Consider the following 140507-nt stretch of genomic DNA (forward strand, 5'->3'; position numbering starts at 1 on the left):
AAGCCGAAATTGGAGGAAACATTTATAAATCCTGTAAGTAATGACTATTCAAAAGCGGCAAGGCACTCACGTGTCCCAAGCACAGAGAAGGGGAAGCTGGAGGAGGGGACGAGGAACCCACAGTGTAAAAGTAGCAGCAGTGCCTGAAGACATCAAGACGGCAGCAGGCGGCAGGGAGGTGCTGCCCGGCCCTGGGAGTGCAATGCTGCTCTCATCCCCGGCTGCCAGAGGCTCCAGCCCAAAGCCAAGGACAGAGCGGTGCAGAGGGCGGTCAAACAGAGCCTTGAGTACTGTTGGCAGGAACGGGCATTAGTCAGCCATCAGGAAAACAGACTAGAGGTCCCCCAGAATTAGAACTGGGGTGACATGCTCCCCAGCCCTCCCTGGCCTGGGCGAATGCCCAGAGAAATGGGATTAGCACCTGCCATGGACAGCTGCACCCCGGCACTCAGGCCAACACTTCCTGAGCGCCAGGGTACGAGGCAGGCTGCCTGCTGGCAGGTGACTGTAACACGGCGCGTGTCACGAGGGCGCAGGAAACCAAGTGAAGAGACAAGTTCATTTTGGTGCAAAAAATGTGTGAAATCTGTGCATGGCTTTTCTACATACACATTTTCCAAAAACTCATGAAGACCCTGTGTGTGAGTATGTCTGGACGTTTGTTTCTGTACTTTGTCAACCTAAGGAACAAGAGGAGGGACGAGTGGTCTTGTACTGTCCACTGGCTCACGCTGCGAATGGCCAGGCCGGGCTGGCAGCCTGCGGGCGCAGGGCCCCGGCTGTTCAAGCTGTTGTGTCCTGAGACTGGACACGGATCGGAGCCTAGACCAAGTGCCCCTCCTGGGATGGGGGCCTCGTGCTAGTACGTAGACCTGAACGATTCAGATGTAGTTACCTCAGTAGGCTCCCTAGGGCTCGGGATGACTCTCCGTGGACGGTGGGCCGGCTGCAGCCTCTGGTGCACGTGCTGGGTTAGTCCCGGTGCGTCCGTCGAGGGCTTCTTTGGCTTGCTGGGTACCACAGATCATTTGGCAAGTGTCAGGCTCAGATGATGAGGGTTTTTTTCTCCCTAACAGAGCAAATTTCATTCATGGAGCTTCTAATTTTAAGCCGACGTTAATGCCTGATAATCCCATCACTTCCTGGGCCTCATCTGTCTTGGAAATGATCTAATCCTTTGAGAGTGTTTGTGGAATCATTGACTAAAGATGCCAAAGAGTCGGCGTCTGCTGGGAAACTGTCCTGTGAGGTGCAGCGGAGAGAGAGAGAGCAAGAGCGAGAGAGACAGAGAGAGCGAGTGCCTCCATCTGCTGGTTTACTTGCTAAATGGCCACAGTGCCCAGGGCTGGGCATGGCTGGAGCCAGGAGCCAGGCACTTCCTCTAGGTCTCCCACTTGGATGCAGGGGCTCAAGCACTTACGTCATCGTCCACCGGTTTCCCTGGTGCAGTAGCAGGGAGCCGGCTCAGAAGTGGAACAGCCAGGACTTGAACCAGGTGACACAGGATGCTGGCCTCCACGCCACAAACGGATGCCACAAAGTTCCAGTCTTTCACCGTTGACTCTTGTCTGTGGAAGTGATGAATTGAAAGGCAGCACCCCAGCCCCTACCTGTCCAGGGGCTGAACTCGGAGCCGGTGGAGCTCAACCGGGAAAGGAGGCCAGAGGACTGGGCAGGGCCGTGTGGCCGTCGGGGCCTGGCCCCATGAGACCTTCCCCTCCAAGGCCTTCTCTGCTCATGCCAGCTGCATATCCATCAGTCAGGGTAGGGGCCGGCGGGGTCAGATGGTGACCGAGTATTTCCTGGAGAGAAATGAGGCTATGGGCCAGCCCTGACTGCCTCCCCGCCGGGCTGCATCCACAGGGGCCAGTGGCGTCCAGCGGGCAGCACAGACCACATTCCCTCAGCAGGGGCTGGGTAGCTTCTTGATCCACAGGCAGTGCCCCAGTGGAACGATGCCTATGTCTGAGCAGCAGCTCTCCCACAAAAGCAGGCATGTTGTCAGGGGCAAATGGGCCAGTGGGGACTTCTCCCCCAGGACCCATGAGGGGCACCTGGGGCAGTTGGGTCCATTCCCAGCACTGCCAGGCACCCGGGCCCCTCTGTCCTCCCTCCTGCCCCAGTGCCAGCTGAGAAGGGTGACTGGAGACTCTGTAAGTCTTCGCTGAGGGACACATGTCCCCGTGCAGCCACTTGTCAGCTGCAGCCCTGAAGAAAGATGGGGGTCTGTGTTCCTTGGGCCAGGAGGTCATTGTCCCTGCACAAGGCAGGTCAGCGGCCAGGGCTGTGCCCCCTGGGGGACTGGAGTGCCCACTGTGTGACAGATGCCCTCTGGGTGCAGGGCCGGCTCAGGCCACACGGAGCCAGACACACTATTGATGACAAGATCAGTACCGCTGACCTCGGCATCCCATGGGCATGGGGGCACAGGCAGTGACCTGGCCAGGGTCCCAGAGGCCCCTTGGGCTGATGGGCACAGAGAGCAGGCGACTGGCATGCAGTGGGCACAGGTCAGGCAGCGAGGACCCTAGGGAGACAGAGGCTGCTCTGTGAGCCGCACTGGTTCCAATGTCGAGCCAGTGCCAACCCGGGGGCAGAGCTGGACCTGGTTCAGGGTCCACTCCCTCCCTGGCCCCCTGGGGCGGGGTGGGCTTGGTTTCTCTCCTATAGGGGGACGCAGAGACACAGAGGTACAGGCTGTCACCTGGATGCCCCACTGGGGCTTGACCCTGTGCACCTGCTTGAGGTCCTGGGCCCCCCTGGGGTTGCTGGCCCCCCTCGAGGAGCACTCAGAGCTGTGAGCAGCCATGTGAGTGTCCCGGGGCACACTCGCAGGTGGGAAAACACAGACAGGTTTCCTGCGGCCTCCCCTGGGCCCCCTGTAGCCAGCGGCGTCAGCATCTGCAGACCATGTCCATGGCACAGGCTGGAGTGGTCTCTTCTCTACAGTCCCTGGGCTGTGGAAGCAACTGTGTCCAGAAGCCCCAAGTGTGCAGGAAGCAGCAGGCTAGCCCAGCGCCGCAGCGCTGAGCTGAGACTCTTGGGAGGCCTGGAGTCAGGGAGGGGGTGCCTACAGGTGGGGATGCTGGTGGGGGAGGGCTGGCCAGCCCATTAGTGTACTCTGCTGCGTGAGTCTGATGGCACGAGGTTTCTGGCCTGGCTCTGCCAGTTATTGTCGCTTCCTCATTATTTTATTGTGCAAATTCTTTGTGGAGTCAGCAGAATGTGGAGGCCAACTGTGCAGCTGCGGTGAGGTGTGAGAAATTAGCCTCAGCTAACACAATCAGACCATTTGCTTACGGGATTACATATGGAAATGAGGCTGTGGGCAGCCAGCGTGGCCGTGGGCTCCAGTCACCATGGCCCTGCTTGGGGGCTGAGTGCCCCTGGTTGCCGTGGCTGGTGGGACTGTGTGCTCCCCTCTGGACTGACACCATGGCCAGTTCTGTAATGTTGATGGCAACATTTACCCCTGGGGCTGGGCAGGACGACTGGTGGGAGAAAATAGGTCCAGCTTGTTTCTGGCAGGATGGACTGCTCCCCCAGGCGCATGCACAGGCCCTGGGAGCGGTGGCATCTCGAGGGGTTGCCATGCCTGCTGTCTGGGGTCTGGGACCAGGAGCCTAGCTGGGCCGCTCCTGTCCCTGGAGTTGGACTCAGTTCTCCCCACTGCACTGGGTTTCCACTGCGCTGAGAAACTGTGCAAGCCCAGATGCAGTCCCCACCTGAGACCGGCTGGATGGGAATACTGGGGCGCCACCTGTGTGTCACATCCCTCAGGCATCTCTGGGTGGCTTCACAGGAGTGCTGGTTGAGAATGACCTGGGGTCTGGCACAGTCATGACTGACTGGAGGATCACCTCTTCATCAGTGGAGTGTCTTGAAGACAGAAAGTGCATCATTACTTGTTAGCCCATTCATCCTACTGGAACTGAGGCTGAAGGCACAAGGTGGCTCTCATCAGTGAAGGCTTGGGAGTGGGTGGTGAGCTGGTAGAAGGGAAGACGGCTGCCTGGATGGGTGGATGAATGGATGATGGGTGGTGGATGGATGGGTGGGTGATGGATGGATGGGTGGATGGATGGGTGGATGGGTAGATGGATAGATGGGTGGATGAATGGATGATGGGTGGTGGATGGATGGGTGGATGGGTGGATGGGTAGGTGGATGGATGGGTGGATGGGTGGGTGGATGGATGGGTGGATGGGTGGATGGGTGGATGGGTGGATGGGTAGGTGGATGGATGGGTGGATGGGTGGGTGGATGGATGGGTGGATGGGTGGATGGTTGGATGATGGGTGAATGATGGTGACAGATGGGTGGGTGAATGGGAGAGCTGATGAGTGTGCAAGTGAATGGATGTTTAGAGTGATGGGTAGATGATGGATGAAGGGATGAGAGCTGAATGGCTGTGTAGTTGGTGGGAGGTTGGTGGGCAGTGGGGGGTGAAGGGATAAATGGTTGATGAATTGGTGAATGTGGGTTGGGTGGGTGGTGGGTGCTTTGGGTAGTTGGATGAATGGATGACAAGGGATGCAAAGTCTGGGGCCCTGTAGAAACACACAGGCTCCCACAGTTCCTTAGGCTGGACAGATGACCCCAAGGCTGGACAGATGACCCCGGGACCCTGTAGAAACACACAGGCTCCAAGAGTTCCCGGGACTGGACAGATGTCCCTGGGGCTGGACAGAAGACCCCAGGGCCCTGTAGAAACACACAGGCTCCAAGAGTTCCCTGGACTGAGCATGGGAACACTGGCAGACCCAGCACCAAGCTGATTTATTACTGAATGCGACCTGAGAAGTTGCTCTGGGAAAGCAGGGAGGAGCGAGGTGGGGGAGGGACACTCTAGTGCAAAATAGGCCAAATATGGACAATCTGTGCACTGAACTCAATGGAGAAGTTGAAGAATTCCAGCCTAACAAAGAGACATGCCACCTCCATGAATCAGCAAGAGCACTACATGATGCTCTGCGGATCAGAGCCTGTCATCAGCTTCCTCCTGTTACCCCTATAGGATCTCCATGGCCACAGAGAAGGCAGTTTAAACACACATGAAGTCCAAGGGAGCAGTTCAGGCAAGGGAGCTTTGAAACCAGCTCCACCGGCCACACCGCAGGCTCCAGGCTGTGTTTAATACCCCGATCGGAGGAGACACAGAATGCCCACATGCAGTCCGCACTCAGTTGCATGAAAACAAATAGTTTGAGTTTGAAACTGGATCCATCACTTGAACAGTGCTTTCCCAAACAGAAGATCCAAGAGACACATGAGCACTGCCAAACGACATTAGCAGGAAGGGCCGACCCTGGGCTAGCGCTGCACAACTGTGATTCCTGGACACACATAGCTAGCACTGGACACACACAATAAGCACTGGACACACACAATAATCACTGGACACACACGGTGAGCACTGGACACACAGTGAGCACTGGACACAACGGTGAGCACTGGACACACAGTGAGCACTGGACACACATGGTGAGCACTGGACACACAGTGAGCACTGGACACACACACGGTGAGCACTGGACACACAGTGAGCACTGGACACAACGGTGAGCACTGGACACACACACGGTGAGCACTGGACACACACGGTGAGCACTGGACACACACAGTGAGCACTGGACACACACAGTGAGCACTGGACACACCGGTGAGCACTGGACACACACGGTGAGCACTGGACACACACAGTGAGCACTGGACACACACGATGAGCACTGGACACACACACGGTGAGCACTGGACACACAGTGAGCACTGGACACAACGGTGAGCACTGGACACACACAGTGAGCACTGGACACAACGGTGAGCACTGGACACACAGTGAGCACTGGACACACATGGTGAGCACTGGACACACACAGTGAGCACTGGACATACACACGGTGAGCACTGGACACACACAGTGAGCACTGGACACACACACGGTGAGCACTGGACACACGGTGAGCACTGGATACACACAGTGAGCACTGGACACACACGGTAAGCACTGGACACACACAGTGAGCACTGGACACACATGGTGAGCACTGGACACACACACGATGAGCACTGGACACACAGTGAGCACTGGACACACACGGTGAGCACTGGACACACACACGGTGAGCACTGGACACACACGGTGAGCACTGGACACACACGATGAGCACTGGACACACAGTGAGCACTGGACACACATGGTGAGCACTGGACACACACAGTGAGCACTGGACACACAGTGAGCACTGGACACACACAGTGAGCACTGGACACACAGTGAGCACTGGACACACAGAGTGAGCACTGGACACACACTGAGCACTGGACACACACGATGAGCCCTGGACACACACGGTGAGCACTGGATACACACGGTGAGCACTGGACACACACAGTGAGCACTGGACACACACGGTGAGCACTGGACGCACAGTGAGCACTGGACACAACGGTGAGCACTGGACACACAGTGAGCACTGGACACACAGTGAGCACTGGACACACACACGGTGAGCACTGGACACACACGGTGAGCACTGGACACACATGGTGAGCACTGGACACACACGGTAAGCACTGGACACACACAGTGAGCACTGGACACACACAGTGAGCACTGGACACACACACGATGAGCACTGGACACACAGTGAGCACTGGACACACAGAGTGAGCACTGGACACAACGGTGAGCACTGGACACACACGGTGAGCACTGGACACACACACGGTGAGCACTGGACACACACAGTGAGCACTGGACACACATGGTGAGCACTGGACACACACGGTGAGCACTGGACACACACACGGTGAGCACTGGACACACACAGTGAGCACTGGACACACACACGGTGAGCACTGGACACACACGGTGAGCACTGGACACACAGTGAGCACTGGACACACACAGTGAGCACTGGACACACACAGTGAGCACTGGACACACATGGTGAGCACTGGACACACACGGTGAGCACTGGACACACGGTGAGCACTGGACACACACGGTGAGCACTGGACACACAGTGAGCACTGGACACACACAGTGAGCACTGGACACACACACGATGAGCACTGGACACACACGGTGAGCACTGGACACACACAGTGAGCACTGGACACACGGTGAGCACTGGACACACACAGTGAGCACTGGACACACACGGTGAGCACTGGACACACACACGGTGAGCACTGGACACACAGTGAGCACTGGACACAACGGTGAGCACTGGCCACACAGTGAGCACTGGACACACATGGTGAGCACTGGACACACAGTGAGCACTGGACACACACACGGTGAGCACTGGACACACACAGTGAGCACTGGACACACACGGCGAGCACTGGGCACACACACGGTGAGCACTGGACACACAGTGAGCACTGGACACAACGGTGAGCACTGGACACACACACGGTGAGCACTGGACACACAGTGAGCACTGGACACACACACGGTGAGCACTTGACACACAGTGAGCACTGGACACACATGGTGAGCACTGGACACACACGGTGAGCACTGGACACACACGGTGAGCACTGGACACACACGATGAGCCCTGGACACACACGGTGAGCACTGGACACACACGGTGAGCACTGGACACACACAGTGAGCACTGGACACACACAGCACTGTCCACACACAACGGTGAGCACTGGACACACACAGTGAGCACTGGACACACACACAGTGAGCACTGGACACACACGGTGAGCCCTGGACACACACAGTGAGCACTGGACACACACGATGAGCACTGGACACACACAGTGAGCACTGGACACACAGTGAGCACTAGACACACACGGTGAGCACTGGACACACACAGTGAGCACTGGACACACATAATAGGCTGGGATACACATCAGTTAGCCACCTTTGGACTCACTGCTGGCGGACCGAGGGATCTAGGCCATTTAGACAAGGCTGTTTCTGATGAGGTCAGCTGTGCTCCCCAGGTGACTTGGGACCTCAGGGACAAGGGTGATGAGGGCACAGAGCCCCAGTCCTGTGGACACATGTTGTGACCCCGACAGCTAGAACCAGGCACAGGCTTGTGCAGGTTGCCTTGGACCACATCTTAGTTTCTCCTTCTCTCTGACTTTTAAGTAAAAAGAAAATAAATGTGTAAAACATAGCAATAAAAGGACTCTTCCAAATAAGCAATGTGTAGCACATTTGGAACGTTGCAAGATGCTGTGAGTGAGGGGCGTGGCTGGGATGAGCAGAGCCCAGCTGGCCATGCACGGGAGGAGCTTGTGTTTAAACACGTGCCATCAGCATGCTGCAAGCCAAGCAGGTGAGGAGCAGTGAGACAAGATGGTCAATGCAGACCACGGACCGACTGTGAGGGAGGGACAGCACAGACACGCCGGCCGGCCGGAGGGGAGAGAAGAGTAAATGCAGGTCAGAGGAGATGAGGACATTCCTCCGAGAACACAAATCAAAATCCGGACAGAAGTGACATCGCTAACTCCAAGAAAGTCTCAGACCTGGGCTCAAGGATAGATTTTCAATCATTCCAGAAGACTCTGAAAGCATCCTAACAAACTGACACATGCCAGCTGAACACTGCCACTGGCAGGGCAGAAGCAGACCTGCCAGCTGCCAGTGAGTCAGGGTGCAGCCTGCCCATCTAGTTGCCTCCCCAGCTGGCAGGCAAGCGTGTGAGGTCAGAGGGGTGGGGACAGAAGCAGATGACTTGCCTCCCCTACGTGTGCTGGGAGCACCTGTCCCCACCTGACCCCCGGCTGCAGCCGCCATCTCCACCCTCAGCCACGGCCCTAGGCCTGTGCCCACCTGACCCCTGGCTGCAGCCGCCATCTCCACCCTCAGCCACGGCCCTAGGCCTGTGCCCACCTGACCCCCGGCTGCAGCCGCCATCTCCACCCTCAGCCACGGCCCTAGGCCTGTGCCCAGGGCACGTGTGCAGCTGGGAGGAGCACTGGGGCACGGGGGCTTCAGGTTGGCCCAGGGATGTTTGGCCTGCTCTGTTCAGATGTGGCGTCTGGCCTCCAGCCAGCTCTCTGCTCCCCAGGCATGAGCCCAACCCACCTGTCTCTCTAGAGGACTTGGGGTCCTGGAGGAGGGTCCCATGTCCTGCCACCACCCCTCTCAAAACTGCCTGGCTGGCCATGCTGCTCCCCCAGGTCCTAACTGTGAGGGCTGCCAGTGTCCTTCCAGGGCACCCCAAGCTCAACTTCTGCCCTTGAGGGTGCAGTGGCTGGGCACAGTGCACCCTATCAGGTGGGCAAGGAATGGATTTCCTACGAGTGAGTCCCAGTTGGCACGCACTGGCACGCAGGATGTGATGCCAGGAATCCCACTGTTGCCCAGCCAGGAAGGTCCAGTAGGGGGTCATAGCACAAGCCAGCCTGGGGGTAGGGCAGTCCCTGGTCAGCCCCTGACCTCCTGCCGCTGGCCCCGAACTCCAGGCAGGGATCCTGTGTGCAGCTGTAAGCTCCTGAGCCAGTGGAACCTGCAGGTGGACACAGCCCTGCACTTCTGGCGCAGCAAGCCCCTTCCTCCTCCACAGCTCCAGACCGAAGGAAGTCCTGTTGGCCTCTCTTCCAGGTGGTGTGGACGCCTGAGGACTCACACCTGGGACATAGGCCTGGACTGTTCACTCCATGGTCAGCTGGCTCCTGCCTGCTCTCAGAGCCTGGAACCGGGGCAGCCTCCAGCTCAGGCCACAAATCAAGCATATGGATTAGAGGAGGCCACCTGGCGTCCCCAGAGGACAGGCAGAAAGGGTGGACCTGGTCACAGCGTGGCCGGGACCCCAGGTGAAACCCCTGCCCCTGCCTTGGAGCACTCTGGGGGCGGGGGAGGGGCAGGAGAACCCCTCAGGGTTCCTGCCCACAGTGTCCATGTTCCCTGCTCAGCGCCCCTCCTGCCCTGGGGCATGGCTGTCGCTATGGAAACCTCAGAGCTGGTGGCACTTTCCATTATCAGGTGGTGGTTAGCAACACAGGGTGAAACAGCTTCACTCCTGTTCCGGGGGTGATTGGCAAACCCGGAAAGAAGTGTATTCAGTGTCCCTGGGCTGCCAGGAGGTTGGACAGGCACAAGGAAAGCAAAGTGGGAGGTGGGGCGGATCCTGGGCTGCAGGTGGGAGGCGGGGCGGACCCTGGGCTGCAGGTGGGAGGCGGGGCGGACCCTGGGCTGCAGGTGGGAGGCGGGGCGGACCCTGGGCTGCAGGTGGGAGGCGGGGCGGATCCTGGGCTGCAGGTGGGAGGCGGGGCGGACCCTGGGCTGCAGGTGGGAGGCGGGGCGGACACTGGACAGAGACTTCAAGGACCAGATGGTCTTTCCCTTCTCACAGGACCTGTCCACTGTGGCTCAGGCACTTCCTCACCCATCCCCTCAGGCCTGTGTTCATGAAGAGGCAGCCTGAGGCCCAGCTGTCCACCATGTCGGAGTGGACACGAAGCTGAGGCCTGTTACAGGCCGTGGTCCGTCTTCTCCCATAGACACCCACGTGATACCTCCACATGACTCCATGTACACACCATGGTTGCCCCTGGGCCTGGGGGACAGGCCGTCTCTGACCTGCCTCTGGTTGCTGCTCAGGGACCCTGGGTGTCAGCTTAGCAAACTCACCACGAACAGGGCAGGGACAAGGTGTCAACGAGTTGGAGGCAGAATGTGCGTGTGGAGCACCTGGGAGGACCTTGGCGCTCCTGTTCACCTCCAGGTCCTCTCAGCAGGACTTGCCCGGCCTGGGGTGCGCATGGCAGCAGGAACTGCTGCCCTCGGGGGTTCCCCATTGGGGACGGTGCTGCTAGGCCTGCTCCTCAAGCAGGTGCCTAATGACAGCTCTTCAACCACTCCTGCACACACGTGTGTGTGTTCACACCGGGAGCAGCCGGCATGCACTGTGCATCCTTGTACGCATGTGTACGTGTGCATGCTGGGAGCACCTGGCACGTGCTGCGTGGGTGGGATCCACTGAGCACTCGCCAAGAGCCTGCTGACTGGCGTGGGCACCCCAGACCCTAGGCTGTCTCCCCTCTAATGTACCTCCCAACGCTGTGAAGAGCCAGACTTTCATCCGGGCTCTCAGAGGACCTGGAGAAGAGACGGCCAGTCCTCCCCCCTCCCAGAATCCAACATCGAAGCTGCAAGCAGGCAGGTGCAGAGACACAGGATATAAGACAAAGCACGGCAGACAGCACACCGCAGGGCAGGGCCGCCGCAACAGCACAACGGAGATAAAACACCCATGAATACATTGCACAAGAAATGGGCCAGGCCTGGGTGAGGACAAATGTTAAGACACGCTTGGAAAAAACCACGAGTCAACGTGTGCCAATGGCTTCCCGCACGGTCGGGAGCGCAGGACAGCAGTGATGTCTGCTCCAAGTTCATTTGTAAATTGAGCCCAATCACAGCGAAATTACTAACGGGCTGCTGCGCGGAGATTAGTCAAGGTGACTTAAACTTCAGATTGAAAAGTAAGAGCAGAGGCTGCCGGGACCAGTGGGGGAGGGAAGGCCCCTGCAGGGGTCGGCCGCAAAGCCCCGAGGCCAGGAGGCCTCTGAGCAGCCCAGGCTAGTCCAGGACAGACGCCCTGTGTGTGAGCATGTGTGTCTGTGAGTGCGACTGCGCATACACATGCGTGTGTCAGTGCATGTGTGTGCTGAGTGTGCCCAGGTGCAAGGCAGGGTTGCTGTGTAACTACATAAGCACGTGTGCACCACGCATTCCCTGGGGGTGCTGGGGGCTCCCTGGAGGAGAAGGAAATGTTTCCTGGGCTGCGCTGGCTCTGCCTCCTGAGAGCCACAGGCAACCCGACACCCCCCACATCATCCTGGTCCTTCCCCTGGGGCGGAACATGCTGCAGCTGTCTGCATGTCCCCGGAACCTGTGGACTCTGTCCCATCTCCTCTGAGAGTTGTCCTTGTGGGCCATGGATGGTTTCAAGCTAGGCTGCTTGTCCGAGGTTGTATGTGCCCCTGTATACAATGGGCCCTGGCCTGGGGCAGACAGGCAGATGCCTTGAATCCTCTCCCACCCTATGTCCAGGGCTGCGGCTGTGGGGACAGGGGCACCCCATGCCCAGGGCTGCGGCTGTGGGGACAGGGGCACCCCACGCCCAGGGCTGCGGCTGTGGGGACAGGGGCACCCCACGCCCAGGGCTGCGGCTGTGCCTTGCAGTGCGGGCCTCAGTCTTAGGTCATGGGGCCATCTTCATGGCCCTGACAGGTGGGGGTTAGGAAGTGATATGAACTCTGCAAGGGAGCAGGGAGAGAGACTTAGGCACAGGGCATGGAGTTGCAGCCCCTACAGGCCAGCAGCCTATGGCGGCTCTGACGGCAGGTCTGTGCCGATTACAGCCAGGGTGAGCTGGGCAGGAAGTCCATCACCAGGCAGAGCAGGGGAGGTTGGGAGGCCGGACCAGCGAGCCCAGGGATCCCAGCAAACCGAGGCCTATAGACAGGCCCTGACCCACGGGGGCTGTGGTTCCTGGCTTTGTTGTATACACAGAACCGGGTCAAGGGACCTGGAGGGTCCCTTTGCAATGTGAATGTCCCAGCCTCAGGGGCTCCTAGTAGGGCCTCGGGTTGAGTCAGACGGTGGCTAGAAGGAAGCCTTCACCCAGTGTCCCACTCCAGGCTCTTTTGCACAGGCTGTAGAGAAAACTGTGACACTGCACCTGTCCCGCAGTCCCCAACCCTCACCTCCTCCCCAGCCCTCTCCTCCGTCCCAGCCAGGCCTTAGCTCCCGGCCCACCCTGACTGTGACTGGAGGTGGCTATTCCCCCTCCACCATTGGGAGTCCTAGCCTTCCTGGCTCTCCCAGGACACCCAGCAACCTCTTGACTGCGGGCTGGCAACCAGCTGTCCCTGCAGCCCCTGATAATTGGCTGCCACCTCCCTCTGTCTTTCAGTGTCCCTGGGGCTTGGGGAGTGTGGGGGACAGGAATGCTATGTCTGTGTGCTATCCATGCTTGCGGCTGTAAGGAACACCTTGCGATGCCCTGTTCAGCCACACGCCTGTCTCCCTTGCCACCTGGTTGCAGGAGGTGACCTCCAAATGGAGTTAATTTAATCTGCAGAAATCGTCCGCGATTGACTTTGCTGAGGCCGACTTGAGCCGGGGTGTGTTCCGCCCAGCCCTGTCATTAGCCATTCTCCGTGACGGGGCTAATGTGCGGCACTTAGAAACCCGCCTGGTGGTGTCAGATCTCATCAAAGCACTCTTTCATTAAGGAATTAGTGGTGACATGGGGGTGAGGCTGGGCGGGGTTGGGCGGGGAATCAGGGCCCTGCTTGGGATGGCTGTGGACCCAGGCTGTGGGCAGGCCAGGATGTGGCAGGGAGAGTGTAGGGAGCGAGGAGGTGGGCTCACTGAGCCTTGCTCTGGGGGGACTTGGGGTCACAGCTGTCTGGGACACCTGCCCTACCTGGGGGCCTGGCCACCCCAACCGTCACTCTGGGCCAAGTTCAACCACCACGTCATGGCCTGTTGCTCCCTATGCCTGTTCTGCTTGGGGCGGCTGCATGGTGGTTTCTGGTCCTGGGTCCTCCAAAGCACCCCCAACCCCCAGCGTCCCTCATATCCCATCCAGGTGGGGCCAAGAGGGGCCAGGTGGGAGCTGCCCATTGACCTGAGCCTTGCCCCTTCCTGTCCCTCATTTGCCAGCCTCAGGGAGGTCACCCACCGAATGGATCCGAGATGACCTGTGGATGGAGGACCCAGGAGGCTGCGCCGGGTGGACACATGGGGCCAGGACATACTAGGGGTGCTCCCGGCTCCCACAGCTTTCATCCGGATTTGGCCTTGGGCCACGTCCTGCGTTCTGAGCTCCTCTGCAGCGGGGGACCCATGGGAGCCCCTGGTGACTGCCTTGCAGCCTGGACCCCGCTCTGGGCCCCAGGTCCATGTCTGCTGGAAGAAGTCGCCCGTGGACCTGGGTTTCCTCTCAGCCCACTGTTCCCCAGCGAGGCCCTAGGCAGGCACGGCTTGCTGTCTGGAAGCCACCTTTGTCATGGAGTTCATGCTTAGCTGAACCTGTCATTCTGCGCAGCTCTGAGCTGGCACCATCCCAAATTCCCCAAAACATGTCGGAGGAAGCCTCTGGGGTCTGGGTCGGGGCCAAGGGGTCGATACCCCAGGACAGACTGTTAGGGGCTGGAGTGCAGAGCAGCAGGCTCAGGGAGAAAGCCGGCGGGGTGGCAGCAGCCTCAGCGAGAGCAGACGCCTGAGCCAGGATGGTGGCTGGCACACAGTGACAGTGATTCCGGGAGTGGAGTAGCAGCAGCGATGGGTGGCCCACAGACACCCCTGTGGACAAGCAGGGACAGGAGACCAGCGTGCCTTCGACCCAGCAGTGCCTGGAGGAAAACTCACAGTGTTGACGTCGGAAAGACGGAGCCCATGAGCTCAGCCATCGGAGCTCCCACCTAGAAAACAGACAAGAACCTGTGAAATCCACGCTCAGTGGAAGGAAATAAGCCCCAAACTCGGGATGAAATACTGCAAATGCAAAGGTAGGCTCAGCCAGGCTCACTGGAAGTAAAAGGGAGAATGCACGTGCAGCCACTGCCCGGGGCGCTGGGCTCCTGCGCACCCCACACGAGCAGGTGCCCCCTCCACGCCCACAGGGGAGCACGTGGGTGAATCGAACCACCTCTCGCAGCTCTCCCAGGATGTGAACAGACTCTTGCTTGTCAGCAAATGCAATCCAATCCCCAGTCAACAGATTCCACTGAGCATCAGGAAAATCTGACGGCAGCACCCACAGCCTTTCAGGGAAGGCAAGGGACACAGGGAACCCTGACAAGTCTGCAGAAAATGATGTTTAAAGGTCCTTCCCTCGAGAACACCCATCTGGGCGTCCACACGTAAGTTACACCCATCTGGGCGTCCACACGTAAGTTACACCCATCTGGGCATCCACACGTAAGTTACACCCATCTGGAGCGTCCACACGTAAGTTACACTCATCTGGGCATCCACGCGTCCAGCATATCTTTCTGGGCATCCAGACCTCAGGGAAGGTCTGTTACACCCCTCTGGGCGTCCACATGTCCGTTACACTCATCTCGGGTGTCCACGCATCCGGCACTCCTGTCTTGGGTGTCCACATGGGGTGTTCTTGAAGCCCTCTGAGTGTGAGCACAGATTTCCCACTTTGCACCAGGACAAGCCTGTCTTGATTCCACTGCCCACAGACGTTCTGGAGGAGTTTCACGCTTCCTATTCATTAGCCAAGGTCAGCACGACCCAGGTCCCCAAAACAAAGACACCACAAGAAAAAGACGTTAGCGGTCAATGGTACTCGTGAGCACAGATGCTGAAAGTCTGGACAGCATGTCATCGGGTCGCGTCCAGCATGTACAAGGACTGTATCCCATGGCCCAGGGGCACTTACCCAGGGACTGCTGGGCAGGCCAAGCCGGAAGCTTCCCACTGCCATCAGAGTGAGGCCGGAGCGTGCCCAGAGCATGCCACCTTCCCACGTTGACCCAGAACTGCTGGCTCAGGAAGTGAGTCCCTGAACAGCACCAGAAGGTTGGTAGAGAGGAATGGAGGGGCCAACAGTGCTGTTCTCGGGCAGGCTCTTGGTCTACGTGGAAAGTGGGAACACGCTGCCCAAGCTTCTTGGGCAAGCATGCAACTACAGCGAGACTGCAGCTGGCAGGCTGGGCAAGGTGACGCCAATGGGTCACCTGTGTGCACACCAGCCATGAGCCAGAGGAACATGACTGACAATGCTCCATTCACTTCATCACACCTCAAAATGATGGCCATGGGCAGTGATCGCACGGAAGGTGTGCACCAGGTATGTCTAGGCAGGAAAGTGGTGCCAGGAGAAGCACCCAAGTTACCGGGACACTGCGGCCACCACGGACCATGTGGTGTTGGGTACGGGTCAGCTGGTGCCAGTGTGTCGCAGGCCTTCGTGGGCTCAACAGGCCTCTGTGAATGGCTCTGTGGGCGTCCACAGTGCACACACGGAACCAGGGACACGGAGCAGGTGGTGTGGTGCTGAGAGAGAGAGGAGCAAAGCCGGGCTGGAAGTCACCTAGGTGACGGGCTGAGGGGTCAGGTGGCACCCTTGGGAGACAAGGGGATTTTCTTCCTCTGACAGGCAGTTTCTTCAAATACCATGGTGACAACAGAGCCCTGCAGTGACATGGTGGCCATGGGGGCCTCCTGAGAAGTTCTGCACCATGTGGCATTGGCCACAAGAGTTGGGCCACCCCTGGGGACACTACACTCATGTGGCACGGCCGGGTGTGAGTCCAGCTCGGCTTCCAGTCTCACTTGGTTGCTGTGTGCACCCTGAAAGGCGGCCTCTGTGAGCCCCAGACACTCGTGTGGAGACAGTTGGTACAAGCCCCTGGCTTCTGCCCTGCCAGTCCGTGCTGCTGAGCGCACTGGGGGAACCAGCCAGGACATGGAGGATCTCTGCTCTCCTTCTGTCAGCCCCTCTCTCATTCTCTCTCCTCGCTCTTTCAACCCCCTTCTCTCAGTTCTTGGCACTGGGAGGTCCCACCCAGGGGAGCTGAGAGCAGTAGGTGGAGACTGTGGCCTGGGGAGGATGGGGTCCTCACTGCCGACGGGGGGGAGGGGCAGCAGGGACAGATCAAATGCACTTCCAGCAGGAGCACGTGAGCAGGGGCGCTGGGGACAGCACCGGAAGGAAGGCATCATGCTGCTACAAACCAGTCAGCAACACCACAATCTACAGAGAGGAGAGACACACAGAGATCTTTTAGCGGCTGGTTCACTCCCCAAGTGGCTGCAACAGCTGGAGCTCAGCCCATCTGAGGATCGGAGCCAGGAACCTTCCACGTGGGGTGCAGGGTCCCAAGGCTTTGGGCCATCCTCCACTGTTTTCCCAGGCCAGAACAGGGAACTGGATGGAGGGGAGCATCCAGGACACAAACCAGTGCTCATATGGGATCCTGGTACTTGCGAGGTGGAGGATTAGCGTGCTATACCACCATGCCAGACCCTAGAAATGACAATGTTTGAAGACAGAATCAGCTCGGAGGTAAGGGCTACCTAGCAAAAGAGACGCAAGATTCCGACACGGAAGGCTGTGGCACCCGGAGAATGGAAGTGAAGAGAGGCCCCGGGAAGTGGGGGTGTGGAGACACGTCATCATTCCTGACGTTGGTTCAGGTTACAGACCTCAGTGCAGCCGAGCAGCCACACTGCCACTGCCGTCGGCAAGCTAGACGAAGTATTCCGGCGGAAACTCAGGCAGGCCACATTAGAGCCGGTGTGCTGCCCAACAGCCCGGCCAGCCCGTGTCCTGAGTGGGTTTGAGGCATTCGAGAGGCCGTTGTCCAGCGACTGTCAGCCAGGACCAGGCAGGTTGGGCTCAGGGCTCCCGCGCAGCCCCTTGACTCTTGGAGACTGAGGGAGGCAGGCGTGCGGTGGGGAGCACAGCCAGGGGAGAGCAGGGCCGGGCGGGCAACTCCCCAAGGACGAGCCTGAAGACGGGAGGTGAGCCCGACCTCTGCTCAGCCCAGACAGCGGTGCTGAGCCTGATGGCAGAAATTGCCAAACTGGGGGAAGGCAGAGGCACGGAGGCCTGCACGGCCACCCAGAGCCCAGGACACGGGCACGGAGGCCTGCACGGTCACCCAGAGCCCAGGACACGGGCACGGAGGCCTGCACGGTCACCCAGAGCCCAGGACACGGGCACGGAGGCCTGCACGGTCACCCAGAGCCCAGGACACGGGCACGGAGGCCTGCACGGTCACCCAGAGCCCAGGACACGGGCACGGAGGCCTGCACGGCCACCCAGAGCCCAGGATAGGGGAAGGAGCCCTGCACGGTCACCCAGAGCCCAGGACACGGGCACGGAGGCCTGCACGGTCACCCAGAGCCCAGGACACGGGCACGGAGGCCTGCACGGCCACCCAGAGCCCAGGACAGGGGCATGGAGGCCTCCACGGTCACCCAGAGCCCAGGACACGGGCACGGAGGCCTGCACGGTCACCCAGAGCCCAGGACACGGGCACGGAGGCCTGCACGGTCACCCAGAGCCCAGGACACGGGCACGGAGGCCTGCACGGTCACCCAGAGCCCAGGACACGGGCACGGAGGCCTGCACGGCCACCCAGAGCCCAGGACACGGGCACGGAGGCCTGCACGGCCACCCAGAGCCCAGGACACGGGTACGGAGGCCTGCACGGCCACCCAGAGCCCAGGATAGGGGAAGGAGCCCTGCACGGTCACCCAGAGCCCAGGACACGGGCACGGAGGCCTGCACGGCCACCCAGAGCCCAGGACACGGGCACGGAGGCCTGCACGGTCACTCAGAGCCCAGGACACGGGCACGGAGGCCTGCACGGCCACCCAGAGCCCAGGACACGGGCACGGAGGCCTGCACGGCCACCCAGAGCCCAGGACACGGGCACGGAGGCCTGCACGGTCACCCAGAGCCCAGGACACGGGCACGGAGGCCTGCACGGTCACCCAGAGCCCAGGACACGGGCACGGAGGCCTGCACGGTCACCCAGAGTCTGGGACCTCCTCAGTCCCCACACGGAGCAGCGGTGCTCAGGATACTCCCCGCCCCCCGTGCCTGCGCAGTGGTGCCTCTGGTGGCCACGGCTCCCAGTTGTAGCTGTTGTGCCAGGGGAGCAGTGCCTTCTGGGCTGGGGTCTGCCCAGGAACCAGTTCCCAGGCTCATGGGACAGGATGTAATTAGAGGCGAGTCACGTCTTAGGACTTGGGTGTGTTTTATGTTCTTCAAATTAACGTCTTGAAAATGCTGACAGCTCAAACCCGTCGTCATTGGCGTAAAGCTTAGAGAACTAGCGTTTACTGTGGCCCACTTGGTGGAGTGAACTCACTTCTGGTGAGAAGTTCCGCAGTGACATCGCTGCTGGAGGTGGCCGATCATTTTATTTCATGTGTTAATTCTGTTGTCTGGAAGGGAGGGAGAGAGAGAGGTCCTCCAGCCATTGCTTCACTCCCCACAAGCTGGCAACAGCCAGCAGTGGGCCTGGCTGAAGCCAGGAAGCAGAAGCCTCCTTGGGGTCCCCCTTGTGGGTGCAGGGGCCAGCCTCCGTTATTTTCCCAGCAGCATTAGCAGGGGCAGCCAGGACTTGAACCGGTGTCCACGTGGGATGCTGGCATCACAGGCCACAGACGCAGCCTGGAGTGTCTTATCAACAACTGGATGACGCCTTGGACACAGAAACAGAAGCACTTGTTTCTTTCCATCTTATAATCGTATTTCCATTCTGATCATTTTCAAGTTGCATTCTCAGGTAATAGACTTTGTCTTTCATATTTTTGTTGATGGCCCTAGAGATGATAGATAAAGAACAAATGGGTGGATGGTGGGGTGGCAGAAACACAGAGAGACGGGGGGATGGAGACGGAGTGAGAGAGAAGGGGGAGCATGAGGAAGCAGGAGAGCTGGTGGCCAGGGTGTGGAGCACCTCGTGTACCGCCCACGACCGCAGTGGCAGCAGAGGGCCGGGTCCTCCCGAAGTCACCAACTGAAGCCCAGTGCTCCAAGCCCCACCTCGGGGTCCCCGCCCCCAGGACTGACGCGAGCCCCTGTGCTGCCCACCTGAAGGTGTGGTCAAGACCTCAGCAGGCGTGGAAGGTCTCAGGTGTGGCCAGGATGCAGGGCCCAACGCGCATGCAGAGGGGGCATGCCGGGTGTGGGTGGGCTGCAGCGCCCAATGCGCAAGCAAAGGCAGATTCAATCTGAGTGAGCCCCACCACAGTCAGAACCCGTTGGGACCAGTGAGCAGGGGCAGTGGATGACTAGGGCTGGGAGCAAGCACTTCTGGGCTGGCTTATAGCCCGCCTGGCCTTGGTCAAGGCCACCTCTTGGCAGCCCATGCTGGTGGTGGGGGGCGTGACTCGTCAGCTGTCAGCAGCTGCCACATGTGCCCCAGCCCGATGGCAACCACATGGCACCAGGTGAGAGAGCCTCTGTGCTCAGCCGTCTGTCACTGTGACAGTGCCCCGGGGGCTGTGTGGGTGCGTGTGTCCTCAGAAACTCCGGGCAGCCTGGAAGACTGGTGGCCTGGACATCACTGAGACACTGGGGCTGGGGGGCAGCTGCCGGGTGCCATCATTGACCCCCAAGGTCAGTGTCCCATCTGGAGCCCAGGGTCTGGAGCAGGGGACATGGCCTGTGTGGGCGTGGCTCTCCAGCCTGCACCCACGGGCTCAGATGGCAGGCTCAGGCGCTGCCCACCTGGCCGCTGCCCAGGACTCAGCCTGCTGGTCCAGACTTCAGGCCCACAGACAGGCTCACTGCCCGGTTGCTGCTGCAGGGCCATCAGTGCGGGCTTGCCAGGCCTCCGCCGGGGCTGTTGAGGCGCCTGGGGGTGGGCAGCTCTATGCAGGCAAGAAGACCAGCTTGCCTCCCAGCTCCTAGGCGTCCAGGGCCGGTGGCCACCGTGCGCTGGCCCCTGCCTGGCTCCCGTGTCTGTGTGTATTCATCTGGACTCTTCTTAGGCAGCCTTGGGGTGTAACCATGGGAACCCCTGACCTACAAGAGCAGAAGTACAAGCAGGGGTCTGGGGCGTGCCGGGTGGGCAAGGCCGGGCAGGCCGGAGGTGGGGGTCCCCCTGCCTCTCCCTGCTGAGCCCTCTCCTCCCTGATGGTGCTAGAGGCTCCGAGGGACTCACGTGGAGCCAGGATTGCTTCCAGGCACGCGCACGTCCCACCGGGGCTGCCTTCCCCAGCAACCTTCGCTTGTCTCAACACCGCCAGCTGGCCAAGTCACCTGATGCCCTGCTCTGCCTGCGGCATGAGGAGCTTTGGGCAGCTGCCCTGGGCCTGGTCTGACACTGCTCAGGCTGGGGTGCAGTGCGGCTGGGGGTGTGTCCACCTGCTCCCTCTGCCAGGCCTCCCGGGGCAGAGGCCACAGGTCTAGAGCAGGTGGTGGTGTGGGCAGGCTTATCCTCAGAGCCAGGAGCCCCCACCAGGGCCTGGCTGAGAGGTCAGGGACCAGCAGGGGACTGGAGCCAGCCCTTGCCCGCCCAGGGCCCTCTGCCTAGCTGGTGTCCACGGGGAGGCCCAGCTGGGAGTGGCAAGGGTGAGAGGCAACGAGTGAGGGGTTTCCCGGAGTGCTGGCCCAGCAGCCTGTGCAGGCGTCCGCAGGAGCAGGGCACGGGGCGAGGGAGGGAGAGGCCACAGCTGCCACCCCATGGGCCCCTGGGACTTGGGCCGGACTCCAGGCACCTTCGTGTTGGCCCGGAGGCCTCTCCAGCCCAGACCTGGAAAGCCAGGTGGGCTTCAGCCTTCTCCAAGAAGAATCTAGAAAGCGAAGTGTGTAAGCAGCTCTGGCAAAGGCCCCTGGAAGCCGAGACCCCAACACCTAGGTCTGGGGGTCCTAAGCGACACTTTGCCCCCCCGGGATCTTCCAGGGGGCACACAGGGGCCTGGTGTGTCCCCAAAGCACTGCGCCCCAGAGTGTGCAGGCCCTGCAAAAAGCCTGGCTAGGTCACAGTGTGTCCACCCCGCCCGGGCCCCCGCCAGTGTTCGCTGCTCCCTGCATAATGGGAGCTGACAGGATGCAAATGAGCTTCTAAAGGAACCAGCCACAGCGGCAATTCCTCCCATTTAATCTCCAGATGAGCTGTCTGTCTCCGGGTGCACAATCTCATTAAAATTCACAGACTCACTGCGTCTATCAGCTCGAGGTTAGGGGCCTCTGTGAGGCTGGGGGTGGGCAGAGCAGGACTGGCTCCTGGCACCCACCCCCACACCCTCCCAGGCCCAGGCTGGACTCCCACACCCACAGCAGCAGGCTTCGCAGCCGGGGCCCCACAGCCTGGGAGACGTCAGCTCGATCCTGGGAAAGGCAGCGGCCTGACCCCTCTGAAGGTACGGGGGCCCTTCCACCCATGTCTCCCCAAGCAGGATCCCAGGAGCATGAAGCCGCAGAGGGGCACACACTGTGACCCCAGGGCCCTGGCACCTCGATTTGCTGGACGCGTAGGACCTACTGGTCAATGCTGTGACCACTCACACAACAGAGCCCTTGGTCCTGAAAGTACCTTCCCCAGTCCCTACCCCAGGACGTGGCTGGCCACGAGCTGTGCTGGGACCACAATCCAGTCCTGGTCTCCACTGGGAGGCCTGTGACAACTTGGGGAACCAGGCTGTGGCTGGGCTCAACATGGAGCGGGGTCTTGGCCAAGAAGGGGGTGGGCGAGGTGCTGTTCTGCTGCTCACTTGGTCCTGAGCTTGGGCCGTGGCAGGAGCATCCTGTAGGGTTAGGGGCAGGCAGAGTGGGCACTGCCCCAAGATGCCTCTGCTCCTCCTCGTGGGGGCTGCTGCACCCCCTGATTCTTGGGGAGCCAGCCAGCCTCAGTCAGACTCTAGCAGGAGAGGGCGAGGGTGGCTGGAGTCGGAGGGCAGCGCTCCTCGTCTCCGCCTGCCCTGACCCGAGCTGCAGCAGGTGGAGTAGAGACGCTGTCTCGAATCAACCAGAGAGAAGGGAGGAAGGCGCAGGGGCTGGGGGCACGACTGGGACGAAGCTGGGTGTGAACATGTGCTCAGCGTTTATGAAACGTGGTCGCTGGCCACACAGCGTGAAAACCACCCAGTGCGAGTTCCTCACAAGATGGGCCGAGTCAGAAAGCTGGGTGCGAGGGCCAAGAACGGGATCCACTCAGTTTGCGTGGAGGGGGACCCGGCCAAGCCATCGGAGGCTCTGAGACTTGCCGCGTGGCCACAGAGCAAGCGGCTCCAACCCACACACTTGGAGGCCAGCGCGGCTGCAAGGGCACCATTGGGATACCCCACCTGCCTGGCAGCTGTGGAATCAGGGCTGAAACACAGGAACGTGGGTGGCTTGGAGAATGCCTTCCCCAGTTTTCTCTGAGGGACACAAGCAGAGCAGCTCTGCCAATCAGAGGATCCCGCAGGGCCACCACAGGGGGCTTCCAGGATGCACGCTCCCAGAGCTGGGGCACCTCGGCTGCCACTTGCCAATGCGGAGACATCAAGCTGGTCTCCCCACACCCAGAGGTGGAGTCATATTCACTCTGGTGACCCGTTTGCCCAAGAGACGACCAGGGACACAGAGAGCTGTGTCCTGTTAAGGGCCATGTCTGTGGGAGTCTGGTCCCTCGTGCCATGTGGCAGGAGCAGCTCAGCTGGCAGCTCCGGAAGTCAGGAAGGACCCACGCAGGACGGTGCAGGCGCCCTGCTGAGTGGGGAGACCCCCACCTCTGGAGTCAGAGTTCTGGGTTCAGTGCCCACTCCGAGGCCCACCTCTGCGGGAGCGAGCTCCAGGAGGCAGTGGGCAGCCTGGGGCAGCTGCGGGCCCTAGCCCTGCACTGGCCCTTGCGGGCGGGTGGGCGAAGCAGGGGATGATGGCCTTCTCCGTCTCTCCTTCTCTATCTCTGCCTCCCTCACAACCTCTCAAAGAAATGCACAGAAATTCTGAAAATAAGAAACAAATCAATATAATAGACAATAAATGCACACTGAGGACAAGAAACACCTGTAGCCAAAAGCTGATGCTTTAAAAAACAAAGCCAGGAAGCAAACACTACTGAAATGAATATGCAACCAGTAAGCTTGGAGGAGAGCGAGGCATGGCCAACAGGGGGCGCTGCGGTCACGGGGACAGGAGCGCCGTCCCCTGTGTCTGGGGACAGACCCTGGAGTGGCCCGCTCGTGGCCTGGACGGCGTGAGGACAACTGCAACACAAGGGCCGCGTTCCCTGGAACCGCTGAAGGTAGAGTCTGAAACAAACGTCAAATGTGTTATGGAAAACTCTTTTCCACAAAACTCCTGAATTTACCAGTGAAGACACGGGCCCCAACAGCCTCCTGCGAGAGAATGCCTCCCTGCTCACCACAACACCATCCGGGCACCAGCACCGGGCAGGCGGCGTGTTGGCAATGTCACGCCCAGAGGCAGAGATGGGGTTCTCCAGGGAAGTATCGGGAACCCCAAAGCTCCAGTGTCGCAAAGGGAAGGCTGCTGTTGGGCTGCCTCTCAGCCGGACTCAGCACGCGAAGCCAGTTAATGCTCAAAACCAGATGATTCACTGCAAAAAAAGAAATCACGGTCATCTTCAGAGGTGACAAAATGTACATCTCCTGTAACAACAAATGGCCCGGGCCAGCACTGTGGTGCTGTGGGTCAGTGAACGTCTGTGACGCCAGCTTCCCACATACACACAGTCCCGGGTGCTCCGCTTCCCATGCAGCGCCCTGCTCAGGCTCCTGGGAAGGCAGTGGGAGACAAGGCGAGTGCTTGGGCTCCTCATGGGAGACCCGGATGGAGCTCCTGGCTTTGGACTGGCCCAGGACTCATATCCTCACGCAGCCACATAGTACAGTGGGAGCCCCAGAGACTCCTCCCCCAGCAGCACGAGCCTGCTGAGCCGAGTTCCCACTATGTCCCCGTGGGCCTTGTCCTCCAGGAGCCGGGTCCACACACTGAGAAGACACTGCATGCACAGTGCAGGCAGCTGGGCAAGCCCGGGGCGAGGCCTCCATAGGCATGCCTGGGGCCAGGCTGCCACGGGCAGGCCACACAGAGGCCACAGGCAGGCCATGCAGAGGCCATGGACAGGCACTAGGGGAAAGATGCCATGGACAGGCACTGGGGCAAGGCCGCCATGGGCAGGTCACACAGGCCACGGGCTGGCACTAGGGCAAGGCTGCCACAGGCAGGCCACACAGAGGCCACGGACAGGCACTGGGGCAAGGCTGCCATGGGCAGGCCACACAGAGGCCACGGGCAGGCACTGGAGTGAGGCCGCCACACGCAGGCCACAAGACATCTAGGGTGGTAGAATCCGTGTTTCTATTTCTAAACCCATGGCCCCTGGAGGGGAGGGTGCTGTCCAGCTCCCTGCACTTGACCTCTGCTGCAGGGTCCACTCGGGCCACCCACGGCCATGGCCAGCTGCTCAGTGTCTCTCCAGCTGCACCTGGGGGTTAGCCCGTCAGGTGCCCGTCTCCGCCTCCGGCTGGGGCCAGTGTGGCCTGAGCCACAGCCACAGCTTGCAAGTTCCGTGTGAAGAGCAGGGTCCACACGCAGGTGGAGGTCCCAGGCTCTGCACACACGGGGGACTTGGCAGGGCCCTCACCGAGCCAGCCTGAGGACAGCCAGTGGCCACCGTCGGCTCTGCACACACGGGGGACTGGGCAGGGCCCTCACCGAGCCAGCCTGAGGACAGCCAGTGGCCACCGTCGGCTCTGCACACACGGGGGACTGGGCAGGGCCCTCACCGGGCCAGCCTGAGGACAGCCAGTGGCCACCGTCGGCTCTGCACACACGGGGGACTGGGCAGGGCCCTCACTGAGCCAGCCTGAGGACAGCCAGTGGCCACCGTCGGCTCTGCACACACGGGGGACTGGGCAGGGCCCTCACTGAGCCAGCCTGAGGACAGCCAGTGGCCACCGTCGGCTGCAGAGGCTCCAGGCCCGACTTCCTAGCTGGGATTGTCATAATTTTTTAATTTTGAAATTAATAATACGTGATTCTACTTAAAAAGAAAAAGACTTACTTTATTTGAAAGAAAAAGAAGAAAAAAAAGAGAATTCTTCAATGTGCTGGCTCACTTCCCAAATGGCCACAACGTCTAGACCTGAGCAAGGCTGGAGCCAGCAGCCAGGAGCTTCCTCTGGGTCTCCCAAGTGGGTGCAGGGTTCCAAGACCTTGAGTTGTCCTCTGCTGCTTTCCCAGGCCACGGGAGCTGGAAGGGAAGTGGAGCAGCCAGGACATGAGCCAGCGCCCTTATGAGGTGGCTGAGCCCCAGCCCTGACCCCATGTGTTTCATGAAGAGCAGTATCTTCCATTTATAAAGTGCGGTGTGGCCAAACAGAAAGTTAAATGTGGAAAGCAGATGCTGTAGCACAGAGTGAGGCAGCTGATGGGCCGTATGGGCCACATGTTTGTGGCATTGACCTTGGGGAGTATCAGTGGGGATATACCTGGGGATCAGAACCCCCCCTCCAGAGCTCCCAGGGCCCTGCAGCCACTGCAGCCCCAGGACCAGGGCCAAGGCCACGGGCACCCAGGGGCAGGACGCTGGCTGTCACCCACCTGCCTGCCTGCCCTGCTCTGGACAGCAGGCACCGGCAGGGGTCTCTGTCACCCCCATCGTGATGTCCTCAGGCAGAGGGGACCGGGAAAAGTGTGTTGGAGAGTGCCGGGGGCGGCCCTGGCTGGTGGCTGCAGAGCTGTCCTGGGGAGGCTGAGGCTTCAGCAGGCTTCAGCAGCACTGTGGAGCACCTGCTGAAATGCCACGCTTCCCTCCAGGCCCCAGCTGGCTTGCTCCTCCCTACCCTGCCCTGTTTTGAATGCTGGTGGCCGCCTGGCCTTTAAAGTGGCTCCATATTTACATAGTGGCCAATAAGCATATGAAAAGATGTTCAAACTGCTTAGTAATCAAAGACCTGTAAATGGAAATGGGGAATTGTTTAGCAAATTGGCAAAGCTTAAGAGGAATGATAATCAGTGGGGTGGGTGTGTGAGAATCACGGTGGGGGTGGAGGTGGAACTTTCCCCCCCAAAGGTGCTTCCAGGGTCCTGTTCTGAGGGAGGGTGCCAGGCACATGGGAACGTGCCACACCTGCGCCCTCTCACCTGCAGGGGTTACCTCTGGTGCCTGGCATAGGGAAGTCACTGAGCTGCAAGGGGAAGAAAGTTACTACTCACACAGGTAGGAAACAACAAATGGGGGTGGCCTGCTGCCCATGGCTGCCCTGTGCTGTCTGCTGTCACACAACTAGAGCAACAGCTCCAAATACAGCCATGGCCAGAGCTGTGGCTGGACCTGTGATTGGAGCTGTGGCTGGAGCTGTGACTGGAGCCGTGGCCGGAGCTGTGACTAGAGCTGTGGTTAGAGCTGTGGTTGGAGCTGTGGTTGGAACTGTGACTGGACCTGTGGTTGGAGCCGTGGCTGGACCTGTGATTGGAGCTGTGGCCGGAGCTGTGGTTGGAGCTGTGGTTGGAGCTGTGGTTGGAGCTGTGGTTGGAACTGTGACTGGACCTGTGGTTGGAGCCGTGGCTGGACCTGTGGTTGGAGCCGTGGCTGGACCTGTGATTGGAGCTGTGGCCGGAGCTGTGGTTGGAGCTGTGGTTGGAGCTGTGGTTGGAGCTGTGGTTGGAACTGTGACTGGACCTGTGGTTGGAGCCGTGGCTGGACCTGTGGTTGGAGCCGTGGCTGGACCTGTGATTGGAGCTGTGGCCGGAGCTGTGGCCAGAGCTGTGGTTGGAGCTGTGACTGGAGCTATGACTGGAGTTGTGACTGGAGCTGTGGTTGGAGCTGTGGTTGGAGCTGTGGTTGGAGCTGTGACTGGAGCTGTGACTGGAGCTGTGGTTGGAGCTGTGGTTGGAGCTGTGACTGGAGCCGTGGCTGGAGCTGTGGCTGGCATCATGGCTGGCATGGAACAGCTGGCTGAGCCTCAGCTTGGGAAGCCATATCCCATATTGACTGCCTACTTACAACCTGGCCACTCTGTTTCTAACCCTGCTTCCTATGAAGGCACCTTGGCAGGCACAGGTCACCCATATAGGAGACCCTGATGGAGTTCCAGGCTCCTGGCATTGGCGGTGACCCCCTAGGGAGTGCACCAGAGATGGGGACTTTGTATTTTTTGCTACATCTCCCTGTGTTTCTCAAAATAAGAGTTAAAATGAGTAATAATACAGAGTTGAATGAGGCAAATAAGGAACAAACATTTTTGTGGTCTCCACTTGCTGACCTGGCAGCGGGGATGGGCTTGGGTATAAAGGACTCCGATACTGAGGCTGGCAGAACCAGTCAATGGGAACCAGAATCCACCTCAGAGAAGTAGGAAGCAGTCCTGCAGGAGCAGGAAGCAGCTCTGTGGGACAGGAAGCAGCTCCGCGGATGCAGGAAGCAGCTCTGTGGGACAAGAAGCAGCGCTATGGGACAGGAAGCAGCGCCAGGGAAGCAGGAAGCAGCTCTGTGGGACAAGAAGCAGCCCTATGGGACAGGAAGCAGCTCCAGGGAAGCAGGAAGCAGCTCTGTGGGACAGGAAGCAGGAAGCAGCCCTATGGGACAGGAAGCAGCTCCAGGGAAGCAGGAAGCAGCTCCGCGGAAGCAGGAAGCAGCTCCAGGGAAGCAGGAAGCAGCTCTGTGGGACAGGAAGCAGCTCCGTGGAAGCAGGAAGCAGCTCTGTGGGACAGGAAGCTGACTCTGCAGAGTCAGTACCAGGAGAGGCAGCTGCAAGATGTCCCAGGGCACCCATCCCAGAGGATTTCAGATGTAAGTTGTGGTCACAAGCACACCATGGCCTGGATGACATGTGGCCGGCACAGAGCCTGAGTCCACATTCCTGGGACAGGAAGCCCAGGTCCGCATGCTGAAATCCACGGCAGATTCTGGGGGTTCCCAGGGCTCCCCAGTGCCTTCCTCTGCTCAGGATTCACCTCATCTGCCCGGCGCCCAAGAGGAACTCATGTCGGCCAGCTGATGACCTCTTCAGCTGGGCTGTGCCTGGAGCCTGCCCTGCTCGGCCCAGGCTGGGCAGCGAGGCTGGGAGTGTGTCTGGGTGGGAGGGGAGGAAGCAATGGTAGCAGACACCTGGCTCCAGTGTAGGGGAGGAAACAGAAAATGCCACACAGCAAGACGACTGAAAAAATACATTGTGGAGAAAACAGTGGATTTAAATGTCCTGGTTAGTGAGCTGGGAACTCAGGGACCTGGGTCAGAGAAGGCCGTGGTGGGAGCTGGGGAGGTCTGGGGAGGGGAAGGGAGGGGAGCGGAGGGGAGACCTGGGGAGGGGAGGGGAGAGGAGGGGAGGGGAGGCCTGGTGGGAGCTGGGGAGGCCTGGGGAGGGGAAGGGACAGGAGGCGGTGCTTTTATACCCAGTTGAGCTAGCTTTCAGGTGTGACATCATCAGGCTGCCCTCACTTCCTGGACTGGAGCTCAGGGCGAATGTGCAGCCAATGAGCTGGGGGCGTGAGGCCAGGAAACTCCCACGGGGCAGTGGCTGCAGGGCAGGCAGATGGCACAAAGCAGCAACACAGATTGAGCTGCGGCTGGAGGGCAGGGGAGGCTGGAGGAAGGCAGGCTAGATCTCAGTCGCTTGGCAGGGCAGGCACTGGGCGGTGGCAGGGCCTGGCATGTGTGCATCCTCTGTAGAGAAGTGGACAAATTACACCCACAGCCAGCACTGCATGCCTGGCACTGCCCACCCACAGCCAGCACTGCCACATGCCTGGCACTGCCCACTCACAGCCAGCACTGCCACACACCTGGCACTGCCCACCCACAGCCAGCACTGCCACACACTTGGCCTGTGCGGCTGCCTTGGGTTCTGCAGTGCACAGTCCTACCCTGGATGGAGACTGGGAGAGGGGAGGTGTGGATTTCCTGAGCTGCCTGGCTCGGGCTCTCCTGGGCCCATCCTGGGATCCCAGCACATGCAAGGCCAGGACCTTAGCCACTAGGCTACTGCGCCAGGGCCTGTGAATCCGGCTTTGAAGATGAACCAAGACAGGTGATGAAAAGCAGACACAGCACAGCACACACCACAAGGTCGCAGCTATGGGGAAGACACCCAGACGCAGGTCATCTAGCTAAACAGCACAGCACACACCATGGGGTCGCAGCTATGGGGAAGACACCCAGACGCAGGTCATCTAGCTAAACAGCACAGCACACACCACGAGGTCGCAGCTATGGGGAAGACACCCAGACGCAGGTCATCTAGCTAAACAGCACAACACACACCACGGGGTCGCAGCTATGGGGAAGACACCCAGACGCAGGTCATCTAGCTAAACAGCACAGCACACACCACGAGGTCGCAGCTATGGGGAAGACACCCAGACGCAGGTCATCTAGCTAAACAGCACAGCACACCACGAGGTCGCAGCTATGGGGAAGACACCCAGACGCAGGTCATCTAGCTAAACAGAGCTTGGAAAGCCAGCCTGCTGACAGGAGACAGACCCACGGCGTCGGAAAGCAGACGAGGGGACCAAGCTGCCTCGTGCCACTGTGCCCAGGCCAGGATGAGCGGTGTGCCCCTGAGGAGGGCCATGCACAGTGAGCAGGCAGCTTTGCCAGCAGAACATTCTGGATGCTCATCGTCACCTCGGGCAGTCAGGACGGCCACCTGCTGAGGGAAGAACGAGGGGACAGCCCATGGACTGCTGATACAGAGGTCATCACCCCGCGGGCCGTTCCCTGCCAGGCGCACAGAGCCCTGGACATGTCTCAGCACGCTCCGGACACACGGCCGTGCCAGCCGGGGCAGGTGCCTTAGCCGTGGTCTCTGGGAGTTACGTGGGCGAAGGGGCCCAGGCTTGCAGACCCCCTTCAGGTAATGGCTTCTTGCTGGCCGGTTTAGGACGTGAGAGGTGGTCTGGATTCCAGGGGCTGGGGGAGGTAGCAGGGAGAACAGGTGAACAAATGAGAGGTGAGTGGCGGGTGGGATTCTGTGGGGGCCCGTGACTCTGTGCCTTGCGGTCTGACACGGAAGCCGCAGGGATGGTGTGTGCAGGACGGACTGGGCAGAGGAGTCCCAGTCACTGTGAGCCTGGGCCCCAGGTTGTCTGTGAGAGAGGCTTTTCCTTGTGTGGTTCCTGCTTGTCGCTGCCAATGATCTTAGCTAACGTCTCAACGCAGAACCCTACAGGGGCAGGGCTCTGATCCGACAGCTACGCCAGCACAGGGCTCTGCTCTGGTCCTGGCTGCTCGGCTTCCCTGCCAGCTTCCCGCTGGTGAGCAGGGACCGGGGCAGCAGCAGGGATGGCTCAAGCTCTGCCTGCCACCCACATGGTGACCTCCTCGAGACTGTCCCGGGCCTGGCCCATCCTGATCCTGTGGGCGTGTGGACACTGACTGACCCAGTGGATGGAACTGAGAACTCTGGAGAAATACCCCAACCTCTGCAAACAGCCCACACAAGTCAGCTACACACACCAGGTGTGTGGGCAGGGTCACGCATGTCAGTTACACACGCTGGGCGTGTGGGCAGGGCCACGCATGTCGGTTATACACGCCGGTCGCTCAGGGATTGTCCTGTGTCAGGGCAGACAGCCTCAGCTCACACCCTGCTCAGTGTCGGCGGGCAGGGGGATGGGTGCTGTGGTGCTACAGAGGACAAGGCAGCGACAAGGCAGAGGACAGGGCCTGCGTAGCTGTGGTGGCCTGGGGCAGGCCCGCTGCGGGGACAGCTCTCTGGAAATTCTGCGACAAAGCCAAGACCCTGGCAGTGAGAGGATCCTGCTGGGAGCAGCCGGGACAGGGCAGCCGGCGAGGCCAAGGGCGGACAGAGCTGACAGCATGCCAGTGCGGCACGCAGATGGCCACAGCGCCATGACCATGATGCCCCCAGGGCCAGGGCGGGATGGCAGACGGTCAGCACTGAGTACGCAGAGGCCAGGCCCAGGGGACGAGATGTGGGAACCAAGACCCGGGATCCTGCATCCTGGCGCGGTGGTTTCAAACCAGTCAGGTCCTGGCTCAGTCGCACTGGACTCCAGCGCGATCCCTGGATGCTGCCCCCATGTAATCTTCCTCACACTGCTGCACAGCTGTGGCCTGGGAGCGGGGCAGGTGTGGGAGCCTCGTCCTCGGAGCTAGGGGAGGAGCAGCCATGGGGCGGCTGTAGGGACGAGGGTTCCTGGGAAGTGGATCGTGTCTTTTGCCTCGCACACGTGTTGGGTGGATGAGGGCTGCATAGCCGCTGTCAATTCCCACTGCTCGCACAGCATCGCGGAGCTTTGAGACAAAGAGCTTTCTAAATAAATGTGCGCCGATACTGGGAAGAATTTACCAAACTGGGACTATTCCTGGAAAGATAACATGCAGAATTAACACAGCCCCAAAGAAACGGCAAGCTCCACAGACCATGCCACGTGGACGGCGTGAAGCTGCTGCCCTTTGCTTTCCACCTCTGCAGAACGGCACGGCCGCTTTTATGGGTGCGTTCTGCCCAACCACCCGTGCGTGAATCACTCTGGTTTCATACAGAATTTTCCAGGCAGTATAAAGAGAAGGGACTTGTTTTATGGGGGGAGGGCGTAATCTTGATCCCATGTCAGAAAAGGACAGTCTAAGAAAGGGAAATTGTGGGTTGATGTAATTTACAAGCAGAGTTTTTTTTTTTTTTATGCCTTTCAAAATATTAGCAATTCAAACACAGCCACGCCCTCGGAACGACACATGACCAGCATGTTTTCTTAGCAGCACAGGCAGCATTAACGCTGCACACTGGGATCCAGAGCATGAGGCCGGAATGGCAATGGATGGAGCCGTGTTCCTGCAGACAGCAGTGCTGGGAGAACTTGCAATGCCGCGCAGGCTCTCTGGAAAACAGTCCCCTGACCCTGTCTCCGTGACAATCCTGGAAGACTCCAACACGGTGGAGAAAGCCGAGAAAAATCCACAGAAATGCAAAGACCAAAAGGAAGAGAGGGATGTTATCACAGCAACGGGTGGATGATTCGAGGTACCGAAAGTTTCCTAAAATCCTGGGTGTCAGAACAAAAGTTGCAAAACGTTGAGATATGCAAGTCTCCTAAGGAGGAAGCTACGGCATGCCCTGGAGGAGCTGCAGGGCCACAGCGAGGGGAGGCCCCGCGTTGCTCCCCAGCCGGAAGGCTCGTTGTCACGGACGTGCCTGCTGCCCCCTCTGCTCCAGGGGGTCACTGCCATGGGCTCTGTGTAGAGCTTTGTGGCGGAGCTGCTGCTCAAATGAGAATGCTGTGTCTGATGTGAGGCAGGTGTCAAGCTTCAGGACTTTGAAGATGGAGGAATGGCCCATCAGGACAGCAGGGCCCAGAGAAGCCTGGTGTCAACCCTGCGCATCATTAAATCACCCTCAAGACAAACACATCGCCTGAATGGACGGATCACGGTGCCAGCATCAGCGTTTTAACTGAATAAGGCGACGGCACAGCACTGACCATAAACAGCCTTAGTGAAACTCCGGACAGATCAAGAGCAGAATGCGCAGGGACCACGGGAAGCCGTCCCGCAGAGGTCAGCACGCCCTGCCCACGGGCCTCGCAGGGAAAGCCTGACGGCGGCACTAAGTGGACGGAAGTGGGCTCCAGCCAGCCACAAGCAAGGAACGTGCTTCCCCGGGACACACAGGGGGCAGGGGCATCACCCACCCACTCCCCCAGAAACAGGCCTTGGTAGTTCTCACACACGCACACACATACACACACACACACATGCACACGCACACACACAGCAGGACGAGAGACACCACATACAACCAGAATCCTGGGAAAATCTGTCACCCATATATTTAGAAATTGGACTATATTTGTGAAGTAACTCCGGATTACATAGTCCTAGTACTGTAATATGCAAATACGGAGAGTTGATGGATAAAAAATAAACACACACAATAAACACAATAGGATCTGGCATTGTGGCGTAGCACATACAGTCACAGTCGGCAGTTATGGTTTCCTAAGTGGGTAACGGGTTCATGTCCCAGCTGCTCCACTTCTAATCCAGCTTCTTGCTAAAGGCCTGGTACAGCAGTGGAGGGTGGCCTGACCCACATGGGAGACCCAGATAAAGTTCCCAGCTCCTGGCTCCCAGCTTCCAGCTGCTAGCTTTCGGCTCCTGGCTCCTGGTTTCTTGACTCCCAGCTCCCGGCTCCAGGCTCCTGGCTTCCAACTGCTGGCTTCTGGCTCCTGGCTCCTGGCTCTCGGCTTCCAGCTCCTGACTGCCAGCTCCTAGCTCCCAGCTGCCAGCTGCCAGCTCCTGGCTCCTGGATCCAGGCTCCCAGCTTCCAGCTGCCAGCTTCTAGCTTCTGGTTCCTGGCTGCCAGCTGCCAGCTCCCAGCTCCTGGCTTCCGGCTTCCAGCTGCTGGCTTCTGGCTGCTGGCTCCCCGCTCTTGGCTCCCAGCTCCTGGCTCCCAGCTTCCAGTTGAAGGCTTCTGGCTCCTGGCTCCTGGCTTCCGGCTTCTGGCTCCTGGCTCCCGGCTCCAGGCTTTGGCCTGGCCCAGCCCTAACTACAGGGTCATCTGGGAAGTGAACCAATAGATAGTAAATCTCTCTCTCTAACTCTGCCTTTAGCATAAATGAATCATGGGTTGGTTCTAAGCATGCACGTTGCACACGCTGGATCAGAACCCTCCTGGCCTGCTGTGCCGTGAGCCTGCACAAAACCATCCTGTCACCAGTTGTAGCTACAAACGGATGCAGAGCCGCTCCTCCCCTCACCTGCTCTCACTGGAAGACCTCCGAGATCGGCCCAGGTGAGCTGTTTGCCCCGAGTGTGGCCAAGCTCGCAGGGGCATGACCACAAAACCTCTGAAAGGAGTCAAGATCCTGCCACTGGTGAGGACTGAGGGGCAGATCTGGGGGATGAAAGCCAGGGAAAGACACGCCAAGTGTGGGGGGTCCCACTCACCCCAGACTCCCTGGCCAGGCCAGCCAGGGACCCAGGAGAGCTGAGCCAGGTTGGAACCACTGTGGCCAAGGGAGGACTCTGAACTGAGAGCTGGAGTCTCATTGTGTTGCTTGTCAGCTTAGGAAGTCACTGTCAGAGTGGACATGGGCTGACACTCCTGTGTCCAGGAGGGAATGCAAAACCAAGACGACACGTGAACCACAGCAGTAGGACAGGAAAAAGCAAGGCCAGTGTCGCAAACGCACGGTGTGTGAGTTCTCACAAGACGCCCTCGTCTACTGAGTCCAGGCTTCCTGGCACAGGACACCGAGCCGGGAATAAGTCAGAACGCAGACCGAGTTAGCAGAGGAAGGGACAGCACGAACATAGTGGAAAGACACCAGGAAAGTCCAGGACGCACCAACGCAGTGCAGGAAGCAGAGAGCTCGCAAGGCGCTTCGTGGGCAGAATGGCGGTGCACCTGCCGTGTCGTGGCGCCTCAGGGTCCCAGAGCCAGCCTTGTAAGTGCAAGGGAGTGAAGCCGGCTCCCTGGAGGAAGGTGGAAATGGGCAGAAAACGGCATTTCTGGATTTAACACCCAAGAACCTCCCAAATGGGGCGAACTCATGAGTTTATGGAGTCAGCAGTTGCCACAGACTCCTCCAGGTCTCCGTGCAGACAGAGCTCTGGAAAACCGTGACGTCAGGAGAAAAGCCACGCTGGAAGGCGGCAGGAGAGCAGCTGGGATGCCATGGTGCCATGTCTGAGCGCTTGGAGCAGCAGAGATCATGGCATTCAGGGCGACCCCTTGCAGCACCTCACAGCTGCAGACGCCCACTGGAGGCTTTGCTGCAGGCTGCCTGCACTGCCAGCAGCCAGCTGGGCAGCTGGAGCTGGGACCTGGATGGGGCTGCAGGGGCGGCTCTGAGTGCGAGGTGTACCGTGGCACAGCTTCCAGGGGCCAGTGAGGGCGACTGCAGTAACACATATGTTGGGTGCATATGAAGAAAGACTATTTTCATTTAAAGGTGTGGTATGTGTGTGCAAGGCAGAGTGAGAGAGCGCTTCTGTCTGCTGGTTCGCTCCCTGAGGCCTGCAGTGACCTGGGCTGCCCGAAGGGAGGGCAAGCACCTCCATGCTGACATCCCACAAGCACGCCAGGGTCTGGCTCCGAGGCCATGGCCTCCCTCCTGCCTCCAGGCGTGGTGGCAGGGTCCAGCTCCAAGGCCACGGCCTCCTGCCCATGGGCACGCGCGCGGAGGCCATGGCCTCTTCAGGGACAGGTAGCTGGGGTGGACGGTGGAGCTCACCCTGGATCTCAGGGTCCGCAGTGGTGTGGCGTTCCAGTTGTGCGGACCCCGTCCTGGGTCTCGCTTGTAATCGGACGTGTCCGCCTCTGGGAAGCCGGGCTGCTGCGTCATCCTCAAGGCTCTGCGAGGTCGCACGACGCGGTGCAAGCCGAGCCCTGGGAGAGGAGAGGAGGGACTTCCTGCGGCTTCAGGGATGCTAAGTCTCACGTCAGGAGGCGCAGTGTGGACCGAGGTGGGCTGAGCCCCCTCACCTAGCTGCCCTTGTCAGATTCGCCGACCACCAGGGAAAGAATAACTCCACCGAATATATGAAAAGCATTTAGCTGGCCTTTATTTCAGGGAGCCACGGTCACGGGCTTCCCTTCCCCACGCAGCAGAAAGACAGACATGAAGGCTTGCGCTGCGGAGGAAGAAGAGCGTGGAAGAGACGGGGAAGGGGCTTTTTAAACTCTCCTTGACACGGAAGCCAGAAGAGGGGGGTTGCCTTGGCCCTTATGGGTGGGGGGGATATGGGTCTGTGCCCCTCATTGGTACAATGGTGGTCTCACCGCCTGAGGGGCCCGCCAGAATTCCGCCATCCGTTCTGAGTCTGGTTGGAGGCAAACTCCGCGCTTCTCCGGCCACTGTGGCAGCCGTCACCCCTGTCGCCATGGGAGGAGGGTGGCTGGAAGCCGATGGTGCACACGGACATGCCCAGCTTTCTTCTTCATTTTGCACAGCTGGGTTTTGCACCTCTGCGCAGCCACTGAGTGCTTCTGGCAGCGCTGCACTGACCTGGCCCCACTGCAGTTGGCCGGGTGCGGGCGACCTGCACATCCCCACTCGGGCTTTACGGTCGTGCTCTGCGTTCCCACTAAGCCAGGGTCTTCATGCTTTAACCTGGTGAACTCCCAAGCCTTCCACTAGGGGAGTAGTCAGCGGATTCCATGCAAAAAACATGAACACGAGAGTGGGGGAGGGCAGGAGGGCCCCCATCACTGAGCTCTGGGAGTTGTATCTGTCCTGTGAAATCATAATTCAAGTCTAAAATTTAAACAGGAGCCCAAGGAAGATGAGAAGAATAAAGCAATAGATAAATAAGACGAAAAATGCAACTACACACAAGCAGCACAAAACACCACTGCTGGCCAAGCAGGGGGCCATGCGGGGTGATAGCCTCACGGACTTCCCAACCCAGAGACTGGCCGGCTCCTGGGGGCCCTCAGGGACACCCCGAGACACGTATGTGCCCATGTGCACCAAAAGGGCCACACGCAGACACACACACACACACACACACACGCCAGCACACACCTCCCGAAGCCACACAGCCGTGCAGGGTCTGGCATGGCCAACAAGCCTGTGCCCAGCGCAGCCTGGGAGGTCCCGCCTGGCCACACACGTGTCCAGGGTGGGGCCGGGCAGCTGCTTGGGCAGGGAGTGAGGAGACAGGGCTGAATGCAGCCCAGTCCAGTCACTGCCCAGCAGCAGCCCTGCCTGTGTTGAGCCCAGGAAGTCACAGGTGCCCCCCGCCCCCTGCGTTATGGTGACGGTGGGCTGGGGCTGCAGCAGGACACCAAGGCCCTGACCGTCCACCGGTCACTGCAGAGGCCGAGGGGCCAGTGAGCAGAAGCCCCGGACGGGGTGGCCAGGGCTGTCCTTTCCGGTGGGCCGTATCTCCTCACTGAGCAGGCACACAGGGGCACAGAAGCTGTAGGGAGCCAGTCTGCCTGGGCCAGTTCCTCCCCTTCTCACAGCCGTGGTCATGGGAGTGCCAGGCTGGGGCCATGCTGAAGGTCCCCTACAACCCAGGCAGCCCCCGACCAGGGAGGTGGGGCAGGGCTCTCGCGGGTGAGGGTCGGGGAGGGTCGAGTCCGCGGCAGAAGCCCACAGGAAGCTAGAACCTGGTGCGCTACAGCGGGAGAGTGATACCTGGGCCACGTGGGCCTCGTGGGTGTGTCTGTGGCTGATGAGGCTGGATAGGCAGACCTAGCGAGGAGCGAGCTGGGTGAGCTGGGCAGGAAAAGCCGGTGTGGGGCTGGGGCCGTGCGCGGCAAACACCCCCAACCCTCTGTGGTCCGCAGTGGCGGCTCTGCACCTGTGCCATCCACTAGCGGCTGTTCTCTGCCAGGTCCGCGGGGCAGCAGCTAGCTGGCCAGGGCTCCGCACGGAGCTCAGGGTGGTGCTCTCCCCCCTCCCCTCCTCCTCCGCACTCTCAGGGCCATGCTCTGCCGGCCCTGCTGCCCAGGGATGGCGGGGAGCCCGGGGCCCTGAGAGGGAGAGATGGCGGCCTTCACCCTGCGGCCCGGAGCGCAGTGAGGCGGTCAGGTCCTCGGCGCTGACCCCGCCTTTGCCCCGGCCTCCCCTCTCCCCGGGTCCCCGGGCAGTGTTTACCCTGCCACTTCGCGGTGGGACTGGACGTGGCCTGGCTCGGAGCAGCTCACGGCTGGTGAGGAAGCCCCAGCGGGGAGAGGCGCCAGGGGCTCCTGTGTCCGCCATGGTCGCCCCTGGACGGCGAGGACGAGCCCCTCCCTGTAGCCCAGGCGCAGCGGTGGGGGAGCAGACACCCGCCCAGAACGGACTGCACTTCCTGCTTCTGAGCACTCGGTGCTGGTGGGCGCAGGTACACACAGACTGGCACACATGCTCACTACCCACTCACACACTCGTTCTGTGCCAGGCCGTCACCTGCCTGGCTGCTTGCCACCTCCCTCCCCAGGACACCAACCTCCCACCAGCTGCCCAGCCAGGGCCAGCGGCCAGAGGCTCTCAGTGTGCACCAGAGAGCATAGGATGCCCGGTGTCTGTCAGCCAGGCACCTGCACACGCTCAGGTGCCATCCTCCCGCAGGTGCAGCCCCGCCGGAATGGGGCTCCTGCAGCTCCGGGCATTCAAGGCCCCGGGAGGCGATGAGGTGGAGGTGGACAGAGGAGAGAACTCAGCTGGACAGGCCCCAGGGAGCAGCGTGAGCAGGTCAGCGGGACAGGTCCCCACCAAGGCCTTGGAGCCTACATCCTGCGGCTCCTGGGTGGGGTGCGTCCAGCTGCAGAGAGACCTCCTGGGCACTGTGCAGCCCCCTCTACCAGCTGAGAGGTGGGTAGGGCAGCTCAGACGCCCCATCTGGCCTTAAACCAGGCCCGTGTGACCCCACGTCCAGGGCCGGCTCCATGGAGGCCAGCTGGCAGTTGTGGGCAGAGGGGCCATGAGGGCCAGGGCTCTGTGACTGTCCAGGGGACCCTGCAATCCACAGGGCACCTCAGATAGGACTCTGGGCACTTCCTGTGCCCGGTCTGCAGGGACACAGGGCCCGCCAGCCCCCCGGGTCACATGCCCGAGAGGCAGCCAGCTGGCTACACCCTGACACCTGGCTTAGAGGGACTCACAGGGGGTGTCTGTGGGCAGGGCATTGTGGGAGGGGTCTTGTGATGGGCCACCTCCCTGCTGGTCAGCTGAGGCCCTGTGGCCTGGACAGTGCCAAACACATCCCCACAAGGGGACGCCTGACTGGAGGACAGTCCACAGCCAATCTGCCCAGCTGGCCTGTCCGGGCCTTTTGACTTCTTTATTCTTTTTAAAAAGACTTATTTAACTTACTTGGGAGGTGGAATTACAGAGCGCACTCGCACACACACCTGTCTTCCAACTACTGGCTCACTGCACAGATGGTCACCAGGGCCAGGGTTGTGGCTGGTTTGAAGCCAGGAGCCAGGAGCTCCATCCGGGTCTGCCATGTAGGTGCAAGGACCCAAGCACTCGACACTGCTTTCCCAGGCGCATTAGCAGGGACTTGAACTGGCACCAGTATAGGACACTGGTGGTGCAGGTGGTGGCTTCACAGGGCACTGGGGCTGCTTCTCTATGGGAGGGCGGTTGGAAGATGAGGGCTGGGGCTCCCTAGACTCCGGGCGGGAGGAACGGCGAAGTCAGTAAAGGGGGTGCCCAGATGTGGCTCTCCCGGTTCTGGGGTGTGGGGTCAGCTCACAAGAACCCAGGTCCCCAGGACACGGGGCTATGCACCTGCTGGTGAGCCTCTAGGCATGGCCCAGGACTTCCCTACCTGGCAGACACATCTAGCTGTGGTGGCCCCGGCGCGTGGCCTGGCACTGTAGTCAGGTACTGTCCACAGTGTTGCCTCGGCACTGCGAGCCGGGGAGGCACAGGTGGCCACGGCCGAGCACAGCCCATGCCAGGCGCGGGGGACGTGGGCTGCCCTGGGGGTCCCTCCCGCCTGTCGCACCAGCCACAGCCCCTGACCCAGGACACGGCGGTGGCCGGGGAATGAACGCCATGCTTATCAAAGGATTTTCGCTTTATTTCCATAATTTAACGGAATCAACACAAGAGTGAAGAGCGGGGAACAGGGTGAAGTAAGACCGTGACGACGGTGTCCCGGTCCCTGGCTGGGGGAGGCCGGGGACAGCTCTGGGTCTGGGCTGCCCTCCAGGCTGAGCCGGCTGCAGGAGGGAAAGGCTCTTAAATAGCTGGGTTCTTTCCTAGCGTGGACAGCTTCTAGATACTGTGGTTATTATGATTATTGTGGGTTTTTTTTTAACTTATCTTTTCCCGTTTTAGTAGCATAGGACTAGCAGGATATACAGGTTAATCAACCCCCTGGGTAGGCGCCTGGGTCGGAAACTCAGTGAAAGGTGGGCTCCTGGACGGGCTGTCACCCTGGTCCCTCACGAGTCCGCCAGCGTGGCACCTGCTGCGCGCAGAAGTGGGCGGGGAGGCACCGGTCTCCCCTGTCCCCAGCCTCTCCCTCTGCTTGGGAGAGAACCCAGGGACCGGGGCGCGGCGGCCTGGACCCCTGTGCCGCCTCGGAACGGCAGAGGGGTTGGGGGAGAAAGAGCAATGTCCAGCGGAGGGCGCAGGGCCGAGATGCGACCACGCAGCGGTGCTGGACACTCGGCCCGCGCCGGGCGGCGCAGTGTCCCGGGGAGGGCAGGGACTGGGCTGCCAGGGTCCCTGCGTAGTACGAATTCTCTACAAATATACAACCTATAAAAACTGTTAAATATATAACCTTCGGCTTTTGCAAAATACATTTAATGATCTCTTTCCAACAGGGCTGACTTGAGTTTTAATTCGCTTTCCGGAGTTAAATGGTGCATCAGGCGACACAGCGGTTACGGGAGACCCGACATGCTCTCGGCGGACGCTGGCCTGGCTGGCCGTCACACGCATGGCCACTTAGAACAGAGTGCGGCGCGGCGGCCCGCGGGGTCCGTGCGGGCGCGCCCCCCGCGCAGGTGCGCCTCGGCCCGGTGCTCCAGGCCCGCGCCATGCTCCCGGGGCGCCCGTGGGCCGGGGCTGTCCGGCTGGTCCGTGGCCCCGCGCCCGTTGCCCGTGCCCGCCATCGGACCGGGGGCCACTGGGCGAGGGTGCGTCCGCGTGAGAATCGATTCTGCTCTTTGGTCTATGGAGTGCGCGGCAAGTGTAAGAAAATAGAAGCGATTCCGACAGCCTGGGCGCGGGGCGCCGCGGCCCCACTCCCGGTCCCGGTCCTCCGCGTCCTGCGCTCTGGCTTCCGCGGTGGGGATCGCTGCTGCCCGGCTCCGCCCCCACCTGTGTGTCCGAGGCCTCCGGCCAGCTGCGTGGACCGGCGCTCAGGGCGCTCCTGGCTGAGGCGGGCGGTGGCGGGCCAGGGCGCCAGCTCTCCAGGGTGCCAAGCTGCTCCGGGGCGGCGTGTGGTCCTCCTCGGGTCGTCAGGACACCTGCCGGCAAACAGGAGGGCAGCCTTAACCTTGGGCTTCCTGCCCACACACCCTGCCACACCCCAGGCAGCTGGCTGTCTGCACCCAGGGCCTCAAGCCAGCTCAGGACACCAACCGGGATTCCGGATTCCCCTCGCTGCAGGAACTCCCTCCTTGGCCCGCAATGCCCCCTGCCAGAGACCCAGGGGCACCCCAGGGCCCCCCTACCCACCTGTCTGCCCAGCTTCATCAAGGCACGGCAAGCCACACCCCAACCCAGGAGGCCGGGGCACCCTGAGTCCTGAGCCCCCACCCCGCAGGGGTGCACACCTCAGGGACAGGGGAGGTGGCACTCCGAAGGGCAACCACGGGGGTGCTTGTCCTGTTGAGCTGGGGGCTGGCTCCTGCTGGAGAACCTGCGTCCCCACCCAGCTGCGGTTGCTCTGAGCTGGCCAGGTTGGCGTCGCCATAGGCTCAGCCTCCCAGCCCTGCTCCTGCCCGAGGCCGTATCTCTGGCAGGTTCCCTGGAAAACCACTGCTGACCCTGGGCTTCGGAAGCAGGGCCCTGCACTGGCACAGCCCTGGAGGCCGGCAGGTTCGTGCGGCCAGGCGGTCTGTGTTTCCAGCCTCGGGATCCACGGGCGGCTGGTGACCCCCGCCTGTGTGGAGGACGGGACAGGGACAGGGACAGGCAAGGCTGCCCTCGGAGGGGGGCGTGGGACCCAGACAAGCATCGGTGTCCCCAAGAGCTCCGATGCTGGACCCAATGGAGGACTGTTCACATTTGCACTTGCTCTGTCTGCCAGGTCTTCTGGTTGATACCCCTGCCAGCCCCTCCTGTATGTGGCGATGCTTGCAATGTCTCCTGGCTCACGCTGGTGTGTGAGTGGCGGTGGGCCTGTCTGGCTTGGCCCCCATGGACAAGGTGGGGGCCTGGGCTGAGGGACACGGCTGGCTCTGGTGGCAGTCCCACCCTGCACTGAGGCCTGGGGTGCTGACCTACGGGGTTGTACTTTTCATGGTGACGAGCGAGTGTGCCACCTGCCAGCGCCTTTTCCTGCCTCTGTTGAATCAGAAAACTGCACATCCAGCTGTCCTGGAACAGCTTTTCCCTCCACCCGCATGCAAGCGCGCAGGCGCTGCAGCCCCAGCTCAGGGCGCCAGGGGCACCCTGCAACTGGGGTGGGCACCCCCCAGCACGCATGCGCTCTAGAACTGGGAGAACCACTTCCTCCATTCACACCTATTTTCTGACTCCCCAGTCTAAGCACTTCAGAAAGGGGTGCGGTGGGTCATGCCCATGTGAGCACCGGTTCTGGACCTGGTTGCTCTGTTCCCAGTCCAGCTCCCCGCCATGGCCCGAGAGCCTGGGTCCCTGCTGCCCGCGTGGGAAACCTGGCTTTGCACCCATCCTGCCACTGTGGCCGTCTGGGAGTCAACCTGTGGCAGGAAGCCTCCTCCATTGCTCCCACTCCATGGTTCTGCCTGCCCACGCACTGTCGTGCCCACTCCATGGTTCTGCCTGCCCACGCACTGTCGTGCCCACTCCATGGTTCTGCCTGCCCACGCACTGTCGTGCCCACTCCATGGTTCTGCCTGCCCACGCACTGTCGTGCCCACTCCATGGTTCTGCCTGCCCACGCACTGTCGTGCCCACTCCATGGTTCTGCCTGCCCACGCACTGTCGTGCCCACTCCATGGTTCTGCCTGCCCACGCACTGTCGTGCCCACTCCATGGTTCTGCCTGCCCACGCACTGTCGTGCCCACTCCCATGGTTCTGCCTGCCCACGCACTGTCGTGCCCACTCCATGGTTCTGCCTGCCCACGCACTGTCGTGCCCACTCCCATGGTTCTGCCTGCCCACGCACTGTCGTGCCCACTCCATGGTTCTGCCTGCCCAGGCACTGTCGTGCCCACTCCATGGTTCTGCCTGCCCAGGCACATTTGAAAGGGCCCTTGGAGACAGGTCTTGGACGGCTTTCGCTCAGGTCTGGTTCCGTGAGTTTTCCGTGCACACGCAGGCTCCCAGCCCCGAAGGAGCATGGAGCTGCCTCTACCCCAGGTCATCAGCAGGTCCCTCACTGCGTCCACCTGCGGGATGGCGACGGGGACGCACACTGACAGGAAAAGCCAATTCCAAGCCCTGTGCAGGGGGCACATGGCTGCCACCTGCCTGACGGGCAGCCAAGCACACACCTGACGGGCCTCTGGAGTGCCCAGGGGACACTGCTGCCACCCAGAGCACGGTCACTGGGCACTGCAGCCACAGGAAGCTGGCCTGGAGGAAGCCCTGGGTTCTGGCCGAGCAGAGCTGGGGCAGAGCCGGCTGCACGGCGCTCAGTGTTGTATCCACGCAGAGTTCATCAGGCCAACTGCGCCGGAAGGAGCAAGCCAGGCACTGCGGTGGGCTGAGAGGCCTCCTGTGGCACCCACCCGAGACGGAGTCTCCCAGCACACTAGGGCCCAAGCTCCCCACAGGAGGGACCCAGGGACTTCCGGAATGCAGAGGCCACAGCCTGGGGTGGGGATGCAGGGTGCCAGGGGCTCTTGGCTTGGCCAGTGGTCACTGAGTCACGTGCAGGCAGTGGGGGAGGAGGGCTGGGCAGGCAGAACCTCCCCCTTGGACCCCCTGTCCGTCATGCGCCCAGATGCAGGTCCTGAGACTGGGCCAGGGCTTCACCTCGGGCTTGCCCTGTCTCGTGGGGTCTGTGTCCACCCTGTGACTGGAGACAGGCCCTGCAAACTGAGGACGGAGGACATGGTAGGCCCAGTGACTCCCCCTCCTCAGGACTCGCCCTCCCCTCCCTGCCCACCCCATGCCCACAGGAGTGGGCCACGCACCGTGGTGGTCTTGATGCGGCCGCCGGGCTGTGTGCACGTCCACCCTGAGCGGTTGATGAGCAGGTCGCAGCCCTCCCCCTCCAGGCAGGGGAGCATGTCACACCACTGCTTGGTCCGGATAATGCGAGCTGTGGGAACAAGAGAGGCTATCAGCGGGGCCAGCGGAGGCCAGCCCAGGGACGCCCCTCCCTGGTCTCCACAGCGCCCCCTCCTGGGGGACAATGGCCTCCCTTGCTCCCTGCGTGGCAGGCAGCAGCAGGTGCACTAGGAGTGGCTTCAGGAGCCACAGGGAACCTGATGAGCAGGAGCCCTGGTGAGGTCAGCACTTTGGGGACGTGCTCAGCAAAGGAGCCACAGAGCCCTCCCTCAGGCATGTCGGGTACTATGGCCGCCCCTGGGGAGCTGCTGTTGGCCTGGAATCCAGCAGCAAAGCTCGGGCCCTGGGCTGTGCCAGGCCCTGCAAGGGTTCCACATAGCCTGGACGTGGAGAGTGCCACGGTCCTCACCCGGGCAGAGTGTTCCATGGGGTTAGCAGAGGGACAGCTTGGGGAACACGTGGGGGTGCCCACACGGCTGCCCCTGAAAGGGGCACCCCACACAGAACACACCTCCTTGAGAGTTCCGCTCCCTCCCCAGTTTGTGACGCACCTTGGGGTCCTGCTCACAGGGCTACAGAGGCCCAGAGCTAGCTCCCTGCGGGCGAGGGTCGGCCTGCCCCGCTCCCTGCCCCGCTCCCTGCCCCGCTCCCTGCCCCTGTGCGCCAGCTGCCGTCTCTCCGAGCCCTCGCACCTTAGCTTCAGGTGACAGTGACAGACAATGGGAAAACATTCTTGGGCAGACAGAAGCAAACATCAGCCCACACGCACATACAAGCCACCTGCCCTGCGTGGGCCAGCCTGGCGTGGAGCTCACACCGCCTCTGGCTGCCTGCACCATTTCCCTGGCCCAGCCCAGCCCAGCATGCTTCTGTGGGAGACGGGGGGGCGGGGAGCGGAATCCTGGACACAAAGTGGCTCTCCGTGCCTAGTTTTGCCAGGGTACGGACTGAGATGGGACCAGGCTGGGAACGGATGCCTGTGGAGGCTGCCGTGGCAGGGTAGGGGAGTGTGAGGCCACAAGGACGGGGACCACACACACACGTGTGCAGGGCCAGGGCAGGTGCTGCGTCCAGGCCTGCTGGGAAGGCCCTTCCCACCACTGCCCTGGTGTCCCAGCTGGAGGACAAGGCTGTGGGACGGCACCCACTGGGGTAAGGAGAAGCAGCATACGCGTGTTAGTGCTGGCCCATAGGAGCGTCCGGCCTCTCTGCGGCCTTCGTGAGCACTGCCCAGGGCGCTGCCCTCCTCCCTGCCTCCTCAGCCTGGCCCTGGGGGCAGTCACAGCCACCCTGCCACTGGAGGCCATCTGTGTGTGTAGGGGCTCGGCACAGCTGTTCCCGGAGGGGGTGACGCATTCGTCCCGGGGTGCCCTGGACTCAGGACGGAGGTGGGACATCAGCTGCTTGGAGCCTGCCTGGGCCAGGCACCTGCCCGCCAGCACCCACCCAGCGTGTGCCCGTCTTCATCAGACTCCAGGCGCCCTTGGAAGTCAGGGCATGCCTAGCCTTCACTCTGTCCTTACCATGTCACCACCAAGGTGACACGGAGACCCCGTCGCCCCGGCTTGGGGCACAGACAGCGCTGGCTTCAGGGCAGGCTCAGCCCTGGGATGGGGCTGGAGTCCTCCCCGGCCCCCTGCCCTCGAGGCTTGAAGCCGGGCTACGTACAGGTGTGCTCCGTGGTATAGATGCACACACATGGTGGACACGGTCACGTGTGGCTCCGTGGCCATCTCAGCTCTGGGGGGACCTCAGCCCTATGCCCCTGTAGGAGTTGGGGGGCCATGCCAGGGAGCAGGGCTGGCCAGCCACTCCATGCTCAGGTCACCCCCGGTCCCCAGCATGAAGCGGCCCGGCTGACAGCACCATGTGGGAGGCCCAGCCTGTGCCTCCCCCACGCTGCCTGGCTTGGTGTGGGTGAAGCCACGTGGCAGCTTCCAGCGTGCAGGGTGGGCAGGCAGCAGGCTCCTCCCCGTGCCTTTCTCGCACAGTTCTAATCCCCGGAGGACCATCTGCAAAGCCCAGATCCCATCTCAGAATCAGATCAGCCTTCCCGCAGCTTGCAGCCAGCGTCCTTTGGCTAGAACGGCCTCCATGCCGATTTCTTCCTGAAATAGTTAGAGAGGAGCATTTGCTCTGATTACAGAGGTTCCATCAGCTGCCCAAACCACACCCCTCCACATAATCAAATTAGACGACAGACAGGGCCGGGGGTGCCCCCGGAGTCGTGAGCTACCTGTCTGTTTCATTATCTCATTAGGATGAAGACTGCGGCGTGAGGAGGGGCAGGCAGCGTGAGGAGGGGCAGCCGCCGGGTTATCACTGCTGTGGGCCACTTCCCAGTCTGCAGGCGAGACCAGCGGGGGGCTCCACGGGAACGGGGCTGAGGGGTGGCCAGGGCCCCGCCCTCAGGGGACGCGGTGCTCCCCCAGGGAGAGGCCAGTTGAGGCCAGGGGGTGCCTGTGGGCCTGGGGTTTCCGGGAATGCCAAGGGGACACACCCTCAGGAGTGGCCCTGCTGGCTAGCAGATGGTCATTTCCCAAGTGGAAGGCCCTGCTGACCACAAGGGGACAGTGAGGCCAGGTGCCCTCCCAACCAGCTCTGCGCTGGGGACACCAGGTGCCAACACTGGTCTTGTCCTGGGGGCTCCGGGGCCGCCTGGCGACACAGCAAGTGCTCTGTGAGCCCAGCAATCATGCACCTGCCAGCCTGCCCTGCGCCAGCTGAGCCTGTCTGTGAAGTTAAGCCTTGGGCTACTGCTGTTTTCGATGCTGTTGTCAACAGAATTTCTCACTCTGCTCTTCACCATTTTTCAATTTATTTGAAAGTGGAAGGAGAGAGACAGCGTCCATCCTGGGGTCCGCTGCTCTGCCACGGCAGAGGCTGAGCCAGGCCCACGCAGGACACCCCGGGCCGTGGCCAGCTGTTGGCGAGGGCTCCCGGATCTCGGCATGCGGATCCCACCAGAGCTGCCAGCGAGGCCATGGACTCTCCCCACCTGCTCAGCTGGGCTCCTGAATGAGGCTGATGCACACCATAACCTTCCTGCCTGGGGAACCACAGGGGATCTGACAGGGAGGCAGTTTGCAAGTAATACTGGGGCAGGCAGAGCCCGGCCAACTGCCTCCCAGAACCCCCTGTAGCCCTGGGAGGCCACGCCCCCTCTCAGCCCTGACTCAGCAGTCCTCAGGAAGCCACGCCCTCTATCAGTCCTGACTCAGCAGCCCCCAGGATGCCACGCCCCCCTCACAGTCCTGACTCAGCAGCCCCCAGGAGGCCACGCCCCTCACAGTCCTCAGGAAGCCACGCCCCCTCACAGCCTTGACTTAGCAGCCCCCAGGAGGCCACACCCTCTCTCCCAGTCCTGATTCAGCAGCCCCCAGGAGGTCACGCCCCCTCTCAGTCCTGACTCAGCAGTCCTCAGGAAGCCACGCCCCCTTTCAGCCCTGACTCAGCAACCCCCAGGATGCCACGCCCCCTCACAGTCCTGACTCAGCAGTCCTCAGGAGGCCACACCCCCTCTCAGCCCTGACTCAGCAGTCCTCAGGAAGCCACGCCCTCTATCAGTCCTGACTCAGCAGTCCTCAGGATGCCACGCCCCCTCACAGTCCTGACTCAGCAGTCCTCAGGAGGCCACGCTCCCTCTCAGCCCTGACTCAGCAGTCCTCAGGAGGCCACGCCCCTCACAGTCCTCAGGAAGCCACGCCCCCTCACAGGCTTGACTCAGCAGCCCCCAGGAGGCCACGCCCCTCACAGTCCTCAGGAAGCCACGCCCCCTCACAGCCTTGACTCAGCAGCCCCCAGGAGGCCACGCCCTCTCTCCCAGTCCTGATTCAGCAGCCCCCAGGAGGTCACGCCCCCTCTCAGTCCTGACTCAGCAGTCCTCAGGAAGCCACGCCCCCTTTCAGCCCTGACTCAGCAACCCCCAGGAGGCCACACCCCCTCCCAGCCCTGACTCAGCAACCCCCTCCCAGGACATGGCCCCCAAGGGGCTCCTGGGAGATGGAAAGGGACAGATGACGAGCTGTCTGAAACCCAGTCAGTGGCAAGTTCTACCTACAGGAGCCAGAGACTCGCTGTCCCTGGGCTCGGCGACTGTCAATCAGCTTCGGTTGACATCACAGACACCGCAGACACGCTCGCCACCACGCACACCTGCTCCGACGATGCAGCCAGAGCTACAATTAATTTGCTTCTTGGGAAGCAGGACGGTCCCCTGAGCCCAATTACCTCAGCTGAGGCTTTTCAGGACGAGAAGAGAACGCAGCTGCCGGACGCCCTGCCTGCGAAGGACAAGCAGGCGCTCTGCTCTGCTCCTGGTCACCCCGGTGCTCAAAGCCTGCGGCCCTCCCTTCTGCCCTCGCCAGGCCTCTGGCTCTGCCCGCTACCCACACGGGCTGGAGATGCCCAGAGCCAAGGGGGACCCACCAGGCTGGGGTGCAAAGGTGCAGAGGTCACCTGCCACCTGGTCTGCTCCTCTCCTCTGGGGCCGCCTGGACAAACCCTGGTCCTGACTGAATGACCCTCCCATGTCCCCCAGAGCCGTGCCACCTGCAGGGGCTCCGGAGCATTTGGGGACACTGACCCCACTGGACATGCCCAGTCAGTGAGGGGTGCTGTGGCCTGATCACCCTGTGGGTCCTCCATCCCAGTATGACCTGTGTCCATATGGCTACTCACTCATGGCAGAGCTGATGTCCATCCACCCCCAGACCCATAGGAACCAAGGGGGCGGCGGCCAGAGCTGAGCCCAGGCCAGTGCTGCCCACAGAGTCCAGCCAGAGGCCTGCCCCTCTCCCCTAGTGTGTGTGGGGATTTTGGGGTGGTACTGGGTGCTCACAGCTGCGCTGGGGCTCACGGGTGCTGCTGAGCCATGGCTCTTACCGTCCACGCAGGCGGGCCGGGCTCTCGTGGTGCCGGCGATCTGGCCCTTCCTGCAGGCGCAGCGTGCCGTCTGCCGAGCAATCGTCCTGCGCGGCTGGCTGCTGTCCCGGTCCAGGGTGACAATCTCACAGGTGCCGGCGGCCAGCTGACCTACAAGACAGGAGGAGACCCAGCTGAGTGGCTGTGACAATCCAGCTACCCTGTCCTGTGGCAGGGGTCCAGACTGCACCCCCACCCCTAACCCTGCACTGTGCCTAGAGGGAGTCTGGAATGGCAGGCATGGGCTGAGGCTGGTGGTTGCCACTTGGCACATGGCTCTTGGATGCCTGTCACCGTAGACAGGAAATGGGAGGTAGCCTCGTGTCTGCCTCACCCACAAGCAACAGCAGCAGAGAATGGGAGGGGGCTGGATCTACCCAACTCAGCCCCAACCTAGACAGCCATTTGCACCCAGGACAGCTGCCCGGGACCCGCCCCCTCAGCAGCATGGCTGCGCACATGGCAGCCATGTGGCCTGGAGCAGCTGCCAGTGACATACACGGGTGCTCATGCAACTTGCATGTGCACACATGTGGGGCACACAGACAGGTGCAGCAGAAGCCGGGGGCACTAGGGTGGCACAGAGAGGCAGGAGGAGCTGGTGCGGATGCCCCCGCCTGAGCAAGTGTCCAAGCAGTGGCAGGTGCACTGGGCACACACAGGCCACATAGACGTGGCTGACATCCTTGCTGAGGGCTCTGGCCCATGTGGCAACCCGTTACAGTGAGTGCTCCCAGGTGCGGGTAGGGTGCACACAGGCTCTGAGGAGCTTAGCGCCAGGGGCCTAGCTGATGAATGGGCGGGGCTGGCTGAGGACCCTTGGCCTGGAAGTCCTCCCTGCATGGTCACCTCCCGTGCCCAGTGAGCCCCACAGGTGGCACCACCTCCTAGGGGCCCCTGCCTGGCGCAGCTCACACCATGCTTACAGTGCAGTGCTTAGGACCATGGGGGAGAGGCCTGTGGGGTGCAGGATGGCTGCCCCTATGCCCAAAGGCAGCTGTCCCATGCAGACCCAGGCCCGGCCTTACACGTGAGGCGGGGGGTCCCACAGGTTCACAGGGTCAGGAGCCAGCAAGGCCAGAACTACCTCAGACCCACCTCCTTCTGCCATCACCAGGACCCTCCTGGGCTGCAGAGCCCTGGGCCCTGGGCAGGGCCGCCTGCCCTGCGGGCTGCAGGGTGTACAGGCAGAATTAAGGCTCCGAGGAACCATGGAACATGGGGACCTGGGGGGACCAGCAGGGGACACGGCAGGGTACAGGTGCTGCCCCCCCCCCCCCGCCACCAGGGCAGCGGTGAGAGCCTCCAGGAGCTGTGAGTCGGGTCCAGAGCGGCTGGGACCCACAGAGCGGTGTGGTCGGTGCCTGCGCAGGGAGTTCTTGGCACCACCTGCCTACGGCCAGGGAGTCAGCCCTGGGGACACCTCTGAGGCCAAACAGGCACCAGGGGTTTGGCCACTCAGCGACCAAGCCCTGCCTCCATCCTTGCAGTCACTGCCCGCAGTGCCCAGGCTGGCCAGTGGCACCCGGGGCTACAGAGCACGGTGTGAAGGGGCAGTGCCATGGCCAGCACCTGCCAGTCCAATGCCCTCGTCCCCCAGGGACCACCAAGCTGGGTAGGACAGGACAGGCCCTGAGGCTATGTCCCGGATTCCAGCACAGGTGGTCACGCTGGCACTGAGGGGTCCAGGACAGGCAACTCGGGTGACCAGAGGCCTTGTCGGCAGGCGCTGCTTCTCTCTGCTCCGTGGGCACACAACGTGCAGTGGTCAACCCTGGAGGACACATGGACCCTGTACTTGCCCCCCCTGTGGGGCACCTGCTGCTGAGCCTGGACCCCGGGTGAGCTTGGTGCAGCCCCGAAGCGCCCAACGTGGTGACATCCACGGACCCAGACCCCAGGTGAGCCTGGTGCAGCTCCCAAGCACCCAGCATGGTGGCATACACGACCACTAAATGCCTGGGTGCTGTCAAAGCCCTCATCGGGGTGGATGTCCACCAGGACCAGGCCACGAGCCTTCGTCAGCACCTGGGTCTGGGCTAGGCAGGGTCAGGCTCAGCAGGGGCCACCAACACCCCTGGCCAGCCATGTTCCAGGACCTGCTTGCTAACCCAGCAGAAAAAGCAGCTGCAAGCAGGGTTGGGGCTGTGAGCAGGGGTGAGGCTGTGAGCAGGGGGTGAGGCTGTGAGCATAGGTGAGGCTGTGAGCAGGGGTGAGGCTGTGAGCTGGGTGGGGCTGTGAGCAGGGGTGAGGCTGTGAGCAGGGGGTGAGGCTGTGAGCTGGGTGGGGCTGTGAGCAGGGGTGAGGCTGTGAGCTGGGTGGGGCTGTGAGCAGGGGTGAGGCTGTGAGCTGGGTGGGGCTGTGAGCTGAGTGGGGCTGTGAGCAGGGGTGAGGCTGTGAGCTGGGTGGGGCTGTGAGCAGGGGTGAGGCTATGATCAGGGGTGAGGCTGTGAGCTGGGTGGGGCTGTGAGCAGGGGTGAGGCTGTGAGCAGGGGTGAGGCTGTGAGCTGGGTGGGGCTGTGAGCTGGGTGGGCTGTGAGCAGGGGTGAGGCTGTGAGCTGGGTGAGGCTGTGAGCTGGGTAGGGCTGTGAGCTGGGTGGGCTGTGAGCAGGGGTGAGGCTGTGAGCTGGGTGAGGCTGTGAGCTGGGTGGGGCTGTGAGCAGGGGTGAGGCTGTGAGCAGGGGTGAGGCTGTGAGCTGGGTGGGGCTGTGAGCTGGGTGGGGCTGTGAGCAGGGTTGGGGCTGGGAGACAAGTTTGCTCCTGCAATGGGACCCAGGATCCACACGGAGATTCCATACCCACTGGACAGTTCCACTTGTGCTCAATTTTCCTGAGTCCTGGGGGCCCTCCGGGGCTGCCCTGGCGTGGAGCCTGGCTCTGCAACTTCCTCGGTGCCCTGCTCTCTGAGTCACACAGGATGCAGCCTTCGCACACCCCACCTCCTTCTCTGCCCGCCCGGGGAGGAGACGCAGCCCTGTAGGTTTCTCTTCTGAACACACAGATGCATTGTGGCAACATGGGTGAGGGGTTGGTGCAGTGGGCCAGGCTCCCGATGGTCCCAGATGGCTGTTCAGCCCCCATCGTGGGAGAAGGGACAGCGGGGATCAGGGAGGCTCCCCCCAGAGGGCATCCACCCACAGCTGTGCCTGACCCTGGCTGAGCACTCCCAGGGCCTGTGTCCTTGACCTGGAATGGGCCATGGCCTGCAGCCTGGCACACATCCTTGGCACCTGCACACCTGGGACCTAGTGGCATGTGGACAGCTCCACCACACTCAGCCCAGGAGCCCTGCTCCTCTCAGCTGTCAGCCCTGGGCCTCCCGCACAAGGCAAACAGGCACGAAGGGGCTTCCCCGCAGGCTGTAAGGGAATCACGCAGAGCTGGCTCTGCCCCCAGGAGTCCAGCTGTGGCCCTGGTCTCCACGCCTCCTGTGACACAGTCGTGTCTTCTGGGACCAGCCTGGACCACTGAGGCCCTCTGAGGGCCTTGCGGCCTTTGCTGGGAGTGCAAGGGGATGCTCCGGGGCTGAGCCCCAGCCACTGCTAGGCCCTGCACCTGCTCAGACCGAGTGACCTGTGTGTGGCTTTCTCCGACCCTGCGGATAATGGCCACGAGCATCCGCAGCAACTGGAGGAGGAGGAGCAGATAGCGCCGAAGGCCAGGCAGGAGCGCACAGCCCTGAGCCTGAGATGCAGCGGAACCACAGCAGTGCCTCATCCCCAGCAACCACCCGGCCCTCACGGGAGGAAGTTGGCCGTGCCACCTAAGCGCACAGGGCCTCAGGAGCTCCGTCTGCCTGGGAACACCCTAGGCCGTGCCACCTGGGCCTGGGACGGGGATGGGCAGAGGTAGACGCCTGCCCAGCCATGTGCAGAGCACACTGGGGCTGGACACAGCCCTGGCAAAGAGAAAGCCTGACTTAGGGGGCACACCCTGAGCTCTACAGGTGAAGGACAGGCCAGGGAGTGGGTGTGTCTGGAACCTCGCCTGACACAACACAGTGCTGTCTCCGGCAACACTCCCTCCTGCCACCTTTAACACCAGCGTGGAGGAGTCGACCAGGAGACCCGGCCACCAGAGCCACTCCCTGTCCCTGTGGGCCCCTTCTGGTTGGTCCTCCAGGCACACAGAGCTCTGCTCTCGGCCAGACTGCCACCTGCTCTGGCCCTGCGTGCTGAGGGTGACAGGATGTACCTCCACTCCTCTGCAGAGCCACGCACGCAGAGGTTACGGAGGTGGCGAGGTGGCCCGCACACCCAGCCCTGGGCCTTCCACCAAGTGGCCCTGGCTGCACCTTGATGGCTGCCCAAGAGCCCGCGCCACCAGGGCATGGTGCCAGCCCTGTCCCACCCTCAGTACTGGGCACTCTCGCAGCCCCAGCATGGAACATGTGCTGAGGGCTGGAAGGAGGCTGCAGCTGCAGGGGACCCAGGATGGGGACCCCTCCCTGTGGCTTGGAGAGAACGGACAGGAAATGCTTGTGCCCTCAGCTTCTTCCTGGTTCAGGCCTGGCGATGGCTCTGCTGAGTAGGGTGTGTGTGGCCTTGGCATGCATGCTGGTACACGCAGGAGCGAGGCTGCCCAGTACGACCCCCTCAGCCACCCTCGGACTGCGGGGCCCATGCGGGGGGTGCACGGATCTGCAGCACAGGGAAGGAGCCTGGGGGCCGGGAACTGGACCCAGACTCCAGCCTGTCCACCAAGACGGCGAGCACGGCCGCCAGGAATGCGGGGACCGGTGCGTCTCGGCTGTCTGAGGCAAAGCAGCACACGTGACCCACAGGAGAGGCGGTGACAAGTGGGACTTCACCAGCCCGGAAGACATCTGGTCTGCGGAGACGGCGTGACTGTTCCCTCCCTGGGAGCTGGCGCTTGCCAACGGCTGCTCCGATCACGGCCTCGTCCCCGGAGACCTGGTGCTCGGTCACAGCCGGGGCAGCTCCACACGCCGCCGGACATGCACAGGTGCTCGGAGCTGTTCCAACCCACCCAGCAGACAGGTGACCAGCCCATACCTCCCAGGATGGCAGGATTCCAGGAGCCTGGAGCCTGGGAACGCACATCCCCTGCTGGCGGCAATGGCGAATGGCACAGCAGCCGGGGAAGTTGCTGGCAGCTGCTCAGGAGATGGAGCCACCGTGCCACACCATGGGAAGTCACTTTCCCGGGGGCTCAGCCAAGCGATGAGGAAACTTCTGTCCACATGGAGCTGTTTCCCCAGCACCGCCTCACAGTCACCCAACACGGCAGGCGGCCGAGGCGCGTGCCTTTTGCTACTCATGCTTTATCTGGAAGGCAGGAGATCAATTTCTGATTCCCTGCTTCCCTCCCAGCCACGCAGCCAGGGCTGGGTCAGGCCGACCGCAGGGGCCAGGAGCTCCAGCCATGTCTCCACAGGCTGGCATGGAGCCGTGTCCCGCAGCCTGTACGATCCACATGAACGGGAAACTGCACTCAAGCTGACGCAGGGGCAGGGGAAGACTCCCCTCCACGAAGGAGGACCCTGGACCACAACTTGGGCAGGTGGTCGCAGCTCTGCAGGTCCCTCGGACAGGGCTCTGTCCTGCCCAGTGGTGGAACATGCCCACGGCAGCAACACAGGCCGCCTGCCAAGCCCTGCCAGTGTCGACAGTTAAATGGGGTATGCTCACGCTGGTTGTCTCTGCAACCATCTTCTGGTTTTCCAAGATCCACACTGCGTCCCACGTGGGCCTGCGCTAGCCACAAGTGACCCCTCTGGGGACTGGGTGGAGGCTCATCCTGCCCACACCACGCACCCTGCCTTGCACCTCCCGCCCTGTGAGCCCGCAACGAGGTGACAGCTGGCCGAGGCCTGCCCCATGTGTGCCGGGCAACGACGGGACCCACAGCGGGGCAGCAGGGAGCCTGAGCGACAACCACACCCCAGGATCCTGGCCCCTGCTCCCCACTCCTGCCAGTGCCTTCAGCTCCAGCTGAGATGCTGCTCACAAGGAGTGGGCCCGCGAGGAGCAGGTTCACCTGGGAGCTCCTGGAGGTCCAGGGCTACCTGCCTGCTGGGCGCACGTGCTGCCCGCTGAGGTCAGGCAGAGCACCAGGCACACGGGCCGGCAGGGGCATGGATGGAGGATGGTGGGTGAATCACAAATGAATGGATGAGGTCACCTCTCTGTGTGTCTGCACTTGTGCCTACAAAGATTACAACTCCACAAAGCAAGAGGGAAGGCCTACAGCCCCGCTGGCGAGCTGGCCCGGGCTCAGCTTCTCCGGGGCCTCCAGGCCTGCCTGGCATGTCTACCGGACCTCTGACCCTGCCCATGGCAGCTGCCGGAGTCCTCAGATGGGGACCACGTGCCCAGCAGGAGAGTTGGCTGGGACCCAACAGCCTTCACACTCTGCTCCCAGCCACACTATGGACTTGGGGCCCTGTGCCATGGGCCTCCATGTGACCAGTGAGGGACACCAAGGTGACAGTTGGCAGATGGGGGGACAGGGAACCCCATGCAGCCTCAGCCTCACCCAGAACCTGAGGACACTCCCAGGTGGGAAAGTCCCAGACACCCCCATGGCCCTCTCAGGGTGCAGGGTGACGGGTCTCCATGCCCAGGCTGTGCCCAGGTCTGGGCTCTGGTTCCAGTGCTGGACAGTGGATGGCTGTGAGGGGTGATGGGTCCCTGTGCCCAGGCCGGGCCCAGGTCTGGGCTCTGGTTCCAGTGCTGGACAGTGGATGGCTGAGAGGGGTGATGGGTCCCCATGCCCAGGCCGTGCCCAGGCTGTGCCCAGGTCTGGGCTCTGGCTCCAATGCTGGACAGTGGATGGCTGTGAGGGTTGCACATCTGGCAGCCAAGCCTCTCACGTCGGACAGTGCTCCTTCCTGCCCAGATGCTTCTGACAGTGGCTGCGTCTACTATGCCAACCCCGCACTAGGCTCTGGCCTGCCCACGGCCCAATGCATCTCCAGCCCTCAGCCAGGCCACCCGGGGCCCAGCTCCTACTCTGCTCTCAGAGGCCCCCAGGCCTACAGTCCTGCTGACCACCAGGTGGTGGCCTCAAAGCAGAGGCCCAGGGAGCTCAGGTGCCTGCCGCAGTGGTGGCGGCGGCCATGGGCTAGGACTTCCAGCCTCACACCACACTCCTCAGAGGGCCCCTATCTCCCGCTGGCCAGACCCCTGTGGCTGCCCTCGGTCCCTGACCTTGTCCCCAAGATGAGGTCTCCCCACGCTTGGGCAGTCACGCAGGGGTGAGAAACACTGAGGAGGTCCACACAAGTCTCCTCTCTCTCTGTAGGCCTCCCTGCCCATCACCTACATGCTTCTGATGTTCCTCACTTGGTCCCCACAGCAGCCTTACTCGGAGACCTGGGCCCCAGCCCCCTGGTGCCGTGAAGAGGACCAGGACCCCGCCCTGGTCAGTCACCAGCTCACCAAAGGAGGAGGCAGCCAGCAGGGGTGGACAGGAGCACCAGGCTGGGTGCTGCCCGTAGCGGCGGGGCGTGGCTCCAGGGACACTGGCTGCGGGGGCTGGCACCTCCTGCTCCCCAGCTGGGAGTCCCTGCCCCCTCGACCTGCAGGCCCTGAGCAGCAAGCTGCCGGCTCAGTCAGCACATGCAGCTGAGTCACAGAGGCCACGATGAAGGGGGCGGCAGCGACCGTGCTCATGAAAATAAGCAGTCGCTATAGCCGCAGGGCAGACATCAGGAAGGCAAGGGGACAAGTGACGTGGGCCGGCCTGGTGCCCGGGGCAGAGTGGGGCAGCCTGGAGCCAGGATGGCCCTGGCCCTGGGAGGGGCTGCCTGGCGTTCTCCCTGCAGACCACCTGCATGAACCCCTTAGCTTGCACCGGGGACACCTGGCTGGGCCCAGCCCCTCCTGGACACTGCTGGGCTGTTCAGACGATGGCACTTTCGGGGGCCCATGCCTGACATCACAGTGGCTGAGGGCTACCGCACACCCCCCAGGCGCCCCATTCCTCCTGGGGTCTGACCTTTGCTGACTCACGGGCATGCTGGGCTGAGTCATCTCTGGGCACTGCCTCCTCCTGCCTCACAGTAGGCAGGGCCCAGCACCTGCAGCCCAGGCTGGGGACCCGCACCCTGCCCACGCTGCAGGACGGCTATGAGCAGACACGGACCAGCCTGTCCCCCAGACAGACGGCCGTTGTTTCCAGCAGGTTCCCTGCTGTGAGCAAGACAGGTTCCAGCTTCTGCAGGAAACCAAGTTCCAGTTCAAGATCAGGGGCCTCTGTCTGACACCTTGTAGGGCTTACAGGTGAAGGAGCCATGAACGTCACATTCAGCAGGCACGGGGAGTCCTCCCAGCAGCAGCAGTGCCGTACACACACACACACACACACCCTTGCACGCCAGTGCCATTTGGACGCTCAGGAGCCAGAGGGACAGCTACAGGTGGCTGTGGCTTGGCACAATGGAGGCAGGAAGGATGGTTGGATGGAGATGCGCTCCACTGCCCCACGGGGTGCTTAGGAGATGCTGGCTGTCCCAGGCAGTGAGGGCAGCTGCTGGCATCCTGGGTGGACAACAGGGTCCGGCTCGGCCACCGACAGAGCACAGAGTGGCCCTGTCCTGATGGCTGACCAGCTCCAACGTCAGCTGCACCAAACCTGGGAGAAGCAGACGTGGGATTCCCGGGGAGCGAAGCACACATGGGGTACCCTGCAGGCTCGCACGCCATGGCACTGCCAGCCCCGCCCCTTCACAGCTGCCTGGGCCTGCAGGGGCTGTGTTGAGAGCAATAGCCAGCAGCACATGTATATGTCTCACACACATTGCTCCCTGCACACGCCTGTGATGCACACACCCACTCCCTGCACACGCCTGTGATGCACACACCCACTCCCTGTACACACCTGTACTGTACACACCCACTCCCTGCACACACCTGTGATGTACACACCCACTCCCTGCACACCTGTACTGTACACACCCACTCCCTGCACACGCCTGTGATGTACACACCCACTCCCTGCACACGCCTGTGATGCACACACCCACTCCCTGTACACACCTGTGATGTACACACCCACTCCCTGTACACACCTGTGATGTACACACCCACTCCCTGCACACCTGTACTGTACACACCCACTCCCTGCACACACCTGTGATGTACACACCCACTCCCTGCACACGCCTGTGATGTACACACCCACTCCCTGCACACGCCTGTGATGTACACACCCACTCCCTGTACACACCTGTGATGTACACACCCACTCCCTGTACACACCTGTGATGTACACACCCACTCCCTGCACACGCCTGTACTGTACACACCCACTCCCTGTACACACCTGTACTGTACACACCCACTCCCTGTACACACCTGTGATGTACACACCCACTCCCTGTACACGCCTGTACTGTACACACCCACTCCCTGCACACGCCTGTACTGTACACACCCACTCCCTGCACACGCCTGTGATGTACACACCCACTCCCTGCACACACCTGTGATGTACACACCCACTCCCTGCACACACCTGTGATGTACACACCCACTCCCTGCACACGCCTGTGATGTACACACCCACTCCCTGTACACACCTGTGATGTACACACCCACTCCCTGTACACACCTGTGATGTACACACCCACTCCCTGCACACGCCTGTACTGTACACACCCACTCCCTGTACACACCTGTACTGTACACACCCACTCCCTGTACACACCTGTGATGTACACACCCACTCCCTGTACACGCCTGTACTGTACACACCCACTCCCTGCACACGCCTGTACTGTACACACCCACTCCCTGCACACGCCTGTGATGTACACACCCACTCCCTGCACACACCTGTGATGTACACACCCACTCCCTGCACACACCTGTGATGTACACACCCACTCCCTGTACACACCTGTGATGTACACACCCCACTCCCTGTACACACCTGTGATGCACACACCCACTCCCTGTACACACCTGTACTATACACACCCCACTCCCTGTACACACCTGTGATGTACACACCCACTCCCTGTACACACCTGTGATGTACACACCCACTCCCTGCACACGCCTGTACTGTACACACCCACTCCCTGTACACACCTATACTGTACACACCCACTCCCTGCACACGCCTGTGATGTACACACCCACTCCCTGTACATACTTGTACTGTACACACCCACTCCCTGCACACGCCTGTGATGTACACACCCACTCCCTGCACACGCCTGTGATGTACACACCCACTCCCTGTACACACCTGTACTGTACACACCCACTCCCTGTACACACCTGTGATGTACACACCCACTCCCTGCACACGCCTGTGATGTACACACCCACTCGCTGCACACGCCTGTACTGTACACACCCACTCCCTGCACACACCTGTGATGTACACACCCACTCCCTGTACACATCTGTGATGTACACACCCACTCCCTGCACACACCTGTGATGTACACACCCACTCCCTGTACACATCTGTGATGTACACACCCCACTCCCTGCACACATGTGCTCTGGCCCGTCTAATCCAGTCAAGATGCTTCTAGGGTTTTCAGAGATGTGAAGTGACTTCAACACTGTTTCGGGGGTTCACATACTGAAGGATTAGGAGGTACCTGGGAAAGTCCCGAGTGCCGCCTGGCAAAGGATGGGGGTGAAGCGTGGCCTCGGACATCGAGCTCTGTCCCCTGCAGCTGGGGACCCCTGGGTGTGCATGTCACAAGGACCCCTACTATACTCATCGGCCACTGCCACAGAGATGCAAGCTGCCCGCAGGGCACCAGCCACTGCTCAAGCCCTGAGGGGGCCACACGCTTGGCCAAACTCAGGGAGGAGGTGGGGAGTGTGCACCCGCCCAGACTGCAGCATGGCCCAGCAGCGGTTGGCCAAAGTCTGTCCACGCCATCAGAAGGAGCCCCGGACCTGAGGGCCTGCCAGCCTGGCAGCTCAGCAACCAGACGATGGCTCCGCCAAGGCCGCTGCTGGTCAGGGGCTCTCTGTGGGGGCAGGGACAGTGTGGGGACCCTGTTCAAGCCAGGAGAGGCCCCACAAGGTCCACCAGTGACAGGCTCCTGTGCGACACCCATGCCGTCCCCCACTACGCTGCCAGTGGTGCGACAGGGGACGTCCCAGCCTCGCCGTGCCAGCCAGTTGGTGTCCGGCGCTGGACACCTGGGGATGTGGCCGCCAGCTAAGACACTGAGCTCTGGAAGGCACCAGGCCTTCTCTGCTGCCCGGCCATGTCGCAGCCCATGGCGGTGCATGTGTAGATGAGAAAGCACGTTCCGGCCACCACAGGGCCTCCCGATCAGTCCAGCTTTGAAATCCCTGCGCTCGGCCCGTGTTAGACCCGCTACATGCGGATGCCTGCTTTCAAGGTCTGTTTCAAAAGCTCTGGAACACGTGTCCTCAACACAAAAGTTAAGATTGAAACAGTAATACGGATAATTCCCCGGAAGCCTGCTCCAGCACAGTCGCGTGCAGATAACAGACGTCTTGCCACGAACCACGCCGCACGCTGCATTATCATCCCAAACGATTATTTTTTGGTATAATCTTGCCACTTCATGAGACTATGAGATACCATGCGTGAGGAGTTATAATTTATGCGGCTTCTAACTCAGCCGTGGACGCACGCAGACAATCTCAGCTCTTAAAGGATTAGGGCTCAGCATCGCTCACGGGCCCCTCGCAGACACTAATTGAGCAACTCCCAGGGGTCTCTGTGGCACCTGCCGGAACCGGCCCCCGGGGGCACTCCTGTCTGCCAGGCAGGACGCACAGGCTGCCCACTGCAGTGCCCAGCCGCGTGCCCAGGTGAGAAGCAGCTAACACCCCCTCCCAAACACACTTGCCGTCAGGGAGTCCTGCAGAGCTCCACCTGGCCTGGCTGGATTCAGAGACTGCAAGCTGGCGCTCCCATGCACAGGGGCACTTGGAGCCGCCGGCCATGTGTGCTGGCTTGCAGACAGCGGCGTCTGTTCCACAGCCCTCTGAAGGCGGGTCAGCAGCCCCTCCTGGGAACTCCAGTGACTGGGCCAGAGCCAGGGCAGGGGAGGAACTAGGGGACATTCTGGGAACAGGGTGCCCCTGACTCCTCTGCCACATGCAGGCTGGGGGAGGCAGGTCACACACAGGCGCCCAGATTCCCAGGCTGAGTTACTTGTAGGGGAGACTCAGGTGTAACCCTGACACTGAGGTGGGCTCTGGAATGGCCTGCTGCGGACAGTGTCGCTCAGGGGCTCGGGACTGCCCGCTGGGCCGGCGCTGGACTCATGGGGCAGGTTCAGAGGATGCGTAGGCCTCGGCCTGTGACCCTCTGGGGCATCCTGGGGACGGCATGGTCCCCCCTAACAGAGGCCCTAGACACCACCTCCCAAGGCACCAAGGGGCAGCTGGTGCCTCCTGTTGGTGGGCCTGGATCAAGGGTGCTTCCCAACAGTGCCATCCCAGGGCCCCAGTGCCCAGTCCAGGTCCAAGGATGCGACGGGGCAACCAGAAGAGAGCCTGGCACAGTACGCAGCTCAGCAGTGCCACGGGAGGGCAAAGGCAGAGCTCAGTTCTCAGTAGCCTTTCCCTGCCCCCAAGTGGTCCAGGAGTCACCTGGCTGCACGGCAAGGCCTGGGGGGAGAGGGTGGTTCCAGCTCCGCCCCTCCAGCTCCATCCCCACTGATCCACAGCTCGTCCCCTGGGTCCAGCCTGGGTTCACTGCTCTGCCGTGTGGCCCTGGGTCGGCCTCCTGCGCCCTTGCCCTCTGACCTCTGTGCCCAGTGTCCTCTCAGGCATGCCTCTGAGAACCCCCCACCCCAGGACGAGGCCATGGCTGGAGGTAACAGAGATGTTGGTCATACTGGGGTCAGATGCAGAGGCTGCCGGGAGAGGACACCCACCCTGTGGGTCCCACCAGGCTCCATTCTGGAAGATTCTCTAAGATCTAGGTCGCCAACGTGATGGAAACGAGAAACTTGTGAGCTTCACCTGACATGAACTAATGCACTGGGGACAAATCACAGCTACAGCGGACAGATGCCGGGAGCACATTTTAACAGCATTCCAGAACATTCCGGAACATTCCGGTCACTTAAGTGGTGCAATCTATTCCAACCGTAATCAAAAATGCCTTGGAGGAGGTCGGGCCCAAGTACCAAACTGTTTCACAATTTTCATTTGGAGGAAAAAAAAAATACAAGACAAATAAAAAAAGTAAAAGAAAATTAACTTACAAAAACAAAAAGATTTGTGGGGTCAGCGCTGTGGCCCAGCCTGCCAAGCAGCTCTCATTGAACAGCCAGAGTAGGGAAGGGAAACAGAGTGAGAGAGACTGTCCAGCCACTAGTCCACTCCTCAGATGGTTGCAACAGCCTGGGCAGGGCCAGGTCGAAGCCAGGAGCCTGGAGCTTCTTCTGGGTCTCCCACGTGGGTGCAGGGGCGAAGCATTTGGGCCGTCCTCTGCTGCTGTCCCAGGCCTTCAGCAGGGAGCTGGATGGGAAGCGGAGCAGCCAGGACTTGAACCAGCACTCCATGGGGTATCAGCGCTACAGGTGGCCGCTAATCAGCCCCAGAAAATCAAGTCTTGAATGGACACATGCCAGCAACTTCTAGAGGCACCGTCCTGGGCCCACCTGCATGGCATGGGGTCCAACATGCCCCAGATGGCAGGCCTCAGTGGAAGGAGTGACCGGCTGGCCGGCAGCTGTGACCTCTCCAAGTCTCCCCACCCCACGTGGTCTTTCTCTGCCAGAGACCTCCGGCACAGCATGGTGGCCAGCAGCCGGCACCGTGAGAGCAAACACGTGGGCCGTGAGGACAAGGACACCCTGGGACACCACTGTCCCATAGGCTGGCCACCGGCTGCTGGCTCCTCCTGCAGTTTCAAGGGCCGAGCCATGGGCCGGTGTCTAGGGAAGGACCCTCCCACTGCGTCCACCTGGCAGCTCTAAGCACCCCCCAGAATGGGCCCCTGTCACACTGATCTGCAGCTCTGTGCCTTCGCCAGTCTCAGGGGACCCCTGTCCTTGGATTTGGGGCGCACTCTGACCTGGGAGGCCCTGGTCTTGAGATCCGGACATTAGTACAGCTGTAGGGGCCTGTGCTCCAGGGAGGCTATGCTGGGGTCCATGCCACTTGTCTCGGGGTCACCTGGAAGCCCCTCTGCTCCCTACACATGCCTTTTTCAATAGCACAGACTCCAGCTTCTCACCCACCATGGTCTTAGACCACCCGACTCCCCAAGCTGGCACATACAGCTGGCGCTCAATGCTTGCAGACCAGGCAAGGCTGGCGTGTTCAGCAAGGTGTGTCCACCAGGGCAGCCAGAGAGCAGGCGTGAGGGCGTCCCTGGGGACAGGAGGCTCTAGGGCAGATTTCGTGATTCTGTAAGGCGCAGTTATTTATAAGGCGAGCGCTTGGGTTATCCTATCGGCAAATCAGAAGCTGCCTGGCTGCCTCTGCGGGAGGAGGCGGCTCTGGGACGGGGAGCGCCGGAGTGGGGAGCGGTAGCTGGCTAGTAAGGTCTGCCTTCCCCTGGGCACAGGAAGCTGGGAAGTGTGGGCTTCACATGCTGTCTGACCTCCTCTTCTAAATATACCCAGAGATCATGTCGGGTGCAGGCTGGCTCTGGGCACCCGGGCGTTGGCTGTGCAGCATCCCAGGGGGCCGGGGAACACCATGCCGGTAGGAAACCACCAGGCTCTGCCCTGCCCAGCTGGGAGGGGCACACAGCATCACCTCCCTTGCAGCTTGGAGACCTCTGTTGGCTCAGTGCACAGTGGGCGGGGCAGGCAGGGGACTGGCTGCCCACCTGGAGGGACCTGGCACACACAGGCTGCAGCCCCCTTGCCAGCTGTGTGGGAGTGAGGCCAAGCCTGGGCTCCTGGTTCCCAGGCCGGGACACTTTCCCCCTGCCCTTGAGAGCCTGCCAGAAGTCAGAGGCTCCTGGCCTCTGCGAAGGTGTACGGGGCACCGACAGGGGCTCGGCGGGTTGCCCTGCCACCCCCTGCAGAGATGACCCTGCTGGATGAGCACCCGAAGTCCTTGGGGGCCCCACACTCCCATGCAGCTGCCAGCTGCTGCAGCGACAGAGAACGGGGGACAACCCAGCAGGGCAGGCACGGCTGTGGCTCAGTGCCCCCACCCGCCCCTGCAAGCTCCAAGGGGCCTGGGTTCTTGTCCACAGAGCAAGAGGAAGGGGAGGGCGGAGGCTTGCAAAACAGAAAACCGACAACACCCAGACACCTGCAAAGACCCTCCTCCTTTTGGGACCCCACTGCACACCAGAGGCTGGTCCCCATGAGCCAGCCACTTCCAGGGTCCCCAAGACTCCCTCCTGTGACCAGATGTCCATAAAGCCATCCACCCAGCACCTGCCCCAAACAGCTGTGCTGCACCCTAAAAGTCTGGGGGTAGTGGGCTGGGCTGGGCCGAGCCAGCGGTGCTCAGGGCCTGCGGGTAGCACCTGAAACTGTGGACGGGGAACTCTGCCCTGGAAAGGGGGTCCACTGGCATGCCCCTCCCCCTTCCCTGGAGGCTCAGCAGCAGACAGAGGGCAGCATGGACACGTCCTGCCAGGGCCCTGCAGCCCCGAGCCAGAGAGGCTGGCGATGTGTCCCCCGGCTATTCCCGGAGGTCAGCTGGGGCCAAAAGCCCACTTCCTGCCATGCTGGGCCCCGACAAAGGGGCTGCAGGTGAGAGGCAATGTCACCCAGCTATGCCAACTGCTGGGTCCTTGGCAGGAATGAACCAAGAGGCCACCTTTGCCAGGAAACCCAGGCCCTCAGGGACACCCCTGCCCTTGCCACCCCTGCAGGGGGTGGGGGGTCTGGACATGCCCAGTTGCTCTATGTCTGGCTCTCAGGCTTGGTGCCAGGTTGTGGGGGACATGGGATGGCAGTGCCAGGCCCAGCACCCCTTGGACCCCTGTGCCCTGCACAGATAACCTCTCCGACTCCCTCCTAGTGGCCTGCAGTGACCCTGGCCACCGTCGGCCCGGCTCCTTGCAGCTGAGACACTGTGGTCAGAAGTTGGGTGTCCGTGCTGGGATGCAGGAGTGGCCCCTGGTGGGCAGTAGCCGGTGGGCAGCGAGGTGTCCTGGCCACCACACCCCTGAGCTCCCAGCATGCACGCTGCTCCCACTCCCTCTCGGGTCACCCCCACATCCCAGAGAGGACCCCATGTGGTGTGGTCTCCTGCAGCCACCCCCAGCTCCCTGCCCTCCTGCCGGTCCAGGCGTCCCCTCCGCTGGGGAGCCGTGTGTGGGAGGGTGGGAAGGGGAGCCTCACAGCAACAGCTCAGGGTAGGAGTAGCCAATTACCAGGCGGGAGGATGAGGAGGAGGGTCCTGTTCTTTCCTGTCGATTGCCCAGCACCCAGGGACCCAGCACTCAGCACCTAGGACTCAGGGCCCAGAGCTCCAGCAAGTGCTGGGAGGCCCAGCTGCCTTCCCTGGGTGGACAGGGTCAGCGACATTAGCACACATGACAGATACACAAGGTGACATCTCAGGGGGGTCGGGGGCCCCGTCTGGTACATCTGAGATGGACTGGGACCCTGGGCTCGGTGCTTGGCAAATGCTGCTTCGGTGTTCTCAGTGTCTGAGCACAGCCCCACCTCCCCGGCTACTGGGTGCCTGAGTCTGCCTGGGTCCGTCTGGGTGTGGCAGCTGCCCCAGTGCTTCCTGCTAAGGCGGTTCCCGGGGATCAGTTGGGGCAGAGCAGTGGGGGCCAGCTGAGGTCTGAGCAGTGGCCCTGCTGAGATCTGAGCAGTGGCCCTGCTGAGGTGGTCCCCAGGGGCCAGCTGGGGCTGAGCAGTGGCCCTGCTGAGGTGGTCCCCGGGGCCAGCTGGGGCTGAGCAGTGGCCCTGCTGAGGTCTGAGCAGTGGCCCTACTGAGGCGGTCCCCAGGGGCCAGCTGGGGCTGAGCAGTGGGGGCCAGCTGAGGTCTGAGCAGTGGCCCTATTGAGGCGGTCCCCGGGGGGCCAGCTGGGGCTGAGCAGTGGGGGCCAGCTGGGGCAGAGCAGTGGCCCTGCTGAGGTGGTCCCCAGGGGCCAGCTGGGGCAGAGCAGTGGCCCTGCTGAGGCGGTCGCTGGGGGCCAGCTGGGGCAGAGCAGTGGCCCTGCTGAGGCGGTCCCGGGGGCCAGCTGAGGCTGAGCAGTGGCCCTGCTGAGGCGGTCCCCGGGGGCCAGCTGGGGCAGAGCAGTGGCCCTGCTAAGGTGGTCCCGGGGCCAGCTGGGGTCTGAGCAGTGACCCACTACTACTGTGCAAGCATCAGCTCCCAGTACCTCCCTTTTTGAGGCTTGCCCTTTGAGATCCTGGGCACACCTGCTCCATCTGTGAAGAGATACAGCCTGCCCTCTGGACAAAGTATGGGCACTCTGGGTACCCGGAACTTCTGGAATGCTCAGGAACTGAACTGCAGGTGCAGAGAGCCAAAAGGGTGTGTGTGCGTGTGTGTGAGTGGTACACTGTGTGTGCATGGTCTAACTGGTACTCTGTGTGTGTGCATGGTGTCAGAGGTACACTGTGTGTACATGTGTCAGAGGTCCGCTCCGTGTGTACATGTGTCAGTGGTACTCTGTGTGTGTGCATGGTGTCAGTGGTACACTCTGTGTGTTCATGTGTGACGCATCTGTGATGTGCAGGTTGTGCGTGTGCATGGTGTGTCTCCTTGCGTATCTGTTGCGTGTGCTGATGCTCCATATGTCACGTCGGGAGGTGTCTGCACATGGGTGGTGTGTGACGTATAAGGGGTCTGTGTGTAGTGTGTACTATGGCACATGTTATGTTCAGGGTTTGCACACTAGGTGGTGTGTGTGCTGTGCAGTATATGTGTATGTGTTGGCGATGTGTGTGGTGTGAGTGGTGTGTGTGCTGCATGGGGGCTGTGACCAAGCCCTGGCGCTGCCGCCTCCCCACAAAGGCGGAGTTGGGTGAGGCGTGCTCAGCTCAGAGACGTCCAGGAGGGCTGGCTGGCCACAGCTGAGCTGGCCAGGAAGGCCCGCCCCACCACACAGCTACATGAAGCAGCGACAGGCACATGTCACTTACAGATGCTTCACACGGTTCACACGCCTCGCTATGTGCTCAGCCCCATGTGCCCCCATGGTGTGTGTCCCGCTATGTGTTAGCTTGGCTTCCTAGTGGACGCTCAAGTGTGTTAGCGGAGGACGGCACAGCCCACTGTATAAATATCCACACGACCCAGTGTCGATCCATTGCAAGAAGCACCTGACCCCACTTTCTCCTGGCCCAGGGGGTCCTGGGCAGAGCTCTGGAGGGGCTGGCCTGCCCTGCCCACTGACAGGACTCTGTACACAGAGCTGAGCTCCAGCCCCCTCCGTGGGCCTTTTGTCCCTTTCTGTGCGTCCATGGTTGTCAGACACCGGCCACCAAGAGCCCTGTTACGGTGAGTCCGGTGTTACTCAGCCTGTCATGTGAGGGGCGATAGTAAATGATGATACACGGAGGTTATTTTTAACACTGTTGGTCCCTCCCTGGCAAGCGTCCACAGCCACCTGGCCTTCCCCACGGAGCCTGCCGGTGCCAGGGGAGGACCAAGCTGGGGACTGTGCCCTCTGCACTGGGCCCGGCTGCCCCGGGCCTAGCTGGTCACACCTGACAGTGCACCTGTGCTGGAGACACCAGCAAAGATCGGCCTGCAGCCTCAAGGTCAAGTGGGAGAGAGAGAAAGAGAAGGGGAGAGAGGGGACGAGAAAGAAGAGAGAGGCAGGGAGAGCGGGAGATGAGAGCTTGGGCTGCTGAGAGCTGCCTGTCACTTCACCCGCTGCCCCAGCACTTGCCTTCTGCTTTCTCTGGTTTGGAAGAGACTCTGGGAACTGTGCTGTCTGCAGCCTCTGATCCGGACCACGGCCTCGCTCAGGCACGGCCGCCCCGACCTGAGAGATCTTAGGCCACTCTGAGCTGGCGCCTTGGCCTCGAGGGACGGAGAGGCTGCTCACACCCAGCACCCAGGGCCTGCCCCAAGCTGTGTCTCCGAAGCCAATTTAGACTCCCCCTGCAAGCTGCTCAGCAGACATTGGCTTGGCTCGGCCCGGCCAGCGAGCGCTGCACCCAGGAGCCGGCCACTCCACGTCCACCCTGTGCGCCCTCAGCCGTCCTGCGCCCCCAGCCCGGGCAGCGAGCCGTCCACGCAAGTCTGCAGAACGGACTCACACCCCGGCCATCCAAGGACTCAGAGAGATCTTGAAACCTTAAATCTGCCCATAAGGGAGCAGGAGGGCACCCGGGGGTCCCCAGGGCCAGAAGTCTCTCGGCCATCAGGACATCACCTGGACACCGTCGTCCCAACCATCCTGCATAGGAAGGACCCTCTCCAGAGCCCCACGCCCGGCTCCAGCGTAGAAGGGGAAGTGGGGAGAGTTTCCAGGATTCTCACCGCACCACCGGCTGAACACAAACGTAATTAAGGAGATAAAAAGTGGTTCCCCTCCCCCACACCCTCGTGCCTCCCCCAGAGGCCATCCGCTGCCCGGCACAGGCTGGCCGCTCCTCTCCTGGGCCGGGCCGTGTGCCTTGGCAGCCAGGGCCAGCCAGGGCTACACTGACAGCCCACAAGGCCCCTGGCTCCGGGGCCACAACCCTATTCCCCTTGGCAGGCACCGGAGACGGGGCGGCCAGCATCCCCACAGAATAGCGGAAGTGTGCAAAAGTGGCTCCCTGGTTCCCCCAATCTTCACCCGGAAAAACATGGCCTCGTGGTAATGGCCATTTCAACAGCTCCTTCCCTCTGGGCCCAGACAACAAGTCGCAATTGTCCCCTGCTGGCTCCTTCCTCCATTCCTCCCTCTCAATGGACACTCACTGCTGGCAGGCGAGCAAGCAGGCTTCAGCCGCCCTCCCGCCTGCCCAGGCCGGCCTAGAGCTCCACAGGCCCCAGCTCCCAGGGCTTCCACCCCAGGGCTCATGATCCCTGAGGGCTGAGGGCAGCTCGGCTCTGCCCGAGCCCAGAGCGCCGTGGCCAGGGTGCAGGAAGCAGAGCTGTGGGCACTCTGGGGAGGACGGGCAGGACTCGTAGGACCTAGGAGGCTCCCCCCAGCCCCAGCCCTTCCTGTCACTCCAGTGCCACGCACAGCAACACACCTGCACACACGTGTGGGCACACGTGCACACACAAGGCAAAACCCCGAGACCCACGGCCCTTCTTACAGTCAACTCCACTCAGGGACACTCTGACCACAGCGCGCCGCCTCTTGCCCAGCATCCCACAGCCCTCTAACAGAATCCTTCCTCATCCTGACCCCCAAAGCAGGTCAAGATCCCCAGGCACCCCAAAAAGCCCCGTGCCCCTGCTGCTCACCTTGGCTTGCAGAGAACTCCACACCCAGGCCTCTCACACCTGCCCTGACCCAGGACGGAGTGCACGGCTGGCAGGCGACACAGCTCCCTCACCCAGCAAAGGACATGAGCGGAGCAGAGCCCTCTGGGGAGGACACAGGGCCACCGGTGGGGTCAGAGGCACTTTGCTCTGAGCTTGGTCAGGACCGGCCTGCGACTACACAGGGCCTGCCCCTCCCTCCTCTGAAGCTGCTCCCACCTCGCCCACTGCCTGGGCATCCAAGGGCAGCAGATGGACAGCAGGGCCACGGAACTCCTGGCAGGGGCTGCTGCCCACAGCCACCTGCCTCCTTCGCAGTCCTCCCTCTGCAGGAACTCGCCGGATCCCCCCAAAACAGACTCTCATGCAGGAATGGGAGGAGGGCACCGGGCAATGGGGCTGAGGCTGTGCACTGGGCACTGCCAGCTATGGGGCCAGGGCGCCGGCCCCACCCCTCCTGCTGTGTCCCCAGCCTGGGGGAGCAGGCTGGCCTCTGGTGGCAGGAATTCCTGGGAGCAAGCTCAGGGCACTGCCCTAACCACCCATAGGCACGCGAGCCAGTACACCTAGCAGGGGCACCCAGGGCCGGGGCGTGGCGTCGCTTCTTGGCGTCCTCCACTAAGTCCTAGGGACAGGACCTGGAGGGCAAGGGGACTGGAACTTGGCGAGGGTCCTGGGTGCCCAGTGCCAAGGACTCCCCATACCTCCAGCGGGGCTCGCGCGGGTCTGCGACCCGGCTCTGGGTGCGCAGGCCTCCTTCCCTCTACATCCCCACACCTCCAGCTCCGGACCCCGGCCCGGGCCCGCCCCGCGCTGCCCCAGCCCGGCTGGCCAGCACGGAGCGCGAGTGCCACCTATTGGAAGCGGGCGGGCGGGCGGACGGGAGGCGGGAGCCGCTGAGCCCTGCGGAGCCGGGGACGCCACCAACCGCCCGGGCTTCGGCCGGGTCTCCGTGCGGGAGGCAGCGAGGCCGCCGCGCGCAGCGACCCCGCGCGTCTCCACGCCCGGGAGCAGCGCAGGGCTAGGTGGGGAGCCGCGGCGGCCGGGCTCCGGGAAGGGTCCGCGTGGAGGCCGATCCCGGGCCGGACGCGATCGGGGATGCCCAGGCGGCTCGCGGGGAGCCGGCGAGGGGGGGGGGGGTGGCGGGAGGCCTTTACCTTCCTTGAGGAACTGCGCGTGGATCACCAGCACCAGGAAGCAGCAGAGCGCGGCGGCGGCGAGTGCCCAGAGCGCCTTCAGGAGCTGCATCGCGGAGAGCGCGCGCGGCCGGCGCCCCCAAAGTCGCGCAGCCAAGGTCCGGGCGCCGCATCAGCGCCCCGCCGGGTGCAGCCGCCTCGGCCGCCCGCCCGCGCCCGCCATCCGCCGCGACTGGAGGCGCCACTCCGGGAGGCGATGTGTGTCTTTTTGGGCAGGGGGAGGGGAGCGGGCGGGGGCGGGCGCGGGGCGGGGGCGGGGAGGTTAGCGGAGAGGCGCGGGCCGCGGCGGCCGCTCGGCCACCATCGCGGGCTGCGGGGCGCCGGGGGGCGGCCGCCGCGGCCCCATGCACCCCGCCCCCGGAGCCGCGCAGGGCCCGGACGGCGGGGCCGCGGATTGCGCAGCGGCCCGGGGCGCGGGGGTCCGTGCGGCCGCAGCGCCTGCTCCACCGGCCGTCCGCCCGCGCGCGCTGCTCGGCGTCTCCTTCCTCCTCCTCCTCCTCGCGCCCGCCGCCGCTGCCCGCGCTCGCTCCGGCCCGGGGCTCAGGGGGCCCCCGCCGCCACCGCGTCGTCTCCGCCTTCGCCGCCGCGGCGGGCCGGGCTTGCGCGCCCTGCGCGGGGCTGCCGCACCATCGCCGCCACCGGAGCCCGCGCGGCCCGGCCCGGCCCGCCGACCTCCAACTCACGCCGCCCGGGGCTGGCGGGCCGGTCCTCCGCCGCCCGGGGCCGGTGTCCGCCGCGGTCCGGAGAGCTCCGGTCCCCGGCGCCGACAGGTGGGGCCCGCACCGCTGCGCGCCTCGCCGCCCGCTGGACCCTGCTGCTCCGGCCCCGGGGCGCGCGCCCGCCCGCTCGGCTCGGCCTGGCCCGGGAGGGGGTTTGGGGCGCGCGGTCGCCAGGCCCGCCTGCCTCGGACCCGCGGAGCCGCCGACGCGCACCGGGCCGCGCTGGGGACCCCGGGGCCCGCCGCCCGGCAGCGCCCTCGCCTGGCGCTCGGCAGGGTCAGCTGGGGCCGGTCCAGCCCAAAACGACGGGTCGGGCTCCACCTAGGTGCGCAGGGCTCTCACTGCAGAGCGAGCGCAGCCGGCGCCGGGAGCGGGGACGCGCCGCCTCGGGCCCGGCCCAGCCCCCGCCGTCACCACCGCACCCCCGGGCCCTGAGCGGCTGGAGCCCCAGGCCAGCGAGGGAGGGGGCACCGGGCAAGGCCTGCACCGCAGCCGCTGGCCACCCCCATTCCCCCAGGATGGGCCGGGACTGCCCTCCCGCCCGTCCGCCTCCATGGGCACCTCACGCAGCGTCGAGCACGCGGACCCGTGCGGTGACCGCGAGACGCCTGGATTCTCCGAGTCCACACGCAGCAGAGCGCTGACCGGAAGTTGGGCCTCTACTGGCTGGGGCTGTGTCCCAGACCTGGTGGGGGCAGAGGGGGTGCCCTTGCAGCCAGCAGTCTCTAGGCCAGCCTGAAGGACCCTCACAGGAGCACCTGTGCACGACTGGGGAAACAGCTCCCACAGCTGCAGAAGGGACCTGTGCAGAAGGGCCCAACAGGACCGCCTCCATGCTGACCACTGCCTCCCGCCCCGACTGCCGTAGGCGGCTGACGGTCAACCGCAGGCCTCTGGTTCATGGGGAGGTCAAGACTTCCAGGTCATAGCACACCTTGAAGACTGGAAGCACAGCCCCCAGCCATCCCCACTGCAGCCAAACAGCCCTGCAAGTCGCGCCCCACCTCCTCGCACCCCGTTTTCCATTGGTGCGGCGCCCAGCTCCGCATGTCAACATCCAATGTCGCCCTCCCAGCAGCAGTTTCCCCTGGGACCCTGCCATTGCTTGGCTGGCCAAACCTGACCTCTGCCAAGGTCATTGGCTTGGGCTGCACCTGGAGTGGACTCTCCCCTCCAGAGAGCTTCTCTGCATGTCTGGCCCTCAGCACACAGGTGCACTCACTGGGGAGCGAAAGACCCCTGTCCCCCGTGTGTGCAGAGTCCCCAGGGAGGCCCATGTTAACCATCCTGAGTTGGGAGGAAGAGGGGGCGCTTCATGTCCAGAGCTGTGCTTCGACATGAGTTTTCTGGGTGATGCTGAGAGGGGATCCAGTGCCATCAGAACACGGCTGAGGGCCCCTGCCCCCATGAGAAAGAGCTCGGAGGGACGCAGAGCGACGGCATGCAGAATGAGCGAGTCCCACAGTGGCCACGTTCCCCTGCGAGTGAGCTGCATGGAGCAGCCAGGCCCTGGAACGGAGCAGCCAGCATCAGGCAGGTGCAGGGCTGCTCCATGCCCAAGCAAGCCCAGCTGTCCCTGCAGCCTGGTCACTTCTGAACACACTCCGCTCTCTTGGTCAAGCAGGGGGCCCTTGGGCTGCACAGGGCAGAGGAGACATGTGGTGGCTGCTGTGACCGACATGTCAGCCACTGGCAGGGACAGCTGGGCGACTGCCACTGAAAGCCATGGCCACAAAGGAGAGGGCAGGCCCCGGGCGTGCCTCCCCACTCCCGACTCCTAGGGGGCAGTGAGATGATCATCACCACGACACTGACGCAGAAAGCCACGGCCAGGATATTTTCAGAGAAAGCAGTGCCCGTGAAAGAAACCAAGCATCGATGAAGGGAAAGTGGAGGGGAGCAGGGGGTGCTTGGAAATACATGAGGCTGAGGCTGCATGGGGGCCCCGCTGGGTGGGTGGTGGGGGCGCAGTGAAGCAGCTCTCCAAGGGCAGGGGTGCAGGGGGAGGGAGGAACATGCAGAGGGAAGGCACCCCATCGAGGCCACCTCTCCTGGATCAGAAGCTGCAAGAGAGGCAACAGCAAGGACGGGAGGGACGAGGAGGCCGTGAGCACCAATGGAGGGGCAGGCCTGGAGCCACACGGCCCTGGGAGGACCAGGGGACGAGGAGGCCGTGAGCACCGATGGAGGGGCAGGCCCGGAGCCACACGGCCCTGGGAGGACCAGGAGACGAGGAGGCCGTGAGCACCGATGGAGGGGCAGGCCTGGAGCCACACGGCCCTGGAGCTTGCAGGACGATGCTGAATGCACGGTGTAGGAACAGCTAGAGGTCAGGAGACTGCTCCTGCCTCTAGGATGTGCAGCTGCCGTCACACCCAGCCAAAGTGTCAGCGGAATGACCCCTCCCAGGGCCTCGGGAAGCTCAGAATCTAGTCCTGGCTGGCCTCAGGTGACACTCCAGCAGATAAGGGAGCAAGAGATGGCCGGGGACACAGCACTGAGCACGTTGCCATGTGTCTCTCAAGGAGTGAAAGGGCGTGTGCACAAGGCTGCCCCGTTGACAGAGCTGTGCGTTGTGACAATAAAACTGCAAATGTTGCTTGTTTGTGTTCAAGGTTTAAAACCGACATGTACAAAGCTGATTGATCAAAGAGCTACGGGTGAAGTTCCAACACACACATTTCATTTTCCAGTTTTGAAATCCCCTTGCATGTCTGCAAAGACTGATGCCCAAAGTGGACACGTGAGCACTGCCGTCCTGCCGCTCCCTCGGGGTGGCCCTGGGGGTCCCTGTGTGGTAGGTGTAGGGAGAGGCAGGTGGGCGGTCACACGTGTACTGTGCACCCCACGCACCCACACGGCCAGTAGCCACCGTTGCCTTCACAGATCAGGGAGGTCCTGTGAACTTGAACTGGGCACGTAGCCACAACTAGGGCAAAGTGGGAAGAGCTGACGGTGTGAGGCCTTGTGTGGACAGGTGTGTGCTGCGTCCCCGTGTGAGCGAGCACTGTGTGTGCTGGCATGGGCTGAGCCTTCTCCTAGGCCGGCGCAGCATCAGGGCAAGTGGTGGGGCTGGGAGCAGAAGGTGGGAGCAGCACCTTCTCTGCCCATCGGGCACTGCACAGGGTCTCGTCCAGATGGGAGCGCCAAGTAGGCACGACAGAAAGCCTGCCTCTTTCTGCACCTGCGTTCCTGCCCGTGGCACTGGGCACAGCTCCCAAGCATGGCCAGTCCCTCTGGGTGGTGTGGGTGCCCGCTCCACCAGGTGCAATGTGAAGAACCCCCAGAAAGCAGCAGTGGGAGGGTCACCCCTGTGCCAGAATCTCATGGCCGAGCTTGGGCGTGAGGCCTGCCCCTGCCTGGCTGCGCCTCTCTCATGGGGGACCCCAGCCCTTGGCTGTCATTCCAAGGAGTGGGACCCTATCTGGGGAAGGGGCAATGTGCCCCTGGCACATAGCCAGGCAGGGAGCTGCCAGCGAGACCCCCAGTCCAGCAGGGGCTTGACATACGCAAACCCCTGGATCTGGACATTGCATAGAACTCAACTCACTTTGACCCTGGTCCTGCGCGCTTGCCCCGTGTTCACCCAGATCCCAGCCCAGGCATCCAACAATGACGTTGGCCGGGCTGGTAATTTCCAGAAACATCCATGCCTGCATACTCGTGCAAAGCACAAGTTGGAGACGCAGCTCGTGTGTGCAGACAGTCCGAGGGCTTGCCCTGCCCGATGGCTAGCCCATGGCATGGACAACCCCAGGGGCCTGGGAGTGGGGTATCCCTGTGAGGATGGTCAGGTGGGATGGGCCCACGCCCCAGCCCACTCTCTTCATCCTGCCCCTCCTTCAGGGCTGGCCCTGGAGCCCTGTGTGCCAGGTTTGATCTCTCACTGCATGCGTGGGGAGTCACCCGTGGGTGCAGGTAGCACACACAGCACGGAGTTGCCCCAAGCAATAGGCCTGCATGAGCATTCCTGGGGGAGCTGCCTCCTGGCACGTGGCGTCCCCGCTGGTCTGCAGAAGGCACCTGTCACAACTCAAGCCTAGATGTAGCTGGAGAGAAGTTCCCCGGCAGGCGAGCCCAGGGCTGCGTCAGTGCTCCCAGGGGAGTGCCATGTCTCTGCTGCTCTGGGAGGGCTCAGAGCAGGGGCAGGCAGGAGGAGGCCACAGTGCAGGAGGAGGCCAGGGTTGGTGCTGCGCTGTAGCGAGTTCAGCTGCAGCATCCCATACAGCTGCCAGTTCGAGTCCAGGCTGCTCCACTTCCGTCAGCTCTCTGCTGCCGCACCTGGGAAGGCACCCACAGTGGAGATCTGGAGGAAGCTCCTGGCATCTGGCTTCAGCTCGGAGCAGCCCTGGCTATTCAGCCATTTTGGGAGTGAACCAGTGGATGGGAGAGCTCTCTGTCTCCCTTGCTTGCTCTCTTTCTGAATCCTGGCCTGCCAGGTCTTTTTCCATGGCTCCCTACGACCCCATCCCCTCCCGCCCTCGAACATTGCAGCCGGGACAGCCACAGCAGTCAGTTCTCCTCAGCCAGCACAGCCGGGCCCTTGGCACCCACTTCTCCCAGGCTGCCTGGGTGGGAGGTCAAAGGCCCCATGCCAGCTCTTGGTCTCCCCTCTCTGGGGTCTGCCAACTACTCTAAGTGACGCCAGCCTCTGGTCACTTCCCAAGCAGGTCACGTTCATACCCTGTGACAACCCTGACACCTGTGTCATGCAGGCCCATTGCTGTGGGCCTGGAATAGCTTTGGAGCAGGGGGTGTGGGTCCCCCACCTGGAGGAGGGGCAGCCATGATCCTTCCCCAAAGGCTGCCAACTGGCACAGGCAGCTCCAGCCCCGGGCAGCTCCCTCCGCCCTGGCCAGCCAACTCCGGCCCCGGGCAGCTCCGGCCCCGGCCAGCTCCCTCCGCCCTGGCCGGGCAGCTCCCTCCGCCCTGGCCAGCTCCGGCCCCGGCCAGCTCCCTCCGCCCTGGCCAGCTCCGGCCCCGGGCAGCTCCCTCCGCCCTGGCCAGCCAGCTCCGGCCCCGGACAGCTCCCTCCGCCCTAGCCAGCCAGCTCCGGCCCCGAGTAGTGGCCATTGCAGCAGCTCTTGGCTCAGCCCGGCCACTGCTGGTGCTCTCCAGTCTGGAGTGGCCTCCTCCTGGCACGGCTCAGCTCAGGCCAAGACCTTGCTCACTCAAGGTGGGGCCGCCTTCTTTGTGCGCTTCCAGGTGAGGCTGCAGGGGGCTCCTGGGCCAGGAAGGGTGTGCCCCTGGGGCCTTGGGATGGCCAAGAGAGCAGGACACAGGGTCCCCCCATTAGGGCTCTGCCTACCCTCAGGGAAATATGCACAGCTTCTTTACTGCTTAAAAAGAATTATTTCCCGTTCAAAAACCCTTGTAATCAGATCAGATCTGAAATCTGGAGCCACAGTCAGCCTGCACAGGTGCACGGAGACAGTTACTGTGAGATGGGGCAGCCTGGAGTCCTGCTGAACCCCTAGTCAAGGCAAGACCTTGGGGAGACCTTAAACTAGCGCTTGTCCAACAGCACGACTTCAAAACCTGGCGCAGAAGCCAAGCAGGCCGAGGCATGAGGGTGGGGGGCGGGGGACGCGGGAGACCGCTGCGGTGGGCTGAGCCCTGGACCCGGAGAATGCGCGGGGGGTCAGGCAGGAGGCGCTTGCGGTGGGCTGAGCCCTGGACCCGGAGAACGCGCGGGGGTCAGGCAGGAGGCGGCTGCGGTGGGCTGAACCCCACGCCTGGCTCCGGTCACATGATGCCTACGGCACGTGTGCGGTCACAGGGAGCACCGGAGGCAGAGACGTTTGGTCCTGTGGGACAGACGGAGGCTCCGACAGCTCGGTGGCCTGTGTGAACCAGCACAGGGTGGCTGGGCTAAAGCGAGGTGCACACACCCATCCACCTGCCCAACCATTCCCTCCTTCCCCTACCTTCTCCTCGTCCCACCTGTCTCCTGTCCAGGTGAGGAATACTCAGAGACCAAGTGCTGACCTGTGGCCCAAGCTGCTGATCCGGAGCAGTCTAGGCCCATGGGGCAGACTGCGTCCGGAGCCCTAAGAGCTGAGTTTGAGACTGGATGGGGCAAGTCCACAGGTGGCTGCTCAGAGGAACCACGAGGTGCCTCAGGACCAGCTCAGGCGGACGCAGCAGGAGACAGGCAGGCACTGGCAGTGGGGCTGTGCACCCTGGAGCCGGGACGGGCTGGACGCAAGTCAGTCTCTCAGGTACTTCTGAGTGCACCTGGGCATTGGGCGTCACCATTTCACAAAGCCAGGCCCCGTGCCCTTCTCACGGGTCCCGATGCCATCTCTACCAGGCCCATGCCCCTCCCACGGGTCCCGATGTCATCTCTACCAGGCCCGTGCCCCCTTCACGGGTCCCGATGCCGTCTCTACCAGGCCCCGTGCGCCAGGGCCGGGGCATCTGCATTGGTTCCTCCACCCACAGCGCCACATCCCTGCCCTGCAGCCGCCCCTCAGGGGTGCCTGCCTGCTTTGCACTCTCAGGGGTATGTGGGTACGAGATAGCGTTCTCAAACCTGAGCCTCCAGGGCCCTGCCCGTCAGTCCCCTCAGAGGGCCCCTCCAGGCCCATCCACGCCTGTCCACGCCCATCCACTTGCACCCATGCTAGCCGTGGGGAAACAGTGCTGCTCAGAGGGCCTGATTACCTCCCTCCTGCTCCTGTCAGGGTTGGGGCACAGCCTGGAGCTCTCCACTTCCTGCCCCCTCCTCACAAGGTCACCAGCAGGATTGAAGGGGACACACGAGACATCTCAGACAAGGCTGCAGCCCCTGTGACAAGGGCTGTGGTCCCGGGATGTGTTCCTCCTTGGCTGCCATGACCCAGTCCTGGACCCACAGGCCGCCTGCAGGCTCAGCTGTAGGCTCCCTGCCCACCCCGGGATGGATGCCCCGAGGCCTGCAACCTGCCCCTTTCCTGGATCCCAACGGGCTGAGGCTGACCACCAGCAGAGCTCGGACCCATGGCCCTGCAGCCCTGAGGTCCCCCACACTGCTGAGTGACTGCCAGCTTCCCTTGGTCTGCTCCTTCACCCAACTCAGGGGCACGCGAGTGCACCCCGCCCCTGACCATCACGTGGGTTGCCGACTGGCCAGTGACCTCTGACCTCCCAGGCTGAGGGCCGGCCCAGGCCCCGCAGCAGTTTCTCCAAGCTGCTCCCTAGTAGTCACGGCGCAGGTCACAGCAGGCCTTGTGCCCCTCTGGGGCCTCTGCACATACACTCACATGCATTGTAACACACACACACACACACACACACACACACACATGCTGTAATATCCTGTGAGACAGTCAGAGATGGGAAGAGAAGGGCCTGAGGGGGGATGTGCTCCTCAGTAAGTCAGAGACCCAGAGGCATGTCTGTACCCCATGGTGGGCAGAAGGCGGCCACTCCAGGGCTGAGGACCAGCACAGCTGGGCAGGCCAGCTCACCAGGCTTAGAGCCCAGTGCAAGTGGAGCTGCGAGATGGAGCCCCCACAGCTGTCCCCCCGATCCTGAAGGGTACAGTCCCCTCCCGGTCAGGGCCTTCCCAGCAGCACCAGGAACAGCCACAGCCACCTGGCGTCCAGCACAGGGCACGGCCGGCATAGGCTCCTGCCAGTTCCTGAGATCTGAGCAGCCAGACTGCCAGGGGCCCAGCCCCGCGCCTGCCTGGCACCAGTACCCACGGCTGCCCTCGAGGGTTGCTGGCCACTGTCTGCAGGACATGGGGCCTAGACGAAGAGCAAGGAAGGGGGCTGGTGCTGGCCTGTGTGCTAAATGTCAGAGCGGCAGCTGAAGGTCAAGGCTGGCTGCTTGGCTGCCAGGGAGCCAGCAGGAAGCTCCATCCGGCCATAGTCTGGAGCAGAAGCTGCCCAGGGAGCTGGCCTGCAGCTCCACCCAGGGCTGCCAGCACGGTCCCCTGCCCAGGCAGACACCTTGGGCCTCCAGGAGAACACGGAGGCCACCCACACTGTCAGATGCCAGGGCAGTGCCCGGAAGTGTGCGAGCGACTTCCCCTGGGGACGGTGCCAGCCCCGGGCCCAGCTCACTGGAGAACTGCTCTGGGGAGACCAACCGTCCGTTACCCCCCGGCAACAGTGGCAGCACTGGCAGAGTCCCAGGGGCTTTGGGGCTAAGAGCTGAACACGGACACTGAATCTGTGTCCCTCAGCCCTGAAGCCACCTGAAAGGGAGCCCCGGGCTCCCCCTGAGATGCAGCTGACCCCTGGATCATGGGCCACCAGGCCAGGCTGCTCACCGTGCCCCGCCCAGCCCCATGCTAGTATCACTGGCAAAGGGGTGGGTGCGTGGACAGCGGGCAGAGGGCTTCTGGTGGTGGAGGTGAGCCAACCAGCAGTAGCGATGCGCTAACTGGGGGTGGAAGTCCAGGGCGTGTACTGCCTAGAGGGGAGCCGCATGGCCTGATGCCCAGGGAGTTCCGAGGAGTGGCGTTAATGCAGTGTCCCAGGAGATGTGGTGCACTGCCAGTGGCGACAGTCTGCTGACCAGTAGTGGCGGCATGCAGTTAGAGGGCGTGTTCTAACTAGCCGTCAGTGTACTAACCGGTGTGGGCACTAACTAGCAGTGGTGCCCTCTGACTAGTCTTTGTTACTCTAACTAGTAGCAGTGCTGCAGGTCTGTGCTGAGCCCCAGCTGTGACAGCGGCAGGGACGAGGACGCGGGGGTGAAGCTGTAGCCTACATCCGGGCGCTGGCTCATGTCCCGGCTGCCCCGCTTCCCACCCAGCTCCCTGCTGACGGCCCAGGTTCCTGTGCTCCTGCGCCCGCCCGGGAGACCCAGAGGGAGCTCCTGGCTTCTGGCCTGGCCTGGCCCCAGCTCTTGCAGCCATCGGGGAGTGAACCAGCAAGTGGAAGATCTCCTCCCCCTTTCTCCCTAACTCTGCCTTTCAGATGCGTGAAGTAAATCCCGAAAAATCCAGCAAGTGCAGTCCCACTGCCAACGACGGTGTGCAGGAAACTCCCGTGAACGTAGTGTCCTCTGTCCTGGCCCCTGGACGGCTTTCCCAAGACCTCAGGCTCCCACCTCCGTGTCAGCGCGGGCACCTTCCCCACCCGCGCGTCTTGCTTGATTGCACCTGCTCATTCTGTGTCCCCAGGCAGCCCAGGAGTGGCCTCTAGTGACCAGGCATGAAGACACTCAGTTTGTAGGGCCAAACAGAAGCCAACCAGCCAGGTCACCCACAGACCCACTCAGGACGTGGGAGAAATGGGTCCCTGCTGAGCAACTCAGAGACCCCTCCAGGACAGGAGTCGGCTCCCTCTAGGGTCAGCCTGTGTGGGCAGAGACCCAGCGGGGGCCCTTGGGTGGCGCCTGGGGTGTCGGCCTCTCCACTGCCACCCCCTGCTGCCCTCGCCACGCTTGGGACACGGGGCTGGTGCAGGGCGCCATGGGGAGTGATCAGAGTGGCCTCCAGAGACTGGCATGGCCAGGGCTCAGGGGACACAGCAAACGAGGTCATGAGGTGGGCACCAGCTTCATGCCACCCTCACTACACATCCTGTAAATGACAGGCCCAGGTCCCCCAGGCCTGCCCCCCATCTGTTCCCACCCTCTTAGAGCCAGGACCACACTCAGCCCCGGCCCACCTAGGGCAGAACACCAGGATGTCCCTCCACCCCTGCCAGCACAGCCACGGACCTTCCAAGCAGACCCCAGCCAAGGGGGCCTAAGAGGCATGTGGCCTGGAGGAAGCCTGGCCCCAGCCCTGAGGGTGTGGCTGGTGGCCAGCATCTGGGCAGTGCGCAAGCCAGGCGAGTCAGTGCTGGGGGAAGACCGAGATCTGATGCCAAGAGCATCCCTGGTCAAGCCTTGCCACCAGGTCCCGATGGGCCCCACGGGGCAGCAGGACCCAGGGATGGACTCCTGAGTCACCTGCCAGGGAAGGGTTCCTGGACGCCCCTACGCCCGCCTGTCTGGGTGATGCCCTGGGTCCCATCACCTGCAGGAACCCCGATCTCCCATGGGGTGGGGAACCCTGACTCCCTGTTCCTGATGGGCAGCGTGGGTCCCTGATGGATACTGATGCGGGAAGCTGATATGAATCAATCTATTAATTATGTGCGGCTCAGCGTCCGTGTGACTTAAGCTCCTAAATAATGTCATTGTCCAATGACAGCATCTATTACCTGTAATTACCTCCCCCATGGCATAGGCGATCGGAAGCCTGCTGGGCCTGGGCCTGAGGGCCACCTCCCGGGGCGGGGGGGTTCTTACCCATCAAGCTCACCTGGACAAAGACTCAGTGTCCCTAACTAGGCGTGCTCCGTCCCCCGTCTGTCCCTGTGACGCCGTCCAGCGACCCCCCCAAAGACGCAGAGCAACGGCTGGCGTGCGGCTGGCAGGAGCCTCATCCCCCGACGTCCATGCATGGAGGGCCAGACGCAGTGTCCACGCTCTCCGCGGAGAGGAACCTGGTCTGTGAGCCTGCCTCTTGGCGGGAGGGTGGGCAGGTGTGGCGAGCTCGCCGGCGTCTAATGAGAATTCTTAAATGGGATTCTGGGCACCTGGGACACTCTGCAATAATAATAATTTGGAGGTCTAATCTGTTAAAACAATAGCTTTTAATATTCATTTGTTACTGGCGATAAATGGCCATAATAATTTGATGATTAAGCCACTGTGACCTTCACTGACCCCCAATGGTTCTCATTTGCATTCTCATTAAAATGACAGTTTCTGTCTCATTCTTTGAAATCTGTAACACTCTCCTTCCCAGGCTCCCCAAAGAGTAATTAACTCGTGCGATTAAAAAAGCGTCCCACCCCGCCAAGGTGCCAGGTTGGAGGTTTTCACGGGGCAGGTTTCACCAAGCTCATCCTGATTCGAAGCCAGTCCTCCCGGAGGGAGAAGCCGCACTGCGGGCAGCGTCCCCGCCGAGACTGGCCTGTCCTCCCTTCCCTGTGCTCATCTCTGTGGCAGGAAAGGCAGCTTGACCGAACGAGCCCGGAATGCGGCTGGGGTCCTGGCCACCAGGGGCTTCTCTGGGGACCCCCTTCCAGTCCCTGCTAGAGACCCCCCACCCCCAGTGGGCGGAAGGAGGCTGTGGGGCTTGGTCCTGTCGGGGCCCCACCCTGAGCCAGTGTGACCGGTTGCTGCCTGAGCCCATCTTTCTGCTCCTGGACACGGGCCACTGACTGGACGGTGCTGGATCGGCTGTTACCGGAGACAAGCAGAGGGAGGGACACAGGGTACCACAGCAGGCCAACGATTGCCCCAAAGCTGGAATGCATCAGGAGTCCCTGGGGACAGGGGCCCTGGCTGGGGAGCAGGGCCAAGGGCACGGGGAGCGGTCCCAGGCCTCCTTGTCTGTGGGGTGCTCAGCAGCGGCCATGCCCACCCACGGGGGCAGCAGAGGTCTTCCCTGCTCAGGTGGGAAATGGTGGCTGAAGGTTTTGAGGCTGTTAGCGTCTCGCCGCACCTCCAACACGTTTGGTGATGGAGTAAGTACGGCTATGCTGCGAGGGACCCCCACTTTGCCCAGCGCTGAGAGCCCCAGAGGGAGTTTACATGATGGGGCACCGGCGGGGCCCAGACCAGGTAGATGTCCCTGTCACAACCACTCAGGGGTGGTTGATGGCTCCAAGCAAACCCAGCTCTGTCCTCCTCCAGGGCCAGCGGCTGCCGTGGCTCCCAGATCCACTACGTGGGGGCCAGTAGGCAGGTAAGGGCCCTCTTCTGAAAGGAGGACCCCAGAGGCCTGCTGGGGCCCAGACCCCATGGCGGAGGCTACACGTGAGCAGGCGAGGCAGAGGGGGCCCTGGAGGCTGGGGGACACCCTGCGGCCTGAGCATGCCTTCCCACACCCCCCACGTTTCCTTGGCGACTCTGTGCCTCCTGCACCCCTCCCAGCTCAGATGCCTACCAAAGACTTCTCACCTGCACAGGGCACCACGGGCCCTCTGGAGGCCTGGTGCCCTGGAAGGGGTCTGTGAGGAGAGAGGCGCGCACGTGTCTGCCACCAGGATCCCCTTGGCCGGGGGCCCGGGGCAGACCACAAGCTCCACCCGGCACGTCCCGGCACGCATGCACACCTAAACACAACACCGGCCCCGCACGGAGCTATATTTAGAGATGAACTTTAAGCCAAATATCAAGGAGTTCCACGGTGGAATTCCTGACGGAGCCCCAGGCACTGCATGGGGCTGTCCTACAGCCATGCACGGCCTGGACACCTGTGACTGCTCCGCGCTGCTGTCCTCGATGGGGGCAGATGGGCCCTCACATCTGGCCAAGGGAAGCGACGGGTGCCGTGGCCAGAGGATGGGATAGCTGATGAGGCCTGAGCGACCGATGGGGTCACCTCACGCTAAGGGCGTCAGCTCTATCTGGTGTGTGCGTGGACTTCTCTCCTTGCTGTGCAGGGTGATGGTGCCAGGCACACGCCTTCCGTGGAAGAGAAGAGATTCCGAGAAAGCGGCCAGCCTAGTGCAGCAGGGAGCCCAACGGCTGGCACGGTGACACAGGGACACGGGGGGAAGGGGCCAGGACTGGTAGGTCACTGCTGAGGCCAGAAGAGCCCGGCCTGCCCCACCCACCTGCTGCGACTGGTGTGCAGACCCCAGCCCGTGCCACCGCGTCCCCCATTGGTTAGGTTCAAACACACACACAGGTTGGCTGGGAAGCCAAGTTCACGCTGACTGGAGGGACCTGGGCAGGCACAGGCAACCTACTGTCCACAGGGGGTGTCTCCTGGTCATCCCACCCTGGACGCGTGCGAGTCAAAAGCTCAGGCCTGTGAGGCTGGGACCCTCTGTCCCAGCGGGGCTCCTACCAGCGCCTGCAGAGGCCACAGCCCCCGGAGCTGGGAGCATGTCCTCCCCTCCCATACACATCGACATGCAGGATGGAAGAGGACACCGCGGAGTGAGGGCCTGTGCGCTGGTCAGGATCAGTGACACTTCCCCTGGTCACCGTGGGGAGGGGTGTGGTTTTTGTCACACCTGGTCACCCCCAGGGTTTCCGAGTCAGTTGCAGGGGGAGCAACTCCCAGTTACAACTGACAGGGAGCCATAAGAACCACTGGTTTAGAAGGCTGTGGTCTAAATCCCGTCAGGTGATGTCCAGCTGTGGGCAGGGCCCTTGGCACGAGCAGCTTTCGCCACTGAGACCACCAAGCGCCATGCGTGGCTGGTGCTGACCAAGCCGTTCCTCTACTGCAGGCCTGGGGACCTCACGCACAGGGGCCCCTTGCCCTTCCCGCCTGCAAAGAGCCAGCCTGGTTGGGCCTGGGCTGCACCACGGGGTCACCCCGCAGCAGCCCCAGAGCTCCCTGCCCTAGGACCCTGGCCAGGGAGCACGCGTGGGCCCTGCCCCTCTCACAAGGCAGCTCCTCAGTAGTGATGGCAGGGCCTCCCTGCCGATTGCCGGGGCCGGGTCGGCTCCCAGGCCCACGAGTGGCTGGGCTCAGGCCGCCTGCGCCTTCTCATTTGAAAATAGAGATATAATGAGACATTTTGATCACTTCTATTTTGGTGTCGACGCTTCGGTTTTGGCAGCGCCCTCTCGGGAGCTGGGGAAAACACACTTTTCTCTACCACTTTTAATCTTCTTTTATTTATCAAACTTAGTTCCTCTTTGGGCGGATTAAAACAGACTTGGAGAGAGTCTAGAAAAACAAACTCGTACGACGAGACAAAGATTGAGTCTGGCCAACTGGCTGTTTGCAGTCCCTGCTGAACCAAGGGGACACTGGGTTTCTGCCATCGGCCACAACAGGGTGCCTCCCCTGGGGCCGGAGCCCCCAGATACTGTGTGTCCGTCGGCCCACCTGGGCCCTGGGCGCCAAGGACTCCCAGTTAGGCTTGAGATACTAACACGAGAATCCGTGAGGCGCCCGTTTATGCACGCCCCCTGCTCGTACTGCTGGCCTGCTCACTGTCCTCAGGCCGGGACCCCGAGCGCCACCCAGCACTTGCCAGGCATCTGAGACTTCCTGAGGGGGTCCCTGCCTGCAGCAGGCCTCTGTCCAGGGCCTCCAGGCATCCCACCATGACCTTGGGACCTTGGGCTGGGCCTCAGTTGCCGAAGACTCCTGGCCCCGAAGCCCCTTTCCCTAAGGCACCTGTGGACTGTGCTGACAAAGGGGCTGCCAGTCCTTCCTGGGCAGGTAGCTGGAGGAGTGCAGTAGCCTCTCTCAGCCCCTCCTCCAGCCTTGCAGTGCCCACCCCATGCCCCTTCCTGACCCAAGCTCTGCTTACCCAGGTGCCCGTCCAGCCACCTCCCTCTGCCAGACGTCCATGTGGCTCTGGTCCTGCCCGACCCTGGGTATGAGGGGACCCGCACCCTAGTCCAGGGCAGCCTCAGGTTGGCCCTGCTCCACAGTGCCCACAGGGGCCCGAAGGCGTCTGAGTTGCCACCCTGAGGACTGCTGAATGACGCCAATGACCACAGCGGTTCCTGGGGGACAGGGCTGAGCCCTACGGGCAGCTCTGGGTAGATGCTGGGGAATGTGGAAGAGGAAGGGACAGGCAGAGAACACTCGGTGGCTAACCGCTCCCTGCAGCGCTTGAAAGCCCAGCAGGGCCTCACGGTTCAGGCCTCAGCTTGGGGACCATGCAAGCCACTCCTGGGGGATGGCTGGCCGCCCCTTCCCCAGGAGCCAAAAGCAGCATCAATCCTGCTCTGCTGCCTTCTCCCTCGGCAAGGCCTGTGTTCAGAATGTCAGCCTGGACCAGGCCTCCAGGGACAACTCCCCAGCTGGAGACCCCAAGGTCCCCTGGTTGGTCAGGACTCGGGAAAGACGGGGAGCAGCATTCCACCACCCAGGTGGGTGGGCAAGCTCCCTGGCAGGCAGGCATGGGTGCTGGGACATTCAAGGTTAGTGCCTGGCACACCTTCAAGTGACAAAAGTCTGAACACGCCAGCCCCTCGCCACAGCTGGCCCGAGGAGGCTGAGTGGTGCTAACAGTTAGCACTGTGCTCCCCCCAGCCTCCCTGGGAAACCCTGAGACAGCACGTGGGCACAGGTCTGTGCCTCACATGGCTTTGCCGTTCTCACCTCTGTGGGCAGTCTGGAGGTGTGGGGCCAGCTCAGGCTAGCCTTACAGTGGCACCAAGGCATGGAGCTGTCCCCACATGGGAGACACCTGCATGTCCCTGTCAGCCATCTTCCTGCAGAGAGTAGTGCAGAGCTCAGGGCAGCCCTGGTCACACTGTGGGTCCTCCTGCAGGGTGAGTAGCCCCGGTCACACTGTGGGTCCTCCCGCAGGTGAGCAGGGCAGCCCCGGTAACACTGTGGGTCCTCCTGCAGGTGAGCAGCCCCGGTCACACTGTGGGTCCTCCTGCAGGGTGAGCAGCCCCGGTCAAACTGTGGGTCCTTCCGCAGGTGAGCAGGGCAGCCCTGGTCACACTGTGGGTCCTCCTGCAGGTGAGCAGCCCTGGTCACACTGTGGGTCCTCCTGCAGGGTGAGCAGCCCCGGTCAAACTGTGGGTCCTTCCGCAGGTGAGCAGGGCAGCCCCAGTCACACTGTGGGTCCTCCGGCAGGTGAGCAGGGCAGCTGTGGGTCCTCCTGCAGGTGAGCAGCCCCGGTCACACTGTGGGTCCTCCTGCAGGTGAGCAGCCCCGGTCACACTGTGGGTCCTCCTGCAGGTGAGCAGGGCAGCCCCGGTCACACCATGAGGTCCTCCTGCAGGTGAGCAGCCCCGGTCACACTGTGGGTCCTCCTGCAGGTGAGCAGGGCAGCCCTGGTCACACCATGAGGTCCTCCTGCAGGTGAGCAGGGCAGCCCCGGTCACACTGTGGGTCCTCCTGCAGGTGAGCAGCCCCGGTCACACTGTGGGTCCTCCTGCAGGTGAGCAGGGCAGCCCCGGTCACACCATGAGGTCCTCCTGCAGGTGAGCAGCCCCGGTCACACCATGAGGTCCTCCTGCAGGTGAGCAGGGCAGCCCCGGTCACACTGTGGGTCCTCCCGCAGGTGAGTAGCGCTGGTCACACTGTGGGTCCTCCTGCAGGGTGAGCAGCCCCAGTCACACTGTGGGTCCTCCGGCAGGTGAGCAGGGCAGCCCCGGTCACACTGTGGGTCCTCCTGCAGGTGAGCAGCCCCGGTCACACTGTGGGTCCTCCTGCAGGTGAGCAGCCCCGGTCACACTGTGGGTCCTCCTGCAGGTGAGCAGGGCAGCCCCGGTCACACTGTGGGTCCTCCTGCAGGTGAGCAGCCCTGGTCACACTGTGGGTCCTCCTGCAGGTGAGCAGCCCCGGTCACACTGTGGGTCCTCCTGCAGGTGAGCAGCTCCGGTCACACTGTGGGTCCTCCTGCAGGTGAGCAGGGCAGCCCCGGTCACACCATGAGGTCCTCCTGCAGGTGAGCAGCCCCGGTCACACTGTGGGTCCTCCTGCAGGTGAGCAGCCCCGGTCACACTGTGGGTCCTCCTGCAGGTGAGCAGCCCCGGTCACACTGTGGGTCCTCCTGCAGGTGAGCAGGGCAGCCCCGGTCACACCGTGAGGTCCTCCTGCAGGGTGAGTGGAATGACGCAGGACTTGGGGCATCTGCAGTCAGGGTGGGGACACAGGACTGGCTCCATGCTCTGTCTGCCTGCTGAGCGAGACATGTCTGTCAGTGACATTCCTCAGCAAAACAGACAAGACTGACAAAAACCAGCCACAACCTGCAAACCTGCCCATTCGGGAGCGGCTCTGAATGGAGCGCCTCTGGCTTGTTTGATGTCACTGTTTAAGGGCATGCTGGGCTCGGAAACTTTCACTCTGTCTGAGATGTGATTGTTTCCAGAACTACCCAGTGCCCGCCCTGCTGCTGTGCACCTAGCATGGATTGTACGTCCACTTTATGAAAGCCCCGTTCAGCCTTCCTCTCGGTGCGCTTTCCTGGGTGGCACTAGACACCCTGCTCCAGGAGAAATTTCTACTTTTCTTGCAAGATTGAAAACTCTGCATTCTGACTCACACTAGGGGTGAGCCGGAGAGCTGGTCCTGGGAGACGCTCCTCAGGCACAGGTGCGGCGCCGGGGAGGGCCTGGAAACAAGTTGGGATGGGATGTAGCCCTGCTGGGCACTCCTGGGTGTCACCAGGTGGAGGCCAGCCAGCCGGTAAGGCTGGGGCTCTCCTCTGTGCAGCTGCTGGGGTGGGCTCTGGCACCTCCCTGGGGTGAAGGGCTGTGGGGACGCGCCTCGGGGATCCTCACAGTCACACGTGCCTGGGCAGAGCCGTCATTCCTGCCGGACCTTAGACACCTGAAGACTCCATGACAGCAAATGTCCACCTCCTGTGCAAACATGAGCGGACGCCCTCTGTACCAGGCCCAGGGCCCTGGAATGCCTGCCGGGCCACCTGTGCTTCCCCGGTCAGGAGCCTGGTGGACGGTGTGGGTTCAGGACAGGCTGCCCCCACAGACCCAGCAGCCTTAGGTGCGTGGCTGCACCCGGGGCCCCGTCTCCCCAGCTGAGATCCTGCACCCACAGGGGAAGCTGCCCCAGGGCACAGCCCAGCCTTCCCAGCGTGACTGCTGGTGGGGGATGGCCGGCTGGCCACACTGGGTGCCATGCAGCTACCTGAGCCCAGGACGGCGCCTGCGTGGTGTGAGGGTGAGGATGGGAGTGATGGGAGAACTCGGAGATGGTCCCAGAGCAGCATGGCAGGCAGGGATCAGGGCGCGGACTCACCGGAGTCCACGACAGAGGCTCTGAGATGGGCGGGGCTCTGCCGGGAGCTGGGGCGACTTTGGTCAGGGGCTGAGGCTGCAGCGCCTCGGGTCGTCCTCTCACAGTGTGTGATGTGTCAAGGCAGGCCTTCCTGTTGTCCACCAGGGGTCCATGCGGGTGATGGGCCTCCAGGCAGCAGGGGCCCCTGCATTCCCCAGCACAAAGGGGCCAGATGTGGGACACGGTGCACCCCGAGCCGCGGAAGTGGAGGAAGCCAGCCCACCTGGCACTGGACACACCTGGACCCTGTCACTGATCAGACGTTCCTCTGACGCCCCTAGGCTCGGACAGGAACGGCATGGCAGGGCTGGGAAGAAGGGGACATGGGGCTTCCAGGCTTGGACACCCAGTGGCCAGTGTGCGCCCCAACTCCCTGCTTCTTCCAGCTTGCCCCCAGCCACCTGCATCTCACCGCCCTCACCCCAGGCCATGGTGTGGACCATGAGGCCAGGCCTGAGTCGGCTCGGGGCTGGGAAGGGTCCAGTCGGGTCTGGCTGGAACATCCCCTGCTGGTGGTTCTGGGGAGACCGCCCAGCATGGGGGCACCTGTTGTTCCCTGACTGGAGTAGCAGGTCTTCAGCAGTAGGGGAGGGAGCAGCCGTCTGACCATCACGTCTCCAGGAAGTCTCCATGTAACGGCACTTGTGCCAAGAGGGAATCAGCCGTGTGCCCCAGCTACGAGTGGCCACAGCACAGCGAGGTCCTCCTGCGTGGACCACAGAGCAGCCCCTGTCCTAGGAGGGCACCTGTTTACCTCCGATGATCTCCCCCGGGTCTCCCTGGCCACTTCCTCAGGGCCCTGCGGGGCTGGGCTGGCCTGCTTTTAAAAGCAGACAGCCGGTGTCCTCCACAAGACTCGAGCATGTCCTCATTTACCCAGAAAGTGCTCTGGAAACAGCAATTACTCCGCAGGTCAGCAGACGGCCCCCAGGTCCAGCTGTCGCTGGGTACAGGCGAGGCCTCCCAGCCCCCACGGCTCCAGGTCACCCCGCACAGAGGCCTGGGCTCCCAGCACAGCTCCTGCAGCTGGCACATCACAGGCACTTAGATCAGACCCTGGGGACGAGGCCAGTGTGGCGCAATTCCAGAGCTTTCTCCATGGGCTGCATGGGTGCTCCGAGGCCTTGCCAGGGGTGCCTGGAGCGCAGCCTGCGCTGCCTTGGACAGACACGGGGTGAGACCTTAAGTCTGGGGTCGCACGGAGCTCCTGGCTGCTTGGTCCTGCCAAGGGCCCTGGACTGGGGCAGCTTCAGTTTTTGCTTTTTTTTTTCCCCTTGGGATTTATTTCTTTATCTATTTGCAGGGCAGTTGTGGTGAGAGAGAGAGCCTCACTCGAGTCTACTCCTGAATGGTCACATAGCGGCACCTAGGCCAGGCTGATGCCAGGGTCCCAGAAGTCCTCCCTTGTCTCCCACGTGAGTGCGAGAACCCAGACACTTGGACCACCCTCCACTGCTTCTCCAGGCACAGCAGCATGGAGCCGCGTGGGAAGTGGAGCAGCCGGGACTTGAACCACTGATTGAATGGGAGGTTGGCATCACAGGCAAAGGTTGGGCCACTGTGACACAGCGCCAGCCCGGGGCCCAGTCCACAGGGGTTGAGCCTGCTGAGGTCTCAGAGAGGACCCTAAGTGTCCAGGTTAGGGTCTGGGCCAGCCCTTCCCTGTCCCTTCCCACCAGGCAGGCCCCTGCACAGGAACATGGCTGAGGACATGAGAGGAGAGCCTGGCCCCTTCTCCCCACCTGGCAGGGTGGGTGGCACAGGCCTCCCCTCCCACCTGTGCCCTCGTCTCTCACTGGCAGAGGAAAGGGAGGGAGAACCTAGAACATTCCATCCCACTACACATCCCACCAGTGCACAGCCATCAAGCCTCAGGCCTTCCACAGTTGCTGCCACATCTAAAGCCTGGCCGGGCTGCGATCTGGGGCAACGGTTCCCTTGCCACTCTTGGGCGCCCCCAGGAGGGGCTCCCTGACCCAGCTCCCTCCGCCAGGGGCGATCCCGGCTGCCCAGGACAGGGGTGCCCGGTCCTGCCTCCCTACTCACCCCGTCCCTCGGCTGCCTGCCGTGGACAAAGGCGTTCTGTCTGGGTACAGTGGAGAGCTGAGGCCGGAAGCCACCGACAAGGAAGACGGGCACATGGTTGACATGGAAACCCAAGAGTTAAAAACCGCTCAGGCAGCCTGGGGCTGTCCCCTTCTGGTCATGGGGGTTGGAGCCCTGGCCTGGCCCACCATGGTGCTGTGTCAGGGCAGCCATGCCCGCCCCACCGCAGCACCTGCCGGTGTGTGGCAACCGAGGGCATGTCCTTCCTGGACACAGAAGTCGCCACTGAACAAAGCAAACATGCTTGATTCCAGGCTCTGTCGGCCAATCTCTGCTCTGTTTCTCCACACTGGAGCTCGCCGCCGGAGTCTGCCCTGCGCGGCGGCCGCAGGCTCCGGAGTCTCCTGTGTGTGCTGGCCCGAGGGGGCACGGAAAAGCAGTCCCAGGCTCACGGAGGGACGCCCGATGCCAAGCCACTCTCAGGAGACTCAGCCTCGCTGCGCAGGGCCACAGCTCCAGGGTGCCCAGGGCACAGAGTCTGTGCCCATGTGTGTGTGACAGTGGATATGCACAGGACACTGTGTATGTGTGCTCAAGTTTATACACATACGTGCACATGCACATGTCTGTTTATGCTGCACACATGTAGTGCATGTCTGTACACACATGTGCCTGCGTATACATACATGTACAAGTGTCTGTAAATGTGTGTTCACAGATGTGTGTGTGTGCCGTGCAGTCCGGGTTTGCATGGCAGGCACGTGTTACTAGCTTACACCCTAACACGTGTCAAGTCCTACAGCCCTTGCACATACGTGTGCACCTAGACCATGTGACATCAGACAAGTCTCCTGACTGCACAGCCTGTCCATTCTCTCTGACATCGGGGTCTTGTATGCACCTGCCTCTCCACGCAGACACACACTGCTCGGCCGCGGGTCTGCGTGCCCGTGTGTGGCGCACGATCGGCTGTGTTTCCATGAGTCACCAGAGAGCGGGATTTCGTGCTCACTTTATTGTACGAAGTCATTCCAACTTCTGAGTCACAGGCTTCTCTGGCAGGCGCTGGAGCCTGGCGGGGACCCCACTGGTGGCCGGCTCTGAGGGATGACAGCTCCCAAGGCCAGGACCCTGTCTGGGGGCGCTGCAGGTGGGGCGGGAGAGTCCTCACAATGCCCTGGGTGGCCTGCTGGCACCAACGCACCTGCTGGGCTGGCCCTGAGGATGGGCAGGTGAACCCCAGCAGGGAGTGGCTCAGACATCTCCTAGAGTCTGTTGCTGCTGCTGGGTCTCTCCGTGGTCTCCATCTCAGCCCTGCCCAACCACGCCTGGTGTTCCCTGTGTCCTGGCATCCACCAGTCTGCCCTCAGGGTGGCACCCCTGTGCTGGCAGAGTACCCCATCCCATGTGTGTATTGGTGCACATGTGTGTGTGTCGCTGCCCTCAGCCCCACCAGCCAGTGCCTGGGAGAGAGGTCTTGGCGGCTGAGGGCAGGAGCTGCGACTGGCTCTGGGCACCAGCAGGACCTGACGCCCTGTGGCTGCTCTGCCCTCTGCCCACCTGCCCCGGCTGCCCACTGGGCACACACTCTCCTCTCCTCTCTGCCCCCCCACACCCTCGGTCTGCGGTGGAAACTTCTGAGCCTGTCCCACTGCGCGTCCCCTCACCTGCAGGGGCAGACACAAATTCCCATCATGTGTACTGGTGACCTGAGGCCAGAGGCCTGCTGGGCTTCAAGGAGACCCCATGGGAGTAAGACAACCACAGGGTGGGGGTTTGGAGCAGCCCTGGTGCTGGGGCCCCACGCCGTCATACCCCCTCCTCCCGTCATCCCCTGTCCCTCACAGCAGGGGTGGGGCGGGCCCTGCCTGGGGAGCAGCCATGCTTTCTCTCACAGGACGCAGACCTCACAGGAGCCACGGTGGTCCCGGCAGCCAGCCAGAGAACGCCCACAGAGGGGAAACCATTTAAAGAAGTTACAGGGACCGCCGCCTTCCAGCTCATAGGCCATGTCACCGGTAATTTTTCCTAATGACACATTCAAGGAACAAAGCAAGACAACAGGAACCATCCGCTCGGCATTTCCAACGACACAGCTCACAGCTTGTTTTCAGCCGGTTCCCCTCGCCCGGTGAGGCTGCCGACTTGCGAGCTTTGAAAGTCTATTCAGCAGATACCAACATGATTAGCTCACTCTTCTCCCGATGAAAACTCAGAGATACAGACTGACCACGCACTGGACACGCAGATGCCACCTGGCCTGGGCCCCCACTGGGAGGACCAGGGAGGACCAGGGAGGAGGGCCACCCCATGGGAGCCCCCGGGGTGGCTGAAGGGGAACCAGTGGGTGGTGCGATGCCGGCACCCATGGGGTTTCTGGAGCTGCTGCAGCCCCTCCAGGGGTGGGGCCAGGGCACTGCTCTGTCCCTGCCCAGTGGTCACCCGCAGGCCGGGAGGGGCAGCATCACAGACAGGGAGAGAAAGCACAGCGCAGGACAAGTGTTTGGCCTTGAACAGGTCCCAGACCCCAAGTCAGAAGGCGTGGACGGGGCCCAGCCACACGGCATCCCACAAGCAAAACAGGATTGGCAGGGCGCAGCCAGTAGGACAGATGGCATGTGGGTGCGGGGCTCTGTGCGGAAGTGTGTGAGGAGTGCAAACGGGAGTCTTGCTCACACCTGACCTCACCTGAGCCCCTCACCTGACCTCACCTGACCTCACCTGAGCCCCTCGCCTGAGCCCCTCACCTGAGCCCCTCGCCTGAGCCCCTCACCTAAGCCCCTCACCTGAGCCCCTCACCTGACCTCACCTGAGCCTCTCACCTGACCTCACCTGAGCCCCTCACCTGAGCCCCTCGCCTGAGCCCCTCACCTGACCTCGCCTGAGCCCCTCACCTGACCTCACCTGAGTTCCCTCACACAGGTGCTGGCCCACTGACCTGAAGCTGGTGCTGGGGAACCAGGTACCCGTGTCGACTCCTGAGTAGCAAGTGGCAGGGTGCCTTTGCTGGATATGCCAGCGCTCGGTCATGCGACAATGACAGTGGAGTGGGATGGTGGTGATGATGACGGACACGGGGACAGAAAGTACAGCCTTCCCCACGGAGACGTGACGAGCGTATGTCTTTCACGATGGACCCTGCGAGACTGGAGACGGTGAGCGGCTGAGACCCCCACAGATGGACTCCGAGGGTCACCGGCCAGCTTTTGATGTCCTGTTGGGCTGAATTCGCTGCCTCCCACCGAGCCAGCTTCACCTGGGTTTTCAAGGGGACCAGGAAGGCCTTCCAACTACTCTATCAAAGTTAGCTGTGCCCTCCTCTCCCTGCTGTAACTCCTGCACCCTCGCCATCCCGGGCCTGCGCCCACACCACACTGCACTCTGCACCCACACCACCCCCAAGCCTGCACCCTTGCCACCCCCAGGCCCACATCCACACAACCCTGCACCCACATCAGCCCCTGGCCTGCGCTCTTGCGTCCCCTGGCCTGTGCCCACAGCATCAGACTGTAGTAGCTGTGCCTGCCAAGGGGACTGATAGTGGACCGGACCCTCCCTTCTGGTGACAACCATTGGCTCTGGGTCAGGCGAGAACCTTGCTGTCCACACAAAGGCTGGGCAGGCACCCTGTGGTTTGGACATGCACACACATAAGGAAGCGGGGGGCAGATGGCCGGCCACCCCATTGCTCACCCTGCAGGGCCACTAGCTGCCCACGCCTCGGACTTCTCTCCCAGACCCACCTTTGCCGGATTCTCCAGCTTCGGCTGTGGTCCCTCCCAGTCTGCTTTGAGCGGAAGCTGGTGAGGTCCTGGGGGTGGCCAGGAAGGTGGATGACACTCATGATAGAACGTGGCACCGGGACGACAGGTCCGATGGGGACCTGGGTGACCGCAGCGCCCACTTGGTCTCAGCGTGTGCGCACCTGCCAATGCCGCCGCTGGAGCCGAGTGTGCCACCGTCCGTGCGCGACAGTGATGGGAGTTCGTCCCCATCACCAGCTTAACGATGACTAATGCTTGGGTGATTTTCAGCTACTTTTCTGGGTGGCGCCGGGAGCAAACACCACCATTAGCACTGCAGAGGGGACGAGGGGGACACGGAGGAGAGCTGGGGGCCTGCACGCCCCCAGCAGCCCTGGGGCTGTGATCCAGAGCCTTCGGTCCTGCACGCTGCTGTGACAACAGGCTCGCAATGGGAGCACAGTGACTCCTGTGTGGGGACAACACCAGTAAGGCTCCTGGTGTGTGGGTTAGAGCCACGCCTGCTGGGCTTCTAAGGCCTGGGCAACCACGCTGCACAGTGCCCGGCTCCTCGCGGCCCTCTGTGGGCGCCCTGGACCCTGCGCTGTGAGGAGCCCCTGGGAAGGCCCCGACACAGGCCAGCACGCCGCCTCTGGGCCCTTGCTTGTACCCAGAGGAGCTGGCCTACTCTCTGGGCTCAGCACTCGGAGCCCACCACCCACACCCAAGCCGATGCTCTGCCTCATGCCCAGTCTGGACCACTAGGTCTTTCTCAATTCCTTGCCAGGAGAAACCTGGACCTGCCCCTACCCCCAGGGCGAGGCTGGCATGCAAATTCATGCTATCAAGGCCTCTCATGATGGATGCCCCATCAGCGGGGCCACTGGCCTCACCCAGCAGAGCACTGCACCAGGCTGCTGCCAGCCAGGCTGGCCCTGGGCACAGATGCATATCTGACTCCAAGGATGGACGCAGTAGACACCTCACTGTCCATGTGCACAGGCGAGGTGGCGGGGGGCAGGGTGATCCTACAGAGAGAAACCCTGGGGGACCCCAACAGGCAGCTCTCACACTGGAAATTCATCTTCCCATCGTCCAGACCCCAGAAGTGCAAAGCCAAGGGTGGGTAGGGTTGGCCCCTGCAGGAAGTCTGAGGCAATGACCTTTGCCCGCCCCACACCTCCCTGTCCCACATCATCCAGGGTGCTCTGGGTGATGGCTACCCCACACCAGTGTGACCTCAGCACACCCTGAGCCTGCGTGCAGGCCCATCCCAGGCCCCAGCTGCCAGCCACCAGCGAGGTTCCCATACGCCCGAGCTGAGTTTCTGCACAGCCCAGCGCCTGACACACCTTGAGCCCAGGCCCCAGCCACCAGCGAGGTTCTGGCATGCTAGAGGTAAGAGTCAGCACTGCCCAGTCACTGCCTGACCACAGCCAGGGGCCTGGCTCTGCTCCCAGAGGCTTCCGGGGCACCAGGCAGCGGCGAGGAGGGGTGTATCTGCGTGGGAGGCACCGCCTGCCTGCTGCGTCCAGACGGTGCCCCACGCCTGTCCACTGAGGGTCCCGAGTGTGGATGCACTTGTGTTTCTGAGTGGTGGCCGGGCCTGGTGATAGTGTCATCACTGGATCAGGGCGTTAGGCACCTGAGTTATTAGAAGTGAAAGCTCCTCAAAGGGAAGGTGGGGCCAGCTCAGGGCCTCCGTCGCCTACAAATATGTAATGAAATTTAAATTGAATCTGGTTTAAAATCATTTACCTTTTGACACGAGGTATCAGTGCGCTGAGCATCGGCCGAGCAAGCAAATAACCTCCCGAGCAGGATGAAAAATTACTCTGTCGCTTTCGATTCCACGTTAATTTCAAATCCAAACTCCCCCACTGCTCCCACTTTGGGGTCAGCCGCAGGAGGCTGGTGGTGGTGGGACAGCCAGGTCCAGACAGGGCAGGAGCCAGGGTCTCGGGCACGGTGCACTCAAGAGCTCCCTCTGGGGGAAGGGGCAGGACGTGTTGGAGGGAAGGGGAAGTGGCACTGCCCGTGTGCCCTGACCCCGCAATGGACCAATCTCATGGACCTGGGCCAAGGGCTCCTGGAAGCTCCAGCTACCCCGAGCTGACTCAGCTGGCATGAGGCTGGCAGGGGCCCTTTGGAAGTCAAGGCCAGCCCTGCGCCCCGAGGGTGTCACCCTGCCACGCAGCCGGGGTGCACAGGGTGCAGGGAGGGGACCAGGATCCGCGTGGGCATCACCTGCTCTGTGCTGTGGCTTCTGCGGTATCATCGACCCATCTCACAGACAGACACACTGAGGTCTCGCTCCGGCCTCCCAGCCTCCATCCGGGGCCTGGACTCCCTGCCTGAGGGTGCCCTGTTTGTTCCTGACCTCATCTCACCTCCGGAGCCTGGGTGAGCTCATCCCAGTGTGGGAGGCATGGGCGGGTGGGAGGGGTTGGTGCAGGGCAGGCTCTCCCAGGAGGTTGACAACTTACACCCCACGTGACTCATGTGGACCACGGCCAGCACCCAGAGAGGCCGTGGGGCCTGGGCCCCTCGTATGGACCACGGCCAGCACTCAGAGAGGCCGTGGGGCCTGGGCCCCTTGTGTGCCCACTGCACTTTCCATGAGAAGAAAGGGCTTTTCACACAAGAGCCAGGGCCCTGCACTGGGGGAGGGGGAAGGCTGTGCCAGAACGCTCCTCCCCTCCCTGCTGCCTGGGCCTCCTATGCCGGGTACTGGGTGGAGGCAGGACCCAGGGTCTGAACAGATCTGGGCTTGTCACCCTGGGGCGCAGGGAACGGTTTCCGGGATGCGACTTCAGGCTTCTTGGCGGAGCTGGCCTACAGAGGACCAGATGTCCACGTGCTGGGCAGCTCCGGCCCAGGGTCCTGGGCTCCCAGCCACCGCTTCCAGCCCAGGCCCTCACCGTCAGCTCAGAGCAGAGAGCTGTGGCAGGGGCGGACGCAGTCCCCACATGCAGGGCCAGTTGGTGGTGTCTGAGGCTGGGGCCCGGGCCCCCTGGCGATGCCCACATGCTCCATGTACGGGGGGTGCCCAGACCACAAGGAGGGTGTGGAGTTGTGCCAGAGAGTGTTCAGGGCTGGGGAAGGCAGGTGCAGGGCCCTGTCTGGGGCACACAGCAGAGCCAGCCTAGGCCGACTGGCGGCCGCAGCCATGCACCTGGGAAAGCCCCAGCACCTGGGGGGCAGTCCCGGCCTCATGTACATGTGCCCAGCCACGCCCTGAGCCTATGCCCTGACCATTGGACTTGCTGACCAGCCACAAACAGCACTGACTTGAGTGGGGAGGCGACTTCCCCCAGGGAAGTGACGAGTGGTAGCTGACCTTGCCAGCGCTTGCCAAGGCCACCCCGAGCTCTGAGCCTGGGCACTGTGATGGGTTCAGTGTGCAGCAGACAAGGTTTTCACATTACACGGCGACCACGTGCCCGGGGTTCTGGGGATGGGCACGGTGAGAATTCAGTGGTGACAGAGGGGCGGGATGTGCCGAGCGCACCGGGGGAGCGTTAGGAAAAGCCGTTAATATGTAGTTAAAAAATTCCTAATCTCCACAAGCATATGCCGTTTCACCTCATTCTGAGCGAGCGCAATGTAAAACCCGCCCTCGCCCCCGCCCGGGTGTACCGCCATCTGCTTTAATCAGTCCTCGGGTAGCGCCCCATAAAGTCAACAGCAGGAACACGCCGGGCCAATCCCAGAACTGCCTGCCACGGCCCCGCCCACCAAGTTGGCTTCTCTTTACCCCACTGACAGTGAGGTCAAGGCCACAGCGGTGGTGGGCAGCAGAGGGCACAGGATGCCCAGCTCCTGCTGGACTCAGCGGCCCTGAACATAGTGGCTGCCCGGGCACCGGCACTTGCCTCTGGGGTCCAATCAACAGGAAATGCGTTCGTGTCTAGGCCTGGGGCCACCAGAGGTGCTGGCAATGACCGTCCCCCATACACCGCATGGCAGACGCCCTGCCCCAGCTCCTTCCCACCAGCGATTCCCAGAGGGCTGGGGGCGTGGCAGGTGCACCAGATTGCCGCCTGGAAGCCCCTGTGTGCCTAGCAGTCCTGGACAGATCCCCTAGGACCTCACCCTGCCCCCTCAACACCCCCTCTCAGCCAGGACACTCAAGAAAGGGAAGCCTTGGGGATCCCACTGCCACCGCTTGGGGGACCCCAGTGCCACCGCCCATGGGGACCACACTGCTACTGCCCAGAGGGGATCCCACTGCCACTGTCCAGGGAGACCCCACTGTCACCGTTTGGGGGATCCCCAAACTGCCCAGGGAGACCCCACTGTCACCACCTGGAGGATCCCACTGCACTGCCCAGGGGACCCCACTGCTGCAGTTTGGGGTAATCCCATTGCCATTGCCCAAGGAGACCCCACTGTCACTGCCCGGGGACCCCACTGCTGCAGTTTGGGGTAACCCCATTGCCACTGCCCAAGGAGACCCCACTGTCACTGCCCGGGGACCCCACTGCTGCAGTTTGGGGTAACCCCATTGCCACTGCCCAAGGAGACCCCACTGTCACTGCCCGGGGACCCCACTGCTGCAGTTTGGGGTAACCCCATTGCCACGGCCCAGGGAGACCCCACTGTCACCGCCCAGGGAACCTTGTTCTCGACAGGGAACAATTTCCAGAGCCTTTCTTGCGTCACAGGGCCTGGCCTTGTCCAGAGGGCTCCTGAGGCCCCGGTGTGGATCAGCAGGTGCACAGAGGGGGGCCCGCAGTGGGGGCACCTTGTGAAGGCTGCTGAGGCCCCCAGCGGAGGACAGCTGCCCACTGCTCAGACAGCTCTGCTGTGACTGGCCCTTGCTCATCCACAGACAGGGTCTGGAGGCTGGGCAGCAGGCAGCCCTGTGCTGCCCCTTGCCTGAGTTGGCTCCCATCTTGCTGCGGGAGGTTGGGCTAAAGCTAGGGAGCTGTCCCCTGCTGCCTGCCCCACGAAGGTGCCAGACAGGAGGGCAGCGGCGTCGGCCATGGTGGCCGTGCCAGGAGAAGGGGCCCGTGGCTGCCGTTCAGCTACAGGCCTGTCTCTGGACCCTTCTGGGATGATTTGGTGACAGTGGTGCCCCCGGGAGCCTTGCAGAATTTTTGTCTGAGGCACGTGAGGTCACAGGGCGGGCCCTGTCCCCACCCAGGCCCTTCCGGTCCTTGGTATCAGAGATGTACCTGTGCTGAGAGCCCAGCTTGCCCTTGGCTGGCCGAGCTCTGAAGCAGAGCTGCTGGCCGTGAGCCAGGCTGTCCCCGAGGCCTGGACCCCTGTGGTCCAAGGGAACGTGGAAGCCTGCCCCTTCGTGTGTCCTTCAACACCGGCTTCCCTGAGCCCGGAACCAGCTGACTGTAGAGGGGGCACGCACTGGGGCCACACCACTGTTGGGGTGGTGGGGAGATCCCTGCTCAATAGGTGCTTGATCTTAGTCTCATCCCAGGAGGCCACTGACCCAGGAGTGTCAGGTGTGGGCCTGCGCTCAGGCAGGATGTCAGGTGTGTGTGGGGGGGTGTTCCCCCTGGGCGTGCAGTGGCCAGAGACTTGCTGGAGGCCACGTGAGGCTGGGGTGTGGGGGACACAGGTTGCCTCTCTGAGGGTGATGGCCAGAAGCCCCCAAGGCCCAAGGAGGTGACAATCGCTTTGGTGGCACTGTGGCAGGGAGAGACCCACTGACTCACCCTTGCTAGGTGGAGGGGTACGCTCTGGCTGCAGAGGGGTCCATGTACTCACTTCGTGGTATGTGTAGGGGTCCCAGGCTGGCTCCCCTGGTGTGGGGGAGGGGTCCCAGGCTGGCTCCCCTGGTGTGGAAGAGGGGTCCCGTCCTAGGCTGGCTCCCTTAGTGTGGTGGGAGGGGTCCCCAGGTGGCTTGGCTGGTGTGGGAGGGAGCTCCCATCAAGGTCTGGCTCCCCTGGTATGGGGGAGGGTATCCGTCCTAGGCTGGCTCCCCTGGTGTGGGGGAGGGATCTCAGGGTGGCTCCCCTGGGGTGACGGAGGGTTCCCTGGTGCAGGGCGTGCTCAGAGGCCCCCTGTCGAAGAGCCATTTTCCTGTTCCCCTATGGAACCTCAGGTGGAGACGCTGACCCACGTGAAACCAGGGCTCCTCCATCTGACGCCTGGGTCTCTGGCACCTGGCAGCCACTGGCCACACGCTGCAGTGCTCCCTGCATAGGTGGTCCCTACGCCCTCCCAGCGTGTCTGTCCACACCTGCCCTGGGGCTCTGGCTCCGGGAGCACCAGCGTCTAGGATCAGATGCAGCTGGCCCAGCACCCACCTTTGTGAATCCTGGTGTGGGTGTTACCTGACTGGCCCAGAGGAGAGTCCACAAGCAGATGGCCAAACCCCACCAGGGTCACAGGACATCTCCCAGATGTGGGCAAGGGGCCAAGCGGCAGCCAGGCGACGCAGCCAACCACAGGGAAGGGCATGGCGGGTGCCCACGTGGCTCTTAGGTGCTGCCTTGTCAGCCCCCACGGCACAGGAACTGAAGGACACAAATTAGCACCAATTCATCAGCCTGAGCCCGGTCCATCCATCACAAGGAGTTAGCCAGAGCCCGCACCGCCAGCAGCGGAGCTCCTGGGTTCCGGGGCAGTTTGCTCGCTGGCTCGGCACTGGGCTCCTTGGCGTCTCTGCTGCCGAGGAAGGGTGGCAGGCTAGACCCCAGAGCATGTCCTGGGGCTCAGACCTCGCAACAGCCCACGTCACTCCATCAACTAGATCCACATGGGATATGGCAAACACAAAAATCTGACCCTCTTCAGATAGGATTCTGACATGGCTGACGGGGCCCTACTGGGGAGCAGGGGCAGCGGGCCAGGCAGACCCCTTGCCAGGCGGGTTGCCATGGGTTTCGTAACAGAGCATGCGAGCTTGGGGGGCGGCTCCTGACAACACCTTGCTGGGAAGGCTTGACAGTGGGAACAGACCCTGGGGGAAGGAGAACCGGGCGCTTGCTGTTGGAGACACTGGGAGTGCCCCTCGGGGGACATCGAGGACACTCAGCCAGCACTGCTCCATTCTGCCATTGCTGGGCCAGGCCAGGGCCAGCAGCGAGCCCGAGGTGTGAGCCAGGGCCTGGGGTGCAGAAAGGGCGGGTGGCACAAGCTTTCCAGGCCTCTGGTCTCAGGGCCTGTCTCTGCTGCCCATCACATCTCAGACCGGAGGCCTTTGCTGGGCAGGATCCCTTCTGTGCCTCCGGCGTCTTCCATGCATCTGATGTGTCCATGGCGTCTGTGCCATGCCCTGTTCCCTCCTGTTCCCGAGAGGAGGAGCCAGCAAACCTACCCCCACGCCCATGCACACACCTGCAGCATCTGGGAGCCACCTAGGGACAAAGCTGTGCTGTCCACGCCCCTCCCTGGTCATCCCACTGTCCAGGCCACTTCTCTATCCACGCCCCTCCCTGGTCATCCCACTGTCCAGGCCACTTCTCCTTGTCCAGGCCCCTCCCTGGTCATCCCAGGTACCTGCCCCCAGCCCCAAGAACAAGGAGCTTGGCCTGGGGGAGCAGTCCGTGGCTGGGACTCCTCTCCCACCAGGGGGATCTGGTATCAAGGGTACAGGCCCAGAACACAGCGCAGGAAAACACAGGGCAGACTGGATGGGGATTGGGCCTTGGGTAGCCAGGCCATGGGCAGGCCCAGGGACCAAAGGCACTTGGGAGAGATGGCCCTGTCCCTGGTTCCAGTCAACCCTTGTGCATCATCCACAGTGCTGGAGAGCGGATGGCCCACAGCTGGGATGCAACTCAGGCAGAGGCTACAGGGGCTGGGTGCCCATCCACCGAGTGCCGCATGCGGCAAGAAGAGAGCGGATGCCAGGCAGTGCCCAAGGCAAGGTGGCCGGGGAAGCTGGCATGCAGGAGATGTGGTAGGGGCAGTGTGAGCCTGAGGGCTCACCAGGCTCAGTGCGAGGCCCACAGCCTCTCACTAGCTCCTTCCAGACAAGCAGCAAATGCTCTGGGCAGCAGCTTGGCACTTGCGACTCCATCCTTACCCCACCCAGCCTTGCTGGTGCCCTGGGGAGCCTTGAGAGGGCTGTGCGTGAGTTCTGGGACCCTGCCCAGTAGCCCTACAGCCCAGCATTGCAGGGAGCAGGGTCTGATGACTCACAGATCAATTAGTGCCAACCCTGCAGGAAGTGGGAGCCAGGCCTGCTGGCACTGGGCCCTGTGCCCCAGCCCCAATTTGAACGGTAGTGGCCTTCCCTGCCCGGCGCCTTCCGGGGACTCCTGCTTAGTCCCTGGCCCCACAGCAGCCAAGAGGACACCCCGCCCCCATCTGGGAAGAAGCTGAGGCATCTGTCGAGCTGCGTTCACTCCATAGTGTGAGGACATTATCACCAAAGACCACTGGCTGGACAGCTGAAGCAGGAAGCCTGGGTCCGGGGTGGCTAGTGGTCGTCCCTGGTCCGCATGTCCACAGCAATCAGGTGTGGACAGAGGTCCTGAAGAGCTCAGCACTAAGGGCACGTCCAGGAGGAGCCAGCAGGGACTCCAGACCCACAGGGCCTGGGGGAAGAAAGCAACAGGGGTATGTCCATGGCTTCAACCTATTCCAGCCTCGCACGGGGTCTCTGGGACGGTGTGTATGCAAATCATCACCTCACGTCCCCGTGTGTGTGTGTTTCTACATCTGTGCGGGTGTGTGTACACACAGCACCACCTCACGTCCCCCAGTGCGCACAACTGTGCAGGTGTGTGTACACACAGCACCACCTCACGTCCCCCAGTGTGCACATCTGTGCAGGTGTGTGTACACACAGCACCACCTCACGTCCCCCAGTGCGCACAACTGTGCAGGTGTGTGTACACACAGCACCACCCCACGTCCCCCAGTGCGCACATCTGTGCAGGTGTGTGTACACACAGCACCACCTCACGTCCCCCAGTGCGCACATCTGTGCAGGTGTGTGTACACACAGCACCACCTCACGTCCCCCAGTGCGCACATCTGTGCAGGTGTGTGTACACACAGCACCACCTCACGTCCCCCAGTGCGCACATCTGTGCAGGTGTGTGTACACACAGCACCACCTCACGTCCCCCAGTGTGCACATCTGTGCAGGTGTGTGTACACACAGCACCACCTCACGTCCCCCAGTGTTCATCTGCACACTTCTGGGTAGGTTACGCTTTGCTCAGATGAACTGCAGCATGTCCCACCTGTGTGCCTGCTGCTCCCCATGTAAATTACTGCACATCCCACTTGTGTTCTCCTCACCGTATGGAACACATAGCACACCCCACTCCTGTTCCCGCCTCTTGTCATGTAACCCTTAGCATGCAGCATGTATGTGCTCTCCTGTGCCACATGAATTACAGCATATCTCATGTGTATGCCTGCCTCACGCCACGTCACTGCAACACGGCTCAGGTGTTTGCTCACCCCATTTGGAGCATGCAGCTATGGAGGCATGGTCTACTTTGCTGCTGGAATTTGGAACCAGAGAAATCCTGACTCAGCAGCAAGGGAAGGTGGAGGTGCCAGTAACAGGCCACCCAGAGCTAGGTCCCAATCTGGTACGAGCTCCTTGTTTGTCACGTCGGGCTCTGGCTGGGGAAGCTGGGGATCCTGCCATGAGTCTGCCGTGCCCAGGAGAGCCAGGCCAGAGCAGGGTGCACGTGGCTGGCTGGGGGAGAATGCAGCGGCTGCTAAGGGAGGGCAGATGGTGGAGTCTGAACCTGAAGACAGGGCACAGGCCACAGGACAAGCCACAGCCCGTGGGCATCGCACAGCTGCTGCCCACTCAGTGGGCCGTCCTGTTTAGGAGCCAAGGTCGGCAGCAGCAGCACTCCTGAAGGTCCAGATCATTTCCGGAGCATAAGGGCCCACTGCCTGGCCTGCTCTGCAGCTCTCTGGCCACGCCCAGCCCTGCAGCCCGGCCTCCTCTGCCCTGCAGGTCCTGCTGAGGACTAGGACAACTTCACCAGGGCAGGAGTCTCCCGAGGCAACTACCACAAGGCCACACAGGGCCTGGTGATGCCAGAGCCTGGCAGGGGGACTGTGCAACCAGGCCCAGGGTGGGACATCGACCAAGATCTGAGATCTCCTTGCCAGGCTCAGGGGCCCTGAAAGCTGGATGCCCCTCCGCAGGCACCCTTCAACCCCCACCCACTCAGCTGCCCTCAGGAACACAGAGGATGTGGGAGGTCAACTGGTCAGCCCAGCTGGTGGTGAGGGAGTAGGCGTCACAGGGCAAGTGCCCCTCCTGGTCCTCCGCGTCAGCCTGGGCACCCCAGCTTCCGGGCACCTCACTGTCAGGGCTGGCGGGCACCTCTGCCCAGAACTGTCTGTCCACTAGAGCTCCAGGCGCGGAGGACGAGTGTGTGCGTGGTCACCTCGCCTTCCGCCCCGACCCAGGCAGCCAGCGCCCAGGCAGTGGCCACGAGCAGTGCCTAAAGCAGGACACGCCTGAGGAAACAGGAGTGGCACCGAGGGCCAAGGGTTGTGTCCTGGTGCCAGCGCAGAGCCCGGCCAGGCACAGCACTGCCACGTGCGGTCCCATGGCAGGATAGACGGGTGCCCAGGTCACGTTCTGTGATGTCCCACAAGGTTCTGCCCTGAAGGCAGTGCTCGGGACTGCAGTGGGTGGGGCAGAGGGAACACGATGCCTGCGGGGCTTCTGGTGGTCCGGAGTGAGGAGGTGCTAGGCCACCCTGGTGGCTGTGGACAGGGAGGCCCCAGCTGGCCTCTGTCTGCCCTGCCAGGAGTGCGAGACCCATGCAGGGTATTCCCCAGGTGGGGGGGACTCTGGGGACAGGGCCTGGGCCAGCACACCACCCCACCTCTCGTGTGTGTGGCTGGCACGGAAGTGGGGGCTCAGAGAATCTCCAGGGAGAAAGGGACTCTCACGGGGTCCTCAGGTGCCAGGGTCACAGTGGCCAGCCTCAGCTGCCTACCACTCCTTTCTGCATCCAGACCAGAGAGGGTCCCAGGGGTGGCAGTGCCCCCTGTAGGGCAGCCCCAAGCACCCAAGCAGGTCAGGGTCCTCCCTGTCCACCTGTCTCCCGCTAGCTGCACCCCTCACTCTGGGTGACAGGTGGTGATCTGCTGGGCTCATTAACGCCCAGCACCATGTCATAATGCAACAAGCCCAGCGCTTCCCAGCCGCGCAGCTGTGGAGCCATATAAAGAAATGGGGATTTTAATGTTTTGCTTTTCTTCCCTTTCCTAGTGCCACATTATCATAACATTTCCTCATAATTACGCCCATAAAAGTCACCTGAAGACACTTCACGCCACCCCAGTTCATCTGCAGCTCTCACCCGGTGGACGCTGTGTGGTAGGGCCTGAGCTGCTGACCGACTCCTGTACACAGGCCCTGGACCCTGGGTCCCTTCCTGCCTAGGGGCACGTGGGGTAGCGGGAGAGGCCCAGGGCTGCTGGGTGCCCATGTCCCGGGTGGTGCGGCGCCTCCTCATGGGGTTCCCCGGATCCCCGCGGGAAGGGGCCTGGACCTGGTGGGGGGGCGCCTCTGGAGCAGCTGCGGGGGGACCCATCCTCCTAGCTGAGTCCTGGACCTTGAGCTCAGAGAAGCTGACCCCCAGGTCAGAGGCCACACATGGAAGGAGCTGGCACACACAGCCCAGGTCCCCAGCGGGAAGGGAAGATGCCCTCGGCCTCTCTGAGCACCCACAACCACTTCCAAGGCACACACGGGCATCCCTGGCCGGGGCACCCACGTCTGGTCAGGGCTCCTCAGCAGTCCTGCTCACTGTCCCCAGCTCTCAGGTGGCCACGATGCTCCCCAACACTGGCACGCTGCAGCTTGCTTACGGCCCGTCCGGCTGGAGTGTTGATCCAGGGTTCAGGAGCCGGATGACGGGGAGGCTGGGGACAGGCTCACTGCCCTGGGCCTTCCGAGGGGGACACTGCGGCCGGCTTGCAGCCCACGCATGTGGGCTCCTCCCGCACCAGGTCCCGGTTGGGGCACAGCAGCGCGGGGACGTCCGAGGGCCCCGGCTTCCCTGGCTGAGCTGCCCCGTGGGAGACAATGACGAGGCCGTGTTGCCATGGCAACGAGCCCCCGGCCCAGCTGCAGGTGCCTCTCCAGACGCACGAGGGCGCCCATGTCCGGCCGAACTGGACACACTGGATGGGCCCAGGGCAGGGAAGCTGGCTGGGCAGCAAGGCTGGCTGGAGAGGGAGGCCAACCCAGGGCAGGAAGGCCAGCCCGGTACGGAAGCAGGCCGGGCAGCGAAGCCCGCCGGGCAGCGGTCTCTCTTGCTCCGTGTGGCTCAGGCGGGGGACAGGGCGCGTTAGATACCCAGGCTGACCAGGAAGGGCCACTGCATCCCGTGTGATGTCCACCCCAGGACAGACATTCCTGCTGACCACAGCCAAGATGCTCAATGTTTCCCACTCTGGACAGATGGGCAAGGATCACAGGCACCTGCTACCGGAATCAACCCGAAGAACAAAACACCCCTAAGCCCATTCCCGCGCCGCGCCTGCGCTATCCGGGTGGACATGAGGACGCTGTCCATTCCATACAGCATTTGAAGTTCTCCGAGTGCATTTCCGGTCTAGCAGGCTGTGCTGGCCAGTGCTGTCTCTGTCCGTGCTGCCATCACAGGGAGGTGGGCACCGCTGCCAACGCGGTGTGGTGTCCCGGCTTTTGTTCAGAACCACCCCACATCCTCGTGGGGGAGACAGATCAGGGAACATCCCAGGGAGGGCTGAATGCTGGGCCAGCCATGCCCTGTGTGTGTGGTCGGGCGGCTGCGGCAGGCACCCTCGCCTGGGCCCTGGGAGCAGGGGCTGGCCAGGAACGCCAGTTTGAGGCCCCATGGGAAGCAGAGGGCCAGGAGGGTACCTTGAAGGAGGGCCCCGCCGAGTGGGTGCAGACTCGAGGTCCCTGTGCCCACCTGCAGAGCTCCGAGAACCAACCCCCAGGCCCTGGGCGCAAGGAGCCCCTCTCCAGGCCGCGTCCTGACTTCTGTGGAAGTCTCCCAGCGCCCCCTCTCAGCCCTGCCGGAGACCACCAGCCGTCAACTCCCTTCCCATCACCAGGGCACACACACAGCGGGGGGTCCTGCAGGGGAACAGGCCCAGAAGTGGCCTCTCAACCCCCACCATACCCTCAGACCTCCCTCCCCCATACTGCTCCCGCCCGGCCAGTGCCTCCCGAGGGGTGCGCCTGAACCGCGAGGGGCCACAGCAGCGCTGGCCGGCGCCTCCCCGCGCCGCGAGAGGCAGTTTGGGGAGGAAGGTGACGCGGCGGGGCCGCGAGTGGGATCCCTGCGGGGTGCGCCGTCCCGGGACCCGTGCGCCGGCCGCGAGCCGCGCCACCGAGGCCCCGCAGTCTCATTCTAAGGCGGCGGGAGGCTGGGATGAGCCGAGGAGGCCCTGGGCTCCGGAGGTGGCGGCGCCGGGGGAGGGAGGTTCGGCGCTGGCCTTTTTTTTTTTTTTTGGTAAAGAATCCATATTTTTCCATCACCTCCCGCGCCCATGGTAATTCTCCGTGGCAGGTGCTCGCGAGCGCCGGAGACGAAAGGCAGCAGAGGCTGGGGCTCGGCGGCAGGAGCCCACCAGCCCGCAGCATCCCAGCCCCGAGCCTGTGCCCAGGGCCCGGCCACCCACCCCTCCCCAGCCCAGCAGCTGCAGACGCCCAGCCGGACGCTGACCCGACTGGGCCGTCCTGAGTGTGTGCGGCCTCGGGCCACCCCCACGCCCCCAGCCGGTCCGAAATCTGCGACCGTGCACCCCCGCCCCCCATCCTTCCCTGCTCGCGCCCGGGACGCCTAGACCCGACTGAGCCACCCGAGTCCCGCGTCCCGCGGCCCTGTGCCAGCCGCGCGGGGTCCCTGCTCCGGTGCCCGCCGCGACCCTCGGATGGCCCGAGGCGGCGGCCACCCACCCCTCACTTCTCTTGAAGAACGCTCCTGGCGAGCCCCGCTGCCCGCGGAGCAGAAGCTCCGGCCGCGCGTCCCCGGCCGCTCCGCCGACTCGCTGCAAGTGCCGCCCGCTCGCCCGGCCCGACCGCCGCCGCCTCCGGAGCGCGCGGCTCGGCCGGGGAGCCGCTGGCTGGGCACGGCCAGTCGGCCTGGGCCGGCAGCCGCGGGCACCGCCGCGCAGGGACGCGCCGCGCCACCCGGGGCCTGGAGTCGCGGGAGGGAGGCCCGGGCGCAGGCGGCCAGCCCCAAAGTGCCGGAGCGCCGTGGGGGCCGGGCGGACCGGAGGGCCCCCTCCGCGCCCAGCGGAGAGCCGGCCGGGACCGGGGGGGTACCCCGCGCCTCGCGCTTGTAACTCCGCACCGACTCCGGGCGGCGGGCATCCATCGGCCCGGGTCGGGGGCCCGGAAGGCCATGCGGGGCCCGGGTCGCGCGGTACTCACTGCAGTACGCGATGAGAAGGCTGGCCAGGATCATGAACGCCCAAAAAGTTGAGGACAAGCTGGGCAGGGAGGCCGCATCTTGCCGGCTGCTGGTCCTGGGCGATGGCGCCATTGAAGCCGCGGCGCCCGCGCGGGGGGCAGCAGCGCGTCTCAGCAGCCGGCCCTGCCCGCGCCCCCGCGCCGGCCTCCACGTGCGGGCCCCGCGCGCGCCATCCTCCTCCTCCTCTTCCTCCTCCTCCGCCGCCGCCGCCGCCGCCGCTCCCGGCCCACTGCGCCCCGCGCCGGCCCGCCCCGCGCCGCGCCCGCGCCGCCCGCGCCCGCGCCCGGGGACGCCGGCCCCGCGGTTCTGGGCGTCGCTGCGCGCCCCGGCAGCAGCGCGAGGGGCGCGCCCGGCGCGTGCCCGGCGCCGCGGGGGCCCAGCCTCGGCCCCGGGACTGGCGGCGGCGGGAGGCGGAGAGGGGGCGCCGCGCCCGAGCCGCGCCTCTGGATGGCGACAGAGACGGCCCAGCGCGCGCTCAGCCTGGGCACCTTGCGGGGAGGACTGCGTGAAGTTTGTGGACCTGGGCCCCGCGTGGGTATCTTCGTGGACGCCGAGGCTTATAAGGCTGGGGTCTGGGACGGTGCCTGACGGGGGAGGTGTGGGGCCCTCAGTTGTGCGTGGCGACCCTGGGCCTTGGGAAGCAGGGCCCGGAACCCACGCAAAGCTGACAGGGACCTGCCTGGCGCCGCTGTGGACTCTGTTACAGGACTCCGCCCCAGGAGCCCTTCGCTTGGTGCCCATGGTGCATGGCCGCCTTGGCCACCGTCCTGGGCTAGCTTTTCCTGGAACTCCGGCCTCACCTCTGCTGAGCATCCCAGGGCTGCATCTCATTTGCCTCATTTGCATGGTTAATGCTCATCAGACAAAGCAAGTGGAGGCTCCTGCAGGGCTGTCAGGCCCCTCTGTTGCCTCCCTCTGCAGCCGCGAGAGGGAAGAGCCACAGGCCCTGTGCCTGGGGGTGCAGGCTGCTCTGGCCCAGCCGCTTGCTCCGCCCTGGTCTGTGGCTGGCGTGCAGGGACGAGCTGTGTCCACGCTGCACGGTCGGTGTCCACGCTGGCGTTTCCTTACATTCTCATTTCCTGTTTAATTAAAACACTCTTGCCGCTTTGTGAACACCTGCTCCGCGGCCACTTCTCTCTGCGCCCCCTTCTCGCAGAGGGAGACCCGTGGGGGGTGGCGGCGGGGTGAAGTCCGCCTGGGGCTGGTGGAGGGCGCTTCCTGGGCCCAGCACCCTGCCATGGACGCAGGAGTCCATGCCTTGGAGGACTTTTCTCTGCTGCCAAGGAGGTGTGGTTTTGCAGTCACAGGTTCTGCTCAGTTCTGGCCACTGGGGACCACTGGCTTGGGCTAGACACCCCTGCCTGCGCCCACACTCGTCCATTGAGTGACCAGTGCAAATGGGGGACCCTGATGATCAGCAAGGTCTCCCCAAAACTCTTCAGTCCCAGTGGGAAACGGCACCACTGTGGCCAGGGTCCTGTGGGTGGGGATGGAGGTGCGGGGGGGGGGGGTGTTGGCCAGATGGCCGCTGTAGCTGATGCTTGTGGGTGTCACCTGGGGGTAACTTGAGGACGTCAGAGCTTGGGGCCTGGCACAGACTGAGCCTTGCAAGTTCCCGCTGGGAAGGGTTCCATGGAGCATTGGGGCTGGTGACCTGGAAGGGGACCTGCTGGTGACCTAGGCGGGGAAGGCCACGCCCCAGCGGAAGGGACCAAGTGGGCGGGTGGGGGAACGGATCAGAGTCAGGCTGTGGAGGCCAGAGTGCGGCCAGTGCCCCAGAGCTCAGACAGCACTGGGGCCAGTGCCTGGACAGCCCTGCCCAGCCCTGGTGTGATGCCGAGGGGTGTAGGACCCAAGTGCCAGGTTCTGTTGCTAGGAGACAGAAAGCTCAGGCTGGATCCCAACGTGAACGAGCGATTGACAATTTGTTGTTGTTGATGACGGCGGACTTTGTTGCCAGCCTGAAGCAACAGGCTGCAAGGTTCTGAAAACCAGAGAGTTCGTCAAGAAGCCCAGTGTGCAGTGACTCCCAGGGGGAGGGGACAGCTGTGCGGGTGACCCTCAGGGCCTAGTCGGGCTGCATGCTGGCCATGGGGACCTGGCAGGAGGAGGCGTGGCTGACAAGGGCAGTCCAAGGGGGTGCGGTCTCCCTGACACCTGCTGTGGAGACAGTGGCTCAGGCGCCTGCTCGGCTGTGTTTCGGTTCGTGGGGACGTGGGATCGGCGTCTTCCCAGGCTCCTGTCTGCCTTGTCCAGTGGGTGGTGCTGGCTGTGGAGCTGTGGGTTTGCTGGCTGGCGGAGGGTCTGTCAGGGTCTGCCTTGCTGAGAGGTCCAGAGCAGACGCAGGGACGAGGGGGAGAGGAGCGTGCCTGGTGACCCCGAGCACAGCCTGGTGGCTGAGTGTGGCCATCACTGTCCCCGCCTGCGTCCGGTGCAGGCTGTGCCCAGGATGGGGGAGAGGTGTGGGAATCCATGGGGGGAGACATGTGGAGACACCTGTGGAATGAGGGGACAGAGAGGAGGGGTACAGCTGCGATAACCCTCCAGGTCGGCGAGATCGGCCAGCGGCTCCCTCATGGTGCTCCCGCTGGGAGGAGCCTCAGCCAGGAGGGACAGGAGGTGGAAGGGCAGGGCAGGTGCAGCCAACTTGGCCCTGGTGGGCACCAGCACCTACGGTATGAGGATGGAGGTTCCCCGCGCCTGAGTGGGCATCGAGCAGAGAGCTGGCACATTGAACCAATGCCGTGTTCTAAGCAGAATCTATAGTTGCATCAACCCCGGGCTGAATCATGCCATAAGCATAATTTATGTATTCCATGACGTTGCAAACTCCCCTTGCACAGTGCCCAGGGGGACCGACCCCCTGATTCTGCAGACACACGTGACAGCCAGCAGCAGGGTGGGCACCGTCAGGTCCTGGTGGCAGCAGGACCCAGCTAGGCTGAGTCTCCGAGGCTCTGGAGGGCTCAGCCTTTCCCTGGTTCCTGAGCCCTGCTTGTTTGGGAAGCACATCGTGAACTCAGACACAACGGCAAACGCTAGGCAAGCGCCCCTTCGTCCTGGCCCTCACGGCTGCCACAGGCAGGGCTTGCGAACACGCCGCGCCTCGCGGGCAGCGCTCGCGTGCTCCTAGCAGGGTGGCTCGCGCGAGCACGCCGCCTCCTCAGCTTTCTCCAGACATTGTCAGCTCTCCAGCCCGTCCTGACCCTCGAACACTGACTCTTGTAAACACTTCAGAAATGATCATGTTTGCACTTAGATCTTCGGGCAGAATTTGAGTCACTTCTGGAACAATTTATTTAGAGCTAGAATTCATGGGCTGAGATTGGGCCACAAAGTATTTCAAAATGTTGGATAGTAGAACTCGAAGATTTGTTTTCATGCAAAAAAAGTGAAATTCCATAGGCTTTTTTGATAATACCTTTTCCCTGAACTTTCTGATACCAACACGTTATCGGATGATGCCAGCAGTGTCGATTCCTTCCAAGAGCGTCCGCACGGTTCTGTGAGGGCCAGGAGCGTCCGCAGGGCTCCCGCAGGGCTCCCGCAGGGCCAGGAGCGTCCGCAGGGCTCCATGATGGCCAGGAGCGTCCCACACGGCTCTGCGAGGGCCAGGAGTGTCCCGCAGGGCCAGGAGCGTCCACAGGGCTCTGTGAGGGCCAGGAGCGTCCACAGGGCTCTGTGAGGGCCAGGACGTCCTGCAGGGCTCTGCGAGGGCCAGGAGTGTCCCGCAGGGCTCTGCGAGGGCCAGGAGCGTCCCGCAGGGCCAGGAGCGTCCACAGGGCTCTGCGAGGACCCGACACATCTCTTTAGTTGTGCCGTCATCTGTTTGATGTAACCAGGATCAAGGGGCAGGTGGACATCGTCCTCACTGCTCGTCTCCATCCTTGTCCGAGTCTCTTCCACGTGTGTCTTGTCCTCTAGTATTGATTTGTAAGCATCCTTTCAACAGCTACAATAGTTCCTTATTTGGAAGTTAAGAAGTGAAGAATACAACCAAGGCAACGGCTGGAGGTTCCGGTGCGCGAGCTCACTGGCGCCGTGTCCACGTTAACACGGGCCGCTCATCTTGCTGAGCGACGTCGTGCCGTTTCCCTCTTGAGGGCCACACTGCCCCCTCGCGGGAGGTGCCGAGTGTCTTTCTGTGCAATCAGAACAATCCAAAATTAGAATAAAAATCACTTTATTTAGAATATTTCTATTTAGAAATGCTGTTGACTGTGTGGGCAGGTACTGGTTCTGCTGGGTACCTTGCTGGATTATCTAATTCCACAGAATCACTCTTATCCTGTAACCATAATAAGGAACCTTTTGGGGACCCTTGTCGGGGGATTTAATCAACTCCTACGTCACTTTCCCTGTGGCCTGGGTTGGTTTCCGTTCTCCCGTGCTGACCTGAGCCTCCAGGCGATGCTGACCGTGACAGCGAGGGTGGCCGTCACCGTTCCTCTTCCGACTCGTGGCTCTGTCAGCATGCCCGGCAGCCCAGGGAGGCCGCATGCTCCTCTTTCACTGGTCTTAGCGTGTTGAGCTGTGGGTTAAGCCGCTGATGGCCACACGCACATGCTGTATTGGAGGGCTGGTTTGAGTCATGCTGCTCCCAGCTGAGGCACTTCGCAGAGCAGCTGATAAGCCCCTGCACCCACGTGGGAGACCTGGATGGGGTGCCAGGCTCCTGGCTTCCGTCTGGCCCCACCCCAGCTATTGAAACCATTCATGGCGTGAACCAAAGGACGGAAGATTTCTCTTTCTCTCTTTCTGTCACTCTGCCTTTCAAAAACAAAGTAGATTTTTCAAGGACAAAGTTGTGGCTGAGTTTCCTAAACGCTTTTCTGCCTCTGCTGAGGTTTGGGTGCCAGCAGTGGCCCGGGCAATGTGTGCTGCCCTCCTGGTGCTGCTGGCTGGACAGTGTCCCTGTATCCCACGCTCAGCTGTGAGCCGGGGACTTTCCATGGCAGAATTCCAATCAGATCCCATGCTGGGGAAGAGCAACCACACGCGGTGAACTCCTCGAGACGTCGTGGGCCGGGCTGCAGCCTGCCTGGGGCGTGGCATGGGCCCTGGCGGCGGTGAGCTCTGCTTGGCTGGGCCGAGTGCCCGGAGCATCTGCTCCAGTGAGGCAGCCACCTCCACCTGCCTCCTCTGCTTCCCTGGCTGGGAGTCCTGGAAGGACCTTCTCACCTGGGACCAGGTGTGGGGACCTGCGTGGCACATCCGGCTTGCTTGCAGCTGGTGGCAGCTGGCCCGTAGGCATGCTGTGGAACCTGGCGGAGAGCTCCCATCCCACTAGAAGCCGGCATGGCTGCGAGGGATCCTGCTTCAGTCTTACATTTCCGAGTTCTTGTTTTTGAAGTCACCCATGGAGTCTTGCGTTTTTAAGCAATCTCTGCTCTTTTAATGGAATTTGAAGCAATTTGCATCGAATGTGACGAGTTGCCCGGTTAGATTTGAGCCTGCCTCGCTGGTGGCTGCCTCCTCGGCCCGCTCTGGCGCCTTGCTCTGCTTCTCAGACACCTGTTGGCTTTGCTGGGCTTTCCTTTACCTCCTGCCTCTGGCTTCCTGTGTCACAGCCCCTGTTACAGAGTTGCCACTCTGGGGACCTTGTTCCTCTGAGTGCATCCATTTCTTTTCTGACAGCATCTTCTAAACTGCTCTTTAGAATTTTTGTCGACGGAAGGAGTTACAGAGTGAGAAGGAAGGAGTGAGAGACGTTGCAGCTGCTGATCACTCCCTGGCTTGCCGTAAGAGCCAGGGCTGGGCCGGGCCAGGCAGGAGCCAGGAGCCTCCCGCGGCTGCTGCGTGTGCACCAGGTCCTGGGGCTCAGGGCACTTCTGCTGCTTCCCAGGCCATCGGCAGGGAGTTGGGGCAGAAGTGGAGCAGCCAGGACACGAGCAGGTGCCTGTTTGGGGTGCTGGTGTAGCCTGCTTAACCCGCACCATCACAGCTCGAGCCCTAGAAAGACTACTTGGAAAATTCCTGGCAGAGCAAGTGTGCCCTTAATGAGTTCTTTTGAATATCTTACGGCTGTTTAATTCGCCTTCGTTTTTTAAAGCTGGTTTTGCTGAGTGTGGAATTCTGGGTTCAGGTGTCTGCTGATTTCCGTGGCATTTGGCGTTGGAGTGGCCATGTGTGGGAAGCCGTGCAGCGTGGGCTGCGGTGGCTGGCCCTCATGGCAGGAGCCACGGCTGCACCAGCCCATGGGCGGCCGCAGTGCTCGTGTGGGAGGAACACGCAGCATCTGCTTGCCTAGCAGTTTGCAGAAACACAGTGTCTTGGTTATTGCCAGAGCAACGGCATTGCACAGCAGGTCTTTGAACATGGTGCCCCTGCAAGGCTGAAGCGCTGCAGCCCGTGCCCCGCTTCCCGACCCCGCCTCACCTCCTGCCCCCGCTGACCATCAGGCTGTGTTGTTCTATAGTTCAGCCTTTATTGGTTTATCTGAAAGGCCGAGTGACAGGGAGAGAGAGCATCCCTCATCCCCTAGTTTGCTCTCCTGATGGCCGCAGTGGCTGAGGCTGGGCCAGTCCAAAGTCAGGAGCCAGGAGCTTCTTTAAGGTCCACCATGTGGGTCCAGGGGCCCAAGCACTTGGACTGTCTGCTGTTTTCCCAGGATCACTAGTAGGGAGCCGGATCAGAAGTGGAGCAGTCGGGACTTGAACCAGCGCCCGTATGGAACGCCAGAATCACAGGGAGGTATTACTAGCTATACCGCAGTGCCGGCTCTGGCTCAGCCGTGCCAGATTCCACATGACAATGAGATTATGCAGAACCAAAGGTGTGTAGAAGGGAAGAAAACATCAGAGAAGGCTTCGAGACAAAAACATATATAAGGAATTCACCCAACTCGACATGCAAAATAAAAAGGCCCTGGGGAAATGGGCTGAGGACCTAATTAGATAGGAAAACACACAAATGGTTAGGAATGTATGAAAATGGTCAAATCAGGGTCTCTCAGGGAAGTAAATGCAAATTAGGAACACAAGGAGCTGTCACCTACCTGTGTTGGAGTGGCTGAGGCTCGAAAGGCAGACCATACAACGTGATGTGGTTAGGACGCCCTGTCCCTGGGCAGGTGGCTGGTTAGGACGCCCTGTCCCTGGGCAGGTGGCTGGTTAGGACGCCCTGTCCCTGGGCAGGTGGCTGGGTCTGTTACCGCCCGCTCCTGGCCCCACTGGGCAGGTGGCTGGGTCTGCTACCGCCTGCTCCTGGCCCCACTGGGAAGGTGGCTGAGTCTGCTACCGCCCGCTCCTGGCCCCACTGGGCAGGTGGCTGAGTCTGCTACCGCCCGCTCCTGGCCCCACGGGGCAGGTGGCTGGGTCTGCTACCGCCCGCTCCTGGCCCCACTGGGCAGGTGGCTGGGTCTGCTACCGCCCGCTCCTGGCCCCACTGGGCAGGTGGCTGGGTCTGCTACCGCCTGCTCCTGGCCCCACTGGGCAGGTGGCTGGGTCTGCTACCGCCCGTTCCTGGCCCCACTGGGCAGGTGGCTGGGTCTGTTACCGCCCGCTCCTGGCCTCAGCTTCCCACCGAGACAGCAGTGACGGCCTAGGAACTGGGTCCTTTCCCCTGGTGGCTCAGTCCAGGACATCGAGCACACACATGGTCTGGCTCCGGAGACGGAGCGCCAAGTGTCTCCCAAATGCAGACACACACTTGTTTGAAAAGACCCAGTGGTGGGCTGGTGGGATGTGGTGACTGCGGAACACTTGCATCCTGTGTGAGCCGGCACGGCTCTCATGGGATACAAGATGGCATGTCCCCCAGGGCTGAAGGCAGGGCTGCTGAGTGGCGAGCCTATCCCCCTGCCCTGTGCCCGCCCACGGAGGGTGAAGTGCATGGCTGGTGACATGACTGTGGGCCTGGATCTGTGCCAAGGCCTCAGCGACCAAGACACAGAACCCACCGGGGGCCCCACCGCGGATGAGCGGCTCTAGAGCCAACATGGGTCTTCACTGTGGAACACCACTCGGTGTTTAAGGAGAAGGGGCCCTGGCCCCCGAGACGGGCCAGGTGAACCAGGAAGACGCTGGGCAGGTGCTGTGGGGCCGGGCAGAGAGGACCTCACTATGTCAGTGGACAGCCTCAGTGTGGTGTGACCAGACACGGTTTTCTCCCAGAGTCTTGGGTTCGAGAGTTTGCAATGTTAATCACATGCAGAGCTAGTTTTTCCAGAAGTTTCTCCATTCCCGTCCCTGGCCACTCCCACTCCATGGTGCTCGTCCAAGCCCACGCTGCTTGCTTGAGCATGCCTTTGCTCGTCTCCCTGCTGGTTTCTTGGCTTTGTCTGTGATCCATCCACCTTCTCTTCTAATTGGCCACCGAGTCCATCCATGCAGCTTTTGTCTCAGACACTGTGGTTTTTATTTCTAGAATTTCAGCCAGAATCCTTTTATAGTTTCTGTGTCTCTGCTTATCCTTGTAAAAGTATGAACTTCTGTTTCAGTATCTTTTTCAAAAATATATTTAGTTATTTATCTCTAAGATATACAGAGAGAGAGAGAGGGAGGAGAGAGAGCTCCCACCTGCTGGACCACAGTGGCGGGGCAGAGGCTGTGGGAGCCGGCAGTGCACGCTTTTGTGTTTCTGTACACAGCCCGCAGTGTCGTTCCAGGGGGCAATTCATTTCTGGCAGTCGCGTGACCCTCAGGGGTCTCTGGGGTAAGCTGGGCTCCTGAGGTCGGCGTCAGTGTCAGGCAGGGAGAGCTGGGCTCCCAGTGGCCAGCCCTCACAGACACAGGGCACGTGCCTAATCTTCGCGAGGCAGACTTTCTCCTTCCTTCCCTTTGGGACTTTGGATGGGTCTCACCTCCTCTCCTCCTCCAGGAGGCTGCAGGACTTGTCTCCCCTCCATCCCTGCTCCCTGCTGACCTGGCGCCCTGTGCCTTCACCTCACCGGCTCTGGCCCGGCGCCCCGTGCTTCGTCTTACTGACGCTGTGGCCTGGCATTGTGCGGCTGTGTTGGCCGATGCCACAGCCAGCCTCCCCTGTGGCTTTGGCTCTGCACACCCAGATTCCTTGGCCTTCCGTGCTCCAGGCTTCCTGCTGTCCTGTTCAACGGCCCCTCCCTCAGGTGTGGACATCCTGTTTCTAATTGGCGTCCCTGCTGCCTCCAGGCACGACCTAGTTCTTGTAGGGAGAAGGCAGCTCATCATTAAAGGCAGTGATTTCTCCGCTCCTCTGTCTTGCACTCACACTCCATTACACACTCGTAATTGTTGTGAGTCGGAAGACAAAGCACGCACAGCTGCCAGACTCCTAGGGCACCCCCACGTCGGCTCGGCTGTCTTAGTGCCCGGGTGCTCCTGGTTCCTGTCCCCATGTTCGCAAAACTCTCACACACCATATGTGACTTTATCGGATTCTTTCTGAATTTGCAAAAGTTAGCATTCTTCATTTCACTCTCTTACCTGTTTGGTCTGCTTTGCTTTTGTTTTTTTAAATTTCCAAAATGGGGCCCTGTGCCATGACTCGATTTATTAATCCCTCCCCTTCCAGCACCAACATCCCCTTTGTTGTTCGGGTCCGGCTGCTCCCCTCCCCACCCAGCTCCCTGCTGTAGTCTAGGGAAGTGCAGAGGATGGCCCGCAGCCTGGGGACGCTGCACCTGCGTGGGAGACCCGGAGGAGGCTCCTTTTGGATTGGCCCAGCTCCCGCCATCACAGCCCCCTGGGGAGAGACCAGCAGAGAGAAAATACTTCTGTCTTCCAGACTCTGTAAAATCTGTTTTTCCAATAAAATAAGTAAATCTTTTTTTTTTTTCTTTAAAAGAAAAGTTCTAAAATGAAAACCAGGACTGGCTCTGGCTTTAGATGACACAGTGCCGGCGGGCATGTCACTCCGTGAGGCCCCGGGTCAGGCAGGAGGAGGAGGCTGAGCTGGGAGCTGGGAGCTGTTCAGCAGCATCCAGGAATCTCACGCCCTCCGTTGCCACCCTCCCTTCCTTAAAAGCCAAGGAGATCCTCGCCAGAGTTGGGCACACGGGGAGAGCTGTGCTCTAGCCCGGGGAGAGTGAGCCGGCCAGTGGGCCGGGCCCAGGAGGAGTGCCTGCCCGTCTCCCAGCCCTGCAAGCGGGCCGGTAGTGCTGCAGCTTCAGGCAGCTCTGGGTAGCCAGGAGGATGGCCTGAAGCCATGTCCAAGTGCATGCATGAAATTTCATTGGATCTGAGTTAATGTAATAAGACAGGAAAATAAATCGGATTCAGAAATTATAGAGATATGACTGTATTTATTTGTGGGCGATATGATTGTGTACCCGGACAATTGCAGTAATGACATTACGTCGAGTTTCAGGATGCGTCACTTTTTGCAATGTCAGCAGCCGCCAGTACAATACAGAAAACACAGAAAGGAAATGTGTTCCCTTACCAAAAGGCCACCCAGTGCCCAAGACCCACCAGGCCCTGTGGGTACTATGAGCCAGCCCAGGGACCTCCTCACATGTGCACGGCTGGACGGCCACACTGCCTACCAGCTACAAAGCTACGTGGCAAGTCTGTGCACCTGAATTCTGTCTGCAGAATCCGTGGAATGTGAGCCATAATCCCGGGGCTGCTTCTCATGGAGTGAGTGCACCAGCCTGTAACACGGAGCGGCTGAGACTAGTTCATTGCGATGAGAGCAGGGAGGGGCTGTCCTGCTGCCTGCCAGTGTGGGTCAGCACACTGTCGGCTGTGTGGGTCAGCACGCTGTCGGCTGTGTGGGTCAGCACGCTGTCGGCTGTGTGGGTCAGCACGCTGTTGGCTGTGTTGGTCAGCACGCTGTTGGCTGTGTTGAGACCGCCGTGATGGGCAAAACTCTAGCGGAAAGGGTTACCCCTGTGAACTGTGCCGTGGCATAGCAAGGAAGGCCGCTGTCTGGGATGCCAGCATCCTGTGTGGGCACCAGTTCAAGGCCTGGTAGATTCACTTCTCACCCAGCTCCTTGCTTACGCGCCCGGGGATGTCACGGAGGATGAGCTACATCCTTGGGCCTTTGTGCCCGTGTCGGGGACCCAGAAGAGGCTCCGGCCATTGCGGCCGTTTAGGGAGTGAGGGTCCCTCTGACTTTCTCTCAAACAGATTTGCAAAGTGGCTTCCATGTCTGCTTGGGCAGCTCCACCCTCAGGATTTTGAAGAAGCGCTTACAGGGACCAGCTGCCTGCGTCCTTCCTGGTGGCTGGTCCCCGATGGCCATTTCCTCACAGGCACAGGCCATTCAGGCCTGCTGAGAGCCAGGGTGAGCCGCCTGCCCCTGCCTTGCCCTCCTGAGTCTGCTCTGGCCCCGTGTGCTGTAGCTGGCGGCGGCCGGTCCCAGGGTCCCTCTCACTGCCTCTGGCCCTGCAGGGACCCCCAGTCTCTGGCCCCTGGGCCTTGGAAGCCATAGTTCTGGTCTGTTGGATGATATCAGTGACCACACACAGACACGGGTCTGCTATTTATCCCACAGGGCTGCCCGGTTCCCCAGGCAGGAGCCCTCCCTGCGGCTGGCGGAGTGAACACGTGCCTTTGTCCGCTGGGGGAGTGTGGCCACGAGAATGAGGGAAACGCTGGGAACTGGTGCAGACTGGGACGGACCAGGGACCCTGGCTGAGCTCCCAGGATGCAGAGGACTGGTGAACAGGTGGGAGCTGGAGAGAGAGAGAGAGCGAGCTCGGGTGAGCACAGCCTGGGAGCAGAGGACGGCCTGCCCAGGGACGGATCAGGTGGGCATCAGTGTACGGCAAGCAAGCCCCGTCGTGATCCCTCCTTTTGCCTGACATAGAAACCAATTTCAGAAGGATTACTGGCCTGCTGAGGAAGCGGGAGAGCCATGGGGGCAGACGCAGGCATCCCCTTGGCCTCGGCGACTCCTCAGACAAGAGTAGCCTGGGGAGCCGGACACATGGGACTGCAGGAGAATGCAGGGCGGCTGCAGGAAGACACCCCCAAAGGGTCTGGGAGCCAGCGGCGGCAGAAAGGGGACACGAAGACGAGGGTTTGCAGAAAGGCCATGGAAGTTGGAATCCAAGAGAAGCTTGTTCTGATGCGAAAAAATGTGCAGAATTCCTGGCTTCCTCCCTCATGACCCTAGTGGCCAGCCTGACAGAGGACCTGTGGCCTGCGTGTGTGAGAGCTTTACCAGGGCAAGGCAGCTGAGGAGTGCCGGTCTCGCTTGCCCGTCCCTGGAGAGGCGTGCCCATGTGGCTTCAGCCACCAGCACCATGCCAAGAGGCCGGCCACTGCCGCTGCACCTGCCCATGACAGCCACACCCTGGGAACGCTTGGCAGATCACTGTGGATGACACCAGGCATGGCCCAAGGCCAGTGGGGCCTCTCCTGGGTGCGAGGGAGCGCCAGATGCAGGCAGCTCTCCCAAGGGCTCCTCTGCTCTGGGACCCTCCCCCAGGTACTGCATTGGGCAGAGGAGCCGTGCGCCACCAAGTGTGATGGGCAGAGCAGGGCCCAGGACAGTCCCACTGCTCCCTTCTCGGAGTGGTGGAGTCATGGGGCACTGGGGTCTTGGAGGGATGACCTGTGCTGCACCCCGATTTGGGGTCTCTGGCTTGGCTGTGCTCCATGCAGACCCAGCAGAGGTGACCTGTTTCAGAGGAGCGGCAGAGCGAGGTCTCTTGTCAGTTGCCCTGGTGGCTGCCGGCGCAGGACCAGGCTGGAGCCAGAACTGGGCACCTGCTGCTTGCATCCCTCGAGCACACCGTCCTGTGGTTGAGATAGGCCTGGGCCCACTCTGGTCTGGCCTAGGATGCACACACCCCAAGCTGCGGCCTTCTGAGGAGTTCAACCTGGCCATATAAACAGTGGTGATAAAAAAAAATGTTAAAAAGAGTTGTATTTTATTTGCTAACACTGGCTGCAGGGACAAAGATGCTTTTTCTTGGACTCCATATTCCTGTCTTACGGTTGAGATATTTTTAACAAAACAGATCTGCCTATAAAATGAGAAATGAGAATTCCTCTGCCCCATTCTCTACAGCCTTTCACTCGGATTCTGACGTTCATTACGACCTAAACATTGTGTCTTCATTGCGGTTGTTCCGGTCGTGTTACCATAGCTACGGGAGGCAGGCAGGGCTCTAAGAACTTACGGTTTTGTAGGATTCCAGAATCCAACATTGGCGCTGGTTCAAGTCCCGGCTGCTCCACTTCTGATTCAGCTCCCTGCTCAGGTATCCGGGAGGGCAGCGAGGTCGGTTCCAGGGCTCGGCCCTGCCACGCACAGGGAGAGCTGAGGGCTGGCCGGGCTCCTGGCCTTCGTCTGGCCTAGGCCTGCTTGTCGGGGAGGCGACGTGTGCGTGGAAAGCCCCTCTGTCTGCCTCTGCCTCTCTCTGCCTTTCAAATAAGTAAACAAATACTTTGTCAAAGCAGACTTGACGGTGACTCCTTAACCCCGAGGCTTTTTTAGCTCTCTCAGACCCCACGGAAAGAGGGACAGCTTTACACCAAAGTTTCACAACCGTAGCGAAAGAAGAAAAAACAAAACATATTTTAATTTAATCTCTAGGACCAAATTTCATCATCTTCCAGAAATTTTGCAAAAGAGGAGGAAGCCGCCACGGGGTTGGAGGATGGTGACCTGTGACCCAGCCTTCTCTGTGTGAAGGGGTTGGCCTCCATGGCCGCCAACACACCGGCATGCTCACTGCCGCTGCAAGCGTCCACGGCCCCGCGCCCCGGCCTGCTCTGCTTCCCTGGCCCTGGTGGGCTCCTGGGCAGATCTCCTCACTCCTGGGGTCACTTTCGGATGCCCCCAAGCTTCGCAGAAGAATACTGCGCTGAGCCATGAGTGCCGCGGGCCCTCCCACTGAGCTTCCAAGGTCTGCACAGTTTACACAGTTAGAAGAGGCCCCACTCTCTGCCCCTCCCAGGAGGGTGTGGCTTCCTTCCCGTGGCCACCCTGAAGGCAGCAGGCGAAGGCTCTGGTGGCCAGACTCCTGGCACGTCCGGGTAGGAGACCTGGATGAAGGCCCCGGCTTGGCTTCGGCAGGGCCCAGCACCAGCTGCCCAGGCATGTTGGTGAATGAATGAGCGGGAGGGAGGCAGAGCTCTGCTCCACGCTCCTGTCCTCTGCTGGCCAATTCCAAGTGCAGATGGATTGGAAAGCTGTTGGAAGTCCCAAGACAACTGTATAATGGATGAGAGGAGGTGCCCACTCCGCAGGTCACAGGATTCAGGCACAGACACCGTGGCACCTGAGTAATCGCCAAGACAGACACGGGAGGACACGTGGCATGGCCTTGCCAGTAATGGCTCCATGTGGGGAGGAGTGGCCAGCGGCCATGTCAGGTTACAGAGGAGGAGGAAAGTGAGAGATCTTCCTCCAGGATTGACTGCCCAAATGCTGAAATGCCGGAGCTGAGCCAGTCTGCAGCCCTGAGCCAGGAGCTTCTTCCTGTGCTCCTAGGTGGGCAAGGAGATGCAAGCGCTTGGCTTGTTCTCTGCTGCCCCTCAGGCCGTTAGCAGGGAGCAGGATCGAAAGTGGAGCAGCTGGGATGTGAACCAGCGCCCATGTGGGATGCTGGTGGCACAGGCAGGGGAGTCGCCTGTTACACTACCACAGTGGCCCTGGAATGTGGCTCTTAAATGCCACAAGCCTCTCCCTTTGTCATCACGTGGGCAGACGGTGGAGGTGGCTCTGTGTTGACTCCACCGTCTTCTCCATCACAGCCGCTCCCGGGGAGGAGTCTGGCCTCCCTGGGCCCTCCCTACCAGGTGATCCCTTGGGTTCTTTGTCTCCAGGTCTCCGTGGCTGCAGGCACCTGCTAACCTCCTGCTTGTTAACGTGCTCCATATCCTTGAGATGCACAGCGTGACCTTCGGGTAGCGTCTGGGAGTGAGGCATTTGGAAATGAAGAGTCCGTCCTGTTAGCCACGTGCTTTAAATTATTCAGGTCATTGGGCGAGCCAATTAACCTCCTGGGGCCGCCCGCCTTCTTCGGGAGACGCAGGGGATGGAGACAGCCGGCCCCAGCTGCTGCCCTGCCTCTGGGCCCCCAGCTGGCCACTGTCACTGAGATACACAGACAGATGCAGTGCCCGCCGAGAGGGGCAGGCGCTTCAGGCTGGCTGACGGGGCCTGGAGACTGGAGGTCAGGCCAACACAGGTGATGGTTGCCTTCAGCGAGCAAGGAAACAGCCTCTAATTACGGCAGGGCCCAGCTTCCCCTTGACTACCAGACTCGGGCTGGCACCTGGTCCGGTGCGCCTGGTCCTGGCTCTGACGCGCCATGCCTTCGGCATCCCACGACCCCCAGAGGCCTCCAAGGCGAGCTCCTGGCTGGACCGAGCCTCACGGCCTGTGGAGGGAGTGCACAGGACGATGCTTACGACGGAACGGTAATAGAATTCTGGGCTCATTATTCAGAAGCAGGCACGGGCTCTGGCCCACGGTAATTATTAAAATCATGTTTATGCCAAGTAATGCGATGAAACGTCACCTATTTCTGACCCGGCCGCGCGCAGAAGGTGGGGAGGCGATGTTTTACATTTTGTCAATTGGATTTAGCGCCTGTTTACGCCCTGTGGGAGCGGAGCTCTGGTCACGCTCATTAGCCTGGCCGGCGGGCGGCCAAACGGCGCTTGGGCGACTGGTCCTGCCTGCAGTTGGGGGGCCTTGCGTCCCTACTTTCCCTCCAGGAGCTGGAGGGGTTCAGGGCTCAGCAGCACCTCCTGTTGACTCCCAGGCTGTGGTCCCCTGGGGTTTGTGGCCGTGGCAGCAGTCACACATGCTGGAGCCAGCCTGGCCTGCCTGGTGAGACGCCCACCACACCAACAGGTGAGAGGTCAGCTCCGCTGCCCAGACACCCACGGGCAGTGGGTCGCAGGACAGGAGGGGCTCTTAGACTTAACCCACCTGTGCCCGGCCTCACCTTGGCCTTGAATGTGCAGCTTCTCTGCCCGGAGAGGACTCAGCTCTGTGTAGATGCTAAACGGAAAACACGTGACAACGTGTGCCTCCCACGTGCCGGCTCAGCATCCTGCCTGAATGCCTGACCAGTGGACGTGGCGGCTATCAGCTTGGGGCATGGCCGGTGCTCGTGAGGACAGGCCCGGCGTCCAGGCCACCCCCATGCCATTGAAAAGACAGGGCCTTAGCATCCCTGCCGCGTGTCTCCCGGGGCCCCCGCTCGGCGCTCCTGGAGGGACTGAGGGCCGTGTGCTATGTCATGGCTGCCAAGCCTCCATTCAGTGTGGTCATCTTGGGGTGCCCTGCTCTCATAACCAGCAATGACGGTGGGATATGTTTCTGGGGCACAGGACCCATTGCGGTCAGGGGCAGAGGTGTTCAGTCCACCTGTTCCTTGTTCAGCCTCCTGCAGGATGCTGCCTGGGTGCCTCACAGCCCGTGGGCCTCAGGCTCTCTTTGCTCTCCCTCCACCCGTTTGCTCGGGCTCCAAGGCCTCATCTGGGTCCCTATGTGGTCCCTATGCGACCCCATCCCTGTGGGCCACCAGAGGCTCGGCTGCTTTTCAAACAAAGATTGATTTCTCTGCAAGGCATAGTTACAGCAGAGGGAGGGACCCACCGGAGAGCTCTCCCATGCACTGGTCCACGCCAGGGACTGCAGCAGCCAGAGCTGGGCCGGGCTGGAAGCTCCGTCCGGGTGCCCCACGTGGGAGCAGGGGCTCAAGCACTGGGCTGTCCTCTGCTGCTTGCCCGGTGCGTTAGCAGGAGCTGGAACCGAAGCGGAGCAGCCGGGACTTGAACTGGTGCCCGCATAGCAGGCCGGTGTCACAGGTCATGGCTGAGTCGTCTGTGCCCAGCGCCGGTCCCTGTAGGATCTTCCTGTGAGGCGTCTCCCTCCCCAGGCAAGTTCTAATGGGGAAAAATACAATAACACACACACACGTTCTCGCTAATGATGGAAATGAGACCAAAAAAAGTAGTAATACATCAAGGCTTGTTACTAATTAGTAAAAAGTTCAAAAATAGATAAATACTACACAATCCATCAAAATGTATCATTAATTTCCATTTTGGTGTCATTGAAGCCGTCAGCAGATTTGATTACTATTCTCATTAGAGACTCTGCAAATGAGCCCCTCCCCACACCACGAGTGACATCTGTAATTGCCGATGTGAGCTCTGCTTCCCAGAATAGACAGGAGGGGCTGCACCCAGCAGGGACAATGGTGGCAGCTGGGCATCCAGTGTTGAGCCCACCCACTGGTCGCGGCAGGCAGGGGAGCTGCCCAGCCCAGAGCCTCCCTCTGCCTGCTCCTGGGGACTGGCGCCCAGGTCTGGGCCTGCCCCACCCTCCGTGGTGGGCCTGAGCCGTGCCACCCCCATCCCCAGGGAGGCCAGCCCTTTCCATGGCTCCAGCCACAGCTGGCATCTTCGAACTGTGTCCTGTTCCCAACTCGGCCCTTGGGGGCTAAAGACCCATCATGTGCCGAGGCAAGCTGAGTGGGGTTGGGCAGCTGGTGGAGGAGCCAGGAGCCCTGAGGCACTCCCTGCCCAGGCCTCAGTGCAGAGTGAGGGGTGCGGCAGCCCCCAGCAGAGTCAGCAGGTGCACTGCCCAGGGAGGCGACGGGTGGGGTGGCATCTCATGTTTCCATTAGTTAGCCTGGGCTGGCCGTGCTGTGGGAAATGAGAATTCCTGCTTAATCATTTCTGTGGCCCTGACTCACATTTCTAACGAGAGATTTTCGTGATCACTCATAAATCTGAGCGTTTATTTAAGGGAAGAAAATAAAATGAAAACCACTGTTGCTGGGGGCAGATGTGGGTCAGGTTAACACTGGAGCGCGGCGCGTGGCTGGGCGCTGGCCACCTGTGTTTCTGTGTGGGGAGGGGCTCGGGACCCCTGCCTAGGGCTCGCCCTGTTTGTCACCCTGGGGATCCCACCCTGCTTCAGACAGCACCTTTCCATGGGCTGTGTGCTCCAGGCGTCACCCCGGGGAAAGTGGGACCTTGCTCCCTGACCTGAGGTCACGGGCAGTGGTTGGCAGGTGCTCCTGGGTTCCCATATACATGAGGCCCATCAGATGTGGCCATCCTGGAGCCCAGCCCTTCCCTCCCACTTGGGCAGCCATCCTGTGCCCCGTTCAAGCAGCTGCCCTGTCATACCCTGAGTCCCAAGTCCCTTTCTGTGCTGGCATGGGTTGGGGAGGGGCTCTGTTCTGTCAGGGGGCTGTTGGTTTATTTTCCCATCTCTCCTGAGTGCCCACCTCCAGTGGTTCTGTCCCAAGGATCCTGAGTCTTTGGGGCCCTTGAGTCCCCAGTCGGCCAGGGAGGCTATGCCCACCACATGACTATACACAGTGGGTGTTCCTTCTTGGGCCCTTGTGTGAGGTCCCTTCCGGTGGCTGCATGGCTGGGCTGGGCACAGTCCTTCCCTCCGGAGGACCTGTTGTCAGCCTGCCTCCCCAGATGTGGGCGCTTCCGTCTGACGCCTCTTTGAGGCTGGCTCCCAGCTGCCAACATGGGCTCCTCTGTGCAGCTGTGGGTGCTGGATGTGGAGCTGAACGCACACGTGGGTGCCAGTGAGGCTGGAAGCGAAGGGGACCCCATCCCAGCAGAGACCCTCTGGCACAAACCTCAATTCTGGCTTCACGGAGTAATGCCAGCTTGGTTACCTGGGACCTCGTGCCAGGTCCTGAGAGATGCCACCAGGGAACCTGCTGGTGCCGGGCTTTCTAGGGCCCATCCCCACCCTCGAGGTGGCACAGGTACAGACTGGAAGTTGCTGCGTGGAGGAGCAGGGACCAGCCCCGGGGTCATCATCCGGGGCCACACTCCTGGGACGGGTGAGCCCTGTGTTTGTCCGCTCAGTGAATGTGGCTTTCCTTCTCTTGGTGGTGGAGAAAGCTGAAAGCAGTATGCTGGGCAGATCTCCCATGTCACATCTACCCCGAGGACCCCAAGCCCCCCAGAGCTGCCTAACCCTGAGTGAGGAGCCCTGGGTAGACACAGCAGCCCGGGCAAAGAGCTTGCTCCCTCCTTCCTTCCTGCCCTGCAGTTCAGCTCTGTCCATCACGGTGGCCGACCCAGGGCTGGCCAAGTCCCCGGGACGTGGCTGTGGGGAGAATGGGTGAGAGGGCTCTGAGAGGCTGCAGGCAGGGTGGAGAAGGGCACGACTGGCCCGTGTGCTGAGGACTTGGCATGCTCTGCGTCCCCAAGCCTGGAAGGGGAAGTAAAGATGGGAGGCTGGGATGAGCCATGCCCAGCGAGGTGGATGGCTGAGGACGGGAGGCTGCCCTGTGGGGAAGGCAGTGACCTGTGAGGGCGGGGACAGCCCGGGTCCTGCAGGCACAGCCGTGGGACATGAATCCTGTGAGCGCTGGGGGATGCGGATGTGGAAAGTGGAGGAGCTGGCGCCACGGCCGCCCTCAGGGCTGGAACAGTCCCAGCTCCATCACCCGCTGGGCCTGGAACTCCTTGGAGGAGGCCTTGAGACGCCTTTGCCTCCAGCTGCAGAAGAAGACAGCATGGTGATGTGTACCGGCAGCAGACAGCGGGGGCAGGAGTCTGAGCAGGCCGCATCTGCCCTTGCTGTTCACAGCCTGTGTGGAAGCAGGTGTGCTTCATTCTGTGCTTCTCTCTGTCACACCTGGGGGGCAGGTGCAGGTAGGTGGAGGGAGCGGCAGCTGGCGTGTGGGGTGCAGGGAAGTGGAGGCAGAGGGGCAGGGGCAGGGGTGGGTGTGTGGTGTGCAGGGAAGCGGAGGAGAGGGGCAGGGGTTGGCATGTGGGTGCAGGGAGGCGGAGGAGAGGGGCAGGGGTTGGCATGTGGGTGCTGGGACAGACAGCCACCTGCATACACCTCTGGTTTGCTTTGTAAGAAGGGAAGTTGGGTTGTGGTACAACGGATAGAGTCGCCATCTGTGCCGGGATATCATACAGGCGCTGGCTCAGGTTCTGGCTGCCCCACTTCCCATCCAGCTCCCTGCCTGTGGCCTGGGAAAGCAGCAGAGGACGGCCCAGAGCCTTGGGACCCTGCTGTTCGGTGGGCCTCCTGCTGTGCTCAAGGCCACCAGCTCTCCCACTCCTGGGCTTCTCCCCTCCCCACTGGCCCACCCGGGGTCTTAGATGAGCCCTCTGCTACCCGGCTCTTGGCTTCTCGCCCTTGGTGCTGGGTCACCATACTCCAGGTCCCCTCCCCCTCCTCTCTCTCTCCTCCTCTCCCTCCCCTTCCTCCTCGTCCCCCTCGCATGCCTCTCCTCAGCAGGATGCTATTTTCGCTGAGTACATCTGCAAAACACATCTGTTAATTTTCTGTATTTGTTTATCCACAGTAAAAATCTGAATTAGTAACTGTTTCGCAGTATAGCTTACAAACACCAGAGCGACAACATGAACAGGACGCCATGAATGTGAGTGGGCAGGCTGTGCGCAGGGCACCTTGCACCTGGACAGCAGGCTGGGGCAGGACGAAGACATGGGCGAGGCTGCCGGTGCAGGCCCCCAGGGCTGGGCTCTGCGGGAGGTGCAGTGACTGCCAGCGGCCATCTCTCCCTCTCCCACCCATGGGTCCACCCCAGTCCCCTGGTGGGATCCCGTTCTCTGCCCTGGCCAACCCCAGGTTCCCGGCCAACTCCCTGTGGGAGGAGGGTGCAGCGCCCTGCTAGGCACTGTGCCTCCAGCAGCTGTGGCCAGCCTATCAGGGAGGACAGGGGCAAGCAAGGACAAGGGTGAGCAAGGTGTGTGTGTGCCAGAGAATGTACTGTGTGTGACTGCCCACGAGAGTAAGACTGTGTGCCTGTGTGTGGTGTGTGGACACACGAGTGTGGGGTGTGCCTGTGTGTGGTGTGTGGACACACCAGTGTAAGATGTAACTGTGTGTGTGAACACACGAGTGTTGGGTGTGCCTGTGTGATCTGTGTGGATACATGAGTGTGGGTGTGACTGTGGTATGTGAACACACGAGTGTGGGTGTGACTGTGTATGGTGTGTGAATACATGAGTGTGGGGTGTGCCTGTGTGTGGTGTGTGTGAACAGTCACTGTGCACACACAGTGGAATGTGCTTGTGTGTGGCATGTGAACACACACGATGTGGAGTGTGGCTGTGTGGCTCTGAGCATGGCCAAGGCAAGGGTGCGCTCCAGGCGATGGGGCAGCCCCAGGCGTGTGCTCAGGCCTGTGGGCAGCCAAGCAGCCCCGCACCATCCGGGTTTCGCTGTGAGGAGCGTGATGGCAAGAGGGTCTGCTCTCTGCTGTGGTCCCTTCTAGGTCCTTCCCACCCCGGGGAAGCTAGCTGGCGTGGATGGGGCTGGCTGTTCCCTGGTGCTCCCTGCGTGCCCAGGCACGAGGCCCCTCTGTCACACCACTGGCCTGTGGTCGTCGTGGGGCAGGCTCTGGGAGGGCCGGCTCTGGGGCCAAGGGAGCGCAAGGACCAGGAGTGCCCTGAGTGGTGAGAGGTGGGCCTGGCCCTGCCTGGGCTGCTGGGAGAGAAATCAGCAGAGAGAATGCAGGGCAGGCCCAGCAGAGCCCATCCTGTACTACGTCCTGGGCTCTGCAGGGTCTGCTGCCCAGGAGGCCTTCCCGGGGTGGCATCCCGAGGTCCAGTGTTCAATGCCTGTGACTGGGTGCTGCACAGCAGCCATGGGATTGCTGGCTTGACCCATCCTCCTGGCCGCTGCAGGGAGCCCATTTTCTGTTCTGTAAACAAATAGCGCACACTTGTTCTGCTATTAGTATCTCGCAGAGGCACAGCCACACTTCTGGAATCTGTAGATTCATGAAGAATCCACCTGTCTGGAAACAGGCTGGCTTGTGGCCAGGAAGCAGACCCTGGCTTTGGCCTTGGGCTCTTAGAGCCCGGACTCCTGGTGAGCTTCTGTCACAATGACTCACTCGTGGGGCAGAGGTCTGTGGCCAAGGGTGCCCTTGGTCCTCTGCTAAAAAGCACGCATGTTCATCTGAGAGTACCCCGGAGGTGGCCTCTGTGAGGGCAGAAGGCAGGAAGAGTCCCAGCAGGGACATCAGGGCAGGGCTGGCTCCAGGGCTGCCCCCAGCGCTGACCCCAGTGCTGGCTCCAGGGCTGGCTCCAAGACTGGCTCTAGGGCTGCCTCTAGGGCTGCCTCCAGGGCTGGCTCCAGGGCTGGCTCCAGGGCTGGCTCTAGGGCTGCCTCTAGGGCTGCCTCCAGGACTGCCCCCAGGGCTGGCTCCAGGGCTGGCTCTAGGGCTGCCTCTAGGGCTGCCTCCAGGGCTGCCCCCAGGGCTGGCTCCAGGGCTGGCTCCAGGGCTGGCTCCAGGGCTGGCTCTAGGGCTGGCTCCAGGACTGCCCCCAGGGCTGGCTCCAGGGCTGGCTCCAGGGCTGCCTCTAGGGCTGCCTCCAGGGCTGCCCCCAGGGCTGGCTCCAGGGCTGGCTCCAGGGCTGGCTCCAGGGCTGGCTCTAGGGCTGCCTCCAGGACTGCCCCCAGGGCTGGCTCCAGGGCTGGCTCCAGGGCTGCCTCTAGGGCTGCCTCCAGGGCTGCCTCCAGGACTGCCCCCAGGGCTGGCTCCAGGGCTGGCTCCAGGGCTGGCTCTAGGGCTGCCTCTAGGGCTGCCTCCAGGACTGCCCCCAGGGCTGGCTCCAGGGCTGGCTCCAGGGCTGGCTCTAGGGCTGCCTCTAGGGCTGCCTCCAGGGCTGCCCCCAGTGCTGGCTCCAGGGCTGGCTCCAGGGCTGGCTCCAGGACTGGCTCTAGGGCTGGCTCCAGGGCTGGCTCTAGGGCTGCCTCTAGGGCTGCCTCCAGGGCTGCTCCCAGGGCTGGCTCCAGGGCTGGCTCTAGGGCTGCCTCCAGGGCTGCCTCCAGGGCTGCCCCCAGCGCTGACCCCAGTGCTGGCTCCAGGGCTGGCTCCAAGACTGGCTCTAGGGCTGCCTCTAGGGCTGCCTCCAGGGCTGCCTCTAGGACTGGCTCCAGGGCTGGCTCCAGGGCTGGCTCCAGGACTGCCCCCAGGGCTGGCTCCAGGGCTGGCTCCAGGGCTGGCTCCAGGGCTGCCTCTAGGGCTGCCTCCAGGGCTGGCTCCAGGACTGCCCCCAGGGCTGCCTCCAAGGCTGCCTCCAGGGCTGCCTCTAGGGCTGCCTCCAGGACTGGCTCTAGGGCTGCCTCTAGGGCTGCCCCCAGGGCTGGCTCCAGGGCTGGCTCCAGGGCTGGCTCTCCTGCAGAGCAAGGTCCCTGGGTGCCTGAAAAATCCAGGGCGGAGGACCAGGCTGTCCACCACTCCACCCACCTGGCTAGGAACCTGGCCAGGGCCTCTGGAGGCCAATGTGGCTCCTTCCCCGGATGTTTGCTGAGCATCCACTTGGGGAGGGGAGAGCCGTGCCTGCAGGGCTCAGAGGTTCATGGCCATGGTGGGCTGTGCCCACAGCCCTGTACCCTGCAGCCCCTGACATACATGGCCACACGCCTGGGTTCCACACTCAGCTAATTAGATCGAAGCCTTCCACACCCAGCTCATAGCTGATGGGGGTCCCCCTGCTTGCCCCACCCACCCACCTCAGGGGTGGGCAGAGAGCCACCGGGGGCAGCTCCTGGCTGGTTGCAGAGTGTCAGGACTGGGTGCTACCTGCTGGCCAGGCCGGCTGCACGCTCTTGCTTGTCCTGCAAATCCTGCAGTGGCCACTGTCCCCGGGGCCCCCTCCTCTGGCCTTGATTCAGTTCAGGTGCCTGGGACCGAGGGCAGGGCCCCATGCAGCCCCGGGTGCTCTGTGGTGGTGCCAGTGCTCCAGCTGCCCCACCCCCAGCCCATGCCATCCTCCTCGTGGTGCCTCTGGACACGTGTGCTCCCTAGGCCAAGGCCAGCGCCAGGATCTCACCTGCTGTGACTCCCCAGGGACAGCGTGCTCTCCCTTCGCCTGACTCCCCAGCCTCCCTCGCTGTGAGGGGCCCACCACTCAGGGTGCTAGGGGGCTCAGGTGGGTTCCATAGGAGCAAGCTCCCTACCACCTGCTAGAGCAAGAGGATCCCTGGGGAGCAGGTGCAGGGGGTGATGGGGGGCACAGCTCCCCACACCACTCCCCAGCGCTAACCCCCAGAGCGAGCCCAGGGGTCGGGCACGGATGAGGCAGCTGGCCTTGCCTGCTGTGGCAGTGTTCTTCCAGCTTGGGGTGGCCACAGAACCAGCAATGCCAGGCTCGCCCTCGAGGCCGCCAGAGACTTGTGCACGCCATGTCAGCAGGGCTGCCCATCCGTCTTCCCGCTACGCTCGGCTCCAATCTAATTAGACAAACCTCATCTAAGGTCTTGATTCAATTTTCAGAAGCGTGCTCTGTTCTCTCTGAGAGCAGCGGGGACGTTGGTTTTTCCAGCCACTTCCTGCGCCAGGCCAGGCTTCTGGGCAGGCATTGGAAACCCCTACCCAGTCCCGGCCCCGCCCCAGCCCAGGCTCCCCTCACCGGCTTGCCCCTGGGACTCCTGTGAGCACAGGGAGGTGTGCACCTGTCCCAGGCTCTGCTTAGGCTCAGCCAGCAGCCCCTGCACCTCTTGTCTACCTCACTGCTTTTCTTACAGGCCCCCCCAGCATCCCCAGGGCCTCCCCAGTGCTCCTTCCATTTTCCCTTTTCTCTGAGCCCAGCTGGGGGCGGGGGTGGCCCTGGGCCTGGGCTGACCCCAGAGGTGTTGCATGGAGTAGGGGGCAGGCTTGGTCCCTGGTCCCCTTGCAGCAGCTTCTGGGAGAGGGGCTGGAGGGAGCTGGGCCTGCCCTATGAGATCCCTGTGCCTTCCTGTCCCCGGGAGGACCAGGCACGGAACTTGCCCCGAGACTTGGTTATGGGGAATTGGGGAGCAAGCTCTCTTTGCAGATGGTCCTGCCATGGGGTGGCCGCCCTTAGCTGGGCAAGCACAGGCCGAGGCCTCTCCACTGTAGGACCTTGTACTGGACCAGTCCCTGCGCATGCCTCTCGGAGCCTTGGAGACCCCGGGCACTCCAGGCCTGGTGGGGGCATCTCCCGCATGCCCGGAGGTGCTGGACTCTGTCCTCTGTTTTCTCATGTCTTCTTGTGTCCTGGCGATGGGGAAGAGGGGTCTCAGCCCAGCTTGGGGTCCCAGGGGTCCACAACACGGACAAGGGTACTTGGGGCAGAAGAGAGGGCTCGCACAGCTCCGGGAAACAAGACAGAGGCCGGGGCAGGGTGGTGCAGCACAGCAGAGGGCCCAGCCATGCGACTGAGTGCCCCTGGATGGCACAGCTGACTGGGGAGCCATGTGGATCTGGTGGCTGCACATGCCAGTGCTGGGGTGTGTGGGGGTATCTCCTTCCGGTCTTTCGGTTTCTCCAGCTGGTTGCCAGCAGGAATCTAACTCGGTCCATGCATTCCTGAGTCAGTCCTCAGGGAGAGGGAGGGAGAGAGAGGGAGGGAGAGAGAGAGAGCGCCCCAGTTCACCCCTCCCAGGCCAGGAGCCATGATCTCCCACTGGGTGTGCCCTGTGGGTGTCAGCTAACTGAGCCCTAGGAGTGTGAGCTGTGCTGGGAATGGGCCACCAGGGCTCACACTTGGCATGGTCGTGTGAGACGTGGGCATCCCAGGCTGTGGCTCAGCTCCCATGCCTGGTGCAGACCCAGGCTCTGGCTGGCCCGTGGCTCAGTTTCCATGTGGAGTGTGGACTCAGAAGTCGACTGGATTCTGGGTTTTCTGGCTGGAGCTCACTAAGAGTTGTGCGGCCACAGGGGCTCAGCCCACCTGGTCTGCCCTGTGGGGAGAGGCAGAAGCAGGCCTGGAGGGGTGTGGGGCAGGGGTCTGGGGTGGGAGGGGAACTGGCTTCACCCCGGTTGCTGACCCCATGGCCACGGAGGAGTGTGAGCAGCGATGGTGGTGACACCTCGTGGGTTCTTGGACACGCGTGTTCTCTGTCAGCTGTTTCTGCTTCTGAAAGTGACGGAGACATGTGATGGCCCTTGACAAAGCCTGCACGTGGGGCTGTGGGCTGAGGCCCTCTGCTTGTCGTTGCAAGTAAAACTTCCTTGGTGCACAGACAGCTGACCCCGCTAAGGCCACCTGGGGGCTGCAGGGTGGCGTGGGGAGGGATTCAGCAGGGACCCTCTGACCCACAAGCCAACCGCAGTAACTCCTGGGACCTCCGTGGCCTGCAGGCCAGCCTGACAGCCACTGCTCCCGCAGAGAGCCCACTCCATGCAGGAGAGCCACTGCTCCTGCAGCCGAGCCCACTGTGTGACACCAGGACATGACTCCCCACTGCTCGCTGATCTCCCAAGAAACAGGCCACCATAAAGCCCAGAGTGCCCAGGAACAGGAATGCAAGGCAGGCAGGTGCTGGGTCCGGGAGCACTTGGCCCGTGTCGGAGGGCTTCCTCACAGATGAGAGACACATGCGGATCCTCATTCTATTTATCTTATAATAAACGTGGCTGGTAGAAATAACGCAAAATAAATGTGGCAGGAATAAAACTTCACACAGTGAAGTGTATTATTATCATCTTCACAAACTTTAAATATGCAAGATTTAAACAGGCAAATTAGCACTATGTAGAAACGTATGCAGTTAGCACCAAAGTGGCAGTGCCTGTAGCTGCTGAGAACGCTGGAGCCTGCCACGGCCACGCTGCCTGCCGAGGCGAAGATCTGTATACCAACAAGGTTGATTTCCACCAAATTAACTTCAGCAACACAAAATGGAAATAAAGCTACCTATCTGAAGCATGCAAAATAATAAAGGAGTTGTAGTAAATTGAAAAGTCCTGTTTGGATAAAACTTGATCAATCCTTGTAATTCTACGTTTCAGGGTTGTGTTTATTGAAATGGAGTCAGATGTCGGTGGCGTTAACAAATCCCCTTCCTGAGCTCTGCCTGTTGGCTCTGCTCGTTCTGGTGTTCACATACCGGCCCCGACATGACCCCTTCTTCCAACCACTCATCTAACTTCCTACCAACCTGCCCATCCATCCACCCACTTACACACCTGTCCACTCACCCCCCACCCATTTACCCACCCATCCATCCATCCACCCACCCACCCCCACCCATCCATCCACCCACCCATCCATTCATCCATCCATCCACCCATCCACCCATCCATCCATCCATCCATCCACCCATCCACCCACCCCCCACCCATCCACCCCCCCACCCCCCACCCATCCATCCATCCATCCATCCATCCACCCACCCACCCATCCACCCATCCTTCCATCCATGCACCCACCCATCCACCCATCCACCCACCCACCCATCCATTCATCCATCCACCCACCCATCCACCTATCCATCCATCCATCCATCCATCCACCCATCCACCCACCCATCCACCCACCCACCCCCCACCCATCCATCCATCCATCCACCCATCCATCCACCCATCCATCCAACCATCCACCCATCCATCCATCCATCCATCCATCCACCCATCCACCCATCCATCCATCCACCCATCCACCCACCCCCCACCCATCCACCCCCCCACCCCCCACCCATCCATCCATCCATCCATCCACCCACCCACCCATCCACCCATCCACCCACCCATCCATCCACCCATCCATCCATCCATCCATCCATCCATCCATCCATCCACCCATCCATCCATCCATCCATCCATCCATCCATCCACCCATCCATCCATCCATCCACCCACCCATCCATCCACCCATCCATCCATCCATCCATCCATCCACCCATCCATCCATCCACCCATCCATCCATCCATCCACCTATCCATATAGGCATCCATATATCCAACCACTGGTCCAGGTAGTCAATTGCTTAAATTGTTTTACAAAAAACCTGAGCTAATTTACAAGAAAGTATATAATAAGTAGATACCCATTTTGTGCAAGTCCAGAAAAGCGTTTTTGGAGTTCAGAGTCTGACCCTGGGGAGGCCTTGAGTGTGGGAGCAGCTCCCCGGCAGCCACAGACATTCGGTTCTGAGCTTCCTGGTTGAGAAGCAGCCCCAGCCCACTGCACCGTCCCTCCCACGTCTTAGGGGAGAACACACTGTCAACCAGAAAAGGAGTTAGTCCTGGCTTGGCACTCCAGCTTGAGCCTTGGGGGTTGGGAGAAAGCAGCTCTGTCCCAGGGGGGTCCAGCTTGGGCAGGCTGGGGGAGGGTGGGGGGGGCACTCCCTGGGACTCCTTGGGTCTGCTCCAGAGTTTCTTGGCAAGAGGCAATGATTCCAACCTACCTTAGGAGTGGAAATTTCAGAGGAGATGAGGCAGGACTGCGTGTTCCCTGAGGCTGTCTTTGGGTCCCTGGTTCAATGGGTGTTAGAGTCAGGCAGGTAAGACTGTATGGACATTGGACCCTGTGAAATCCCTCCCCTGCCGCACCTGTGCAGGTGTCCTCGGGTCCAAAGGCTGGAGCAAAGAGGCTGAGAGCAGGGAGGAGACAGAGGTGGGATGCAGGGGCCTGGGCAGCTGCAGGGCTGTGGGGCTGGTGCATGGAGGTCAAGGTCTCTTCCCAATCCTAAATGTGATCCGTGGAAGGTTCTGGAAGCCAGCTGCAAGTCAGATGCTGTTGATCAGTGGTGGTTGGGGGTTTAAAACAGGGGACCCGCTGACCACTAAGGCCTCCAAGATGACCCCCAAGCATAGAGAGGTTGAATGTGAGGCAGCTGGGGCTGCTTGGCTGGCCACCGGTGCTGGATGGGGGTGTGTGGGCCGACTCATCATGGGGAGAGCTTGAGGCCTCGGGAGGTTCTGTTTCTGGGGCTTTGAGTGAGTACTCTCTGTAGGGGCTGCTGGGCTGGTCCTGTGCTCTCGAGACACCAGACAAAGGTCTCCTAGACCTCTAACTTCTGGAAACTTCCAGAAATTTCCAGAACGAACCTTCCTATGTTTGTCCTCATTCCTGGTGTAGACAGCACCCTCTTCGTTTGTCCCTCTCTCCCCCCATTAATGCTCAGTTCTCTGTCCTGGCAAGTTGCCATCCCACTGCCTGGCTGCATCCTCATTTGCCTGCCCCTGGCTTCTTTTTCTGGAACTATCCACTTCGGCTGCTAAAATTACCCTTGGCAATTACCAGTCGCACTTCGGAAGATTTATTTCTGACCAAGAGGCCCTCTGCAGTTCACGGAAATATTTCTGCCCCTCCTCCTCCGCATGCTCACCTGCTCGCAGGCCCCATCTGCAGCCCCCAGAGTGGGAGCTGGCTTCCTAGCAGGCGGCCAGGGGCTGCTGGGTCATGGCGCTGCAGGTACCGGTCCAGGATGGGGCAGGAGTGGGACAGCCTCAGACTCGGAGACTGCAGCACGCGGTCCTTCCTCTGACAGGTGGTTGCGACCAGCCGGGAGGCTGCGCCTTCTTAACCCTCTCAGAAAAACATAGAGGAAATGGAAACGGGAAATGAAACTGGCAGGTGACCCAGGGCTTAGGGAGCCGGCTGGACATTGGACGTGGGTGAAGGATTGCAGCATCCCGTCCGCCACTTGCAGTCTGTGGTGGGGAGAACTGTTTGAGAGGACCCACTGTGCGCTATTAGTGCCCCCCAAACTGCCCACTGTGTGCTGTTCACACCTCACATCTGACCCACTGTGTGCTGTTCACACCTCACATCTGACCCACTGTGTGCTGTATCCTCGCCTCGTTTGACTCACCACATGCTCTGTTCATGCCCTTTGTCTGAGTTTAGCCTTGTCATACCAACCAGTGCCCTTCAGGAGGGCAGTGTCTGATCTGGGTTTGATGGAAATCCTTTCTCCCGACACCATTGGGAAAGTGACCTATAGACTCAGATCAGACACTGCCCTTGATGGTGTCTCCCACTCTCTGGGCACTGCTGGGCACGGCTTGAGGGCCTGGTGCTGTGGACATGGTGCACGTTGGATGTGGAGTTTGCAGAAGGTGCGGCCGTCCGTGCCGGCTCTGGTGTGGATAGGGGCGCAGCTGTTGCATTCACAATTCACAGCTATTAAATTCCTCTGGAAGGTGATGAGCGCGTGGCTTGGGGGAGGAAGGGATAGAAAATCAAGGGAAATGAGAAGTGTGCCCGTGCGTGAGGATGGCACCGTGTTGTCATGCCACGTGGTGTGTAACCGGCAGGGCATCAAGTGGGAGCCTGTGGAGCTGGCACCTGTGCAGGCGCTGGCACGTCCTGGCTGCTCCTCTTTCCATTCGGCTCCCTGGCAATGCGCCCAGGAAAGCAGCCAAGGATGGCCCAAGTGTTTGGGACTTGCACCCACGTGGGAGACCTGGTGGAAACTTCTGGCTCCCACCTTTAGACAGGTCCAGTGCCAGCTGTTAAGCCCATTTGAGGAGTGAGCCAGCGGATGGAAGATCTATCTATCTATCTATCTACCTATCTATCTATCTCTGACCCTCCCTCTGTAACTCTGCCTTTTAAATAAATAAATACTACAAACCCAACATCTGTCTTTACATCAATTGCAATCTCTCCGGCGGCAGGAGCCTGGCTGTCCTGCAGAATGGCTGGCTGAAGTGGTTCTCCCATGGTGAGGCCACGCACACGCACCTGCTGTCATGAGCCTGCCTCTGCCCACTGCCTCTGCCCACTGCCTCTGCCCACTCCTCGGCTAGCTCTCAGGGCATCTGGCCTAGGGTGGATGATGGACCTGGCCCCTCGCTTCAGGCTGGGCTGGGCTCCTCCTTGTGTCAGGCAGAGACGCTGTCTGCTCTCTCTCTCTCTTTCTCTCCTCTCTCTCTTCCTCTCTTCCTGGCCGCCCCACCCCACCAAGCCGCCCGTCTCTGGGAATTGAACCCTCTCCAACTGGAGAAATCGCAGCCCAACATGCTCAGTGTGAGAGGTCATCCCACCATGACCTTCCCCATCTCCTAAAGCTGCTGGACACACTGGGGGTCCTGGACCTGCCCGCTGCCTCCCGGCGATGGAACCTGCTGGGTGAGGACAGAATGCGGGAGACCCGGGTGCTGGCAGGCCGTCTGGGTGGCAGCTGTGTTGGCAAGAGAGGGCAGAGCAGTGGGCTTCCCCTTGACCTGTCTCTGAGAGGCTCTGAGCCAAGCGTGGCTGCCTGCTGATGTGCCATCTCTTAGATCAGGGGTTGAGCAGATGCAGGCCTGGCCCTGGGCTTGAGGTACCGTGCCTTGGAAAAAGCTCCGTGGAGACCCTGCCAAGGTGGGTGGGGGCTCATCAGGAAGAAGGAAGTCCTTGATGTGCACCCGAGATCGCCCTGTTGGACGGGCTGGGTGGGGCTGCTTCCCGCAGCCAAGGGCACCCCCCAAGCCCATGTGTGTGTCCCCGCAGATGGTCACGGTGTCAGCGGGGATCCACGCCTGCACCTCTCTCCATCACAGTTGGCTGCATCGCCGTGGGACTGGGGACGCGGCTCTCATTTCCACCGAGTGTGAAATCCGGTCCCCAAATGGAGTCACTTTGGTTCAGGCCTGCATGGGCTTGCTAACCTGCTCTCTCTGCTTCTGTACAAAACGCTTTGCCACTTTCCTGCTTTGGGGGCAGATCACAAGGA

At 61.9% G+C, this 140507-nt stretch overlaps 1 protein-coding gene across 2 annotated transcripts; it reads right to left on the bottom strand.

Annotated features, from left to right (window-relative positions):
* Positions 1 to 41314: 41314 nt before the first annotated feature.
* On the bottom strand, positions 41315 to 109382 carry TAFA5 (TAFA chemokine like family member 5). 2 transcript variants are annotated; one of them, XM_058673430.1, is made up of 4 exons: positions 109181 to 109382; positions 49132 to 49281; positions 44151 to 44278; positions 41315 to 41329 (listed from the first exon to the last, which is right to left on the bottom strand). In XM_058673430.1, exons 1-4 carry the CDS (start codon positions 109290 to 109292, stop codon positions 41321 to 41323), a joined length of 399 nt encoding a protein of 132 aa, XP_058529413.1. In that variant the 5' UTR covers positions 109293 to 109382; the 3' UTR covers positions 41315 to 41320. The 2 variants fall into 2 exon arrangements, with proteins under 2 accessions (XP_058529413.1, XP_058529414.1); XM_058673431.1 differs by lacking the exon at positions 109181 to 109382 and adding an exon at positions 70619 to 71349.
* Between the last annotated feature and the right edge of the window lie 31125 nt (positions 109383 to 140507).

The sequence above is a fragment of the Ochotona princeps genome, chromosome 15 (genome assembly GCF_030435755.1).
Source record: "Ochotona princeps isolate mOchPri1 chromosome 15, mOchPri1.hap1, whole genome shotgun sequence".
In the NCBI taxonomy this organism is placed as follows: Eukaryota; Metazoa; Chordata; class Mammalia; order Lagomorpha; family Ochotonidae; genus Ochotona; species Ochotona princeps.

Bases quoted from the DNA above. Each gene is read 5' to 3' on its own strand.
- TAFA5 (XM_058673430.1), bottom strand. From the start codon at position 109,292: ATGGCGCCATCGCCCAGGACCAGCAGCCGGCAAGATGCGGCCTCCCTG. The intron at 49,282-109,180 runs GTGAGTACCGCG...CCTGTCTTGTAG, and splicing joins CCTTCTCATCGCGTACTGCA to GTCAGCTGGCCGCCGGCACC. The intron at 44,279-49,131 runs GTAAGAGCCATG...TTGTTCCCACAG, and splicing joins CCGGCCCGCCTGCGTGGACG to CTCGCATTATCCGGACCAAG.